The sequence below is a fragment of the Bacillus rossius genome, chromosome 2 (genome assembly GCF_032445375.1).
Source record: "Bacillus rossius redtenbacheri isolate Brsri chromosome 2, Brsri_v3, whole genome shotgun sequence".
Lineage (NCBI taxonomy): Eukaryota > Metazoa > Arthropoda > Insecta > Phasmatodea > Bacillidae > Bacillus > Bacillus rossius.
In genome coordinates, this window is record NC_086331.1 from 129,584,703 (window position 1) to 129,728,881 (window position 144,179).

The 144,179-nt window shown below is 38.9% G+C and overlaps 2 protein-coding genes and 1 long non-coding RNA gene across 6 annotated transcripts in view; 2 read left to right on the forward strand and 1 right to left on the reverse strand.

Moving 5' to 3' along the window:
• Positions 1 to 6,768: 6,768 nt before the first annotated feature.
• LOC134528992 (uncharacterized) lies at positions 6,769 to 55,701 on the forward strand. The gene is made up of 8 exons (XM_063362660.1): positions 6,769 to 6,997; positions 16,870 to 16,940; positions 19,238 to 19,719; positions 39,519 to 39,718; positions 41,901 to 42,046; positions 44,150 to 44,306; positions 47,025 to 47,222; positions 51,180 to 55,701. The coding sequence occupies exons 1-8, from the start codon at positions 6,769 to 6,771 to the stop codon at positions 51,794 to 51,796; spliced, it is 2,100 nt and encodes a 699-aa protein (XP_063218730.1). The 3' UTR covers positions 51,797 to 55,701.
• A 3,255-nt stretch (positions 55,702 to 58,956) lies between these two features.
• Positions 58,957 to 66,913, reverse strand: LOC134529827 (uncharacterized). Of its 2 annotated transcripts, none has more exons than XR_010074715.1 (2): positions 66,825 to 66,913; positions 58,957 to 61,832 (listed from the first exon to the last, which is right to left on the reverse strand). It is a non-coding gene; the product is annotated as an uncharacterized LOC134529827 (long non-coding RNA). The 2 variants fall into 2 exon arrangements; XR_010074714.1 differs by having other exon boundaries at positions 65,339 to 66,913.
• A 20,029-nt stretch (positions 66,914 to 86,942) lies between these two features.
• The window catches only part of LOC134529828 (RING finger protein 207-like), a 60,582-nt gene continuing 3,345 nt past the window's right edge, over positions 86,943 to 144,179 (forward strand). Inside the window, exons 1-7 of one of the 3 annotated variants that reach the window (XM_063364317.1) lie at positions 86,943 to 87,671; positions 107,005 to 107,153; positions 111,481 to 111,587; positions 116,472 to 116,633; positions 118,442 to 118,614; positions 128,388 to 128,579; positions 143,260 to 144,179. The exon at positions 143,260 to 144,179 is cut by the window's right edge and continues 3,345 nt beyond it. In XM_063364317.1, coding sequence (XP_063220387.1) covers positions 87,451 to 87,671; positions 107,005 to 107,153; positions 111,481 to 111,587; positions 116,472 to 116,633; positions 118,442 to 118,614; positions 128,388 to 128,579; positions 143,260 to 143,638 — 1,383 coding nt within the window. In that variant the 5' untranslated portion in view covers positions 86,943 to 87,450 and the 3' untranslated portion in view covers positions 143,639 to 144,179. Of the gene's footprint in view, positions 87,672 to 107,004; positions 107,154 to 111,480; positions 111,588 to 116,471; positions 116,634 to 118,441; positions 118,615 to 128,387; positions 128,884 to 143,259 lie in introns of those variants that run through there. The other 2 variants (XM_063364318.1, XM_063364319.1) reach the window with 2 other exon arrangements.

Genomic DNA, 144,179 nt, shown 5'->3' on the forward strand with positions numbered 1-144,179 from the left:
TCTCACGGCTGCCGTGCAATTGGCCACACAGCAGGTGCAGGCGTCGTAATTGTGTAGTTCACAATCACCGCTTACGCTCTTACGTTGTGCCGCTGTGCGACTGCGACTGCCGCGCGGTAAAAATATCCCCCGTCTCGTCGGCTGAAGCTACGCTTCGAGTAACTGCGCGTCGTAAATCCCAGCCATTCTATCACCTTCGTGTGCCCTCCCGGGCTAAAAACATCTTCGGCGAGACTAGAGCGTCTGTCGCGTCAACGTCCGAAGAACAAAGGGCGAAAAAAAAAAAAAAAATAAATAAATAAAGGAACTTGCGCTCCGCCTGAAAACCCTCTCGCAAGCCACCCGATTGATGAAATGAGAACACGAGATGCCCTTTGATTGGAAGGGAAAGAGCGAACAGGTTTGAGGTCAGTTCGTGTTCGTTTCGAGCATGTGGTGCATTCTGAACATACCAGCTTTGTGTTCAACCATTTTGTGCACAACTCTGTTGGGGTGGTTTCGGAAATTTAGCTAATTATGTCCCATCGTTTCGTGAAAATGTTATTTTTAACATTTAGCTAATATATAAATATATTTTTTCTTTAAAATACTAACAAATAAATTTCTTTGGCTAACGACAACATACGTAGGTCATGAAATGAAGTATTGCAGTTCCCCACACGTCTGCGTGCACGGCGAACATAACCTCACCACCACAACACAGGGGAAGCCTGAAATGCACATAAAGTTCTGCCATTCCCGATTACACCCGAACAATTCACCTTCGGCCAACCTCGGGTTTATTTATATATATTTATATTCTTTTCACAAACGATAGAGCCAAACACGAAGTTCATGCTCGCTTTTTTCCCCCGTTCTATCTCTTTGTATAAACCGGCGTGGCATTAAATTTTGCGGTCGATTAGGATAGGTTAGCTACATTATAAATACTTTAAAACATTGTGGATGGTTGGTTATATTAGGTAAGTATAGCTACATTAAAAATACTGTAAAATAATTTTATGGTTGCTTAGCAAATAACTTTTTAATATGCAGCTATCCAGGGCTAGGAAACCGTTAACGTGATTTTACAGTATCTTTAATGTAGCTATCCTAACCAAATCAACCGTCCACAATGTTTTAAAGTATTTATAATGTAGCTAACCTAACCTAATTGACCATTAGTTATCATGAGTTGTATATTTATTTACAATGAACAAAAAAAAAAAACCGAAGATGCACGATCGGGCGTTTGGCTCTCTCGTCTGTTGAAAGAAGGCTTGCCAACGTGAGTATTCGGGTATGTCCAGAAAGACGAGTGAATCGTAGGCTTCCCCAACACAGACGCCTGTCCCACGCCGCGAGCGGTCGCACATGGCGGACGCCGGCTGCATGGGAGAGTGCAAGTCGCAAGCGAACGATGCACGTCACGTGATCCGTGGTGTCTAGACGGCTCTCTACCCGCCAGCGGGGTCATTTGCTTCAACTAGAGGGGTTCTTGACTCAGACCGCGCTGTCATTTGTCTTTTACAGCGCCAGACGAGGTCGCGGTAGTAAAAAAAAAAAAAAAAAAAAAAAAAAACACGCACTCACACTCGCACAAGTTTATGTCTCGGCCATCAAATGAGCAACATAACGACGCAAAATATAACTCAACACAATGAACGACACTTCTGCCAGGCTTATAAAACAGCGAGAGCAAAACGAGGACACGCGCAGCGACACTCATTTCAGAAACATAATGAGGAAGCGGAGTTGATGAGAGACGGTCTACGTCCTAACCATCTCAGCGTAAAGCGTAAAAATAAGTACTAACCTAATGGCGCAGCTTTCATAAAACTCTACACGTGTGATTATATATATATTATATATTATATATATATATGACAATTAAAACCTAAAAAATTCGTAAATATGTGACGTCAAGATTTTGAACAATTCCAATTCCTCAAACAGGACAGCAAATATAGTAGTCGGAAATAGGCGGTTGGAGGACAGGGGTGGGAGTGTGGAGGCAAAGAGCTAATTGGGTAAGGAGTGGGCAGGTGGATAGGGCGTGTAAGAGGTTCGTCATAGAGGCGTTGAGTCGGGAGGTTGGTCAGCAATCAATTAATTAGGCACTCCCGAACCTTGCGCTTTCTGTTATGCCATCATCATCGAACGCCCCGCTCCCTCACCATCTTTTTTTTAAAGATTAATATAGCTCCCTCATTCCATGAATGCTGGTGTGGCAAATGTGATATTGGAATGACTGAGTTGAGGTTCAGTATCGTCAAGGCTGCCATTTTGTGGCGGTTTACACTAACTGATTTAATGTTTTTAATTTTATTTTATGTATTAAAATTTTTTGAAGTTGCTTGTTCAAGCTCTTTTTGCTCTCTGCGAGTTTTTGAATATAAAAAAAGTAAAAAATAAAAATTGGTATAAGTTTTAAAAAGCTGGCGAATTTGGTCTTAAGAGCCAGTCAGGATAGTGACATGGGTGATGAACTCTAGAAAGAACTATGAAAGTTTTAAGAGTTTAATTTTTAGTTTAAATTTAACTTGTGTTATTTCCTTTTAAATATTTATGCATTAATATATATATTTTTGGCGTAATAACGTCTTATAAATCGTTGAACGCCGACTGCACGCACGAAAAATTGTCACTTTCCGCCTGAGCCGAGCGTACAAGAACCGGCCAACCACCGTGCGAGGAAAATCTTCTATAATATCAAACAGGTTAAGGCGGGCTTTTTAACTAATTGTTCGTGATTATATTTAAACAAATTATTTAAATTAAATTGGCAAAAAAACTGTAAATGATATTTGAAAAATAAAAAGTATGCAATTTTTACATCAATTTTTTTTATGACATCACGTAAAATTATCGTCCATAAACCGACTTTACAGACAACCCCCCTTTTTTTATTTCATTGAAATAGTATGCGTGGGCGTGCCATTATTACTGACGTGTCTGAAGGCGCGTGGCCGAGAAGGGAGGGGCGTGTGTGGAACAGTTGACTGTGCGTCATGCGCTGGTCGCTTGGGAAGCCGCCTTCTCACAGACGAGAGAGCCAAACTCCCGATCGTGCATCTTCGGTTTTTTTTGTTCATTGTAAATAAACATGGCGGTGTTGATAAAACGAAAGACCATAAACAAGGCAACGGTATTTATTTGTAATTGTTTTTAGAGGAAAATACCTAATTGAAGAAACGTACTTCGTTGATTTGTATATTTTTCACACCATATAAAATCTAGGAAGTCTCTGTCTTCCACAAATATTCTCGGAACGCCCCATATTCCGTGAATGTTTATTTTGGACAACTCATGATAACTAATTGGTCAATTAGGTTAGGTTAGCTACATTATAAATACTTTAAAACTTTGTGGACGGTTGATTTGGTTAGGATAGCTACATTAAAGATACTGTGAAATCATGTAAACGGTTTCCTAGCGCTGGATAGCTACATATTAAAAAGTTATTTGCTAAGCAACCATAAAATGATTTTACAGTATTTTTAATGTAAGTATAACCAACCATCCACAATGTTTTAAAGTATTTATAATGTAGCTAACCTATCCTAATCGACCGCAAAATTTAATACCACACCGGTTTATACAATGAGATAGAACGGAAAAAAAAAAGCGAGCATGAACTTCGGGGAACTTCGGGTGTGGCTCTCTCGTCTGTGAAATGAAGGCGTCTGTGAAATGAAGGCTTCCCTAGGCCTACAAGCTACGGCGATGCCGAGTGCTTCTGGCCGTGAGACGAACGACAGGAGAGCAAACGGAGGCCAGTCGCGAGTGCAATTCGGCCGGGGCTGCCGCTGCCACTTCACCGAGACCCTTGTGCTTGGCCACGCATGTCTTTGGGCAAGATTGCTAAGTGTCCGCCCTGCCCCAATAACCAGGGGGAAGCCTTCATTTCACAGACGAGAGAGCCACACCCGAAGTTCCCCGAAGTTTATGCTCACTTTTTCCCCCCCCGTTCTATCTCATTGTATAAACCGGTGTGGCATTAAATTTTGCGGTCGATTAGGATAGGTTAGCTACATTATGAATACTTTAAAACATTGTGGATGGTTGCTTATATTAGGTAAGTATAGCTACATTAAAAATACTGTAAAATCATTTTATGGTTGTTTAGCAAATAACTTTTTAATATGTAGCTATCCAGGGCTAGGAAACCGTTTACATGATTTCATAGTATCTTTAATGTAGCTATCTAACCAAATCAACCGTACAAAATGATTTAAAGTATTTATAATGTAGCTAACCTAACCTTTTACAATGAACCAAAAAAAAAAAACCGCGAAGATGCACGATCGTTCGTTTGGCTCTCTCGTCTGTGAAAAGAAGGCTTCCCAATAATCAGCCCGCAAGGATTTTGAAAAGTCTTCATTAAGTCTCTGGAAGAATGACTGTGACGTATTTGGCCCGCGAAAACTTTATCGGCGTGTAGCTACGCGGAACACAAGTCCCACTTAACTGAGGTGTGGAAAACTCGTTAGATTAAATTTTTAAATCTCCTAGCTTGTAGGTGAGATTTAAACTCGGTAGGAGTTATATATTGCCGCCAAAACAGCAATGTAAACTGTGAACTTTATTTACTTTATTTTTTTTATGTTAGCCTGTATGAAATTGGTAAATTTTTTTTTAAAATATTAATGGTTTAGTAATCCCTGTTATTTTGATGTATATAGTATCTGTTACGAGTTTAAAGGAAAATTATAAATATTTAGCATGCAATCATTTTTGTTTTTCCGTGCGTACAGGGTAGGTAGTAATTTTTATGTCATTTATATTTTAGTATTTTTTTTTATATTTAAGCTTTAGCAAATGAAATCGCTAAACAGGCTCCTAGATTTGTAAAAAGTAACTTTTAATACCATTTTCGGAATTTTTGCTTGCATTAAAATCACATGAATTCAAGTTTGATTTTTTATTTAACTACTAATTACTGCAGGACCTCCTAAATTTTTTTCGGATACTGTTCATTTGGTAAACTTTTTTTTGGACTCATACCCTACTGGTACAGGAGCAAGTGTAAGGAGTACTGTGGATTAAATGTAATTTATTTTGAAGTTGATACCGCAAAGGATTGACGCTGACTCTAGCAGGCCTTGGGGAATGTCACTGCCCAGTGTAGGAGTGTTAGGAGAAGACTTTTATAGTGATAGCAGTGGTTGTATGGATAATTTCGTTTATTCGAAAATGGCAGTGAGTGAGATTTTTGACCCAAAGAGAGAGGAAACTATGATATTGTAAGTTGCGGGTGCAGTAGAGGTGGAGGATTATGAATTTGGTTTGTTGCAGCTTGAACTGATTAGTCATATTAAGAAGAGTGAAGTTTTCCTGTTCCTGAATGCTGCAAATTTTTATAAGTAGGCCTATGCGGGTGTGGGTTAGGTGGCTTGCATTGAAAAATTAAAATCTCTTCCCAATTCGTGCGATGGTAAAAAAAAAAAAAAATTGTTTTAGCCGAGAAGTGTAATACATCCTAAAGATGAACGAGTGTTTTAAAATCATTAAAATCATTTTAAATATTTGGTCTGTAAATATACTTATTTAGATCACGCAATTTCGTTGTGTTGCAGTGCATACAAATACAATTGTGATAGGGTGACAGTCGTTTTGTGGGAAAACTTGTATCGCCAGAGGGTGAAGGATAAATTGATTAGGGAACACGTTTATCGTTTTCAAAGAGATAATGAACTATTATGTAATTTGTGCAGCATATGTTAGATACGCAAATATTTTTTGGCTTAAATTTAAGGGGATCAGAGGCAAAATAAATTTAATTCTTGAAAACATTTATCCCCGAATAAGGAGCGAGTGATCTTTTGTGAATAAACCTTTTAATTTAGGGGAATTACTTGATTGGGCTGCAGAAATAGAAAATGATTGGTGCACACGGCAAGAATTTGAGGAATATGAAAATGTAAACAAATCTGAGGTTTTCGGAGGAAATCCGAGTTTGTTATAAGTGTAGGAAGGAGGGGCATTTGAAAGGTGAATGCATTAAAAGTGGTAAATGAGATTTTGTTTACAAATTTTGCGAGGCATAGGGGCATCTGCAGGAGTTTTCTTTAAAATTTAAAAAAAAAAATCGAAAAAGAAAACGAAACTGTGGGGAAATCAAAGATATCGAGGATAAAAACTAAGTATGTTTTGAATGTGGCAAGTGGGTGAATTTACGCAAACACACACCACGATTATGCTTTGTAACTGTAGGCCTATGTGTTTTGTGCCCACTGTAACACGCTAGACAAATCAAGGAGCATAAATAAATCGAAGTTACTGGCTGCAACATAAGCTGTCCAGCTCATCTTGAAATAACATCTCCCTCACACAACATCCACCTGTCGTGGCCGGCAGATTTGTCATTGCCTTAATCAGATTTTAACATTTAGTCGACGAGTGCACATTCGCATACTTGCATATTTACACACTTGCACAATCGCATACTTTCAAACTCGCATACATACACAATTCAATACTTGCGCAATAGCATAATTTAGCGCTCGCATACATGCAAATATTATTTTGTTTTGCGACCTCAGCCAAAGAGAATTATGTTTCCCATACCTTATAATGTAATAACAATAAATTTCACTTCAGTCGCGGACATGTTTTTTTTAAACATGTTCGAAAAACGGAAAAATTCTTGGAAGTGCGAAAATATGTAAATATAGCGGTAAATGTCTAGAAATTGATCGATTCCCAAAGTTTGTCCCGTTCTTGTTTGGTTGTTGCTCCTGGACTATGGCAATTACACGGGGATTGGCCAGGCGATGGTCAGGTAGAATGCTGCCCACATCCTGGAAGTTCGCATCTCCATGGAAACCGTGCTGGGGCGTAGGAGGGAAGCGCCAGCACCGCGCAGAATACTGCAAAACGTGCGGAAATAGAAGCCTCGTAAAGTCTGGCCGCGCGCACCGCGCGGATGTGTTGTCTACTACTACCGGCAGGCGAGTCACCTCCTGCTTGCTCGACTCAAGTTCGTCTCGGCGCGGTCGCCAGGCGGGCGACATCGGTGCGTCCCGGCGGTATACGCGCGGGCCTAAAAACATTTGCTCTTTGCAACAACAGTGAACTAGAGGTGTAAAAGTAACGAAAAAAAAAAGCGCACCCGTATGTATTCGTTACTATAACAATTAGTACTCGTTACTGTCGTATCGTTACGTTACTCGTTACTCCTGATACCGCATAACATGCTATGTTATGTTACAGCAACGAATCGAGTCGTATTGCGTACGCGTACAGTATGACGTCGCGTAAATAATAATAAATCGAATATAAACAATTAACAATATTGGATAATTAACAGATTTTGTTAACCAAGACAACAATGAAATCTCATTAGAGCGGCTTTATTATAATATCTCTTTTAAGATAAGAACAAAAAAACGTGAAAATGCGCGATAATAAAAAACAAAAACATACATATTTATAATTTGTAAAAAATACTTTCTTACGTTGTTTCTGTTCCAATCTCAAACTTTTCTACACACACAATACCTTTAATAAACAGTAAATAACTTGGACGAAGAATTTCCTAGTTATACTTTACTTAATAAACAAACATCGTTCTTTGTAACGTACGTTTTTTAATTCACCGAATAAGCGCGCGCATGCGTAAAACATACGAAAAATGCGAGTAACGAAATGCATTCGTGTGTTAACGTTTCGTTACTCGGTACTAGATGGCGCACCCGTTACTCAGTACCGAATTCATGCGGTTTGCTACAGCTCTACAGTAAACATTAGATAACAGTACGGAACACAGTAGCAGATCCAAAGGGAGGGGGGGGGGGGGGGGCAAGTGCCCCCCTAAAAAAAAAAAAACAGTTGTCTGCTACATTAATATTGCCGACAAAAATTATTGTTTCTGAAACCAATAAAATATTTTAATATAATTAATGAATTTCTTGTAGAATCATAAAATCTGGTGGTTGGATGTTGCGTGTAGTGTGAGTAGATTAAATACAAATTTAGTAATTTTAAGACTTTTTTTTCTCTGGCTATTCTGAAATACTAGAGTGAACCTCTGGATCCGCCACTGACGGAACACTGGGGTATTTGTTAGCTACAACATATAACAGTAGTATTGTTGTGTGTAGTATTAGTTGTATAATTTTTCGTTAAGTGTATGCACACAAATAGTGTACAGTAAGCATCACTTTACCATTTCGTAACAAAGAACTATCGCTCATATGGGAAAGTTTGTATTGTCCGGATACAATCAAATTAAATGTAAGAATTACGGTTATGAACAATAAAACACATGTATACATTTTTTTTTCTTAAAATAAACAATACAATATGTGAACAGTCAGTGGGTACAGATTAACTTTCCCACAAATATTAATACAACTTGTACGAATAAATCTAATAAAAAAAATCCACTCTAAAATGTTTTCAAATGGTTTTGATAGAGTACAACCACTAAACTAATCAAAACATAGTACAAATACTAAACTGACTGAAATATACATATACTTACAAATTATCTGTGCCAACACTTAACACACACGTAAAGAAAATTTACATTTACATACGTGCAAATAATTAGCTGTAGACAGAAGACTAACATTGATGTTCACATAAAAAATTTAGTATTAGACATTACATAATCGTTTACTATAATTCATATTATAAATACAAACATAATTTATAGAAGGTTTTTTTGCACATTGCAAACATTGTTAAAGCTGTTATGCTAATGGTGAACCAGCACTACAACAATCGTCACTATCACTGGCCTCTATGGACAAGTCATCGTCAGTGCTTTCTTCACCAAGATGAATAACAAATTCATCCAGTGCAATTTCTATTACACAGTCCTTCCAATAATCATCTTCTATTTCCTCAACGTGTCTCACGTAGCCTTCCCAGTCATCTTTACTTACATTTTCAACTGCGTCTGTAGTTAACTTCAGGAGAGCTTGCAAAGACAATTCTCCAGATACGTTCCGCTCGCGAATATGCTGTTTTTATTTTTGCCCTAGCCAGTTCAATAGCATTGAGATCACACATGTACGGTGGCAAACGAAGTACTCTGTGGCCATGTTTTAAAAGTTTATCCACTCGAAATATCTTTTCTTTTGGCCTGTGTTGAGCCAACAAGTCAAGTAGCGTAACTTTACGCATGCTTGAGTCACATGTTATGCCTTTCCGGTTCAACCACTCAATAATGTCATTTTTTGTTGCGTAATTTTATGGGCACTTGTCTTGCTGTTTTGAATGGTACGGGGCATTATCCATAACAATTACCGAAGCAGGAGGTAAATTAGGAATAACTTTTTCTACTAACCATTTTTCAAAATTTTCCACATTCATTTGCCCGAGGTAATCGCCACTTGCAGCACCGGCTTTAAAAACCAAAAGAGCATTGTCCAGAAAACCATTCGCGGAACCAATGTGCACAATTGTCAATCTGTTCGACGCATTTCCCGGCGTCAAAATACCTTTCACAGAGTCTGTTTTCTGCCAGCACTTATTCATAGCAGTGGCGAGGCGTGGGTTGATTGCATGTGTAAGCAATGCATTAAACCATTTTAACTTAAATTACTAAAACATTACGAACTTACTACTAGGAGACAGTTCAGAAAACTAATGTGCATAAGGAATAGAGAATTTTGTTTTAGTAAAAAGTTTATAATGTTTATTAACTAATTTATCAGGAGTGGATGTAAATCCCTGCCTTAGTAGATGTAAACTCACCCTCAGATTTGATGAGCCTGGTACTGGTGGTGACTCGCTCCGCCAAGATGGACGACGCTCATGAACTTAATTCTCTGTGCCACGAAAGGAAAGCTGTGCAATAATGTTTTTAGTTCTAAAAATACCAAATGTTACCCAAGTGTTCAGTCACTACTTATACATAAGCTGAATTCGACGGCCCTGCTTCGGAAACATGTTGATCACATCGTTGTAAAACGAATTATTTTTTGTTAGTTCTTGCAATACCTTTTTTTCAATTGATAACAAAGACAATGCTGAGACCCGCGAATGTCCTTGAGAGTTACGAAGATATGTTTTTATTCTCTTCAGGACAGAGAAGGGTCGTTCTGCAGATGAACTAGTGGTCGGAATCGTCAACACCAAACAAATAATTGTCCATGCTTCGGGAAGAGTTTCGTGCAGATCATTCAAGTATAAATATTTATGTAACTCGGCCACGCTATTCTTGTGAAATTCTTTTGGAGAATAAACCACGGAAAGTTCGCTTCTCAGTCTGGCAAAATCGAAGCATTGTCCATTAGAAAATTTTAAGGACTGGATTAGTTTTTCGGGAAATGATCGTGAAAAGGTAAACTGAAAACTCAATGAAATTGAGCAAACCAATGAAGAAGAGACTGCCAATATCACCAAATCTTTGACATATTTTTTATTTAATTATGTCTATGATTTCAAAATATAATCGTCTGTAACAAGTCTTCTTGTCATCCGAAATGTTATCTATCCGTTGTCTTTTTTGGGCTGACTATCTTCTGTGAAGCTACCAAATTGATCCTCAATTTTGCACCAGAAATCATCGAAACTGTCACGTAGTTTCTCAAGATATTGCTGAAATTGTTGTACCCTTTCAATGCAATTTTAACACCACATAAAATAAAGATTTTTCTAAACCTTGTTCCTAATGCGTTTATAATATCTCGCACTTTAACCACGTTTCAATTATTGATAATCGCTGTACGTTCCATGATTAAAACAAGACAGCTGTTGTCAGGCCAATCATGCGCTAAAATCGCCGTAGAGGAAAGTTTCCCCTTTCCCCGCTTCGATAAGCGAAGTGGTGTCTGAATTTCCAGTCGGCTGATAGTGGCTGCAAGCATTGGCGTAGCTATGTTCATAAAGTTGGGGGGGACAAATAATGATTCTGATGTCATGTAAACCCATTCCCCTCCTACTAAGACAGGTGGTCCGGGGGTCCTCCGCCGGAAAATTTTGATTTTTAAAAGTGCAAAATAGCGCTTTTTAAGCAGTTTTTGTGTCTAACCATTGGACACATCGATGTTAAAATTAGTATTCTTTCCTTGAGATGAAATTTGATGAGTGAAGAAATTACATATATAGTTGGGCAGAATAATATTATAAAATAAAAATATCACGGTCTAGAAAGTTGGGGGGGGGGGGGAACTGTCCCCTCCACCCAAAACGTTCAGGGGAACACGTCCCCCCTGTCCCCCCCGGTTCCTACGCCCCTGGCTGCAAGCAGGAAACAATCTGCTTACAGCGTGCACGGCTGGGTTGTCAACTTACAGGCGGATGGTAACGGGATGCCCAGCTGAGCGGACCTCCGCCCTCCCTAAGGCTCGCACATTCGAGGGAGGGGGTGACGGTCTGGCCAATAAGAGCTCACAGCCTGTAGTGATGACGTGCGGTTAGGGAGGGGTGTTATCTTTGAAAGATTTGTGCAATGGGAGTGCATGACTTGATGTAAGCTTTTGGACATACGCCATTGCTAAGCACATGTATGTCTGTAGAAAAAAAAACTACAAAAAACACAAATCAAGCAAAACATTGCTGATGTCAACAGGATATAAACACCACATAATATTCCATAACAGGAATATGGTCAACAAACAAAGAAAAACAAAGAAAAATGGACTAACAGGATGAAAAAAAAAACACAAATGATGACAGCACAAAAATATTGAACCCAAAAAAATTCAGCACAACAGTTGAAACGAGACAAAAACACAGCAAAACGAAAAGACGAAACAAACACAATAGTTTTCCAAAAACAGAAGAGAATGAATCATCATTAGTCATCTTTGTGGGGATTTTTTCGTTCTCTTCTGGTTTTGGAAAACTATTGTGTTTGTTTCGTCTTTTCGTTTTGCTGTGTTTTTGTCTCGTTTCAACTGTTGTGCTGAATTTTTTTGGGTTCAATATTTTTGTGCAGTCATAAGTTGTGGGTTTTTTCGTTCTGTTAGTCCATTTTTCTTTGTTTTTCTTTGTTTGTTGACCATATTCCTGTTATGGAATATTATGTGGTGTTTACATCCTGTTGACAACAGCAATTTTTTGCTTAATCTGTGTTTTTGTCTTTTGTGTTTTTTGTAGTTTTCTTCTACAGACATACATGAGCTTAGCAATGGCGTATGTCCAAAAGCTTACATCAAGTAGGGAGGGGTGTCCACTGTCTAACAATTACAAACAGCGAGGCGTCAATGAGGCGGCAACGACATGGTGTCATGTAACTCTTCAAGCTAAAGCTAATTGTTTCCAGGAATATATCAGTTCTGCTGAAACCCAACCCTTTTTATTCCTTTTTTTTTTTTTGTATTGTCGAGCTTCGAGTATGATTTATGATTTTGAGTGGACGTAAACAAGGCACTTGTATTGATTAAAATATCTTTAATTAATTTCTTACTTCATCACTCAAACAATTTTTTTATTAAAAAATTAATAATGTTTTTACCATTACAATATTTAAAGTTAAGTACCGAAAACTGCTAAAATATAACTATTTTACACCTTAAAATCCAATTTTTTTTCCGGGGGTGGCCCCCCGCTTCATTAGGGGGGGGGGGGGAGGACCATGCTTCTTTACCCCCCCCCCCCCCCCCATACACAAATCCTGGCTACGTCACTGCTTCTCAGTGATCTCTCCACTGCCATACAAATTTTCTCATGTAAAACAGGCATTAGTTTACCTATTGTTGGAACAATCTTTTTCGTGGTATAGAATTCCTCTATTGTGTCTCGTATAACTGCATTTTGTAGTGCAAATACTAGCTAAATTATTCAGCAAATTTAGCAGCGAATCGTTGCAGAAATGACACTAATTAATGCATTTTAAATATTCATGTTTAAACAGTGTTAATTGACAACGACCTGTTTTAGATCAAAGCAAAAAATTTTGCTTGTTTTAAATATTATATTCACTATACCTGTTTTTCCCTGGGGTCGTTTACGGCTCGTTTGGACGTTCTCTGATGGCTTTACGCATACTGCATATGGCTCTTTCACTAACTCCGGTATATTTCTCAGCTCTTGCTGTTGCCCTTTGAAGCGGCTCCAGAAGACAGCCTCTTTTAGCCTCTTCATCGCAACACTGAATCACCGACTTTCATGAATGTCCACTACAACATCCACATCGACCCGGACAATGTGGTTACTGAATATAGAAGAATTCTTCTGTAAAAGTTTGTAAGCTTAAAAAAGTTTATTATAAATAATTATTTTTTGGTGTTTATGCAGTTTTTCTTAAAAATCAGAAATCCCCCGAAAAAATCTGGAATAACTCCCCCCCCCCCCCCCCCCCCCCGAAAAAAAATCCTGGGTACGCCTATGTTTATAATTACACGGTCACTGCTGTGAATAACTCCCGTAACGCTGTGACAGTCCTTTACCCTCCATAGCCTTCCACGCGACTAAACCAGGGGTGGCTAATGTTTGTACAACAGCTGATAGCCCAATCTGACCTGCGCGCGCATCTTTTCTCCTCTCGCATTCGTTACCCCCGCTTCCCCCAGCAGAGGCATGCACAGACGTCTGCCGGTAGCGATACGCGGGAGCTTTCGCCCCCCTCCCCCGTACCGACGAACTGCCACTGCCCCGGCGCGGCGCCAGTATCTGGCTAGTCAGGAAGCCTGTGGAGGCCAGCGGGCAGGCGAAACTTTTCCCGGTTGCCGCGCTTTCTGTCCTCTCCCACGCCGCGTCTGGCTGACGTCACGTGGAGCAGGCTGGCTTGGCGTCTCGCTTGCCGAGCCGCACACAGCGGCGAAACAAACTCGTCATCGTGGACAAACTAACCAACCAGCCTCCACGTAATTTTCAGGTTATATTTCTTAAGGTACATAGTTGTTACCACTCTAAAAAAAAACTTAGATACAGCAGCAAAAAAAAAGGGGGGAGGGTTTGTCTGTAAAGTCGGTTTACGGACGATAATTTTACGTGATAACGTCATAAGAAAACATTGATGAAAAATTGAATACTTTTTAATTTTCAAATACCTATTATTTACAGTTTTTGCAAATTTAATTTAAATAATTTGTTTAAATATAATCACCAACAATTAGTTTAAAAGCCCGCCTCAACCTGTTTGATATTATAGAAGATTTTCTCGGACGGTGGTTGGCCGGTTCTTGCATGCTCGGCTCAGGCGGAACGTGACAATTTTTCGTGCGTGCAGCCGGCGTTCATCTATTTATAAGACGTTATCATGTCAAAAAAAAAAGTATTCTTAAGGTTTATGAAATGTCTTTGTACAATTTTCGTTACCTCGAGACGATGCACAGGTAGTTAAGGAGATTATAATATTTAGCTCTTGAGGAAGCAAGCTCTCCTACAATCACCACCCGCGCCAGACATTCTTCGTCAGCTGCCAGGGCACACAACTAACTAAGATTGGGTTCATATTGAAAGAACTGGGATTGATTTTCAACATCACTGCGATCCACCCAAGTTTTTTTAATCTTTTTAGGGAAACCAACCCAGCTGACAAGAACACGTATCGGAGGTCTCTTGTGTATTTTATTAATCAAATAAGTGTCTGGATAATTTGTTACTTGAAGTTCTTCCAAATAAAACCCACCTTTGAGTTCGTTCCCATCTAAATCTGTCAAATAGTAGGTCCGAGGATAAATGTCACGTATCCTTCAATCCTTGTAACATTGAAAAGCTCATGGGTCCAGTTCACAGTATATCCTTTAGAAAATATATGCTTATTTAGTGAGTCTTAGGCATCCTATGATCAATGTTTTCACATCACTGTAAACTGTTTTAAGAAGAGAATTATCTGTTATCTCATTGTGACTCATGCCAATATTCCTATTAAATCTGCCATTGTGTATTTCCATAACTTTAGGCGAAAGCATCATTTGTAATTTCCGTGAGCTGACATGTCTGTAAACAAAAGCGATTATAAACTTATTGTTACGATTTACTGCGGGTTCGTAAAGGATAGCCCAATTAAAGATTTTTATCACACACAGTTTTATTGGTGGCCACTACTTATGTCACTTACAAATAATCTTCTAAAATGGCAAATAATTAATTGCACTTAAAAATAATGTTGCTTCCCCAGTCACTCGTTTCTTACAATCCAAACACCTCGCTGGGCCACACCTCTGGCGCAACTCTCGCCGCAGCACCCTTCGTGGGTCTCCGCCGCGGGACTCCGTCGCCGCACTCCACCGCCGCCGACGCACTTGCCTTCGCCGAGGATCCGCTCGACGCCTCGCTCGCAGCTTCAGTCAGGACTCCGCCGCGCCCGCGACACTATCGCCCGGAACTGAACTCTTCGCCCTGGAACCTTCGTCCAAGGACTTCACCACTCTGCCGCACCCGCGGCACTATCACCCGGAAACTCCGCCGTGGGAGAACTGCCGCCTGAACTCTCACTGACTCCGAACAGACTGACTCTCTCGAGGCCGCCGTCCTCGTTTTATCTATCAGCCGCAATTTCCAGAACTCGCGAGCGCGGCCGAGGCCAGTCGCGTCATTCCGCGCGGACACGACGGCAGAAATCTCTCGAAACACGTGTCGGCGGCTCGTGTAACTCCGCAGCTGTTCGGTGTCAGTTACGTGTCAAAGGCAGGGCGCCGCGCGGGGAGTGATGGGAAGGAGGGGGGAAAGCGACAATCCTTGTTATCTTCCAGGCGCGCGCGGCGCATATCATATTGCGGCAACCGCCAGCCAGCTCTGCACCTGCACGTGTCCCGGCCTTGCTCACGTTCGTAACATTATAATAAATCGTTCAACAATCGACGACTTCAGCTCACTGTTTGTAAAAAATTATTAATTCAGTGTTTTTTTTATTAAGGTCTGAAATTGTTTATTGTAAAATTCTGTACCTCTTTCAGACTGCACGTGCTTAAACTTACCAGAAGCTTTAAAAATACATTTCATAGCTTGAGTCGCAAATACGCGGTCTTCTTGACTGAGATGGCGTAAGCTCACTGAGTATACATCAATGCCCGTTAAAATATATCTAAAAACTTTATTCACACGATAATACGGTTGCATTTCAACAAGATTTATTTGTAAAAGATCTTCAAGGCCACAAGTGATTGCCCTTCTCCGAGGGAACACTTTGTGTGCACCCTTATGAAGTTCGAGTGCAATCCCGCATTGGCTAGTTTTTTTATAAAACTGTACTTATTTTTTATAGCCAGCTTCAGTCAATTCTTCAATAATAGACAATATTTCATTGTGTGGCTTGTGTTTCAGTCCTTTTGGGATGCCATTAATAATCTCATATGATCACATAATTCACTAACCGAATCTCCCCCCAAAAAATTCCCTTCTGCGTTTTATATCACGTATTTGAACTAAACAGCTGCCTTGATGTGTACAAATATTAGAACAAAGGTTTTTAATAAGACGGAATTTTTCATGTTAAATGCTTCAATAGCGATTGGATGAAGCTTCGTTTTCTTTTTAAAACAGCACTTGTAGACTCCAGCAAGCATTTTTACTGATGCAATGCAGCTTCTGAATACACCTTAGGTTCTCTTAAAAACAGTAGTAGGCCGTATCATTTATCTTAGAATTTAACCCAGTTAGATAAGAACTAAGCCTCTTCACTCAATGGCTCGCGTGATGCAGCGAAATGTTTACTGGAATGAAGAGTTAGCGGTAAATCATCTTTGCTTTCGCTGGATAAATCCTTAATTTTGAGAAGGTTTCACGCTAGGTGCTGCGAGTTCTTTTTTCACATCAACCGAGAGGTTATCCACAGATGAAGTAGCATCGAGACTCGACGAGATCGGTTTAAAAATTTGTTCGTTAGTTGAATACTAAGACGCTAAACATGTGAGTTCTGCCAACAAATCATTTTCATGAACATTTTGTATAACACGATGAAGCCTAATCGCTTCTACATAAATGACTGAATGATAAGAGTGTAATTAGAGGCTTTTTGTACATTATGAAAGTTTTTAATTGCAGTATTGGGACTCGTTATAGTGGAAAGTGGTACCAACATCCTTATATTCGTGAGCGGGGATGAACAAATTCTGGCTAGTGCTAGAACTCTATCCTTGCTGAACAAGGGAGAATTTCATAAGCTGTAAGCAGCTTTTTTTGTATTTTTTATTTTTGTTTTCTATTCTTTCATTTTTTCATATTTTTAGTTTTTACTTTTCTTGATGATATCAAACAGAATATAATCAATCAGCTCACAAATGAAGTAGCAACGAACGTGGACTGCGTGTATGGTATACTGTATCCGTTCGAGGACAAAGTGAAGAAGTGCGCATTCAAGACAGTGAATACTGCCATTTACAATTCCAACGACGTGAAGCAGTCTGTTAAACACAATATCAAGAAACTCTATCAGGATCTGGCTGGTCTCTGTCTTCGGTAAACTCTTTGGTTCTGAGAATTAGTTCAATTCAAAGCCAATGCAGAACTAAATGTTTATTTGATTGCTAACTTGAGCAAGTGTTCCTGTAGTAGTGTAGGATTTATGTAATAAATTATATTTGTATAAAATTTTTTGCTTTTTTCGAACCTGTCACTTTTATGGTAAATCGTAGTGATGTTTAATTAAACTTCTGTATTTTTCATTGACCAAGGATCTAAGCAAGGACAGTCTTCCATCGAATTAATCAGTAAATTAATGAGTGATTTTTACTGTCTTTTGGAATTTTTTTTTCATATTTCTAGCTTAATAATTACAAATTTCCATGATGGTGGTCAATATATGTCATCATCGGCTTACTGGAGGCTAGTAGTAGAGGATTTTAAGTGTATTTTAGGATTTTTCACTAAATTTATTGAAATTAATATATTTTACTAAAATTTAATATTTTAATTGGTCAAGTATCGAACCAAGGACGAGAACCGATCCAATCAATCAGTATATTAATGAGAGAATATTTTCCGAATTTATAGCTTAATAAATACTGATTTCCAAGATGGCAGCCAAGATGGCCGACAAGATGGCGGGTGCTCTGACAATAAATAATTACTGCACTCTAATAGAATAAAATTAAACTAACATGGCGGCAACACTCTCTAGCTGACGAAAACAAGATGGCGGCCTCCAGCAGACGAGAAGAAGGTGGCGGAAATGACATCATACTAGCCACCGATATATACCTTGGCATTAGTGATGGGAGGTCAGTCTGTCTGTGGCTTCTGTGAAGGAAGGATCTGTCGCCATTTTTATTCTGTCCTCACCAGGTTCGAACTGAAGACACCACGACATAAATGCGTTTTTAATTAAAATATTATTAAAATTAGATTAAATAATTGTATTTATAAATTTTAATTTTTTCCCGAACTATTTTGATAGTAATTACAGATTTTTAATATGGCGGCTGTGACGTCATAATTCAATATGGTGGAATGTTTTGAATTAAAATTTGAATTCATTATTTTTTATACATTTTGAAATTTGTCCCGATGTTTTAGCATACAAAATACGGGTTTTCAAGATGGCGACCGTAACGGTAATTGCATCGGTTATGTAAGGATTTAGAATGGCGGCCATGGCATCCAAATTGTCAAGGACATGACCTCGGCGGCTTATGGCGGCTTTTGGATGCGGGCAGATAGCGTTTTCCACTCCAGCAGTTACCTAGGTTGACTTTAACTATTACATATAGCACTTCTGACGGTGGTTAGTTGTAGTTGCAATCACAAATCAACACAGCAGATCGTGCTTGAGCAGAAAAAAATTTTTTTTTAAGAATATTATAGCCAGTACTTTAAGCTTAAAACTACAGTGTTTAAGAAATGCTGGTAAGATTCCACTGGTACTTTTCACTGGCTGATAGTTATCATGCTGCTAATTTTCTGCATCCCCTGCAAGTGAGATGATCGAACATACGCACGTACGAACACGAAAATTTAGAGTTGCTCTTCTATCCCAGGAATTAGAACAGCAGCGTACTGAATGCCACTGTTTTATTAATTTTTACGCACGTAACGGATTGGTTGTCTATCCGTGCATGGTCATAATGCGAACTCTCACAAACACAGGCGTTTCGTAACATTTTCAGCGGGCGAGAGAGACAAGCCGTTAGGTCGTTAAAATGAACTTTTGAAATGTGTACGTGTAAGTTAAAGATACGCGTTTCTGTGGGGATTATTTGGCAAGTACATTATTTTAGTCGCGTTGTTTGCCAGGAAATAAAAATTGACTGGTTTGTGGTGGTTTTCGTCGCATGACTCATGCTTCTTTGTGTCGGTTTGTCGGTGGTGAGGGTAGGGGTAGGGGTGTTTGTTTGGCGGAGCGCAGCTGCGGTCATATGCGCACACGTGTTTTCAGTTGTTTTTCTTGTTTTTTCCCCGGCGGGTGTCTCGCCAGTGGAATTGGCGCGGCGCGAGGGGGCGGCCGGGGTATTTCTACCCGCCTCCCCTCCCCCGGCGGGCCGTGGTGGGGGAGGCGGGGCGAGGCGGGGCGAAGTGGGGTGAGGCGCTGATCGGCCGCGTGTGTCGCAGCCCCGCGCTGCCTCCTCCGCCGCCGCCAACGCCACCGCCGCTGCCGCCGCCGCCGCCGCCAACACCTTCGCCGCCGCCGCAGTGCTCGCGCCGCACCATGCCGCTGGCGTGCGCGACGCTGCTGGGAGCCTGTCTGCCGCTGCTGCTGCTGGCGGCCTGTCTGCCGATGCTGCTGCTGGCCTACCCCTGGCCCGTCACCGAGAAGAGCGTCCCCTCGCTGCTGACCGCCGCCGCCGCCGCCGCCACCGCCGCCGCCAACGACTCGGCCGAGCAAGCCGCCGGCCTCAACGCCTCGCGGGCCATGGAGGAGGCCGTGGCGCGCGCAGTCAGCAAGGCCTCGCGCGACAGGTCAGTCCCGGCAGCTGACTGTGTTTATTTTCCTAACCCAACTGAAACTAAGTGTATATGTAGGTCCATATAGGCGAACTAGGCAACCGCCTAGGGAAGCAAGTAGCTGGGGGCGGCGCAGCACGACACACAACAGCTGATATAATATGTTTAACGATTACTGAAACTAGATTAAAATGGATTTTTGTAACAGTTTGGAATGTTTATATTGATATAAGTCATTATTTAAAGTCAACGGTGACCTGTTTATCTGATTAGTAAAAAGTAAAAAAGTAAAAATAAAAAAAAGCTCGCTTACATTATTTGATTGTTGACAAAATATTAGGCTTACGTGATGTATTTTGAGGCAAGGAAAAATTTTTTTAGGGTGTCCGGGAGGGGGGGGGGCGCATTAAGGTTTTCGCCTAGGGCGCCAATTTACCTTGCACCAGCCCTGGTCGCATGCATCGTGTGCTAGGAGGGGATTGGCCAGCCATGGCAGCGATTGGCGCCATGACTAACTCCCCTCACTCATAAATCTAGACTATAACTAGAGATAGGTTGGGCCCAGGTGAAACCTGCACAGACACAGGGAAAAACCTGGGCACTGTCGTGCGGGGTGCAAATTGGCATGCATTAAGTGTAGGAGACACACGCCCGCAGCGAAGTCGCACTCACAGTCATCCGTCTGTCAGTCACGCGACCTGCAGCCAATCAGATGGCCCGGGAAAATTCCATCGTCAAACCTTCCCATACTTTAACTTCCGACGGGCGGATGAAATAACCTCCAAAATGTTAGCAAGACACCAATTACCTGCGACCTTTACCGTCTTATGATGTTTTTAAGTGTATTTATTTTGTTTGGCTGCTTCCATGAAATGTTATTAACATACGTTTGAACATATTTTTCACAACTGGAAATATTTTAATAAATATCAGAACGAAAAAAAAATCACTTTAATAATTATTTAACTTTCATGATTGTCAATATAATATATCCATACAAGATAAATTTCCACTCGTATTTTAGATTTTTGGTCTGTTGGTAGCATTCAAATGAAAAAATAAAAACATATTTGACGGACGTGCGAATGATTGTGAGTCCATCCTAGTCGGTCAAGGTCACGCTGGATCACCACTGAAGTGATCCGTGTCGCTGACTTATGAAGCCAACCACAACAGCCAGAAGCGAGTGTGTGTGCAGATTATTGCGCGCGGCTAGACCACGGGGGTGACAGTAGATAGGACGAACTGAATTCTTAAAAATTGGATCATACCATGTTTCACCAACATCGGGAAAAATAGATTACAAGTTTTGATCTCTTTAGTTTATTACATGCCCAGTTGTTATTAATTTGTGTTAATCTAAGTTTCTGTTACACTAATATAAATTATTTTCTAATTATAAATAGTTTCTTGTGATGCCATTTTTATAATGTTGTTGGGTTTGATTCTCTGTTCTGTGGTTGTGCTTCGAGCTATCATACTGCCATATTTGTATTGTCTCGTGGTAATAATGGGATTTGAAAGTAAAAGCGTAGGTATATTTTTAAAATGTCACTTAAAACTAGATGCTGCGTGGCATATTGCCGAAAACGAAAATTAGAGCACGTTGCAAAGAAAATTGTTCACCACTTAAAGCTTAACACCTTAATTGAAAGCAAGTTAAAAATATATGTCTTGCAAAGGACATAAAACCGTATCACACATTCTCGTAACAATAACAGTGAGGCGTGACACGGAGGTTAATGTTTACACAATTATCGAGGGCAGGATGAGGTTGCTTTCGCCGTTTATATAAACAAAAACACGAGCAAAGTAAAATAAATAGAATTGATGTGCCGTTTTTGCATCAAGCTTGTGAACAAAGATGCCAACTATCACGCGCTAAACCTTCCTGAGGTTGTATTTTACTGTAATTGTTTCGTTGTCAAGTTGCAAAGAAATGTTATGATCGCAAGGGTTTTGTTTACAAATTTAAGCGAACGATCATTACTATGGGAGTGGCGCCTCTCCCTTTACTTACTCTATGGGCTAGACAACCACATACCAAGACGCAATACACAGTTGTGGCAGGTGGCAAATTGACTGCCTGTGTCGCACGATCTGCAAGACAGAATAAGTTTCTGATTTCATACAAATTTTTGGACGTACGCCATTGCAGTTTTGCACTGTTTGCCATGGGAAAAAAAAATTCAAGATCACAAACAAAGAATTAAAAATGAAAACATAAACCCACAGAGAACAAGCCTAAATCAGCTAATGTCAAACAGATGAACTCAATGATGTACCTAGACAGGTATTACGGACAAAACAATGACGACAGCACAAGAATTTCGTGGAAGTAATTTAGTCGTGAAAAAAATAATAACACAGACGAACACAGTTGGCTAACAATGACGAGACAGTTTCAACAATAACAGTAAATGCAGGCAGACAACAAAACCTGGACAAGGCAGCAAATATACGAACACAACAACTAAGATAAAATATATTATGGACAACACGACGACGACAACAACACTTGAGGAACACAGTTACTGGCGTATGGCTGGCTGCAGTGGCGTATTTGCGAGAAATTGTAGTAAATCAAAATTTGCCATTGTTTGAATCATTTAAAGAACGTAGCACGAGTTTCTATTGGACCACACCGCTCTCCTTCCTCCATGTTTCTCGCTACAATAATCCGCCGGGAAGCCTTCTTTTCACAGACGAGAGAGCCAAACGCCCGATCGTGCATCTTCGGGTTTTTTTTTTTGTTCATTGTAACTCATGATAACTAATGGTCAATTAGGTTAGGTTAGCTACATTATAAATACTTTAAACATTGTGGACGGTTGATTTGGTTAGGATAGCTACATTAAAGATACTGTGAAATCATGTAAACTGTTCCTAGCCCTGGATAGCTACATATTAAAAAGTTATTTACTAAGCAACCATAAAATGATTTTACAGTATTTTTAATGTAGCTATACTTACCTAATATAATCAACCATCCACAATGTTTTAAAGTATTTATAATGTAGCTAACCTAACCTAATCGACCGCAAACTTTAATGTCACACCGGTTTATACAATGAGATAGAACGAAAAAAAAAAAAGCAAGCAGGAACTTCGGGTGTGGCTCTCTCGTCTGTGAAATGAAGGCTTCCCATAATCCGCCTGCGTTGAAATGGCAGGAAACTATAGAGGCCGCTCATCCCAACGCCTAGAACACAAAAGACGCTAGGACGGCTTGTGCCACGGATATGAACCGTGTTTATTTTTTGCTTTTCAAGCATTCAAGCTTTCAAACAACACCTCTGAAAAAACGTGTGCCGTCACCTTGCAAATGCACATCTGAGTGTCGAGTGACATGTTATTTGCTGCGCACCTACATGCTTGCAGCTGCGCACTTCTGGAGTTCATGTACCATCTTAGTTTTAACTTCAATTTGCCAATACTTCACACTGATTTGTTTCTGAAATTTTATCTTCTGTCCACATGATTTTGTGTCAGTTTCTCCACAGAAAATAAATAATTGCGTGGAATGTAGGCGCCTCGTCTGTTTACCAGTTTTTTTTTTTTAAGAGTTACTCAATGTCCTATTTTATTGAGGTCTGAAAATTAATTTTTAATACAAATATGCTAATAAGTGCTATTTGTATCCAACAGAATCAAGTAACGAATATTCCTCCGGCGTTTTAGTAAAAACTAAATACGGTACTAAAGTGTCCACAATTTTATTATTTAAATTAGGTGTACAGTTATTTTACATTTATTGTTTGTTAAGGTTCTACAACTTATATTAATATGCGCTGTTTGGTCCGGTTAGATGTCAGAGAAGGCGAAAGCCTTAGTTTTTCCGCAAACAAGCAGATAAATTAAATAAAATTGTTCTTTAAATTTCTATTTACGAAAGAAAATAATTTGAAGCAATATATTTTTCTTCTTCAGAACATAGCATCCACATTATTTTTAGATTTTGTTTCCACAAATATTCGACATGTTCAGTAAAAACATTTGTGTGTTGGTGGTGGTAAGCAAGACTCTTGTGGGTTTCTTATAGGGAAGCCTACGATTCACTTGTCCTTCTGGACATACCCGAATACTCACGTTGGCAAGCCTTCTTTTCACAGACGAGAGAGCCACACCCGAAGTTCATGCTTGCTTTTTTTTCCGTTCTATCTCATTGTAGGCCCTATAAACCGGCGTGACATTAAATTTTGCGGTCGATTAGGATAGGTTAGCTACATTATAAACGCTTTAAAACATTATGGATGGTTGGTTATATTAGGTAAGTATAGCTACCTTAAAAATACTGTAAAATCATTTGATGGTTGCTTAGCAAATAACTTTTTAATATGTAGCTATCCAGGGCTAGGAAATCGTTAACATGATTTCACAGTATCTTTAATGTAGCTATCCTAACCAAATCAACCGTCCACGATGTTTTAAAGTATTTATAATGTAGCTAACCTAACCTAATTGACCATTAGTTAACATGAATTCAATATTTATTCATTTACAATGAACCCAAAAAAAACAACCGAAGATGCACGATCGGGTGTTTGGCTCTCTCGTCTGTTGAAAGAAGGCTTGCCAACGTGAGTATTCGGGTATGTCCAGAAGGACGAGTGAATCGTAGGCTTCCCTTCCTTATAGAGGTTAGTGACGTCACCATTCACACGTCACGCGCCTGTGTGAACATTACACTACCGCGGCCACCTGTCTTCGTCACAGCAATTCACAGCTCAGCTCAGAGTGATGCGTGGATCAACTCTTAGGCGGGGTTCACAATTAAAAAAATTAAGCAAGTGCATAGAAAGCCATGCACACGACCTGTGCACACGACCTGTGCGAACTGCGAAATAGGTTCACAATTGAATTCTTACTGTTAATTTCAGCCAATGAAATTTCGTGAACTATGCGACATCTGTTAGCAGTGTTAGTAAATAAACATATTAACTTTCAAAATAACGATAATACTATTATTATATCGACATTTTATTACCACAATATGGTTAATAAATATAAACATATTTCTAGTCCCGCCAAAAAAACACCCTGCTCTTCTCTCATTGGCTGTTGTGCCATGCGTACGCGACCGAAATAAAATATATTCATTTCACTCCTATGCGCACGACCTCGCTCCCATGCACACGACCAACTTTCTGCTGTTGTGAATCGTTAGGTTAGGAAACATGGCGTTCATATCCTATGCACACGACCTACTGTTACTGTTACTTTTTCAATTGTGAACCCAGCCTTAGACGTGACGGCGACACTAGTGCTACCTGGGCTACACGATCTTTGCTGGAGTGAATTTCTATTGCAGTCGTCATAGTCTGTATAACATGCGAGCAAATGGTGGAGCGGTTGCTTTCCAGATAGCAACTCATGGTAACGACTGAAATACCCATGCCAGTATTAAAAGCTATCACAAAACAAAAATTTCTGAAATAGGAATTTTTTCTACGAAATAGAACCTTTTAATATGGAAATTAATTCTGAAGAAATAAAAAACAAAGGCCCTATGATAGTATTTAAATAAAATAACAAGCATCAAGAACATTGGAAATACGAGTTTTTGAAGAAGTTCTTATAGCTGTAGAAATAAAATCATTTTTTTTCTTCATATTTTTATTGTATATGATTTGAAATTCACTAAATAATTCTGTAATATTTACGTCTGATTACGGCAATTATTTAAATACATCCGCAAACGTTCAAGGCTTGTTTTCTCGCGCCATGTCGATCGATCAGAGATCATCGTTATGGGCCACTAGGTCAGTCGGTTGGAAAGCCTAAGATGCACATAGAGTTCTGCCATTTCCGATTACACCCGAACAATTCACCTTCGGCCAACCTCGGGTATATTTATATATATTTATATTTCTCTGTTTATTTTAATGTAGCAATACTAACCTAACTAACCGTTCATAGTGTTTTAAAGTGTTTTAATGTAGCTAACCTAACCGACCACTTTTAATATTTGAATTCATTTTTCCTGCGCAAAAATAAAACAAATCCCGAAGTTGGCCGAAGGTGAATTGTTCGGGTGTAATCGAGAATGGCAGAACTTTATGTGCATCTTAGGTCTCCCTCAGTGGGTTCATCCTGAAGCTCGCAATGGTCTTCGTTCAGGGCCCGAAACACAAGATGCCACAGAAACTGTGGCCGAACCAGAGCTCAGTTATCTCAGCTCTAATAGGGAAAATGGCCTCTGGTCCACACTCCCTTCTTCTCTCAACGTAACGAATGACTACGATGCCATATTCTCTTGTCAACGTAAGCTTGTATCCTCAAACATTGCGATTATGCGAATTTTAAGGCTTTTAACTTGACGTTACATGCGTCCATCTTTCAGCATCACACCAGCATCACACCTTTTAAATCAAGACCAAGCCAATTTCTTCGTATTCTTAATACTATTTCAAGCGCGTTATAAAACTGCAAAGCTCAAATATAATGCCTGGAGCGTTTCTTAGAAGGTAAACGCCATCGTCTTGTTAACAGAAATGCAACATCAAGGGTTACACATCAATTAGATTATAGAAAACTGGAATATGATTTTGCAATAAGGAAACATTACTGTATTAGAATAAGTTATAAAACTAGCAAATGATTTGGCTCTTGGTAGTTTAACGTCCCAAGTTTCAGAAAGAACATTGCACTTAGCAAAAACTACCTACCAATGGTATTAAGCTTGATTCTTGTTCATAAGTAAGTATGCATAAGTGAAGTGATAGTGTTACGTACTGATATCTGAACACTGGGACAGTCGTGAGCTATCGTTACCGTTGTTGCATACTTGATTTCGTAATATGGAAATCGAATAAATTGATGCATTTTTCTTATCACTTGGTAAATTAAAACATGTTTGGAAACAAAAATTTTTTTGGAAAAAATTTGCAATCTGATAAATAATTTATGTAAATATTTTCTAATAGATATTAATAACTTGATCTTTTTTGTGAAGCTTTAAGGAAGTGTTTAGAAGATTTTGTGAAAATGTTTAAGAATAAATTTAAATGAATATGTATTTTCAAACGTAAAATATTTTCCCAAAATGTGGAGAATTAAAAGTATAAATAATGGTTACCAGATTATAAATCAATTAATTAGTGGAACATACGTTCAGATTTTTATGATTTGCATATATATAATAAAAATCTGAACATTCCTGAGTTGATATAAATTTAGAATTAATGTACCCTCATCTTCAATAGCAGCGTCATCAACGCAGCTATCAGCATCATCACAATCATACAACCTAAAATCTTCAACTATTATTACTGCAAGATTTCGATATTTTTGATGTTGAAGTTCCATCATTGTCTTCGAGCACTGTGCGTCGTTAGCCTATATTTGTACTACTCTGTGGGGTATTTTGCCATTATTTTCCTAAATTGGCATTTTGTACAGAGTTTTATTCCTCAAAGTGTCTGCCTAACATTATTTTCTTCAGTAGGTGTTTTGCTGCCACGGCAGCGCGTGTTACAAACCCTTATCCCGCCCTAACCAAGAGAAAAAATCAGGTACTACTCGCTGAACGGACTATGAAGGGCCAGGGCTGCACAACCTCGGGCAGTGCTGGATGCCTTGTACCCAGACTTTCTCGTAGCTAGCTTTAGTTCCATAATGCACCCAACAAATAACTAACCACATGCACAGCAGTAGTGCATTTTGCCTTAGGCGAAACGACTCTTCAGTTAAAAACCAGCCAGGGAAAATAACGGTAGAAAAACTTTTGGAGTAAATGTTCTTTATAAAAAAAATCAGCCTAGGAAAATAATAAGAAAACTCTTTTAAGTAAAAATAATTTATGCAAAACATCTACTGAAGAAAATAATGTTAGGCAGACACTTTGAGGAATAAAACTCTGTACAAAATGCCAATTTAGGAAAATAATGGCAAAATACCCCACAGAGTAGTACAAATATAGGCTAATGACGCACAGTGCTCGAAGACAATGATGGAGCTTCAACATCAAAAATATCGAAATCTTGCAGTAATAATAGTTGAAGATTTTAGGTTGTATGATTGTGATGATGCTGATAGCTGCGTTGATGACGCTGCTATTGAAGATGAGGCTGCTATTAACCTTGAAAAATTTAACGATTGAAATAATTTTGACAGTTTACATTAGCAGTAGATGGAAATATCAGTTTAAATTTATTACATATTTTGGAATGATCCAAACGTAACGATTGACAGACTGAGACTTCAACTTGCTTTGCAAGCTGCTGAAAATTTATCTGTCACCAAATAAACATGGAAAGTTCTCAGATAACTAAGGGAAGCTACATTCGTTGAACGAACTGTATATAGATTAAGTGCATTATTAATGAAAATAAATAAAAGTGTTTAATATAATAAAAATTATATATATTTTTTGCAACTGAATTATAGTTAATACTGCCCATGTGTATGTATGTGTTTCGATGTGCGTATCGTTGTTGAATATACGTGGTATTGTGCATTGATGATGGTGAATATGAGTCGAATTGTACATCGATGATGAACGTGTGTCATATTGTGCATTGGTGATGGTGAATGCAGTCTTATTGGGCATCGATATATGATATAAGGTTCAATGGGATACAATAATAGAAGGATCAGGAGGGGGGATATTTAGTTAGGTATTATTTTGAAACTATGTAAGTAGTATTGGTAAACTACGGTGATATAATGAATGGTGGGACACGACAATATTATGTTTGGTGAGAAACGAGGATCGACTCAAAAGTATGTGGATTAATGCTAAGTACTACTTTGTATTTCAGAGACCCCTTATTCCATGTATTTAATTGCTACTATATTTGATGTAAAAAAACATAATTTGTAATAAGACTACATTAGGTCTAGTGGTTGAAGAAGTTGTCTAAAAGTTTTTATTTATTTTATTCTTTAAAGATGCTGAAGGTCCAAAATGTCCATGCACTATAACTGCAAAACACACTGTGCTCGACTCTATGGAATGCATAACACATATTTAGTATAGAATATGCTGCGTGGCTTGGAGTCTCTTTTATTCATATTTGTGATAGGCCTTACAGTAATCGTTAAACGCATCGTTATGTTTTAACAGTATTTTTGGTGGTTCGGAGACTTAACATCCTATATGCTTGTCACTGGTGTTTACTTGGTGTTAAAGCATTCAAAGAATCGTTACTGAAGGCCTTGTGGTTTATAAGTGCTTGGTTTTATGTTTGTAGTTGACACTGTAGTAGTCACAAGGTTCCTTCAATATGCCCTGAAGTAGACTTAATGACAAATGAGTTATATATCTGCTTAAGTTAATCGGATAGCGGATTTGAATAGAATGCTTGTTCATAGTGAGGATGATAAGCGGGCTCGTTGCAAATGTAATTGAATTTATAGAATCAATATTTTTTGATGCCAAATTTACTATGTTATTTAAGCATTTATGAAAGATTGAACAAAGGAACGAAATCGGGCAGATCAATGAATATTTAAACATGTAAATATTTTAGATTTTTGAAAATCTTAACATAATTTTGAGTGTTTTTTTTTTTTTAATTTTTAAGATGATAGCCAAGATGGCTGGTAAGATAATGGACATTATGGTGCCTGGAGATTTGTTGATTTATACTAGTGTGCTACAGCGGATAAAAAATGCAGCATGATAACGATCGTAACTATCGTACTTTAGCAGATGATAAGATAATAAAATATGGCGACCAATATGACGTGCATATGACAGACGTGATTTCTCGTGTCAGAAGGGGAAGCCTTCTGTTCACAGACGAGAGAGATAAACTCCCGATCGTTTATCTTAGGTTTTTTTTGTTCATTGTAACTCATGATAACAAATGGTCAATTACGTTAGGTTAGCTACATTATAAATACTCTAAAACATTGTGGACGGTTGATTTGGTTAGGATAGCTACATTAAAGATACTGTGAAATCATGTAAACGGTTTCCTAGCCCTGGATAGCTACATATTAAAAAGTTATTTGCTAAGCAACCATAAAATGATTTTACAGTATTTTTAATGTAGCTATGCTTACCTAACCATCCACAATATTTTGAAGTATTTATAATGTAGCTAACCTATCTTAATCGACCGCAAAATTTAATGCCACACCGGTTTATACAATGAGATAGAACGGAAAATAAAAGCGAGCATGAACTTCGGGGAACTTCGGGTGTGGCTCTCTCGTCTGTGAAATGAAGGCTTCCTATGTCAGAAGTACTTTGTATATTTGTTGGGAAGGGTCCCGGGATTGGGGGGGGGGGGGGGCGGCAGTCATTTGGTATATATTGTTGTGGGTTTTTCCCCCCTCATTTATTGATAAATACATTGACCAGGAATCTAACCCAGCACCTCCAAAGTCTGTGATGTGAGGTTTTACTCAATGGTTTTTTTATAATGTACTTTTTTAAATATTACTGTAAACAATGTACCTCGAAGTTTTCTAATTATATATTTCACAGTCCGTGATGTGAGAAATTTTTATTAAATATTTATGTATAATTATTAGTATTTTTAATTTTATTTTACTGATCTCGATGGATTCAAACAGAGGACTGTGAACTCGATGTCTCAGGGAAAAAACCTTAAATATATTTATACTATAATATAAATATTTTATTTTTAGTTCCATTGAAGAAATCATACAGGGTGTTAAATTCCACTTGAGGTGTCGAATTTAAATCAAGGTAAAATATTTCAGGGTCAGAGTTAGAGGTTGAGGTCGGAGGTTAACGCCAAGTTACCCAGAATCCAAAATGACAAATACACACTCCGGTCATTGAACCCCTCCACGCTACACAGTCTGCACTAGACTTCTCATTTATACACTTTTGGCGAGCAAGATAACGAGTTGTAGCATTCTGATTGGAAGTTTTATTACTTTAAAGTTGGTACACTAAATATAATTATTATCTTTGAAAGATTTGTGCAATAGTGCATGACTTGATGTAAGCTTTTGGACATACGCCATTGCTAAGCACATTTACTTATATCTGTAGAAGAAAACTACAAAAAACACAAATAAAGCAAAAACTTGCTGTTGTCAGGATATAAATACCACACAATACTCCACAACAGGAATATGGTCAACAAAACTAAGAAAAAAAACAAAGAAAAATGAACTAACAGAACGAAAAAAAACCACAAATGATGACAGCACAAAAATACCGAAACCAAAAAATTCAGCACAACAGTTGAAACGAGACAAAAACACAGCAAAACGAAAAGATGAAACAAACTGATTTTGGAAAACTATTGTGTCACAGAAGTCGCGCGCCTTAGACCGCTCGGCTAACGAACGTAATGAAATTGGTGGGACATTTTACAGTGATGAGTCACTCACTCTTAAGTCGAAAGAGTTACAGACGGACAGACAAACAAACATACAGGTGAAGCTAATATAAAGCATGTAAAAAGAGTAGTTTAAGAACTTTCGGTGTGTTTAACAGTTTGAAATTGTTATTTTTTTATTTCATACATATATAATGTTTGCAATCATAACACTCATACAATTCTATTAATGAAAAAGTTTAAGAACTAACTATACTAACATAACAATAATATTGATTTAAATATGATAGAAAATTTTCACAAATATATAACATCTAGGCCCGACTAATAGTTTTAAAAATTTTACTATGAGTCAACGTATCGCCTTACATTTAAGGTCAAACTTTCAAGCTTTATAAACATTTTGAAACCGATTATAAGAAGCTAAGCAATAAATGTGTGCAGAAATATTTATGTTTAGAGAACTTGCGTATGGAAAACTATTTCAAAGGAGGTTTCCATTTTTTTTTTTTTTAATTTTTTTAAATTTAACTTTGTCTCGTCTACTGTGAATTCATTAGACAGAAACACACATCAGCATTTTATCAGGGATAACTTGCGAAGGAATCGGCCTTGTCCTACAGAAAGGAACGATTCCTCGTGAAGCGATGAAAAGTCGAGAGCACTCAGGAAAGAATCGGAATTGCCAACTTCAGAAAGTTTAATTTCGGAAATGTTCCATTCATCGGTGACACGTATTTCATTTACAGTGTACACATTTTGTTTTTTGACATGAGAAATTCTAATAAATCGATGAACGCCGGCTGCACGCACGAAAAAGGATGACTCATTGTCCCGTTACGTTGTGTCCCGTAACACTCTTGGAACAACCAATGATTTGACTTGTTCGAGGCACATTAAACTTGAAACACTCCCATTCGTTTCCTACTTTTCCTATCATCGTCCTATCCTTAACAGAATAACACAGATTGGAAGAAGTTAAATAGCAAACCTGTATAAACGTTATAGTTAAAATAATCTCTTCGTTAAAGTAATAAACATATTTGAATTAATGAGTGCAAATTAAAAGTAAATTTATCAATTAAATTGTAGATTTCATTTACTCCTTTGTATCCATACAAAATAGTGATAATTCAATAAAAATGATTCAATTTTATTTATAAAAGTACGCAATCATTTCATCAATGTTTTGTTATGACGTTGTCACGTTAAACTATCGTCCGTAAACCGACTTTACAGACAACCAATTTTTTTTTTTAATGAGCACGTTATTATAAGTTATCCTTTGCGCACTTTTAATAAGTAGTTTCTTCACGAAGACCTCGAGAAGTGATGGTCGTGCAGGTTTTGGCAGCCCTGGGGGTGGGATGGAGGCGGGGAATGCCCGCGGGGGGCTGAGTGACACATCGCGCCACAAAGTAGCGGCTAAACTGATCCGGGCTGTCTGGCGAGGCAAGGTCGGCGCCTATTATTACATTGTGTGGTGGACGTGATCACTAATCGCCCGCCCATCCCGTCTGGCGACTGTCTGGCCCGCAACAGCCCAAGGTCGCGTGGAGTGGGCCCACACGTGCCCCTCTTGGCCGGCTGTTTCCAGCCCCCGCTCTCCAACCAACCTTGCCGTAAACAGAGCTGCATTACTTTTCCTTTCAGACTGTTTTTCGAACTTTATACTTCTAATGCGACTTCCAACAAGGTTGCGTTAAACGTTTAACGCTACCATGGAGAATTATTTGCATGCAATTAAAAACAAATTTTTTAATGATGCCAAAGAAGTATAACTTCTCACGCGCGTACCTAAGTACACGCACCCATTTTGAAGTTATTGAAGGTATACTTCTAATGCGACTTCCAACAAGGTTGCGTTAAACGTTTAACGCTACCATGGAGAATTATTTGCATGCAATTAAAAACAAATTTTTTAATGATGCCAAAGAAGTATAACTTCTCACGCGCGTACCTAAGTACACGCACCCATTTTGAAGTTATTGAAGGTATACTTCTAATGCGACTTCCAACAAGGTTGCGTTAAACGTTTAACGCTACCATGGAGAATAGCGCTACCATGGAGAATTATTTGCATGCAATTAAAAACTATTTTCTTGTGTGTGTGGTAAGCCTTTAAAGATTTCTTCGCCATTTAAATAGGTGTGTTTTACGCCGACCTCCGTAGCGTAGTCGGATGCACACCCTAGCTCCCTCCCTTTTCTATGTGCACACCGGCTTACGGTGCGAGGGGTCCTGGGTTCGAGTCCCGGGTAAGGCATGGGTGTAACATATAGATACTAGCCGATATTTGATTACGAATTGAAATTGGTGTTTGCCCTGGAACAAATTGACCCTTTGGCCGTTTGGCGTAGAGCTGTAGGCCACATAATTAAAAAAATATATGTGTGTGTTTTACTGTATTTTATGTTTCATAAAGTTTAGTTTATTTTAATACTATACTGTAAATTTTATTCGTTTCCATGACGTGAAAAAACGTGTGTTCAACGTATTTTCCTTGGAGTTTCAGAACAAGTGCGCAGCCTTTTGAAATGTATGGTCCAAGCAATAGAAACATGTATTGTTTTATGTTTATTTAATAAACGGTGGCTACTACAGCTTAGGCTCGTATAAAATTGTTGAAAGTTTATATCGGTTTACAACGCTAACAACTATTTAAAAATAGTATGTGTACATGTAACTAGTATTTTTTATAGAACTCTATCTGGGATAATTTTCCACGACTTGATGTAGGCTTTTGGACATACGCCATTGCTTAGCACATGTATATCTGTAGAAGAAAACTACAAAAAAACACAAATGACAAAAAACACAAATTAAGCAAAAAAATTGCTGTTAGGATTTAACGCCACACAATACTCCACAACAGGTATATGGTCAACAAACAAAGAAAAACAAAGAAAAATGGACTTACAGAACGAAAAAAAAACCACAAATGATGACAGCACAAAAATACCGAACCCAAAGAAAATTTTTTGGGTTCGGTATTTTTGTGCTGTCATCATTTGTGGTTTTTTTTTCGTTCTGTAAGTCCATTTTTCTTTGTTTTTCTTTGTTTGTTGACCATATACCTTTTGTGGAGTATTGTGTGGCGTTAAATCCTGACAACAGCAAATTTTTTGCTTAATTTGTGTTTTTTGTCATTTGTGTTTTTTTGTAATTTACTTCTACAGACATACATGTGCTAAGCAATGGCGTATGTCCAAGAGCCTACATCATGTCATGCACTTCCATTGCACAAATCTTTCAAAGATAATATAATTTTCCACAGCGAAATGTTAATTTCGCACGTGATGATTAATTTGAAATGTTCTACTTCTGTAACTTACTGAGGCGCATCTCAAGTGAAACTACCGCATGCTTATGTTAAGATTTGTATCATGTAATAAGTTGCATGTATGCAGCCAGATTTGGTGTTATGTGTGAGAAACGGATATTTAGGCCTTAAAATGGTACGCCACAGAATATTGTAAGGGAAATATATTTGCTTGTAAAAAGAAACGAATGTAGGGTACTTAAATTAATATATGTTACCATGTCGTAAATGGCTCCTCTGAACATGTTCCAAATACATAAATTATAAAAAAAATTTACGACTAAATTGTTCTTGAAGAACTACTTCACGAAATCATAGCCCTGTAGATATTGATTTGTAAGTCTACATTTTTAGTTTTAAATATATACCTTCCCTTTTAACCATCTTCGGGTTTAAATTTTGCGAATTAGTAAGATTATGGTGGGTAGTTTTCGTATGTTCATTATTGGCACCCAATATGCTTCATTAGATTCGGGGTTATAAATATTTATCTTAAAACCATATCACGTGTTTTTCACTTGTTAGGGGTTGAATCTAGTAAATTGTGGTTGGTAGTTTTAGTATATTTATTATTTAACGCCAATATATTTTAATATGTTCAGTTCAATTTGGAGATAATATATTATTAATCTCAAAACAATAGTCAACCCTTTTCACCCATTAGGGGTTGAATTTCACAAAATGGTACAAATACACTTGGCAGTTTTCGTATGATTATTATTTGTACCCCATATATTTTATTATGCTTTATTATATTTGAAGTAACTATAATTTTTTATTTAAAAAAATCAAATATTTTTTACCCCTCAATGGTTGACTTTCGTAAAATGGTAAAATCGTGGTTGATAGTTTTTGTATGCTTATTAATGAACCCCCAATATATTTCGCTATGCTTAATTAAATTAGGAGATGAAATTATTTATTTTAAAACTTAATTTTGACCCCTTTTCACCCCTTAGGAATTGAATTGCTCAAAATTGTAAAATTGTTGTTGAAGGTATGTTTATTATTGGTATCCAATATATTTTCTTATGCTTTATTAGATTCGGAGGTATTATTATTTATTTTAAAACGTGAGTTACACCCTTTTCACCCTTAGGGGTTCAATTTCTTGGGCTTGATTAGATTTGGAGATGTAATTATTTATTTAAAAAACCTTAATAACCTTTTTTTTCACTATTAGGGATTAAATTTTGCAATATGATAAAACTGTGGTTGATTGTATTCGTATGTTTATTATTGATATTCAATATATTTTCTTATGCTTTATTAGATTCGGAGGTATTATTATTATTTATTTTAAAACCAAATTTGCCCATTTTTCACACCTAAGGGGTTGAAATTCGCAAAGTGGTAAAATTGTAGGTGGTATGTTAGTAGTATTCGTACGTTCAGTATTGATGCCCAATATATTTTAAACCTGATTAGATTCCGAGATAGAAATATTTATTTTAAAACCTAATTTACCCCTTTTTCCTTTTTGTGGTTGAATTTCTCGAAATCGTAATATTGTGGTTGGTAGTGTTTATACGTTTCATATTTGTACCCAATGTTATTTCTTGTGGTTGATTAGTTAAGAAATATAATTAATTATCTTACCCTTGACTTACCCTTTTTCACCCTCTAACGGGCAGAATTCTGTAATTATATATATATATATATATATATATATATATATATATATAGACATAGACATAGACACACGCACGTTTATAAGCTAGCCACGGATCTTTCTAGTAAAAAATAATTCATCAAAATACTTTTAGTAGTTTTCGATGGATGCTGGAACAGACAAACAGATAAACGGACAACCAGTCAAAAAATTTTAAAACTATATTTATGAATTATCACTGGCGTAAATAGCTATTTCCAATAGTTTTTTAATCATTTCATCAAATGTACAGACGTTTTACCTCGAACAGGTTTATTGTTCATATAGATGTTGAGAATAATTTTGCAGTGCACAGTCGAAGAAGCGAGACGTTAATTTATCTGGCGACCTTTTCTGCGGTAAAATGTCATTACTACTTAAAAAATCTGGTTACAATTTTGTAACTTTTTATTAGTAATACTACAGTGATAGTAAATAAGTTATTTTTAGTGGCATGCACTTTTGGTTTTAGTGTACATACGTTTATAAACGTCTAAGTAGTTGCAATTAAAGATGCTGGTTCCAAAATGGTAGACGAAAAATTAAACCAAAAAATACAGGTTTCAAGGTCATAAATTACAAATTTTTGTCAGAAATCTAAAACTTTATATACCATTGTCTATATGATTAAAGAATATGTTCTTAAAATTTCTAATATTATTTCAAAAAGTGTATCAACATTTTTAGGCAGCAAATATTTTATTTTACACATATCCTTAATTAAAGAAAACAATTTTCTTCCTAATTTCAATTTTGTAGGATCAAGCAGTTTTGCACATTAGAAATAACGAGGCCGTGACTGTACAGTCGGAGATGTAGCTTTCGAAACTCCGTAATTTTGAACATAAAGGTACACAAATTTTTGGTTGATATCTACAATATTTTATTACACAAATGGTAGCGAATCCTGGTGGGTTAGTCGGAATGCAAGAATAGGAACGTTCCCTTAACTCAACTGTCACATTTTAGAGTAAATCAATCTATAAGCGATTAAATTGTTACCTCCAGTCCGGAAGGGCGGGAGGACAAGGGGAGAAATATCAGAAAGTGGTTCTAAAGTTCGTGAAACACAAGTGCTTTTATTAACAAAACTTGTAATAACATGACATCCTTCAATACACGCATGCTCAGATATAACAACCTTCTGATTTCTTATTTTGTTGTTTACAGCAAGTGCCCACAATGTCTGTGAACAGAAAAATATGATTAACAATATTGGATCACATATATATTTCACACACATTAAATTAATGCCTTATTATAAAGTAAACAGCAAATTATATTAGCAGAAAATACGAACATCAAATCATTTGGTTTTTGGGCACATTAAATATTACGTTAAATAACTGTACTAACATGAATTTAACGTTTGCCAAACATATGAAATTACAATTAGAGAATAAGAAAAGTGAAAGAAAATAATCAAGGAGAACTGACATGAAATCGCTTATAGTACAGTTAATTATTATCTGTTATTAGTTTACCCAGATAATAAAGAAATATCGATTAAACTTGAAATACATTCTGTCTCATCGTGGTCTGATTCTTTAAAGTTATTAAACAGTGTTTCTGGTATAAGTATCACTACCAAATATATGACACTTAAAATGTTTACATTCTTACACACACTTGTAGTCAGCGAGTCGTATTCAAAATTCTCCTGATTACTGACAGCGGTATGCCGTGGTGCCTCGCCAATATTGCGGCGAGCAGTCTTTATCTTTACTCGCCTCGTCAGTCGTTCAACGAAGTAGCTGCGTACTGAAGTTCTATCAGGAGTGCTCGTTACATTGATCGTGTAGTCCGGGAACTTATAACAGTTCAGTCGAATCCGTTACGTAAAACTACGTTGGTTACGTTACGGTAAGCCTCAACGTATTGCAAGTTGGTACACTTTACGTTATGCGGTACTCGACCTCTCCTCCGTCTCTTGCCACACTGCCCCACAGCCGTTTTACTTTCAACACCAGTCAAACATTTACTTATCCCGTAACCTTCACGAGACAGTTCCCTTCATTCTACAGGCGAGGCAAATTTTCTGTTTCCTCACTCTGCGAAAATTCTAAGTCCAAACTAATTCGGCAAAAGTGGGTTGTCTGTAAAGTCGGTTTACGGACGATAATTTTACGTGATAACGTCATATAAAAATTTTTAAAATTGCTGCTTTTAAAAAGCCCGCCTTAACCTGTTTGATATTATAGAAGATTTTCTCGCACGGTGGTCGGCCGGTTCTTGCACTCTCGGCTCAGGCGGAACGTGACAAAGAATCATGCTTTTTTCGTGCGCGCAGCCGGCGTTCAACGATTTATAAGACGTTATCACGTAAAAAAAAACAATAGAGCAGACTAGTCACATGATTATAAGCGTGTAGGTTTGACGGTTATGGCAGTCTCAGTCAGTGGCGGATCCAGAGGTTCACCTCGGAGGGGGGCACTCTAGGATTTCAGAATAGCCAGAGAAAATAAAAAGTCTTAAAATTACTAAATTTGTATTTAATCTACTCAAACTACACGTAACATCCAACCACCAGATTTTATGATTCTACAAGAAATTCATTAATTATATTAAAATATTTTATTGGTTTCAGAAACAATCATTTTTGTCGGCAATATTAATGTAGCAGAGACTGGTTTTTCGGTGAGGGGGGGGGGTCACTTGCCCCCCCCCCCCTTGGATTCTTCACTGGTCCAGGGTTTCCACAGTTAGTACTTTCGTACTAGATCTAGTACTTTTATAAGTTTTTTAGTGGTCTAGTACACTTAGGCTCAGATCTAGTACTTTTATAAGTTTTTTAGTAGTCTAGTACACTTAGGCTCAGATCTAGTACTTTTTTTCTTTAATATAATAATATTACAGTAACTCCAATATGTTTTATTATTAAGCGTAATTATTTTTAAAAACAATGGAATGTATGAGTGTGTGGTGTGATATTTAAGTTAGAGCATTGCAATTTCATAATAACTTCCTAAATTGTTAAAACCGTAACAAATTATATTTTAGTACTTTTTTTTTCAATTCTAGTACTTTTTTCACGCCTAAGTTGGTACGAAATATTTTTTCCTTGAGGACACCCTGCACCCAGGGCCGTAACTAGTGTCTCAGGCACCCGGGGCATGAATGGATTCATGCGCCCCCCCCCCCCCCCTCTTTTTTGGCTTTTTTGCACATACCACACCGGGGGCCTTCCCACGGAAAAATGGTGCTATTTAAGCATTTTCCATACCTACATGTAACAGTTTCTGTGCTACTGTAACTTCCATCCTTGAACCCACTATGCCCATAAAGTAGTCCGTATAGTCCATAAAGTAGTCCGTACAATCACTAGACTTGTTCATTAAATATGTTGAGACGTTGTATTGTAAATCAGATTAGACATTCCTGGCATGCAAGTTTAAAAACTTTTTACCAGTTACCAGTTGTAGTAGGAATTACAATGCAAGCGATTTCGGCGCCCCCACAGCTTTGCGCCCGGGGCGTATGCCCCGCTTGCCCCCCCCCCCCCCCCCCCCTAGTTGCGGCCCTGGCTAGCAGCGGTCCCGGCGTGGACTCGAGCGGTGTTTGTGCCGTGTTGCAGGATCCGGGAGGACCGCATTCACGCCATCAAGTACCAGATCCTGGGCTTCCTGGGCTTCATGGGCGGCGAGCCGACCATCAACGACTCCGACAAGGAACAACTGGAGAGCGTGCGGGAGTGGTACAACCAGATGAGCGACATGCCGGAGTGGCCTCCTTCCGAAATGTACACCGAGAGAGTGCAAAGCTTTTACCCTTCGTGTAAGAGTCAAAATTCAAGCTTTCTTTGCAGCGTTTCTTTTCTCACGGTGGACCAAAATAAGTTCATTGTGCACTTCTGAAGGCTTTGATTGATTGCTTTTCGGTACCTAACTGTTCAGTTTTTAGCCACGTATCAGAAAATGACATGTTACCAGTCTTATGGTCACTTGAAACTGTGGAGTTCAGAATAAAAAGTATTTTTTTCTCAATTTTTTTAAAAAAATACATGAACAATTATTTAAAGTTCAGATACACACATCTATATAATATAGCAAAAATTTCAAACTAAACTTTCGAAATAACGTCAAGTTATTGAACTAAATGTGTTAATTTGCTGTTAAGACTAACAGTGCTTACACATTAAAGCTACTCATTACTAAGTTTAACAGTAGTGTGCAATAGTTCCTTCTGACACAGGCTACTGGCTGGGGTGCAGGGTGTAGTTCAATGACCACCACCATCTTGGTTTTTGATGCCAAAATTGTCAGTTTTTCTTAACAAGTGATTTAAAAATACTCATAAAGCCAACAAATTTCCCTATTCCGTTTTGAAGGAAAATGTTATATTTTTTTACAAAAAATTAAGAGCCAATAATTTTCCTAAGGCAGGGGAAATATTCCTCGGAGAGGGATCATATTCATTGAAGTGGTGCCTACATCTTCAGTAGGCCCCATATTGAGTTCATGACCTTCACCTTGACACCAACAGCCAAAATAGCTTTCTTTAAAAATAAATTATAAAGTTTATGTAACAAAATCTTACGTCTTCATGTTTGGAGTCCTTAGTTTGAACGCGCCGAATGAAATTTATTAAAATATTAATTTACAACGTAATTTAAATTATAGAATATTTTAAAATAAAAATTCACTTACGTCAAAGATTTCAGAGGTACTGATTTCGGTTATCTGCAAATGATCCTGTAAAAATAAACAGCAGCTTTATACAAACAGTTCCACCAAACGGATTGACAACTACCTATAAATATAAATTTTACCATTCAGGATGATGTCATAGCAGCTATCTTGAATTAGCCATTTTGGATTTATGTGTCGTCCACTAGCGTGCACTACCACCATATTACTATAATCTTTACTCGCTAGAGTGCATTAGTAGCAATCATCAGACAGTAAACTATCATAGCATCTGCCATCATGCCGGCCATCTTAAGAATCCTTAGATGATTATCAATTAAAATGTTCATAAAATATTCTAAAAATTATTTTAATTATTACCCTAGCAATATAATGATTGACTTAGTCAATTCTAGTCCTTGATTATTTCACTGGTACAGTACATTCTACATAGCTAGTCCATCATCAGCTTTTTTGGCTGCACTAGCACTAACGACGAAGACCTCTACGGCATCCGTACCATCTGCAATTGAAGCTTCTGGCCAGTCTGACCTTCCCTCTAAAACATGGCTGTAGACGTGACCTCGATGGCAGCGATGCAGACAACCTCTGAGATCTTGGTGGTATCTCCATAAACATTGACTACAGATGCATCACTACAGGAGACGTCAGTGGATGCAGTTACACCATCCGAGGAGACATTTTCCCTACAGTATCGGCAACAGCATCGAACTCATCATTTACCAACATCTACCAAACCTATTCACACTTGCGCACTGTTGCATCTACTGTGATACGACATTCCTACATTGTGGCAATCGCAACCGATCAATCGCACAAACACACAGGCAGGAGGGTGATCTTATTCTCAAAGACTTTTTTTTCCTTTGGGAAGAGGGCTTAAAATACAAAATAAATTTAATTACTTCGCCCTTATTAAGTGGCACTGAAGTATATTAGTAAGTGTAGAGATAAAAATAGTGAAATGTTATCTACTTGTCCCCCAGAAATCTGTTGTTCATGACATTCATAAAGTTATGTTTATCAAATATGATTTTAAAAAGAAGTTGACCCTTCAGTGATTTTTTACACACTTACTACATTTATTCTGCGAAAGAAAGGAAGAATGCTAAACCTACATACTACATTGTTTTGAATAAAATACTATTCATACTATCCTGAAAACAATGTAGTTAAACATATAAATTGAATTAGTAATTATGTTTCTTTTTCGCATTGGTGAAGATCTGACTTTGCCATGACAAAAGTAAATCGGAGTACCTACTTTTGGACCTTTCTAATGCTTTTCTTGTATTTTATATAAATTCCAGGTGATCTCCCCAAAAATACGGACGCTGAAATGTGGAATGATCCCACATTTATGCACATGTATTTTGACCTGAAGTATCCTGAGCCTTCAGATGGCATGCAGAGTGACATCATCACAGCAAAACTTCACCTTCACAAGAAATCCAAGGTAAGTAAAGGAGACAATGTAGGATGTGGTCGTGAAAAGCAGCGTGAAAATGTTTATGCGTGTTGAAGTTAATTGGGAAAAGTCGCGAGCGGAAGATGCGTAAAGGTGATACCAACGCCTTTCTGTAAAGCATTAGTGTTATTTATAACCATACCCTTGCAAAGACCCAACACCCTGGGTGTTTAGCATGCTTTAAATTTTTTCTGATTGAACATATTTTACATAACTATGAATAATAATTTTGACTGTGGTTGTTTGTAATTGATTTTTATTAAATACTTGTGTATGTGTTAAATTTTATTACATTGCTGAAAGGCTAGGAGAAATACACACATTTTGTGTTTATTACATTTTTAATTTCACATATTTGAATATTAAAGTTTGTTTATATTTTCCTTTCAACGTCGAAGTCTGGCATGTTTTTAATACCTTTTTGTAAATTAAATATGCCTTTCTGCAAGTATTTAAATATCCTATATATAGTTTTACTTAAACCATAAATGTCTCTTTCCATAAACCTAAGTTCTGTTAACCGAAGGTAATATGCATATAAGAGTCTTGCCCACCCAATGAGAACTGTAAAAAAGGCACACATTATTATTTTCAGCAAATATATTATTTTTTTTTTTAAATTTGTTATTTTTAAAATTTCGATTTAAAGGAGAGGGGATTTGTACACATAAGGGGAAGAGAGGAGAGGAATAGAGGGGCGAGGGGAGAGGATAAGAGAAGAGGGGAGGAAAGAAATAGTTGGAAGAGAAAGGATCAGAAGGGGAGGGAGATATAACTGAAAAGTCATAGTGTGCCTTTACTTGAAAAGGGTAAACGTTTTTGTGTGTGTTTTACATGTGCAACTGTGGCACTTCCTAGTATAGTTTATACTAATAAAATATGGCTTACAGTTGTGTAGTATGTCTGTAACAGTTAACAATTAAGATGGCAGGTCGAAGGAGTGTGAGTAATCTATCACTGGCACTTCGTGTGGGGGTTAGTGGAAGTAAAATGTATGAGACTCTGGTGACCCTGGCAGCTAATTAGACATGACAGATTATCTACCCTTGTGGTGAGTGATATTTTTAATGCTTGAGACACTAGCGCCCCTAGCAGATGCTTTTAACATTACAGAGGAAAACAAAGCTGGTATTTTTCTCCCCACACTCACCTGATTCGTCTGTTTTTTTTTCCTAACCTAAGTTAAAACTAAGTGTGTAAGGGAGGGGTCTAGGTAGGGAAGACTCTAAGTGCGTCTTAGGGCAAGCCCTATACGCTCTAAACATGCGGGTTTTTAACCATGCAGAAAAGGTCACGTACATCATGTGCTAGGAGGGGATTGGCCAGCCATGGCAGACGTTTTCGCCATGACTAACTCCCCTCACTCTTAATTCTAGACTAAAACTAGATAAGTTGGGCTCAGGTAAAACCTCCATAGACAGAGGGAAAACCCTGGGCACATACATGCGGGATGCAAAGGTCATGCATTATTACAAGCAGGTGGATTACAGGAATAGAAGGATGGTCCTGGAAGAACTGAATACCCCCATGAGAGGTTTCACCCTCCAATATTTCATCCCCTCACACCTTCTTCCCCTCCATAACCTTCTCCGCCTTGCCACCACAACCTTCAAAACACTTTTACCTTCCCCTAACTACCTTCCCCTCCTTCGGCCAACTTCCTACTTCTACTTCTCTCCACCTCCTTCCCCCTCCCTTCATGCCACGATTCAATTGAATGCATACACAACAGGTTTATACCTGCCCCTGCGCTTCCCTACTGACTTTATATTGCAGTCATTAGCATGGAGCTACTTCCGGAAAATTTCCATTTATTTTACTTTTATGGTCCGTGGGCTCCAAAACCATTGTAACCTCAAAAGTTTATGTGAATCGCTTTTTACTGATACAATAACAGCAGTATATAAAAGGGCATACTGGTGCAATGTATTTATTATGGGACTATAGCTTGATGGGTTTTTAGTTTACCGGCTTGCCAATCTTGAGGATTCGGCTATGATAGCATATGAGACTGAACCCCAATTTTTACCTTTGATAATAGCCATTTTTGTACATGAGTGGATACTGTGAAAATATCGACACGATTTTCAGGGCACAAAACCATGGCACGATGAGATGTGCAAAAATGTTTCAACGCCGTCGTCAGAGGAGACTGAAGAAGGAGTGACTTCACCAACCCACAATGATTCTGATGGCATCGTCAGAGTTTCTGTCTACCACTACACGCGGTCACTCAAGAGAAACAGAGGTATGTACTACCTTCACACATCTGGCATCAGCATTGGGCACTTGTGAATGAACCAACAAGTATTTTACTGGTTAAGTTAGTGGAAGTTAGCCTCAGCGGTTCAGACGGCAGAGTACACAGGCTATAAATCTGTAGTTGTCGGTTCATGCCACATTATTGCAAAATGTTCGTTCACCTCGCTCACTGGCATTAAGGTGGGGAAGTTAATATCCTCAAAAGTAAAAAAAAATAATAACATATGTCATAAAAGTATTGAATAAAAAATCATAAATAATATTTTTTGAAACAATATCGTATTGGATCAATATTCTCATGTATGGTGGTCAATTTATCGAATATACCTTGATGTTTCTTAACTATCAATGTAAAAAATAGTGATTTCATTAGATGAAAGTTTACACAAAACCAATTTTCCCTTACCTTGATACATAGCAAACTCCTACTTTTGCGACAGTAAATAAGCATCTCGCATCCCACATTAAATATTGACTGCGTAAAAAAGACATCAAATTCGGAATATTTCTTATGTGTATTTTATTAGGTGGAATTAATATTTTATATGCATATGGAATAACTGGGAAATTTAAGTGATTGCCGTACTTATGGTATCCGAATTGAAATAATGGTCTTGTGTAGCAGAGTGTGAGTGACCTATTGCTCATGTGTAGGTAAGTGTCATTAGGCTTATTCGCTATGTTTGAGAATATTGGCAGCAAAATGTAGGTATGTTGGGTAATTTTGGTAGCAGCATGCATGTTTTAGGCCAATATTGGTGTGTGTAGCAGCATGTAAATTGCCTAAACCATTTGTGGCCAAATGTGAAATAGCTTAATGAACAAGGGTATGGTCATTTAATTAATTTGAAGCTAAAATTGAAAAGTGTAGCTTAAACCTTTTTTTCTTTTTCTTATAACTTTGTAATTTAAATTTAATGTTGTTTAACTATTTCAGATGATTTAATTATAAAATAAAATTTTAATTCGATAATTTAACGTACTAAAGCGTAAAACTACTTACTAATTTTAACAACTTGCATAAACACAGAAATTGTGCTGTTCCTAAAGTTGCCACTAATGTACCTAGCAAATAAGCACAATTTGTTACTTATTTAGTACTCTTAGATCAATATATTACTAATCACATTTTACATGCTTTATAGGTTCAACAGCTCGTTTACTAGACTTTAAAAAAGCACATAAAAATTTATCATTGCTTGTATACATACCTACTTTTTGACTATCTTCTACACCTCCAAAAATAACAAAACACTGCCTTGACACTTCATGTATCGACGAATGGCGTCGTAGTATGTCACGCATTACCTCACCGTTTTATATTGCATTCTATGCTAGATCGGGACGCTGTTTATGAAGCAGAAGACATGTGGCGATTCTTTTCATAACTATTATCGGAATCGCACAGTAGACCATTTTGTGGACACCTACCTTAAGTATGTGTTTCAGGGGAATTCGGAAGTAGCCTAAACATGACCCCCAAATTCGATTATGGGCCCTGCACCCAGGATCGGAGACGACCCCCCCCCCCCCCCCCAAAAAATTTTTTTTTATAGTCACGTGCTACATTATAATTGCATGGTTTAGAATGTTATTTAACATGAAAATACAGGGTATAATTATGGTTACTATCTTATAAGTTCAAACTAAGCTTTATTTATAAAATATTCAACATGTTTTTCTAGTTTGTAAAAAATTGGTTGTCTGTAAAGTCGGTTTACGGACGATAGTTTAACGTGACGTCATAACAAAACATTGATGAAATGATTGCATACTTTTATGAATAAAATTGAATAATTTTTATTTTAATAATAAAAGAATAAATACTTGAAATTATACTAGTAATAAGATTTTTAAAATGCAAGAATAATTAACCTTTATTGCCGAAATTGTTGTTGTAATAAGCAATGAAAACCACATTAACTTTTCACTTCACTTCATAAACAGTCGACGAAACAGTACACGTGTAGATGACTTGTAATTAATTTTAAAAACTGGCGTATAGCTATAAGTGTTTAAATACAATTATGAACAAGTTTTCATATAAATAAACTGTAATCAAATATCTATCATCAATTATATGAATCACCATAATTGTTTTAGTCAATTGTAACATAACCTATTATTACTGCACTCGCCGACAGCGTAACATTTGAATATATATACTGTATAGAAGTCGCCATCCCAGGTTAAAATTTCTAATACGGTTTTGAGGTAGTTGGTTAACTCACCGCCGCAATCGCCACCATCTCTAGGGCATCGACTTGTAGTGGTCCCTAGCGGGCAAGTGTCGAACTCTTCAAACACCCCTTCCCCCTCGCGTTGAACGACCTTGAGCTGCAGTGAATGATGGATGGGGTGGTGCGGGGAATGACAGCGGGCGACAGTGCTGCGCTCTAACGTGTAAATAACAACCAAGACGATACAGGGCGTTACGGCAGCGCACTGCAGCGGAGAAGTTCCCAAGCTGCTCATCATACGCTTCTGAAAAACGTAGAGTATATCCTATCCACTCGCGACTTCTATACAGTATATATATTCAAAGGCGTAACGGAACAATGAGCGTAACGGGACACTTTTTCTTGCGTGCAGCCGGCGTTCATCGATTTATTAGACGTCACGTCAAAAATGATGATGGTTAAACATTTAAAAATAAACAGGCCCACTGGCCCAATGTTTTTGTGTGGTGTGTTTGCCGTCGCAGTGAAGAAGAAGATCCTGGACACGCGCGTGCTGCCCGTGTGCGGCGAGGAGTGGACCGAGTTCAACGTGAGCCCCGCCGCCAAGTCGTGGAAGGAGACCGGCAGGAACCACGGCCTGGGCGTGCAAGTGGAGGACGAGCAGGGCCACTTCTTCCCCGCCCGGGACCACTTCTCGCCCATGGACTGCACGGACCAGGCCTGTGAGTGTCCGGGCCGGGCCGAGCACCCGTGTTGTTTGTACCTGCGGCACGAGCGTGGAAGTGGTTCCGCCATTCTTGGCAATAAGAGCCCGTCTACAATAGTCCGAACCTGTGCGTGGTCCGTGTCCTTATCCGAATGTGAGTGACGTCACATTGTCTCACCGAAAACTGCCCTGTCCACAATTGCGATGTCCGATGTCCGAATGTTTTGATTTCTAAAGTTGTCACCAGAGCGCAGTAAATGTGTCAAACCAAATGTTTTTGTTTATTGTTATCTTTAAAAGAATATTTTGTAGTGTTCATATCCTTGTTGACAACAGCAATTGTTTGCTTAATTTTGTGTGTTTTTTGTATCTTTTTTTGAGTATTTTTATTTTTATTTTTATTTATTTATTTTATTTATTAGTTTTTCTTCAACAGAAAAAGTTCTTAGCAATGGCGTATGTCCAAAAACTTACATCAAGTTTTTGTTTATTGTTTTTATGCTTTGTAGTTTGAGATTGAACTTATGAAAGTTGTAGGAGTTCAATATTATGTATTCCATTTCCTTCAATAACAAAAACAAACACCACGTTTTCAAACGGGAACCGGAAATTCAAATATCGTGAGTGTTCTGTTCTTTTTCCGTGTCCGAAGTACACAGGTTGGGGCAAAAAGTTTCAATTGACGAATGTCTTCGTACCAGGTAGGTTCGGGCCTTCGCCCACTTGACGCATGACGTCAGACGGTCACGTGGACCAATCAGCGACGAGTGTCCTTCGGACACAGTTTAGGACATTGTTATTGTAGACGGGCCTTAAATGAGGTGTATTATTAAAATAATATTTTTGAAATATTCATGTAGGTATGCAAAAAAAAATAATTAAAATAAGCATCAATGTGTATGGCAAGATTAAGATTTTTTTTTTCAACCTGTAGAGCAGCAAGATTTAACAAATTTTAAGGGTTCTAGTAGGGTGTAAATGAGGAGTTTGGGACGAGCTTCAGACTCTGATGCGAGGTGCGGGGTCAATTACTGGTCACCATCTTAGATTTGTGAAGCGACCTCCGCCATCTTGGATGATCTTGACCTTGATAACGACATACATATGAATACTAGGGTGTAGTTTTGACACCTTTATTCAAGTTTACCTCAAAATTAAAACAAATTAATTGTATTAAAAAATTGGTAAATCTCAATTTTAAAAAGTATTTTGTACGCCGTGGACTTTGGAGACTTCGGTTGGATACCGGCAAAAGCAATTTAATAATATAGTTAAAATAAAATTCAAAAAAATTTAAGAAAATTCATAAATAAATTTACCTATTATATTGAATGACTAGCTTGATTCCAGTCCTTGGTTCGATCCTTGGTTGATGCAAAAAGGTAATGTTAAATTGAAAATAATTTTTTTTGTTTAAATATCACCTTAATTAAAACATTAAAAACAAAAAAAAAACATTAGTTTTACCATAAAATGTTAGGTCCTAGGTGCAAAAAATAAAACACAACACTTTGAAAAAATCATGCACACACAGATATATATATATATATATATATATATATATATATATATATATATATATATATATATATATATATATATATATATGGCGCGTTTTCGACCGGAGGCACCGGTTGACCTGAAGTAATGCTGTGACCACGCGCTCTCCGCCCTCTGTCTCGAAAACGGTTCACCGTATGAAAAATGTTTTTGAACAAACTTTGTAGAGAATTTTGTATTCTACAATATTTATAATAAATACAAATAGCAAAAAACCCATAGGAAATGAGATATTTACAAAAAAAAAGTGCAAAAAACCGATTTTTGTGACCTTTGACCTTGAAATTTAATAGTTGCGTACACCCTACCCTATGTAGGTTTTGAGACAACTTTTAGGGTGTCAATATACAAGTATTTAGAGACTTACAGCTGGGTATCTCGAATTCCGAGGTGAACTTACTATAATGACTGGACTAATTGGAGAAATTCGAGCATTGAACTTTGGAGCCAATGACTGTTTGATCCAAAGACAGTTGGAGCTTAACACTGATGGAGCCAAAGACATTTTTACTTTTCTTGACGACATCAGGCAGAACATGATCAAAATGCTTACTGATAAAGTAGCTACATATGCACCTTTAAAAAATAACTTGTGGTTGGACTGTGTAAATGGCAAACCATATCTGTTCGAGGAAAAAGTGAAGTGTGAATTCAAACAGTGAATACTCCCATTTACAATTCCGATGATGTGAAGGAGTCTGTTAAACATAGTGTCGGGAAGATAAAGACTAAGTAGGCAAAAGATCTTGCTGGTCTCTGTCTTCAGTAAACCGATTGAAGCTAAGAATTAGTCAGTTTGAGCCGATGCAGGACTAATTGATTATAAGATTCTAACTTTCACAAGTGTTACTGTAGTAGAATAGAAATTATGTAATAAATTGTATTTATAAAAAAGTTTTTTTTCCCTGAATTTATAGCTAAATAAATACAGATTTCCAAGATAGCGTCCACATTCCAAGATAGGTGCCACAGTAATAATAAATAATTATTGTGCTCTAGTGCTAAAAATTAAACTAATATGACGGCAATACACTCTAGCAGATGACGTGTAGTGTGCCATTAGGGCTCCTAGTAACAAGTATTGAAAACAAGATGGCGGCTATGTTATCACAGTCCAATGTCAAGGTCAAATATAAATGTCAAAGTTCAAGTGGATAAAAATTAAAGTAATATAGTGGTAGCACACTCTAGCAGACAAAAACAAGATGGTGGCCTCCAGCAGACGAAAATAAGATGGCGGACATGACATCGTACTAGCTGTCGATATATACCTTGGCATTAGAGGTGGGAGGTCAGTCTGCCTGCGGCTTCCATGGGGGAAGGATCTGTTGTCATTTTTATTTTATTTTTGCCCTCGCCGGATTCAAACCGAGGACGTAAGTGCGTGTTTTAAATAATATTTTATTAAATTTTGATTAATTAATTTTTTTAATAAATTTTAAATTTTTTCCATTAAAATCTTATAATAATTACGAATTTTCAAGATGGTGGGCATAACAAAAAAAGCAACTATCTAGAATCCAAGATGGTGTCCATAACAAAACGCGCAACGATTATGTTATACACGTCCAATATGGCGACAGTAACGAAATGTGCAACAATGTTTTAAAATGTCATTTTATTAAATTAAATTATGGTATTTTTTTTAATTTTTCCCAATTTTCTAGCATAATTACAGATTTTCAAGATGGCGGCCATAACGAAAATTGCAACAGTTATGTCTTAGTACAATATGGCGGCCATGGCATTCCAATTTCAAGATGCTTCTTAGAGTCTTGTAGTTAAGGAATTTAAGCCATTTTTAGGAATTTCGAAGCCATTGGCATTTTTAAGGACTAAAATGGGAATTTTCCCTTTAAATAGAGAAATTTTTAGGAATTTTGAGTTTTTTTGTCATTTTTGAGGAACTTTGAGGAAATTTGACACAAAAAATGTCACAATCTAAGATGGCGGTCGGCTCCGGCTTCACAAGCCTGAAGCCTGTCCTCGGACATACTATTATACACTACTAAATGTTTGTAGTAATATTCTTTTGCAATTATTGTCCTCTACTACACGTACATTCCATAATATCACACTAATAAACTTTTTATATCCTACATTTGATTACTGGTCTTTTCTATTTGAGATAGGCGCTATGTTTTTATCTTAATGGTCCTATCATTCGGGTCGGGAATAACTGGTAATTTTTGTACAAATATTTGTAAAATCACCTGTATGAATTTATATGTGTTTCCACTAGTCATTTAAAACTTATTTCATCCCCTATCCTAATAAATTGATTATAAATGTGTTATTTATTCTCTGATCAACATTACACATAGGTCCAATTGGAGAAAACGACAACAATAATTTTATTTGCGTTGTGCGGTTTACTAAGCAAAACATTTGAATTCAAAATTTTTTTTTTCAGCTGCAACCGCTCGACCGATTCCTGGATTTCTGGTCGCCACAGGCAGCGTTATGCAACGGAACAGGCAGATCAGCCGCACGGATGATGACCCAGCAGGTTCATCTGCAGCCGTACGCGACAAAGCCTTTTATTTCAATAAGTACATGTTTCCCATGATTGATTTGTGCACCATCGATGTCCCCAAACAGGATGCAATGGAGACGGCCCTGAAACACTTGGATGATGACTTTGCATCGACCAGCAGCAGTCCCTTCGACGACACCAGCCCGCGTGCTTCCACAGAGATTCCTGACGAGACGACGGACTCTGGTGATGGCAGAGACGGCGAAGCCAGTCACTCTCCCGGTCACCGCCACCACCGCCAACACCGCCACAGACATCACCACCGCCGGCACCAGCCGGTGGCACAGCACCTCGGCGAGGACGCCATCTTCCGCCGCGCCACAGGCGCGGACGACGCTGCACAAAATGGCGGTGAGCCAGAGGACGAGGCTGAAGACCGCCTGGAGGGAAACGCCGCACCAGAGTACAGCGATAAGTTCACGGGAGATGGTGTCAAGACCGTTGATGTGTCTGCTGATGATGGGCAGATCACTTCCACTGCTGTTATTTACTAAAATTGCATGTGCATTTGTTCACAACTATGTGTTAAATTACATTTGCATTAGACCAGGGCCGCAACAACAAAATTTCCAAGGGGGGGGGGGGGGGGGGGCAATATACCTTTTCACAAAGAATCATCGATCCCCCCTATTGAAGCGGGGGGTCCGGGGGTCCTCCCCCGGGAAAATTTGTATTTCAAGGTGGAAAATGGTGCTATTTAAGCATTTTTATTATCTAAAAATTGATTACACAGCACTTTCTTTGCCCCCGTTTGCCCCCACTTCAAGGTTTCAGAGGGAGGGCAAAATACCCTTGGCCCCCCCTGTTGTTGCGCCCCTGCATTAGACCATTTTTCTGCACTCTTAATGTCAATGTTACTTCCTTATTTTTATATGTATAGCATGATTGTCAAGCAAACATACACTAGATTGTAGTGCTAAACATGTGAATGTTTGAATTTTTTCCTTTTGTGATGTGAAAGATAATTTGGTTAGCTCATTTTTCTAAACCAAGGTTCAATTAAGCTACGTTAGGAGAAGTGTAATTATTCAATAATAATGTGTGGCGTTTATTAATTCATTAATAAGAAAAATGTGTATCTAGTTGTAATCACGCTATCAAGTGTAATTCACTTACTTGTATTCCTTGTGCCTGTCAAGCAACATTTCTTGTGTAATTTTCCCCCTACATTGTGTAATTTTACACATAATAAAATTTCAAATTAAATATTGTAAAGAAAACTGAGTTGCCTTGTAAATGAATGCATCTTCTGATGATTTTACACCCAAAATTTGCTAGTAAAATTAAGCTAACATGAAGTAAAATAACATGATTTATGTTGTGATAATAATACATCAACTTTGTGTGTAATTTTACACAGGCAGTATGAATTTTAAAACACAATAACAGGTGTAAATATACACACTTAATATTTAAAGATTATATACAGTATTTAATTTCAAAATTTTCAACTTGCTGTGTAGCCTTATGGTGAAGGTGGTTGCTTTCGGAGCACGAGGTGAAAATCTACGATCATGGTTCGTACCCACGCCACAGCACTCGAGAATATATAAAGTAAGCCACAAACCATGAATTAGTAGCTAACCACGTAACTTTCCACGAGATCATACAAATTGCAAAATTGATTTATAATTTTATTTGATGAATAATAGAAACACATATAAAGCATTATAATTTTTCTCTGGAAAAAGTCTTTTTTTACACTATGTTACACATGCATGCACTGCATAATTAATTAATGTGTAAATTCAATTTACTCATCCAAACTGTGTAAAATTACGCTTAGAGTGGATATGTGATTATTAATGCTGAAAAGTTAAATTACCTGTCAGTAATGTGTGACATGGCAATTACGTTGTAATTTTACAAAAAAAAATGTCTTCATACAAAACCTGTGTAGGTTAACATTCACTTGAATATGTACACCTACATCAGTGTAGATACTACTGCCATCTACATCCGAGTAAAATTACACTTTTTTACAAGGTGCACATAGTATAAAAGCACAAATAAAATACAGCTGGAATTATATTGTTGCTTACAGTTGGTTTCCGTTGTTTAATTTGTTTATTATTAGTGTATTTTTTATAAAAGATATTTACCTTTACCAAATATAATTTTAGGGAAATTAAAAATATGTCAAGCTCCCAGTTGTTGAGTTAGCACTAGTCTTTGATCACTCTAATTACTTCTGGTCGATAACTTAAGGGCTATATATAAAAAAAACACTGCAGAGTTACATATGCCTACATGCATCAAAATGCCTGAAAAATTTAAGATATGTATTTTGTACCTGATTTAGATAATCGAATACCTAGTATTACCATAACTTTTATTTAAATAATTGTTACATTTATAGATGCAATCCATTCATGAACATAATTTTTCGATGTTTACTTAATGTTTTGTGAAGAAAAAATAATTGATACCAGGAAAGATTTATTTACGACTGAGTCTTTACTCTTGATTGATTGGGACATATTTTTCAGGTAGCTGAAGTAGAAGCAGTTTACCGAAAGAAGCTAACCTAGTTATCTTACATTTCATACTTTTAAGTTATTTGATGGAAATTTTACTAAGTGTGTGTCTTGAGTTAAAGAAATTTTATGGTTGTCCTTGAACACTTACAGTGAATGTATTAATATTATGGAGAAAAAACACGGCATCAATTCTTGAAATTCATTCCATATGCCTGTAGGCAGTTTGATGGTTGAGTTAATCTGTGACTTGAAGCATTTATGTGTGTGTGTCTTTAGTGTGTAAGTCACATGTAGATGCCAAGGACTTCATCAATTATTGAAGAAGTGTCAGGAGAAAACTTTAATTGTTAGAAATCCACTACCCATAGTGATTATAGCATCGAAAACCTCATATTAATTTAAAACAGACTATAGTGTTGCAATTCATTATTAGAATAATTGTTTGATTTTAATAATATATTTTACTTTATTTTGAAAACATTTTAACTGTAATGTCAAATGACTAATATTTAATACTAAATATAATTAGGTATTCTAAAAGACTGATCAATTAGCATAGGAGCAAATCACTCAACCCTACCTGTAAATACTATTTTGAACTAAAATACTAACTGCACTTAATATAAAAAAAATATTTATTTTGTAATTGCAGTGATAATAAACTGACAGTAATCATTTTCATTGTGAATTGTAAAGGAAATATTTAATATTTCTCTTATGTTTTTGTAAAACATGACCAATATAAAGCTAAGGAAAATTTAAAAATTACATTTTTTTAAATGTTCGAAATTTGTGTATGGCTGTATAGTAGCAATTGCTGTTGTACTAAACAGCTAAGGCCAGGTAGTATGATTTCTATTGTGCTAATTGTAGCAGAGAAAACTAGTCAAAAAAGATCCATCTAGAATCCTTATGTTTAGCCTAACAATTAATTTATACATCTGTAATTAAAACTATTTTTGTTTAAAATAAGGTTCGAATAAATTTTACAATGTTGAACCAAAATCTATACATAGGTACCCAGATAATTCCTATATTTTATGTTATTGTTTACGGTGCACATAATGGACCAAAACTTTTCTTCTTAAAATTAACTCAAAAAGACACATTACAATTTATTTAAACGTATTTTCTATTTCTTTTTGATAACCATTTGCTATAGGTCTCATTTTGGCTACAAATTATTTGGTTTTTTAAGTGTTTTTTTTATAAACTAGTAGTTTTAAATTGAGTGTTATATGGAATGTGTTTTAATTGGTGTTTATAAAAATAATATTTGATGTTAATAATATTTGATGTTATTCCATCACAATTGAACTCCAGTTAATCATTCACATTATTTACTTTGTGAGTATAATTTTTGGCTGGTTTAGTAATTTTATCATCTTAAAGACATAAATTTTGAGATTTTAATGTTAGAAGAATGAAAAAAAAAATTTATATTTTTATTTTTAGTTTTTCTTCACTCAATTAAGAGAGTATTTTCTCCATTTTTCCTATCCACAAATTTGCAATAAAAAAAAATTGAAATGGTCATCATCTCATGCTCACTGATTATCATAATATTAAATGCTGTATGGAAATCTAGTACATGCAAAGTAATAATGTTCTGATGATTATATTGTTATGTTGTCCTCTTTCAGTACTCAAATAATTAAATACAATTTGTAAGTAATTTTAGTACTTTGGTAATGCAGTATTTTGTAAAGTCATTGATTTTTTGTGATATCATTTTAAGATTTGCCATTGGAAAAAAGTCTTACCTAAATTGTACAATTACAATTCACAATTTTTTCATGTGTATGAAATGAAATAGCTGTGTTAAAAAAATGTCGGGCAAGTCATGCAGTTAAAACATTCAAGGTTTATTTTAATAAGTGTTTGCTTTCACGTAAAATAAATAAAAATGCAATCAAAAATTATTATTTTGTGAGTTCAAATGTGTTCCAATTACATTATGTACAGATGATACAGTGTATTTTGTAGGTGATAGGTTCTCTTACAATATGTTATAATAGATACATACTGGATATCACTACCAAGGTCCCGGTGTAATCCGCACTCCCTGGTCAATACGACATTATTCGTGGGAAGCCTTATTTTCACAGACGAGAGAGCCAAAAACCCAATCGTGCATCTACAGTTTTTTTTGGGTTCATTGTAAATAAATATGGCGGTGTTGATGAAAGGAAAGACCATAAACAAGGTAACAGTATTTATTTGCAATTGTTTTTAAAGAAGTGTCCGTGAATGTTTATTTTGGACAACTCATGATAACTAATGGTCAATTAGGTTAGGTTAGCTACATTATAAATACTGTGAAATCATGTAAACTGTTTCCTAACGCTGGATAGCTACATATTAAAAAGTTATTTGCTAAGCAACCATAAAATTATTTTACAGTATTTTTAATGTAGCTATACTTACCTAATATAACCAACAATCCACAATGTTTTAAAGTATTTATAATGTAGCTAACCTATGATGTATGTAAATGAATAATTTTAAGAATGACATCATATAAGTTAAACCCGCGCATTTGGAGAATAAATGCCCGCAAAATTTTTTTCCCCCCCTAAATAAATACACCTGTTGTGGTACGGAAAAAAAAGCGAGCATGAACTTCGGGCGTATTTCTCTCGTCTCGTCTGTGAAAAAAAGGCTTCCCTAATTGACCATCAACGAGCATACAAGCATTCTGAAAGAGAGGAAACTTCTATGTTAAAAGCGTGTCTTGATAAGCAGTCTGCTATGGAGCGTCTGCAGCAAAGTATACGTCCCCGCGGACAAAATAAGAACTAGTAACTCGCGCATGTGCACTAGGAAGCCATCATGCATGCGCATTAGTAAGCAGTCACGCACGCACTCTCCTTCCCCCCCCCCCCCTTTACCAAATTTTTTTTCTCGCTGTTTGTTTTCGTTTGAGCGAAGTAACATAACCATGAAAACATTTTTTTTTTCAATGTTTTCATTAAAGCATAATGCATGTTGTTTTTGTATTAGCTCTGTTTGTAATATAAATATATGTGCCGCTCATCTTGCGTATTCTCATATTTAGGTGTCTAATGCATTCGTTTGTAATTATTAAGATGTAATATTTGCATGATTTAATGCCGCCGCCGAACATTACAATTTCAATGAAGTACAATCAGGGCACACTGTGTAACTGTTTACTGCATTAACATATTTAGAATAGCATACCTTTACTGTAATAATTACAAGATTCAAATGGAAATAACCTGCTTCAAGAAGGAAATTGTGATGAAATGATAGCAGCAATGCAATTATTTAATATTTATAGGGGCAGAATACTTTATTCCCAGTATAACACTTAAGACAAGTTAGCTTCAAAAGTAAATACACAACATAACCTAGTAAATCAAAATATTTTATATAATATAAAAACACTAAATTCATTCATATTTTATTTGAACACATAGGTTAACATAATAACCCTGCTGAAGTATGCAGCAGTGTGGAATCCTTACATAGCTGTTTGAGAGGGAACTGGAGGAGGTGCAGAGTAGAGCAGCTAGGTGGGTGAAGGGTAAGTGGAAGAGAACAGACAGTAATGAAAAGTGAGAGTATAGTCCAACGGAGATGATGAAAGACATGGGGTGGGAGAGTCTAAAAGATAGCAGAAGGAGAGGCTAATTAGGATGTACAAAATGCTGAGTGGAGTGTGATGATGGGAGAGTTAGGGAGACGAGTTACGATGGGAATGCCTAGGAGTAGGAGGGAAAATACTAGGAAGGTTTTTAAGAAACAAAGAATAACCGAAACAAAAAAATGGTATGGTTATGAGGATGATAGGGGAACGGAATATGTTGGAAGAGAAGTGTGTGTTCGATAAGAGTGTAGCTCAGTTTGTGAGAAGTATGGGGAGTGCTTGCCACCAGGTTTTGGCCCAATTGCAGCAAAATATTATGTTATTAAACTGAAAAATATTTGTGTCTGTGCACTGGTATTTGCACTTGAAAACAATATTTTTTAGAACAAAAATTAGGTACCAATATTCTGCTTGTCAGGGTAAACTACAGGAAAATCATAAAAGGAAATTCAATTAATTGAAGAGTTTTTATAGGCTTCATGCAATTATATATAAATTTTATTTACATGACGAACATGTACAGCATTAGAAATTCACACATATATTTGTGCAGCACCATGAAGTCACAAATGCAGCTAAACTGATAAGACAAAATACAAAAATTCATAGTATGATAGCAAAACTCTCAAATACATTAGCACAAGTAAAAAATGTAGCAAAAATTCCAAATAAACATAAATAAATAATTAAATTATAAGAATACTAGCTGCAGTACCCAGCGTTGCCCGGGCTGAACACATGGTGAAGGGGAGCTGTTTAGAGATCAGATGTAGTTAGTAATTGTCTACTTAATTTGAATGTCAAGTGTGCAAAATTATTTATATCACTTTCAGATCCCGACAGACGTTGTTCTGCCAGTTTATAGTTATTTACCTGGTCTGTATGTAATCTAGACTCTATAAAGCAATATAGGAAAAAAAAAACTGAAAAATAAGGGATTACTAAAATTAAAAAAAAGATTCCATTATCTAGCTAATGCTCGGCATGCATTGCAATGCCTCATTCAGTTTTGTTTAGAAATATGTTTGAAGTAGTTACACATATACAAATAATCTATCCATGTCTCTAAATATATATTTATCTCTATCTACATCTATAGTCCTATATATCTATGTATCTATCTGTATTTATCTCTTTATATCTACATATATACCTCACACTATCACTATGTATTCAATATGAGGGTACTGATTGCTTCGTTGTTAATATCACAGTGGTGTTTTTTACTTGTATGGGAAAATTAAGAATGATAAGGCAACTAGTGTGTGGCAACAATGTTAATAGGCAATATAAACTTCTAGCGCCTGCGGCATTGTCAACACACACTTCGTACGTGTACTGCATGTTGTATCTAACCCCCTCCAACACATTTGATACTAAATTAGACTTTTAGTAAGGATTCCTAATGTTATTGATAATATAATATAGCCTATGGCCTTCCTCAATAAATGTATTATCCAACACTGAAAGAATTTTTCAAATCGGACCAGTGGTTCCTGAGATTAGCGCGTTCAAACAAACAAACAAACTCTTCAGCTTTATAATATTGGTATAGATTCATGTGAAAAAAAAAAAAATACAAATACCATACTAGGTCACCATGACCTAGAAACATAAAGGTTATCAGCTGACATCCTGCATTACTGAAAAATACATCACACGAATAATCCACAAAGCTGGGGATTAACACGGTGAAGAATGATTAACGCAAAGCTTCTACGGACAATAAAACAAGGAGGACTATCTGAAATTATAATTTTATTATAATGTTTAGGGAAAACTAATGATATTGCTAAAATATACTGGTACTCATTGGTTCTAGATTTATTGTGGGGAAGTAAAATATTTCCTGCAATGAGAAATACATTAAATTTGTTTGCCAACATTTACAGTATGTTATGTGACACAAAAAGTCTTAACATAACTTACTAACACAAAATACAATCCTTGACTTGGGAAGTTTTAATATGAAGGCAGGCCCCCTTGCTACTGCCTGTCACAAATGTATTAATTAAACTTGCACTGTGTGAAAGCAGAGAGGTCTCAGTCTTGCCTGTAGATGTTTGATCACCAGATTCTTCCCTTAAAGTAACACACCTCCATTAACAGCCTTGACTGTTGGTATTGCTCCTCGAGACAGCAGCAGCTTGTCACAATCCTGAAAACTGATGCTCGTCAAAATGGAGGTCACACAAATAGGCACGTGTAGCACTTAGGGTGGTGCATCCCAAAAAATCAGCCCATATCTGATACCTAAAACAGAAAAATAAAATTCATTCATTAAAGCAAGATTGAATCTAGTGGTCAAATTACTACGCTACTCTGACATCAGGATTATGAAACCACAAAACATGAAATATAAACAGATTAACCTAAGAATAAGGAACAGGTGACAATATGCTTTGCTGTTTATGTTTACAAGAATGTTTAATTTGAAAAATTGTTCTAGAAATATTGTCACGGGTTTTACTAAAGACATAGGAAAACCCTAACAAGGAGGAAAAAGAACGTTTGCAGGTGGTTCTGAAATTAGTTGCTAAGTTCATTCCAATAACAATTTATTGACAAACTCAATAACACAAACAAGTATTTCATTGATTCTCAAACTGAAATAAAACGTAAATAAGTCGGGTTCTTGTGGAGTTGAACTGCTGATACAAGATACCACTATAACACAAGACATATGAATTAACTCTCTGTGATGGATTCTTGAAACAATTAAAAAAACAAAACAATACCCTTAATTCGGGCGAGCCGTGAGCTCATCACTGCCAACGACCGATACACCGTCAATCTAAACTACTAAGGCTAGACAACATACAAAGTCACACTGAACATTCATAATCTTAATATTACTAGTGACAAATTCCGATCGTTAGTACAAGTGGTTACAATTATTTACACACAACCATTGATGTAACATAGTCTCTGTTTATGCGGTTCTGTTTTCTGTTACTCTTCCGCCGCTAGCAAGTGAAGCTCTCTGCACATAGCCGCAATAACGCACAAGTTCTCATCCTGCTCGCTGTCTCTTGTGTCCGCAAATAGTCCTGGCATACGTACTGTCTGCGGGTCGTTATGCCTACAATTCTTCGTTACCGGCGGTAGAGTTAAAGTCCGTACTGTGTTGTAATCTGGTGGTGATAGTGTCGTGATAGTTTCGGATTGTGTTGTGATTATGTCGTGATTGTGTCACGACACCCGCTCGCTCGGCCCTCACGTTCATAATCTATCCATGTCTCTAAATATATATTTATCTCCATCTACATCCATAGTCCTATATATCTATGTATCTATCTGTATTTATCTCTTTATATCTACATATATACCTCACACTATTTCTATGTATTCAATATGAGGGTACTGACTGCTTCGTTGTTAATATCACACTGGTGTTTTTTACTTGATTGGGAAAATTAAGAATGATAAGGCAACTAGTGCGTGGCAACAATGTTAATAGGCAATAATAAACTTCTAGCGCCTGCGGCATTGTCAACACACACTTCGTACGTGTACTGCATGTTGTATCTAACCCCTTCCAACACATTTGATACTAAATTGGACTTTTAGTAAGGATCCCTAATGTTATTGATAATATAATAAAGCCTATAGCCTTCCTCAATAAATCTATTATCCAACACTGAAAGAATTTTTCAAATCGGACCAGTGGTTCCTGAGATTAGTGCATTCAAACAAACAAACAAACAAACAAACTCTTCAGCTTTATAATATTGGTATAGATTCATGTGAAAAAAAAAAAAAAATACAAATACCATACTAGGTCACCATGACCTAGAAACATAAAGGTTATCAGCTGACATCCTGCATTACTGAAAAATACATCACACGAATAATCCACAAAGCTGGGGATTAACACGGTGAAGAATGATTAACGCAAAGCTTCTACGGACAATAAAACAAGGAGGACTATCTGAAATTATAATTTTATTATAATGTTTAGGGAAAACTAATGATATTGCTAAAATATACTGGTACTCATTGGTTCTAGATTTATTGTGGGGAAGTAAAATATTTCCTGCAATGAGAAATACATTAAATTTGTTTGCCAACATTTACAGTATGTTATGTGACACAAAAAGTCTTAACATAACTTACTAACACAAAATACAATCCTTGACTTGGGAAGTTTTAATATGAAGGCAGGCCCCCTTGCTACTGCCTGTCACAAATGTATTAATTAAACTTGCACTGTGTGAAAGCAGAGAGGTCTCAGTCTTGCCTGTAGATGTTTGATCACCAGATTCTTCCCTTAAAGTAACACACCCCCATTAACAGCCTTGACTGTTGGTATTGCTCCTCGAGCCAGCAGCAGCTTGTCACAATCCTGAAAACTGATGCTCGTCTAAATGGAGGTCACACAAATAGGCACGTGTAGCACTTAGGGTGGTGCATCCCGAAAAATCAGCCCATATCTGATACCTAAAACAGAAAAATAAAATTCATACATTAAAGCAAGATTGAATCAGGTGGTCAAATTACTACGCTACACTGACATCAGGATTATGAAACCACAAAACATGAAATATAAACAGATTAACTTAAGAATAGGGAACAGGTGACAATATGCTTTGCTGTTTATGTTTACAAGAATGTTTAATTTCAAAAATTGTTCTAGAAATATTGTCACGGGTTTTACTAAAGACATAGGAAAACCCTAACAAGGAGGAAAAAGAACGTTTGCAGGTGGTTCTGAAATTAGTTGCTAAGTTAAGTTCATTCCAATAACAATTTATTGACAAACTCAATAACACAAACAAGTATTTCATTGATTCTCAAACTGAAATAAAACGTAAATAAGTCGGGTTCTTGTGCAGTTGAACTGCTGATACAAGATACCACTATAACACAAGACATATGAATTAACTCTCTGTGATGGATTCTTGAAACAATTAAAAAAACAAAACAATACCCTTAATTCGGGCGAGCCGTGAGCTCATCACCGCCAACGACCGATACGCCGTCAATCTAAACTACTAAGGCTAGACAACATACAAAGTCACACTGAACATTCATAATCTTAATATTACTAGTGACATAAATTCTGATCGTTAGTACAAGTGGTTACAATTATTTACACACAACCATTGATGTAACATAGTCTCTGTTTATGCGGTTCTGTTTTCTGTTACTCTTCCGCCGCTAGCAAGTGAAGCTCTCTGCACATAGCCGCAATAACGCACAAGTTCTCATCCTGCTCGCTGTCTCTTGTGTCCGCAAATAGTCCTGGCATACGTACTGTCTGCGGGTTGGTATGCCTACAATTCTTCGTTACCGGCGGTAGAGTTAAAGTCCGTACTGTGTTGTAATCTGGTGGTGATTGTGTCGTGATAGTGTCGGGATTGTGCGCCAAGACACCCGCTCGCTCGGCCCTCACGGAAGCTGCTAACGCACGTCCTCTTGCCCTTGTGGCTGGACCTTCGTTTTTAGTTAATGTCAGTTCGGAAAGATTTTATGCCTAATCTACCGACGCTTCCACATGAACTGTCCATATCCTGGGTTACAACTCGGAGAGGTCTCACCCAGTCGAAGTCTTCTCGGTCCTCGGGCGGCAGCAACTCCGTGGTGGTTGACGGTGTAGGCCGGCGAGCGGTGTCGGAGCAGCGTGGCAGCCTGCCCGCTTTCTGTCCCAGTTGTTCTGCTCTTCGATTGACTTGGCGCATGCCCTTTTATACTCGCTGGCTTCCCTGACGAGCTGGAAGAAGAATAGTCTCGTCTATTCGGGGGAAGCCAGCCCATCTTCCGTTTCCGTCCAATTCCACGCGCAGCCGACTGCACTCGAACTCATCCGACCATGGCAGACCACCTGCCGCGGCGTTTGAACGCCCGCGCGCTCACTGTTGCGCGGGTGGTATTCAGTGAAAAGTCAGGGGCACAATTCTTTGCATGTGTACGCAGGTACACACGTTACAATATTATTATAAATTACTCCACTAAATTTTTATTATTTATATTTTGTTAAAAAACAGTTTTTCTTTCAGTTGCTTAGATGAAATTGGTGGTCATGACAGTTACTGGTATGATGATAAGTCATGATGTTGGCTTGTTTACATTTTCGTGACTGTCGCCTGTCCCCTATTTTAATCCTATGGTATATATATCTCCTTACTATGTCAAGGATTTCAGTCAACATTGCAATAAAAATGATGATTAAATAAAATGTTATACTTGTATGGATACAACCCAAAGAAAACCATACAATAGTGTAATCTCTATCTTAATACTTAGTAATCATCTGTTTGTGTCATGCTTTACTTGTAATATTTCACTATTTATGATGTAATAAAAAATAAAAAAAATAAACTTAATTCCATTTTTTTAATTTTTTTATTTTTGTTCTGTTGATCCCACATTGTGTCAACAATCCGGGATGTAGTACATGTCAAGTTTAACATGTAAGTTACATATATAAAATGTATTTATACACATAAAACATGTTAACTTTGAATGAAAAATATATAACAGGTTACATAATACAAACTGTATAATAGTAGATACAAGTTAAAGTTAATTGTAGATACCTAATTACTTACAGCAAAACACCACTTTATGCTAAACATGGAGCTGCAATCAGATCACTATTTTTAATTACTTTACCATTTATTTCTAGTTTATTTACTTCATTTTCAGGTTTAAAGTCCCAATTCAGAGTTGATTATTTTATATGTGGTTTCAGCCACAAATACATACTACATATATTTAAATAGTATATAATTATAATAGTGAAAGTCTAACTATAAGAATAAACAAAACATCACTAGTTATTAGATCTAACCTAGCTTTTACTAAGGATAAGTTAGATTTGAATCTGAGATTCGAATCTTAAAAATTACCGGATCGTACCACAATTATCGTACATACCTTAAAAACCCAGACATTTGTTCGTGCAACAACAGCCTAAGTCAATTCCTTAAATTAATGTGTATAAAATAGGAAGAAAAAAAATTATATATATGCATGTTCATGAACTTAGACATGTTAATGAAATGGTTTGCAAAACAGATCTTCCAAATTAATTAAAAATATTAATTTTTAATTAGGATAAATAATATTCGAAACTGAGATTCGAATTTGAAAACAAGCGTAATATTGATAGGCCTATGTAAAAATTAAACTAGACAATGGTGCAACATTCGGCTTGGTGCAAACGTTTAAGGAGACCCTTGGGTACACCACACAACCTTCAGAATATATATATATATATATATATATATATATATATATATAATTTTTTCCCCCCTATTTTATACACATTAATTCAAGCAATTGACTTAGGCTGTTGTTACACGAACGGATTTCTAGGTTTTTAAGGTGTATACGATAATTGTGGTACGATCCGGTAATTTTTCGGATTCGAATCTAACTTATCCTCGGTTAGCTCTTTCAGCATCTGTCCTCCCGCGTGGAAATATGTAAAATCGCCGGTTACGAGGCTGCAATGTGCGATGTACAACCATTTGCTGCACATTTTCCACCATATTCATATCGAGCAGGTATTTCTGCCTTCTCCCAATAATGAAAACCACAGAAAGAGTTTAATTTAAATTTATTAACAACCAAACTATCTACGTAAACTAACCATAACAAATTCAAAACATAAACCGCAAACAAACAAACTGATGTAACTAGGCGTGTCAGATACATAACTTTAAACTTACTTATCCTTTAAATAAAAACTTTTTTTTAAATTTTAATATTGTATTTATTAATATTTCTAACAAGAAGCTATGGTAAATCTGTATTGTACGGATTAGCGCCAAAAAAATCGTACAAATATGAAATAACTTTCATTATATGCTATCTTACGTCCTCTTTTCAGAACCGCCTGCGGAGATTAAAAATTCCAATTACTTTTGGAGATATCGAATTTTTTAATATACATTTTTTGGCGATTTTTTAAAAAAAAAAATTTAAAAATCCGAAAATACCTTTATTCTGTGCTCTTTAACTTCCTCTTTTCATTAAACCCGGCGGAGATCAGAAATTCCAAATACTTTAGGAGATATGGAATTTTTTAATTTTCGTGATGTGCACTGATGCGGCGTTAAGAAGGAAGCCTACGATTCACACATCCTTCTGGACATACCCGAATACTCACGTTGGCAAGCCTTCTTTTCTTAAAATTAGCAAGAAGTAATTAAAAATACTTTAAAAACACTGTGGATGTTTGGTTATATTAGGTAAGTATAGCTACATTAAAAAAACTGTAAAATCATTTTATGGTTGCTTAGCAAATAACTTTTTAATATGTAGCTATCCAGCGCTAGGAAACCGTTTACATGATTTCACAGTATTTTTAATGTAGCTATCCTAACCAAATCAACCATCCACAATGTTTTGAAGTATTTATAATGTAGCTAACATAACCTAATTGACCATTAGTTTTCATGAGTTGCATATTTATTTACAATAAACAAAAAAAAAAAAAAACCCGAAGATGCACGATCGGGCGTTCGCCTCTCGTCTGTTGAAAGAAGGCTTGCCAACGTGAGAATTCGGGTATGTCCAGAAGGATGAGTGAATCGTAGGCTTCCCGCGTTTCACCATTGTTGCTTGTTTACAAGTATGATTTTTTTTTTTTTTTTTTTTCGCGACGTAGTTGAACGACTACATCACGTAAAAAGGAAAATTACGTGAGTTCCTACTGTTCATCCTTTTTCCCGGTTTGTTAGGTCAGGTCAGCTACATTATAAATACTTTAAAAGTAAACAACCATTAAAATTAATTTTATTATTTTTAATGTCCGTTCAGTTTCAAAGTATTTATACTGTAGCTGACCTGACCTAATCTACCTTTGTCCCGTTTTGTTAGGTCAGGTCAGTTACATTATAAATACTTAAAACTATACAAGTAAAATTAATTAATATTATTTTTAATTTCCGTTTATTTTGAAGTATTTATCATGTAACTAACCTTACCTAATGGAAAATTTCTGTTATTTAGGCATTCACGTACACACGGCAAAATATAAAATGGCGTCTGTTGAATAATTACATAGGGCTTGTATTGCAAAATAAGAACGGCGATATCTCCAAAAGTAATTGGAATTTTTAATCTCCGCAAGCGGTTTTGAAAAGAGGACGTAAAAGAGCATATAATGAAAGTTATTTCATATTTGTACGATTTTTTTTGGCGCTAATCCGTACAATACAGATTTACCGAAGCTATTTCTTTCTGTTAACATATAAAAGTAAATTCCAATAATTATCATGTCTCCAGCATGACTACAATCTGTGGCAACTAGCGATATGCTCATCCCCAAGGGAAGTAAAGAAACTATAGAAAAAAAAACGGTCCTAAACATTGCCAGTGAATCATATTCCACTTCCCTCGGCATGTTCACTATTAGTTATCATGAGTTGTCTAAAATAAACATTCACGGACACTCCTCTAAAAACAATTACAAATAAATACCGTTGCCTTGTTTATGGTCTTTCCTTTTAACAACACCGCCATATTTATTAACAATAAACAAAAAAAAAACGAAGATGCACGATCGAGTGTTTCTGTTTCTCTCGTCTGTGAAAAGATGGCTACCCACGCTTATGAATCTTTGCAACAAAGTAAGTTTCGCGGAAGGCTGAATTTTTTCATTAAAAAATCCACCTAAGAAATTCCCATCAAGATCCGACAGAAAAAAAAAAAAAGTATTGGAAGCTTTTGTGTATATTTTCAATCTTGAATATTTTATGACACGAATTCATCAGGTAACCTTTTGTAAAAAGAGATTTATAATGTAAAACACACAAAATCGCCAACTCGCGCCATAGACCTGTGGTGATCTATTTTATTGATACGTCTGTGAATAGTTTTCCGTGGAGAGTTGTCAGTAACATCTTGTGGAGTCATCCTTTATTGTTCTATGATATCTAGAGATGTAAGTACGTAGAATCTGGTGCAAAATTGTAGCCCACGTCTCTTTTGCCATGCAATGTCATCTCATGAAAAATCAGAGACTGCAATGATATATTAAAGCACTTGATAATAGGGCCTTCATCTTACTGATTGTAGGATAGTGTTGACGCCTTCTGCCTTTTGCCGAGGGGATATTAAGGGTGAGGTGTTGCTTTTGGGCGCCAACTAGCAATATTAACTACGTGCTAGTTGGTAGCCGAGACTCTTGGCTCAGGGCGTGACGTCGCCACGTGGCCGGCAGGCAGTAGGGGTCGTTACCGCCAGAGTTACCCCTAGCTGTTTTAACCACCAGGGACGCTATGCTACCGGCATTGTCACAGATACGCAGAGGATCAGTTTAGAGTGTTTTATTACAATGTACGCTATACATGCGCTGCGTCGTGCATGGCCCGCTTACTGGGAGCGGAGCTCTACAGGCCACGTTTCTGATGGACTTGTGCTGCGCTATCCTAATGTTCCGTGCACAATTCACACTACACTAACCTTAAACAGTTCCGGAATTTAAGTAATACTACATTGAAGTTACACACAGTTCAGGCATCCATGTAACACAGGGAGTTCTGGTGATGAGCACAAATTAGGTAAGGCTGACGTCGTCCGACCGAAGGCCACCCTAAAGCCCGACCTGCAACCGCCAGTATTCAACACCGCTAACGGAACGCGCCCCTAGCCATGGCCCACCCGAGACAGGCGAGCCACCGGCCGACAAGGTAGAATCCAGCCCTATAATAACCAGACCGATACTACATTCAATCCCTCTGATAAATCACACGCAGTATAAAAACAACATTGCGTATAGGTTAAATGTTCTCTCAATGAAAATACGACGTAGGAGTGCCCGGGCACTGACGTGTGAAAATGTGTCAGTACGTATGCGAGTGTCCCCCTGGCGGCCTTCTACCTGTATTAATTAAGTGTTTCAGGTGACATAATTGTTACCTCCCTATGTTGGGTTTTTACTCCCCACCAGAGCGGTCCGGCAAAAGACGAACAGTCTCTGGTGTGACTTACAGTTCAAAAACACAATCCGTAAACATGCTAAATCTAAATCGTAGAAGGGATGTGTAATTTAAATATAGTTTGAATAATTAATGTAAGAATTTAGCGCTCTTAAAATCTCTTGTTAACTTGATAATTTGGAAAATAACGTAATGAGGTCAACCCCGGTGCGAGAGGACACCGAACCTCGGCCGGACGCCATGACACCACGACAGTACAGCGCGACTCGTGGACCGGGGCGGACGCACGTCCCATGGAGAGGCAGCATCCTTTGTCTACACTGAAGTAACTCCTGGTAAATATAGTCACGCTACCGAAACTTTTTTTTATTAAGCTCTCCGTGCGTACCCGGTCCAACCTTTCGGTCTAGGACCTAATTCGGCCGCGTAAATTCAAAACTAACTGCACCACACTTGGTCTGCGGGGCAATTTGCCAGCATACAGCACGGGCCGCCTCCCGAAACCCCGAACTTTTGTTAAAGTCACGCGCCCCGGCGCTGACCTCACCAATGTAGGAATTGGACTAAGTTAGCTGCGGTCCGCGCTCCACCACAGTGGGCGCGAACACCGCCTTGAAGCAAAGACATACGGGATTGGCCGCCTCCAATCACACTCAACGCCTTATTCACATAACATTTTTAGTAATTTTGTGCAACGCCTTATTCACGTAACATTTTTAGTAAATTTGTGCGTCTTATTCATGTAACATTTTAGAGTGACTCTGTGTAATGTGTAACTTGTGCATTGCGTGTCGTCAGCTTCTGTACGACGTGGTGTGTAATCCACTGTATTGCGCCAAACCCACAGTCACACGAATAAACGGTGCACGTCATTTGCCGCATTAATTCAGTGCCTAATTAATCAGTCATAAAAACCCCCAACCGCCACCAAGTAGGGAATCCTTCATATCACACGCAACAGCGCCGACGGTCCTAGTAGGCCACGCAGAGGCAACCGCCCCCACGACCCACCTCTCGATTAGGAACAGAGCTAGTCTGGCACCCACCCGGAAACATTCCATTGATAACAGCCTTTCCCGCTAGGAACCACACCGGGTCACGACCCGAGTCCCCGGACGACGGCAAGGCTATCGGTGAACTCAGGTCGACTAACCGGGCTGTCCGTGAGGCTCGGAGCTGACGGTTTTAAAAACTCACGCAATTCCGGTAGAAACGGCAGGTTGGAGGTCGAGAGGCCCCGCGGGCGACCGGCGACTAGTCTCCTTGGAGGACGGTGATCAACTGGCGATGGCTGTAGCGTCCGTATGACTCCACAGCCTCGCTCCCGCGAAAACGTGTCATGTGCAAAAGTAATCCCGAACCATGCGCGCCACCTGATCGCGCTAAAGTCCAGAATTACAATAACATTTAACCATAGCTGTTAACTCAATTAAGATTGTTTTCAAGAGAGCTGAAATTAATTACAATGTCCAGATAATGAGGTCACCTCACAGTACCCCCCGTGGTCGACTCTCGCGCGGGCGACAGTCGATTAGGCGGGGCAGCTTATGTTCGAGGCGTTGCACCACCCTGCACCCAGGTGCGTTCACGTCGCACACGCGGGGGCGAGGCGGCGACGTGCCATAGCGGTCTGTGCGGATTCGAGGAGCACTAATGGTTGGCGTCAGTGTGTTATTTCATGCTATTTCATTAATTCCTGCAATGATTAATTTGCCGTCCACCGCGGTCTCGTGTTCGAGGTCGGGCGCAGGTCCTAGCGGGGTGGCTAGCTTTCTTAAAGATTTCTGTTCCGGGAGGGCGCCAGGCTAGCTCGGTGTCTAACCGTGTGATGGTCGTGGGTTCGTTGCCCCAGCGTGGCCAGCTAGAACCGTCGGCGGTGATGGAATTTGTTTCCTGATTAGGTTGGGTTGTTTAGGTTAATTTACATACACTGTTCTGGTTGTTCTACGGGTCGCACGTCACGCACGGGAGGTGCGGGGTGGACGTTTTATTGTTCACGATTTACACTGGTTCATTACATTGGGCGCGAGGTATACTCGGCGGTACATGACTGCCAGTGAGGCATCGGAACACGTAGAAGTTTTGATTACACTATTATTACTATTACACTTGACAAAACAGCACCCTGTGGTGCTCTTACGTACACGATTACACTCCACACGTTATCTGAGAGGGACACCTGCGTGCCTCTACGTGTGTTTATTTATTAAGCCCTCACGCCAGTCGCAGTTGAGGGAGAGCGTTCGATTAGCGTCGGCTAATCTCATAATCGGTAAATTGCGACGCGCGGGCCCACCTGTGTGGACCGCGGTTCGCTACTAAATTAAAAACACGATTAATCTTGGATGTAGCCTGTGCCTGTGCACTTGGCGATTAATTAAAAGTCTGTGTTGGCGGGAGTCGGCCCGTACCGTATAGTGCACGGCCCCATGTAATGGGTTGTGTGGGACGTGTTAAGTTGATGCGGCTGGGTTAGGCCCTACACCGGAAAAGGACCGGACGCACACGGGGAGTATTAAAAAAAGGTTTTGGGGTCTGACTATAATTACCAGATTGAAGTTAGATGGAGACAAAGAGATGATGGCTCCCCGTGGGACGTGTGTCCGTCCCGGTCCGCGAGTCGCGCTGTACTGGCATCTGGCCCTGGCGCGAGGGGAGGTGTGAGCTCCCTGTCGCGCCAGAGTTTCTAAAGTTCCGTTATTCGTAAAAAAAATACATTAATAATAAAAAGCAAGTGGTTCTAAATTCATACAATAAAACTTAATGATTAACTTAATATCTATATATGTTTTAGAAATGAAATTTAATAAATATGTATAAAATTAGTTTGCATTATTAGAATCACACTGGAGACTGTATGTTGCTTGATAACTACTCCAGTGGCGAATGATAAATGCTAATTTGGGCGGTTTGAGTTACGTCACATATTACATTATTGAATTCAGGCTTAAGGCCGCAAGGGTTGCACTCACATCTGTTTTAGTAGAAAACTACACATGAGTGACCCGGGCACTCCTACGTCGCACTTGTGTTACAAGGTTTTGTTAATTCAAAGTGTCGGGTTCATTAAAGTTTAGTGAATTTACTGTGTACATGACTCGGTTTGTCTTGCCGATTACGTTAAGGGCGTTGATAATACCTAAGTTCCGCGGCGCTCGTCTGAATCTGGGTGGGCCATGGCTAGAGGCGCGTTCCGTTAGCGAGGTCGGATACTGGTGGTTGCAGGTCGGGCTTTAGGGTGGCCTTCGGTCGGACGACGTCAAAAGCCCCCCCCCCTTGAGAAGCCCGACCTTGCGCTGCTAGTGACCCCGCCACGTGAGAGAGCCCCTAGCTTCGGCAGCAGCTCCATCCAGGTGATGCTCGCAGTGGCCGTAGCTGGTAGGCTCTGTGCTCCGGTCCCAGGTCGTCCCACGTCGAACACTCGGGTGCTGGCCTGTTGGCGTGGTTCCTCGGCACCTGGTACGGCGTGGATGGGTACAGATTCCTCTCCCGTTCCGGTATGCCAGGAGGGATTGGAGTAGAGGCCTCCTCATCCCCGTCGTCCAGTTCTATCACCATGGGGGTGGTGTCAGCGTGGTCGTTGTGTGGTTGTGCCCTAAGCATCTCCCCGGACTCGTTCTCGGGGGGTGACAGTTGCTCCGAGTGTGGCTGCGGTGTCTCACAGCGTGCGGCGGTGCGGTGGTGGCCAGGGTGCGAGCCGGCAGGGATGGCGGCGACCAAGGTCAGGTGGCTCTCGGTAGACGGGCAGCAAGCGCAGGCGGCGCTCGGCACGGCCCGGCTTAGCCTTGCCGACACGTGGGCGTTTCGCGGCCCGTCATGCCAGACGGATGACAGGTGTCATCATCTGAGTGACGGTCACGTGCGGTGGTGGGGCGGTCGGGCGTCCAGGTGCTGTGGCGTCGACCTGCATTGCGTCAGGCAGATGCAGGGAGCTCAGGCGACCCAGTAGCCGCGGTGACGTCACGGTGTGGTGGCGTGGTGGCTTTGGGGGCCGGAGTGCACGTCGCTTCGGTGGCTGCTGTGGCAGGCCAGCCGAGGGGCGGCGTCGTGGCGCCTGTGGCGGCCGGACTGCACGTCGCCTCGGCGGCTGCTGTGGCAGGCCGGCCGAGGGGTGGCATCGTGGCGCCTGTGGCGGCCAGAGTGCACGTCGCCTCGGCGGCTGCTGTGGTAGGCTGGCCGAGGGGCGGCGTTGTGGCACCTCGGGCGTTCCTGATGTCGCCTCAGGTTGTGACGAAGACAGCGTCGGCGTCGTGCGCGTCTTTTTCGTTCTGGCGGGTTGAATCGACTGAGCCTCGAAACCAGGCGGGCACCGCGGGGCAAATCCAGGCGGCGGGGCCTCGCACAGGCGTCTCGGCATAGTGGCCCTGGGCGTTTCGTTGTCCAGCATCCCTTTTGAGACTGCGTACTAATGTGGCAGTGACGACGGCTACATGATGTTGAAGCTAGGCGGTGGCGACGGTGTGGCGCGAAGTTTCGGTGTCGAGTCTGGTGGCGTCCCGGATGAGGCGTGTGTCGGAGACGACGCAGGTTGCGTCGGAATGGTCCTTCGCGGCACTGTGACAGTGGTCAGGTGCGGTGGCGAGGCCATCCCGGCATCGTGAGGTGTTTCCGACATGAGGCAGGTTCGGGACAGCGTGGCAGACTGCAGTGAGACAGTCGGCATCGTGCGTCGTTCTGTCGGCTTCGGCGGGTCAAGCGTCGTCACAGTCGTGTTGAGTGGCATCAGGTCTGCGAGGTGTGTTGAGGCTGGTGGCTTTGGGCCCGAAGGCAGAGGGAGCGGGATTGGAGGCGAGAGGGTGACGAGCGTCGAAGTCGGGACGGCAGGTGTCCTTGGTATGTAGTGTGTCGGCAAGAGTGGCGTCTGGTCGATGAAGCGTGGTCTCTTTGGTGACGGTGTTTCCGGACTTGTGTCGGGAGGCATCAGGTCTACGAGGGTAGCCGAGGTTGGTGGCTCCAGGACAGGAGGCAACGGGAGCAGGATAGCTCGCGGCAGGATGATGGTCGTCGGCATCGGGAACATTGTACGTGATGGGACGGATGACGTCGGGGAGTGCGTTCGTGATACTGGCACCCGTGGTACATCATGTGTCAGCGTGAGTGGTGTCTCGATGTCGTGAATCGTCGCGGCGTATCGTAGGGGAGGAATTGTTAGCGTCGCTGCCGAATACTGCACCTGGGTGGCTCATTTTGCAGTACATCGTGCGCACGTGAAGGTGAAAAACTCGCGCCGCAAAGTCCCTTCACGCTCGTTGGTACAGTCACGATGCCATAGGCCGGCACACTCGTCGCAGTGGTAGCCCATGCTACTTCCTCCGGGACATGACAGGTTTCCACCCATCGTCACCCCGTATAGGCGGTACTCTTGACAATAGCCGCACTCGTACCCCGCAGTAATCCTGCCATATAATTACCAACTCTGGCAGGGATGATAACACCCGATGCATTCGTCCGCATACATCTCTTGTTATCGTGCGTGTTCAGCTGTGTTGATTCGCTCTTTCATTCGTGGCGTCGTGCGCGGGGGTAAGTCTGCGTGCGGGTTCGTGCTCGCCGGCTGGGCAGGTGCCCGGACAGCCGCACAAAACGGAGGCCGAGAATGGCCGCGTCGCGGGCGGGGGTTCTGATGGGCGTGCGAGGCGATGGCCGAGAGCGCCCGGACAGTCGCACAAAGCGGAGGGCGGAAACGGGTGAACTGGAGGGGGGAGTGCGGATAGTCGCGCGCAGCGACGGCCGAGAGCGCCCGGACAGCCGCACAAAGCGGAGGTCGAAAATGTCCGCGGCAGAGGAGGGGGTGCGGATGGGCGTGTGAGGCGACGGGCGAGAGCGCCCGGACAATCGCACAAAGCGGAGGACGGAAAATGGGCGAAATGGCAGAAGGGTGTGGAGGGGTGCTGGCGGTGACGTCGGTGGTCCGCGTCACGACCTGGGCCGGAATGTTCGCTGGAGGAGGGGGCGGTTGTCGTAGTCCCTTTGTCTCCTTGCTGCGTCGCGCCGGCCTGTCTGACCCTAATCCCCTTTTCTGCGCAAAATGGCCGTCCTGTGTCCGTGTTGTGGCTGGAAAGAAAAAATGGACAGATAATAATTTAAAAAAAAATGTTTTTCGGTAAAGTTTTCTTCTTTAACGCACGTGAAGGAAGTCTTGAATTTTCTGTTTTCGCCCCACGCAGCGGGTGCCAAATGCCGTCGCCCGGGTTCTCGTGTTCGAGACTCAGCGGTGTTCCTAGTGGGAAGGCTGTTCTCTTGCGAGGAAATGTGTCTGGGAGGGCGCCAGGCTAACGCGGTGGTTAGCCAAAAGGTGGGTCGTGAGGTTCGAAAGCCCCTGCGTGGCCCACTAGGAATGGCGGCGGTGGTGATGATGCTAGGGATCCCTAATGCCTGTTGCCCCACTGGCCGTACAAAGCATAGGACGCTGATCCCTAACTGGATTGGTGAGGTTCAGAAATAACGTACACAGTTTTTGCACTGTCGGTTACACGTCGCGCACAGAGTGTGCGGAATGGACGTTTAATTACAATGGCAAATTACACTGCACTTACAATCACACGAATTCCCTTACATAAAGTACATTGTCAATTACACACTAGGCGCTCTGATGCGCTGTCACTAACAATATGTCCTCACGCCTGTCGCAGTTGAGGGAGGGTGTTTGATTAGAGTCTGCTAATCCCGTAATTGGTGAACGGCGACGCGCTTTCCCACCTGTGTGGACCGCGGTTCGCAATTAAATTCAGAAATGTCTACGATTAGCTGTAGCCAGTGCCTGTGCACTTGGCGATTAATTAAAAGTCTGTGGTGGCGGGAGTCGGCCCGTACCGTATAGTGCACGGCCCCATGTAATGGGTTGTGTGGGACGTGTTAAGTTGATGCGGCTGGGTTAGGCCCTACACCGGAAAAGGACCGGACGCACACGGGGAGTATTAAAAAAAGGTTTTGGGGTCTGACTATAATTACCAGATTGAAGTTAGATGGAGACAAAGAGATGATGGCTCCCCGTGGGACGTGTGTCCGTCCCGGTCCGCGAGTCGCGCTGTACTGGCATCTGGCCCTGGCGCGAGGGGAGGTGTGAGCTCCCTGTCGCGCCAGAGTTTCTAAAGTTCCGTTATTCGTAAAAAAAATACATTAATAATAAAAAGCAAGTGGTTCTAAATTCATACAATAAAACTTAATGATTAACTTAATATCTATATATGTTTTAGAAATGATATTTAATAAATATGTATAAAATAAGTTTGAATTATTAGAGTTACACAGGAGACTGTTTGTTGCTTGATAACTACTCCAGTAGCGAATGATAAATGCTAATTTGGGCGGTTTGAGTTACGTCACATATTACATTATTGAATTCAGGCTTAAGGCCGCAAGGGTTGCACTCACATCTGTTTTAGTAGAAAACTACACATGAGTGACCCGGGCACTCCTACGTCGCACTTGTGTTACAAGGTTTTGTTAATTCAAAGTGTCGGGTTCATTAAAGTTTAGTGAATTTACTGTGTACATGACTCGGTTTGTCTTGCCGATTACGTTAAGGGCGTTGATAATACCTAAGTTCCGCGGCGCTCGTCTGAATCTGGGTGGGCCATGGCTAGAGGCGCGTTCCGTTAGCGAGGTCGGATACTGGTGGTTGCAGGTCGGGATTTAGGGTGGCCTTCGGTCGGACGACGTCAAACTAAATAGTGTTCTTGATTGCTGGTTACTGGGGAAACAACTGATGGCCTGTGTTATAATGTGTATCGCTTGTATCAGCAACCATTGTATGGAGGAGTTGTATTTATGCTAGGTATAAATTTACCTAGCCAGAGAGCCCTACCCCAGAGAAATCTGGGGAAAAAAAAATTTGGAATTTGGCTTATTGCTTTCTGCTCTCCTCTCCTCTCCTCTCCTCTCCTCTCCCCTCCTCTCCCCACAATTCACAATCTCTTCCTTCCTCTGGAGCTGCCTTTGGGAGCTCGCTCTAGAATCTCTTCCCTCCTCCCTCTGGAGTGGCCTTCGGGAGCTTGCTCTAGATTACCCTCCCCTGGAGCAGCCTTCAGGAGCGGCCCTTGGGAGCATACTCTAGGATTAATATCTCTCCACCCCCTTGAAGCAGCTTTCGGGAGCACGCTCTAGGGGCTCCGAGTGATATCCCTTCCCCAAGCCTTACCTGACCCCTCCCCTCCATAGCCCCTCTCAGCATTGGACACTACCCACCTGCATGAGCTGTTCGGCGACAACGTGTGAGCACACTACGCCCAGGAGGTTTTTCACCCCAACGCACACCACTCCAGCACTGGATGCTGTTGCCGGGACATGTCAGTGGCTGGCTGCTATGTCTATGAGCATCCGCATGGGCTACCATTCGAGCAGCAGTGGTATCCAGATCAGTTCTTAGTTCCCTTACTCTGGACCCAGATAACCAAGGAGGTGGAGCTGGTGCCACCGATGACCCATCCTGGGACACTGTCAGTTGCCCCAATGCAACCCGAGCACCCAGTGATGAGCTGCCCACTGTTTCTGCTGGTTTCTGGTAGGTTACCATTGTTTGCTGATTTATGTACAGGAGTTGGGGAAACGCCCACCTGTCACTTCTTGACTGCTGTCTCCTGAGCTTCCCCTCCTGATGGGGCTTCCGGTACTGCATGGTATAATCCTTTATGTTAGTAGTACTGGATGGTAGAACACCCTTGGCACTTGGGTAGACCACTGTTGTCTCTAACATAATTCCCTTCTCCAATTAGTGGGCTGCACTTGGCCTCGGGTACTGTCATCATGCTGGACACAGCGTGAAACTGTCCCTTCCGTGCTTGTGGCCTGTCTCTCAGACTCCTAGACTGATTAGGTAGTGGATTGTCATATGGCACTACACTCGTGTTCTTGCTCTGTTCTGAAATACTATGTGGTGGCAGTATCCATGGATTTGCATTGACAGTGATCTCGGTAGTGAAAGCTTGTAAATCACACTCAATGTCACAAAAATGTGAAAAATATGTCCCAATCACTTAACATCGACTATGCTAAAACTTGACGTCGTCCGACCGAAGGCCACCCTAAAGCCCGACCTGCAACCGCCAGTATTCAACCCCGCTAACGGAACGCGCCCCTAGCCATGACCCACCCGAGTCAGGCGAGCCACCAGCAGACAAGGTAGAACCCGGCCCCACAATAAACAGACCAACATTACGGTCGACCACTTTGATAAAATGCACACAGAATATAAACAACATTACGTAAAAGTTAGACGTTCGCTTAATGAAAGTGCGACGTAAGAGTGCCCGGGCACTCACGTGTGAAAATGTGTCGATACATGTGTGAGTGTTCCCCTGGCGGCCTTCTGCATAGATTAGTTAAGTATTGACGTCGTACCGACCATGGCCTTTAAGCCCGTGCTCCGCACCGCCAGTACCGTATCCCGTTTTCGGAGCACGCCCCTTGCCCAGCCGGATTGAGTCTGGCGAGCGTCCCGGGCGTGACCCCAATAGACAACAAACCTCATTAAAAGTCACCGCGGCCACTGGCCTTAATTAAAATGCCCGTGACTATGATTGTGTCAGATTAGAAGAAATCCAACTAAAATAGTTCACAGTGAGACAATATGTTGATAAATTTACAGTCGCCAACTTGATGCCACAATTCAAATAATTAAATACTACTATAAAACAGTTGTTAAGCCTTAAGCACACAATTACCAGGTGCTACCTTTTAATTCAGCACCTGGAACGTGTTTTTAGCTTATAATAGAGCAAATTAAGTTAATATAAGTTTTTTGACGCCAACTCACAAAGAAGAGAAAGTTTCACTTCCTTGCGAGGCGGCCATGTCCGGCAGTCTCGAACCACTCCGCGCCGGGAACAGACGTGTGTCCGTGGGCAGCATCCAAGTTTCTTTCATTGATTAATTTTTATTCTATACTAAATCTTTAAATTTAAACCTCATTAATTCATAGCTGCCCACGTCGACTCGGCGCGTATTTTACGCAACCGGGCCTATCCCGACCGTCTTCACCGTGATACCGTGCTGCAGATCGTATCACTCATGTAAGTGTTTCGCCTAATTTAGGAGCCCGCTCATAGAGCCCCCCCTGCACCCGTTAATGTTCGGCGCTGGCCGTCTCCAGCGAGCATCGACCCGCGTCCCGCGAGACTGCCGCGGTAACCATTAGTGTCGCGTAGTGTTATGTTTTTTCTGTGTTAATTGTGTAACGGCTAGACGTCGCCAAGTGTTGGTGAGAGTGTTTTGTAGCGGGACTAGATTAAAGGTAATTCTCACCAACTCGTGTATACTAATTTTCCGGAGTCTCCCGTCCTCCACACGGCCGAGCGGCCTTCACAATCAAGGGAGTGTACCTGGCGGGGCACGCGGGGGCAGAGTACCCACGACCCAACACCAACGGCCTAGCAGCCCGCTAGCCTGGCGCCCCTCCGGACAACAAGAGCACAGCGACGCCCGTAGCGCCCGTCAGGTACCCCCCGGGCCTTTCACATAGGTGGGTGACGGCAGTATTTCACGTGACATAATTATTAACCCCTTGTGTTTCGTTATTACCCCCCACCGGAGCAGTCCGGCAAGATACGAACAGTCTCTGGTGTGATGTATAGTTTAAAACGCATAATTCGTAAAGATACTAACTCTAAATTGTAGAAGGGATGAGTGATGTTAATTTAGCCTTAATAATTAATGTAGGAATTTAGCGCCCTTAAAATCTCTTATTTAGGTGTTAAATTAGAAAATAACGTAATGAGGTCAACCCTGGCGCGAGGGACACCGAGCCTAGGCCGGACGCCATGACATCACGCCAGTAGAGTGCGACTCGTGGACCGGGGCAGACGCACGTCCCACGGAGAGACATCATCCATTGTCTGCATTGAACTCACTTCTGGTAATTATAGTCATTTCCTCGAAACCTCTTTTTATTAATCTCTCCGTGCGTACCCGGTCCAAATTTTCGGTCCAGGACTTAATCCGGCCGCATAAATTTTAAAACCCCCTGCACCACACTTGGTGTGCGGGGTAGTTTTCAGTATACGGCACGGGCCGCCTCCCGAACCACAGAACTTGAACTAAAGTCAGTTGCCCTGGCGCTGACACCACCCCGTAAGGAAATTGGACGATTTTAGCTGCGGTCCGCGCTCCACTACAGTGGACGCGAACACCGCCTCGAGACATAGACATACGGGATTGGCCGCCTCCAATCGCCCTCACCCTTCTTTTGTGTAACCAGGCTCAGAACCGCCTAGTACCACGCTAATACGTAACATTTTATTAATTTTGTACGACGCCTTGAACCTGGAACATTCTTGAGTAAACTTGTGCGACGCGCCACCACGTAACATTTCAGTAAACTTGTGCAACCCCTTCATTACGTAACTTTTCAGAATAACTTTGTGTAATTGTGTAACTTATGTATTGTGTGACATCACCCTCTGTAAGACGTGGTGTGTAATCCACGGTATTACACCAAGCCCACAGTCGCATGAATAAACGACGCACGTCATTTGCCGCATTAATTCAACGTCTAATAAATTAACCATACAACTCCCAACCTTCGCCAAGTAAGGAATCCCTCATATCCCACGCAACACCGCCGACGGTCCTAGTGGGCCATGCAGGGAAACCGACCCCACGACCCACCTATCGACTAGAAACAGAGCTAGTCTGGCGCCCATCCGGAAACACTACATCGACAAGAGCCATTCCCGCTAGGAGCCGCACCGGGACTCGAGTCCGAGACCCCGGACGACGGCAAACTTATATATCTGCAGCAACATCAAGTCTATGTCGATAGGCACTAATTCGTCAACTGCCACCACAAGATTAATGTATCCGAACAGTTGTCCTTTTATTGTGAGGAACGACTCGATACATGCGCTATGTTATTTTCTGCGGAAAAAAAAACTCTGAATCCACGATCATATGTAATTGTTCCCCAGTCCATGTCTTTTACTTCCGGGCTTTTCCACCATGCATTCGCTCTGTCATGTAAATTTGAGCTCACAAGGTCCACCCACTAGTCTATCACAGCTCCAGGTCGAGACAGCTTATCACTACACACCACTAAGAACACTAATGAGGCTTAATGTGTCACACCCTTAAATTCAGGTACCTAGTGCTACTGGCCCTATGTAATAGTGGATGCAAGATGACTTCTGGGGAGGGGACACCAGTAGTCTGGACCCAGTATAATTCCTGTTTATTACTTCGGAAGTCCTATTATCCAGTGCATATTTTACCATTCTGGAGGGAGGGGTCACATGCCCCCATAAATCAGACACTGGTCCCACATATTCCAGAAAGTGGCCGCGACATGGTCTTATTTGCTGCAAATGGAAACCTGTGTGCAATTGCATCGCCATTTGCACGTGTTAACTCTGGTTCATGAGCACTGAATCAAATTTGAGGATTGTTTACATTACCGAATCTGTCAGTAATTACTACATCCTGTTGGTCATAAACCTTTTTAATTATATCCTTCTCTGATTTAGGGACTTTGTTCTTGCTTCCTATTGCTTTAAACGATAATCATTTGTCTTTGCCTGCACATGCATCTCCTAACAATGCAACAACTGATGCATTATTTGACGATAATATTCCTATTGCACTTTCAGCAGAATTTTGCATTGCCGAGCTTACCATAATACTTTATTTATTGCATGAAGTGTCCTATTAATTGCTAGTTCGTAAATGCTAGCTTATTTCATATAGTATGCTGTACTCCCATTACTAAGAAGCTTGTACAACATGTCCGCATGTGAATCCTACAACACTCCCTTTGTTTGCACTAACAACATACTTCCTCCCAAGATGGACTTACATCGTAAAATGTCCCAAGCCGCGGCAGAGGCAACATCACCTGGTCGCCTGTCGCCAGGTGTGTGTGCAGTAAGAGCTAAGTGCATTGGCATATTTTCCTAGTCTACGACATTAGAGAGTCACTCTGCTGCCGACATAGCACTCGCAGATGTCTGGTCACACCCACACTCGTGCAGTAGCACAGGCAACACACTGTTCGAGGTTCTCTCGCACACACAGTATGTTTTTCGTACTTAGCCCCTTCTTCCACATTAACTGTCAAAACTCTCGAGTCGTGAACTGCACTGCCTTTCTCGCGCAGCAAAGGAGGAGAAGGCGAATTCGAGACCAAAATGGTTCTACAAGTTCTACCATTTTAAAAATGGTGATATTAGTAATGTGGATAGCCAAGCCAGAGTCTCACGGTGTTGTATTAATGTCGAATCTCATCTCATCGTTATCAACTCGCGGTGATGTAACTGCTGGGCGGTTATCTAGCTTCGAGCTGCATGCTCACATGTATTAGGTTTCATGTATCCTGAATCCGAGCTGATGCACCTGTTTGCCATGCCAGGCTGTCACAATAGACATGATAAGAATGTGTGTACTTTCTGCACAGTTACTAAGCCCTGTAGTATCTTTAAATTTCTGCTCTATTCCGACTACTGTAGCCCATTTTATGTGCTTTAAAAAAAACCCTAGTTGGCACTCTATATGACATGGACATCTTTCGTTAATAACAGTTTCGGGTGGTAATCGCTTAAGTTCTATTGGATAACAGCCGATGAAATCGGGAATCTATCTTTTTACAGACGAGAGAGCCAAACACCCGATCGTGCACCTTCATGTTTTTTTTTGATCATTGTAAATAATAATGGTGAAGTTGATAAAATGATACTAATGGTCAATTAGGTTATTTTAGCTATATTATAAATACTTTAAAACATTGTGTACGGTTGATTTGGTTAGGATAGCTACATAAAAGATACAGAAAAAAGAGTATGAACTTCGGGGAAATTTGGGTTTTGGCTCTCTTGTCTGTGAAAAGATGACTTCCGACATGAAAACTAGTCAGTGAATTTATTTATTTAAAACTAAGGTTCTAAAAACATTACAATATAGTTTTATATGTAGGGTCATTCGAAACTAATATAACTAAAACTAATTTAAGTTAATAGATACTGACGCCGACTGCTGGTGCTCTCTCTGGTCGCATAGACTGCTATGCCTCATCAATGCCTCAGATGAGCATGTGTTGCGAATGCGCCTTCGGGGTAACCTAGTGCATTGTAGTGTTACGAGAAGAATGGCCTGCACCACGATAGAATTGATAGCCGCTCATGCAGTTATCGAAATTGAGGAAATGCGTGTGTGTGTGTGTGTGTGAGTGTGCGCACCTCCGCTCGTATCCTTCAGTGCTTTATTATTTTGTAAATTGTGTATCTAATCATTGAGAAAGACATTTTAGGTTGAAAATCACTGTGTACAAATAAATAACAATTGTCCACTGTGCAGATATGTATATAAACCAGCCTGAATCTCCTTCACAGTTCCCTATGAATTGACGTCGTACCGACCATGGCCTTTAAGCGTGTGCTCCGCACCGCCAGTACCGTATCCCGTTTTCGGAACGCGCCCCTTGCCCAGCCGGATTGAGTCAGGCGAGCGCCTCGGGCGTGACCCCAATAGACATAATGAAAGTTAAAGGTACGGAACCCCGGAGTCTCGAACCACTCCGCGCCGGGAACAGACGTGTGTCCGTGGGCAGCATCCAAGTTTTCTTTCTTTGATTATTTTATTCTATACTAAATCTTTAAATTTAAAACCTCTTATTAATTCATCGCTGCCCACGTCGACTCGGCGCGTATTTTACGGAACCGGGCCTATCCCGACCGTCTTCATCGTGATACCGCGACGTATCGTATCACAGAACGTACGGTACTGGCCGACTCCAGCGAAAGTGTTTATACTTAAGGACGCCGTGCATATGCCTGCTGGCTGCACACACGTAAGTGTTTCGCCGAATTTAGGAGCCCGCTCATAGAGCCCCCCCTGCACCCGTTAACTTTCGGCGCTGGCCGTCTCCAGCGAGCATCGACCCACGTCCCGCGAGACTGCCGCGGTAACCATTGTCACGTAGTGTTGTGTTTAGTGTTGCTGAGAATTTTTGTAGCGGGACTGAACCGCGGAGCGGACTTGTAGAGTGTACCGTGTACCCACATGGACCCCCGGTGAAACTCACAAATAAAATGTATTCTCGCCAACTCGTATATCATTTTCCGTAATTCCCCGTCCTCCATACGGCCGAGCGGCCTTCACAGTCAAGCGTATAACCATTCAGGTTACATTCACGCCGTGTACCTGGCGGGGCACGCGGGGGCAGAGTACCCACGACCCCACACCAACGGCCTAGCAGTATGCTAGCCTGGCGCCCCTCCGGACAACAAGAGCATCACGACGCCCGTAGCGCCCGTCAGGTACCCCCCGGGCCTTTCACAGAGGTCGGGTGACGGCAGAATTTTCACGGAAAGACATGACCCTGGTGGTGCGCAGCCTCCCAGGGCCACATGAGTCGTCGCTTTGTCGGCACCAAGGCCACATGTGTCTGCGCACCACAGGGTTCTTCAACTTTTGTCACCATCGAGTATTTCTCCAATAGCATACATTATCCTAATCAGTTTTCATTCTTCCCTGTGGGCGGCCTCCTTCGACTCGGTACGAAAATACCAGTCGTTTAACTAATCATCTTTGCTTCTCTGGATTGCGTTTTAGCATTCTACATAATTCACCCCACTTTTCAGCGAACCACGTGTCGTGGGCTTGCGTTCAGCTCAGCTCAGCCACAACACTTTCTCTAGTTTAGCCCATATGGTGCAGCCTCTTGGCTGAAAGTGCCAAAAATGTACTGACGAGTAATTCCTCTCGGCATTTGTGCTGAGGGCTGATTAGTGACCATGCGGTGCACGTACCTAATTCAGCTATTGTCCGAGCTTCAAGTGAGGGGTCCGTGCCCCAATGTAAATTATATAGCTTATGGGCTTTCAGTTGCGCTGAAGATGCCGAACGACATCTTTAGTGTTTTGTACTTTGCTCTATCCATGGTTCATTGACATTGTGTTAACTTTACCGCGTGGTCCTCGCCAAGCTAACGCTACTCAAATTGGTGCATTTATATGTTTCGTTTAATCTGTGTTTCATCGACATTTGTGCTAACTGTACTGCATAAACCTGCCGTCAGCCGCGGTCTCGTGTTCGAGATCGGGCGCAGGTCCTAGCAGGGTGGCTGGCTTTCTTAGAGATTTCTGTTCCGGGAGGGCGCCAGGCTAGCTCGGTGTCTAACCGTGTGATGGTCGTGGGTTCGTTGCCCCAGCGTGGTCCGCTAGAACCGTCGGCGGTGATGGAATTTGTTTCCTGATTAGGTTGGGTTGTTTAGGTTAATTTACATACACTGTTCTGGTTGTTCTACGGGTCGCACGTCGCGCACTGTGGGTGCGGGGTGGACTTTTTATTGTTCACGATTGACACTGGTTCATTACATTGGGCGCGAGGTTTACTCGGCGGTACATGACTGCGAATGAGGCGTCGGAACACGTAGAAGTTTTGATTACACTGTTATTACAATTACACTTGATAAAACGGCACTCTGTGGTGCTTTTACGTACACGATTACACTGCACACGTTATCTGAGAGGGACACCTGCGTGCCTCTACGTGCGTTTACTTAAGTCCTCACGCCAGTTGCAGTTGAGGGAGAGCGTTCGATTAGCATCGGCTAATCTCGTATTCTGTAACTTGCGACGCGCGTGCCCACCTGTGCGGACCGCGGCTCACTACTAAATTAAAAACACGTTTGAGCCTGAATGTAGCCTGTGCCTGTGCACTGGGCGATTAATTAAAGTTCTGGGGTGGCGGGAGACGGCCCGTACCGTATACTGCACAGCCCCACGTAATGCTTTGTGTGGGGCGTGTTAAATTGACGCGTCTGGGTTAGGCCCTACACCGGAAAAGGACCGGGCGCACACGGGGAGTATTTAAAAAAAGGTTTTGATTGTGACTATAATTACCAGATGGCCGTTCGGTGAAACAAAGAGATGCTGGCTCCCCGTGGGACGTGCGTCCGTCCCGGTCCGCGAGTCGCGCTGTACTGGTATCTAGCCCTGGCGCGAGGGGAGGGGTGAGATCCCTGTCCCGCCAGAGTTTCTAAAGTTCCGTTATTCGTAAAAATCTATATAATTAACTAATTTTAAGTGGCTCTAAATTCACATAATAAAACTTAATGATTAACTTAATATCTATATATGTTTTAGAATTGACATTTAATAAGTTTGTCTAAAATAAGTTTGAATATTAGAGTCAAGCTGGAGACTGTCTGTTTCTTGATAACTACTCCAGTGGCGAATGATAATGCTAATTTGGGGCGGTTTGCATTACGTCACACGTTTCACTACTGAATTTAGGCTGAAGGCTGCAAGGGTTGCACTCACAGCTGTTTTAGTAGAAAACTACACGTGAGTGACCCGGGAACTCCTACGTCGCACTTTATTAATTAGGGTTTTTTGTTAGTTTTTGATTACTTTATAATTGTGTGGGGAATTTTGTAGGCACGGGGAGTGCGTTGCATGCATAATTCAAATGGTTCGCTATTCTCTACCTTGGGCTGCGGTCCGCTCACTTGACTCAGGTGGGCCATGGCTAGGGGTGCTTTCCGTTAGCGGAGCCGAGTACTGGCGGAAGCAGGTCGGGCTTTGGGGTGGCCTTCGGCCGTACAATGTCAAACCATGCCACACTAACCTTGCCCAAGTCCACACATGTAATCCTGATATGTGGAAGATCGTCATGTGAAATGCGAAATAATGTTAGAAACAGTGTGCGGAGACGAACTTTCGGCTCTCGTGCAGTTCAGACTGGTCAATTGATGGCCCCATGTAAAATGTGAACATCATTAAAAAACCATCAACCTCAATTACAGCCATTCTCTCTGTAAATTTTGTGTCCTGAGTGGCCTACAACTTAGGGAGTCCTTTTCAAATGTAATCATTTCCCTGTCCTTGCCACGCTGGCCAGGAACTCCCCCCCTTACCAACATCTCATGCTTTGATCGCCGATTACTCTACAAAGTGCTATAGGGGCAGGCGGGATGGTATTTGTACATGTTCTAGCAGCCAGGAACATTTCTTAACAGTCTCAAAAGTAAGAAGGGCAACGCCATCGCATGTCATGGCATTGGGAACTTTGGTTCATGCCATCCACTATATAGATAACAGCACCATAATATAACGTTATATACATACATCCTATAACACATTTTTTCGTTTTACTTCGTTTTACACATTTCCGTCGCATTCATGAAATTATTCACACCAAATGCAGTATACCAAGCGCTAAGATGTTACACACCAAAATATATTATAAAGTGTTTCGATTAAGGATTGAGTCTCTGGTTGTTGGTATAAAACTGTTGACCATATACTTACAAAAAAATTCTTAAGTACCTTTCCAGTGAAGGGTGAGTGGCGAGTGAAGTGGGGTTTGAGAAGTTTCTCGACAGTTAAATGTTCATTTTACTGGATCTAGCTCATTGGTCATTTTACTAAACCACTCTACTAATCATTTTTGTATACACATGGCGATTGTACTAACATACTCTGCACTCTACTAAATTAATCTGACTAATGTAAACTCCTGGCAAATTGTTAAGAAAAAAATGCTTACAAATCACTAAAATAAATTAAAAATTAACAACTGAAAATGAAGTTAAAAAAGCTATGTGGAATTGAAATGTATATATCTATATTCAATAATATATCAACCGCCTATTTAACCTTTTACTAGCGCCTTTAGTTCGGTAATCGCCGCGAATTTCATTGAGATTTTAGGATTGCCAGGTGTTGTGTTATCTGGTAGTATTGGTACCAATAAACAAGTACGATTTAACTTATTTTTGTTTGTTGTGCAGAGTTTTATCGATCACGTTACGAGTTAGTTTAGTTTCCAAAATTTTGAGTTTCTTATAAGCCTAACCTATCAATAGTTTTTTTCTTACACATTTTGGGTTATAATGACGCGTATATACTGAGTTCAATTTAACTGCAAACATATATGGTATGGTGAATTAGTATTTTTAATGGATATCAATAAAAAGGAAGTATTGTTAAAAAGTTCTTTGACACTGCAAGAAACATTTACCAAAGGACCGTTTCATATTTCGATTGTTTATAAGAATTTTTCAGTATACGAATGCGATGCAGTGGAAAACGCGATGGTACCTATTTCCAAATGGTTTGCGAAGAGAGGTAGGAGTCGGTGTTTGTTAAGCAGCATAGTTCAATTACGTGCATTTATTTCGTATGTATTATGGTGTTTGATGTTACTTAATGTTCAAAATGATAACTCCTTGTAGTTAGATGAAGGGTGAAATGATGTCTGGAGGAGCGTATCACGCGAGTGAACAAGGGTCAGAAGTTGTAAGTGGCGATAGTGCGAATCAAGTTAGAAACCCGTTACTGTGTTTCATTTGCGATGATTACTATTCAGAGCCATGCCTACTGAATTGCTACCATACATTCTGTTCAAGATGCCTACGTGGAAGAGACGTAGAAGGAAAAATAACCTGCCCTCTTTGTGGGTGAGTGACCCACTGCAGTGTGATCTTACGGTTCATGACTTAAATTTTTTTAATCTATTTTGTGTAACAGTTCGTTTCCATTGTGTTTTTACTTTTACATAGTAACTAATAATGTGAATCTTGTATTGATTAAATAATTATAGGTATATTTTCATTTTGCCTAGTTTGTTATTGCAGTATGCTTAGTTTATGTACTTTGAGAAAATTATAAACATGAAAAATTAATATTGATTTCTTTATTATTATTATAATAGCTGCAATTTGTTACAGAAGTGCCCTGTGCCAAGCATTCTCCCTACTTTCCCCGCACTCTTCTTCTGAACTGATCCACACTCCCTGCCGACACACTCTCCTCCTCCAGCCTGTTCCATTCCCCTACCGTCCTCACGACCATCGCATTCTTTCCCCTTTCTGTTCTCCACCTCTCTTTGAAAATCTTCCTAGTATTTTCCTTCCTACTTCTAGGCATTCCCATTTTGACTCGTCTCCCCAGCTCTCCCCATCCTCCCACTCCACTCAGCACTTGTTACATCTTGACCAGTCTCTTCTTCTGTCTTCCGTCCTTTAAGCTCTCCCATCTCATTCCTATCGTCATCTCGGTGGTACTGCACTCCCCCTTCCCTTCTCTGTCCATTCTCCTCCACTTGCCCTTCACCCATCTAGCTGCTCTCCTCTGCACCCCCTCCAGCTTTCTCTCAAGTACTGCCGTGTATGGGTCCCACACTGCTGCGGCATACTCCAGCATGGGGCGGACCATGGTTTTATAGGCCGTATCACGCAAGATGCTGCTTCCACCCCTGAGCACTCGTCCCAGCATGCCCAGAGCCAGTCTGCTCTTCTTGACTACCTTGTCCACCTGCTCCCCCCACCCCAGGTTACATTGCAGCACCACCCCTAGATATTTATAACTGGTGGCCTGACTTATCACGTCTCCCCTCCAGCGATATTCCCTCCTGACAATCTTCCTCTTCCTGGTAAACCTGACCACTTTTGTCTTACCCACATTTATTTTCATGCCATTATTTTCCACCCACTCTTCTAGCCTTTTCAAATCTTATAGCCCATTCCTCTCAGCATCCATGTATACTACGCAGTCATCTGCAAATAGGCCTATGGTTACCTTTATATAGCCAGTGCTATAATTGAGTGTTTCTGTACAGAAGAAAAGAAACTAGCTAATTGCCTACACTTTTTAGTTCTCTTACATTTGTGGTGGTCATTTTGAGACAGGAGACCAAGTTGGTTATATTTCAATAATTTGTAGAACATTTATAGATGGAATGGTGTATTCACATCAATATATTTGTTAATTATGTGTCCGTAAATGTTTTGGTACTAACTGAGATATTATTAATATAAATAGTTATGTATGTAAACAATTGCAATTATTATGACAGGTTAATTTATTTTGCCTGGGCAGTAATGCAGGCATTGCCATGCGTCAGTCCCTACTGTGCTTTTTTTTGATTGTCTGGTTTTCACACTTGTGATTGGACTTCCGCCCGATGGCAAGGAGTCGTCCTACTCACCCAATTTCTTATGCTCTCAAACAGCTTGCCTCAGTAATGACAGGAACCTTGAAATAAAACCTGTCAGGAAGCTACAGCTATCAAGTGAAGTAACAAAGATATTTGCTGCGATTGTGGCATGAAATCCATTAAAAGCGAGGAAAAAAAAAAATTGATTTTGAAATCACGCAAAGTAAAAAAATATATTCAGCTATTTCAGCTACCAACCGCCACATAGCTTATTACCTATCCCCAAAACACTTCCAGACACGTTAGCCATGCTTATAAAAAATATGACGGTACAAAACTGACAAATCCTCTTTGAGCGACCATAAATTTCTGTTCTTCCAAGCTAATGATGCTTTTACTTAGCAATCAACACACCCTACTGAATGGTACGTGAACAACAAATACAATTAGTTGATTACCGTCCCCATCCCACTATGTGGGCTAGAAATACTTCTTAAAGTACAGACAACACAAATCTGCAATGGAATTTGAATAGAATGGAATTGAATGGAATAGAATTTTAAATTATTAAATGCAAGTTACATAAAATAATCCCTGTTTAAGTTGTGATCACATAGCCAACCTTAAAACACTGTATCAAACAGTTTTCATATTTAATTAATCACTATACTTAACACTTCTACCAAAACAGAAACACGTACCGAGTTAACACGGTGCTAATGAAGTATGTATGTGAATAGAGCACTTTAACTGTACCTAAGCTTTTTGAAGGTAATAAAAGTCTCACAATTGTACACTCTTGTCTTCATACAACCATCAAAATATACGGCAGATTTCTCTAGAAAGTCTGAAAATGAAATTAAAGAGGTTTGTGAAAGTTTATGGAACTTTATTCTAAAGACATTCAGCCTGAGTTTAAAGACGAAGTGTGCTCTTCAAACTTCATCTCACAATTAGAAGACAATGCCAGAAAAAAAAATATATTCCCTCATATTCAGCCTGAGTTTAAAGACTAAGTGTGCTCTTCAAACTTCATCTCACAATTAGAAGACAATGCCAGGAAAAAAAATATATTCCCTCAGAGAAATCATTTGAATTGATTTTTGGTAATATGGCTCAATCAATATTTCCGAATGTAACGACAGCATTGCAAATATACAAAAGTCTGGTGATTACAAAACCAACTAGCAAACAAAGCTTTTCAAAGTTGAGTGTACACAGAATTTCATTTCGGGGGTGGGAGGGAGGATAGAACCCTTTGCCCACTGTTTGCTCCCAAATTCGTTCAATTTTTTGATGGGAATGGTAGATTGATTTTTTAGGATTTCTGGGAGGGGGTATATTCTCCTTTGCATATTCCACTGATGTCTGGTAAGCCAAGGAATGTTTTTAACCAGGTGTATTCTTTGGATCTGGAAGATGTTAAGGTAGCAATGAAAATATGTGATGGATGTAGGCAAAGCTTATCATAAGAGTTTGAAATATATTGAACCCAACCGACTAGACTAATATCAGTTTAGCTTAATGCCATGGTGCAGTAAGGTGACTGTATTTATATGAAGTCTGAATTATTTTACACAAATCAAAAAAGTAAAAACAAATCTTGAATAAACATTTACTAGCCCTTAGAATGTAAAGATTGAAATATCAGCAAATATACAAGAAGGATAGGAAATGATAAACCAATTAAAATATTTCAAAAATTGTAATTTTGAGCACTGCTTATAGGTAGTCCTTTAATTTATCAAAACAATGTTTTTAAATTGCTATTGGATTGTAAGAAACTCACTATTTCACAGGACCATAAAATTGAGGGAAATTTTGAGGTAAAAGCCATTACTAATTAGAGAAATATTGATTGGAAAATTATTTACATAGCTGTTACAAAAATAATATATTGAATATAATAATTTTACTTAAATATTTACTCATTATCAACTTGGTAAAACACACAATTTTTGCAGACTTCAAGGCCATTTTCCACTGCTAAGTTTCCTACAGTATCATGCCATCAGGATCAAGTATACAGTATTTTTCAACATACTAAATTAAAACAGCAAGCATTATGTACCTACCACAGGATCAATATACACAGGATCATGCCACCAGGATCAAATTCACAGGATGTGGATATTACATTTAACAACAAAACTTCAATAAACGTTGAACACTCGCATATGTCGGAGCAAGTACATTTACGCTGTGAGCAGCATATGATGGAGATGTTCATGATCATCTAGAACCTTTGACAAAACACAAATTCAGCAAGGTAACAAACATAATGAGGAATTTTCCGACCATACAGGGGTACATTCTGACTCGCATCATGCTACACTCCCAGAAACATAAGCCATGCTTACATCTGATAAAAGAATACAGTACGAAACTGACAAATCCTCTATGAAAGGCCATAAATTTCTTCTCCCAGCTAATTAATGCTTTCACTTAGCATCAACACACCAAATGATACGTGAACAGCAAATTCAATTTAACGTTTCTTGCATTCATTCTGAACCATTCTGAACTTGTCTGCAGGTTGCCATGTCATGGGTCAGAATACTTCTTATAATACAAACAACACACATCTGCAATAATGTAAAACATTTTACAATTTTAATTAATCAATTGCAAGTAAACTAAAATAATCTTACTTTATACTGATAATCACATACACATTGGTAAAACAACATAATGTTAGCCATCACAAAAACAATGAAAATTATTACAAGTTGAAGTGCCCCGGATTTAAAAATACGAGGGCGGCCTAAAAAAAGTCGACTGAGAGCGCACTGCTATTTGTAGGTGTAGCAGAGAGTTCTTCCACTAGATGGGTTAGTAGATACCTTCACTAAACAGCTGCCCAGATGGCATCAGTTTGTTGGTTAACGTTTGATTGTAGTATTGTTTTATTTTTACTGTTCTTGTGTTCTTCCTGCGAAGTCGTTATGGCAGATTGAAAAGAACAAAGAGTTTGTTTAAAATTTTGTATCCTACTTGAAAATCGGCAACGGAAGCTTACTAAATGCTTCAACAACCATTCATGTAGGATGCTATGAGCCACACATAAGTTTTTGAGTGTTTTGGACGCTTTAAATATGGTGAGATGAGTGTTGAAGACAATGCTCGTTCTGGGTGCCTTTCAACATTTTGAAACAATGCAAATGTTGAAAAAATCCACCAAAAAATCGAGGATCGTTGTTTCATGATTGACAAAATTTCAGAAGAGACAGGAGTGAATTGGAGCTCGTGCCAGGAGATTTTGACTGAGGATTTGCAAATGAGATGAATTGCTGCTAAATAATTTTTTCCTCTCCTCAAACAGGATCAAAAAAACATTTGATTGAAATTGAGCCAGGACTTGAAAAAGAGATTGAAAGCGATCCAAACTCTTTTTGACCAGTCATCACAGGTGATGAGAGTAGGTGTTAAGGGTATGACCTGCTGGGTAGCTGATAACGTAAGTGCCCGACCCCGGTCTTAGGGGTATCCTCCATGAGACAGTGCCCAACCACTGGGTCGGGAGAAGTACAGGGTGCATGACAGAGTAAAATGTATTAAAGTGCAAAGCCAGTGTCTCATCAAATCATAAACACAGAACAACTTGAAATAATAAACGATTTAATTGTTAAGTTAGTTTGAATCATATGAACTCTGTTAAATATTGATGCAAGGCAATGTTTACCACACAAAAATATTTCTAAATTTTTTTACAATTATTTATCATTAGATTTATATAAACTCTGTAAATTACCGCACTTAGAACTTGCTGTTGAAGTGCCATGCTAAGAGGAATCTTTTAAAGTATGAGCCCAAACCAGATGGAATAGGCTTTGCAGGCTGTAAAGGATGGGATGTCTATCAAAATGGCTTAGGAAAGACATGGTGTTCTGAGGAACACACTTTCTGATAAAGTAAAGGTTGAGGTACTAGTAGGTAGGAAAATGGGACCCAATGTTCTGACCAAGGCACTGTCCAGATTATTCACGAAAACATAAAGAAACAAAGTTTGCTTCTTCTAAATTAATTTCCTTTCAAATGGTGCTGAAATATCAGACAAAACAAGTTATTCTTTATTGCTTTTCATTCCCAAGGACTCTTTCTATGCACGGTACAGGACTCTGTTCTCGGAATGACAACGAAATGAATCATGTTGGTTTTGTTTTGGATTTTTACATTTTTTTATTGCTGTCAAAGAATTCTAATTACAAATTTCCATAACGGTTTCCTGATTGGCATTGCCTGGATCACACAGCGTGGAAATTCACCCTTCATTACATACTTAATTTTTGAGCCATTGCCCCTCTGCAACTTTTCGGTACCAGGACTGAAAAATGACGGATTCCTTCTTTACCAAGAAGGACTTGCCTACGTAATATATCTAATAACCAATCACAGACCATCAGTAAAACTAAATTCAAATTGCAAGAAACTTAAAACTTAATATAATGAAAACTTCCCAAGATTCCTTGTGGTGTTTGTCCATGGAATTTGTTAGTTCTTGTTCCCACACTGTTACTGTTATTGTATTGATGTATACTTAACTGACAAAATTATTGCATCATCCTGTTTTAAGACAAACAACAATGGCTAATGACTAATATGCCAAAAGTACGTGAAAACATTAACTATCAAATAAAATAATTTAAAAAAAATACTAGAAAATTATGTTAGGCTACCTCTTAACCTAGTCTACATGATGAAATGGGTAAAAATTACTTACGGCCTTTTCGGCCACTCCGGGTTGTTACGGATGTTACATTCAGCTCATTTAAGTGTAATAGATTTAAATTGAATAAAATTTTATTAATTGTAAAGCACACAAATTAGGTCTTATTGTTTTATCTGCCTTGTGGCACAATTTTATTACCCCAAGAACCTCTGGTTTTTAAAAAATGGGACTGAATGTATTGTCACGGATGTTACGTCATTTGTGAACTCAGTTGGAAGGTCACTAAGCAAACATGAAAAATTCAGGCCCATGACCAAAACCAAGGCTTTGTTTGGTATATGGGGTCAATGCACACAGAATTAAGTTTCAGAAATCACAGTAAAATGTTTTAATGTTTACTTGCAAAAAAATTAAAAAATAATTTTTTATTGTCACGGATGTTACAAGTGACACAACATTTACTTTTTTGCATAACAGTGATAATTAAATTACTTCACTTTCCTTTTACATATGACACGATCACAGCTCAACAATCCTGGATTTTAATATTTTAACACTAGAATTAATTACCAAAATTTGCCCTAGATATCTCAATAGTCATGCTAAAAAAACAATAAATTTGACTATGCTAACATTTTATGGATACAAAATATATTATGTCTGTACTATAGAGTTTTCAAAAGCTGTCACTAAAATAAAATCTTTTAAACGTTTATATCAATGTCAAATTTGTACACTTCTCTTGATCCAACTGTCTTCATAATTGGTGTTGGCAAAATACATTTAACTTGCTTGAAATGTATTATTTTTTCATCCTCCGTAGACACTGTAAATGTTTTTGAACTGTTTCCAAACTGTTTTAAAAAAAATCAACTGTTACATCATCAGATTCTTCTGTAATGCCAGTCTGTAATACTGCAATATATTTGTGTTTTATTTGGGCTTTACCTTTACCAATAATGTCAACTTCAACAAATGAACCAGCCTGGATCTTATTTTGGTTTTGATGCTTTAGTCTGAGGGGCTACATTGGTTTTAGAGGAAGTGTCTTCGCTGCAAGTAGTCTGAAGTGGCATCAAGACATCAAAGTTTGACTCTGAATCAACAACGTAACCTTCAGAGTCTGACGAGTAAACATCACTGCATTTCCAGCGACGTTGGCTATTTAGCTGTGCTAAGTTTGGAAATCCAACTCTTATTTCTTCGACAGCAGATGTTGAGGTTAACGCATAATATATGTGACAACTGTCAGCTTTCTTGATATGGTGGAATTTTCTGATTCCTGGTATTTGATGCACTTTCTCCCACCTTTTATTTAGGATACTGCTTAAGTCATCTACTTCTTCCTTGCTCACATACAAAACTTGTGTTGATTTACAATGATCCTTTGAAACACGAAATAAATCTTCTGCACTCCGAGTATAAACCTGTCTAGCTTTCATTGCTGTCCAAACTGTACGCTTGAGATTTCCACCAATTGCATCAATTACCTCCTTTCCATGGCCTGCGGCAAAATAGTTACATTGGACAGAGTCAACATTTAAATCATCTGCTAAGTGACACACATTAAAAACTGTGTATTTGCTCTTAAATTGTGATGATCAATTATCAGAAAAGATGTGTAAGTGAGTTAGCACATCAGGATTTTCATTCTGAAAGTGTTTGACTATTCACTGAAGGAAGATGCAAGCAGACTGCTTTGAATGACTATCGTCACTGACCACTGCATAAGAATATGTCGCCTCAAGGAACCACAAGCAACAGGTAAAAATTGTAACTTGAGAGTGATGCCAGTGAGCAGATTGAGCTTCATCTTGAGAGATGAGGCTGTAATTTTCAGCAAAATCTACCTGCATTACAGCTTCACCATGCCTCAATTTTTTCTTCAGTTCATCAAAATACCTAGCTTGCTGGTTTTGTACAAAAACATGTTTGGCAGTGACTCATTTAAATCCCTTATTATTGTGCTTAAACTTAATGTTTTCTCTTCTATGTGCATCTCTCCATCAGATTTCACCCACCCTTTCCATTTTACATTCTCTGAAAGGTCACAACTGATTTTCAAGAAGCCCTGAATGTTGCAATGGCATTATGCAAATCTCTAAGTTGACATCGCAACACATTTTCTCGATAAGTACCTTGGATGAAGTTTTCACATTACTTGATATTTCATCTTCAACAATCAAATATGGTTTCACTGCCTCAATTAAGAAACCAAAGTTTGCATGTTTAACACACACATACATTATGGGGGTTTCACTGACAGGCCTTACATGTTTTGGTCGGAGCTCATAAAACTTGGAAAGGGACACTTATGTTTGGATATTTTTGTGTGAACAGTTGATAAGCTTCTGCAATATTCATGATGAGAAAACGTATCTGTTTCTTTTCCTTTTTGTCTGTTGCTACATCTTTTATGGTCACACAGTCCCTTTTCCTTGGGGCTTGCCAAGTAGGTAATATCATTAGAGTCATAAAACTCTTGAATTTCTTGCAAATCCTCCTTTAGGTATGAGCGAGGTCCTGGCAAAGCCATCTTCTTAACAACGATATCAGATGGATTATCAAAAGTATCCTTTACTAACTGTCTGACAACAGCCTTCTTCTTTGATGGACTGTAAGGTAAATTTTGTCTTACCTTGTGTACTGCTTTTCGAAGTGTACTTGTTGAAGCATATGATCCTAGCACAGTTTCTGGAGAATTGTGCTTATTTGAGCCTCCAGTTTTTTTCTTCCTCCAGGCCTGAACTCTGAGCCTAGTCTTTTCTCTATTAAGTTTTTTTAATTTTTCATCCTTCTGAAATTTTTCTTTTGCCTTTTGCCTGTTGAGCTGATTTCTTTTCCTGTCTTTTTGATGGTATTCTGCATCTTCTTTCAATTTTGCCCTAAGTTTCGCCATTCGCTGGGCTGAAGTTGTAGGTGCCATAATCTGTAACATTCACCATTATTCACATTCTACTTGTACCTGTTGAAAAATATTTAATTATGAACCCATTTCATTCCCCTTTCTTTCCATAACTAAGTTAAAGGTAGATAAAGGCTAGCCAAATATAAAAGTAAGTTGTCAGAATGTTCTATTTAGCATATGCTTCTACAAAAAAAAACAACACCCGCTTAAGTAAGCATATGGGCCTTTGTTCTTCAGTTTCTCAAGAATCCTATTTACAGAACCTTTTAAAAATTCATTTTAAAATACATAAAATATAATTGTAACTATTCTTGACATTTGTTATTCAAAGGTCATTAACTGGCTATCATTATAGGTTATGATTACAAAAAAAACTTCCTTGAACATACTGCATACTACATGCATGATGATGTAACATCCGTGACATGTAACATCCGTGACAACTAGTTTTCAGAAACTATTACTAATATCAAAACTTTGTGATAGTAGGATGTTAGATAATGTTTAACATGTCAACTCCACCAGGTTTTTACAAAAAAAAAATATACAAGTTGTAAAAAACCTTTTGGTATTTATTGTCACGGATGTTACATATGCATGTGGCTACAATTGTTTACAAATAAATAATTTATTTACTTACATTAACTGCGGAATTTTACAGGATATGACAGACAAAACATAATCACAACTTTCCAGCCATGGAAATTGGAGGGAAACAATAGCAGATTGGTTACAGAGGTGCAAACTTATTGTCAAAAAATTGCAATCATTAGGGCTATGAAAAACTTAACAGAAAAAGAACTTACTAGACACATTGGAAAGAAAAAATAACATTTAAAAATGCATAATTAATTAAATTTGGAGTTTTTTTATTTATTCGACTGCAATTAATAAATGTTTCTGAAGGGGAAAAAAAATTCTTACTTTTCCTCTTTCAAGCCGGAGTTGCTGTTTTATCAAAGTTTGTTCAAACAAATCATCTTAAATGCATTTGGATGTCAATAATAACCTTCGGTGCTAAATTAACTCATTGCTGGTTTGAATGACCATTTCAATCATAAAGATTGTAGACAACAAATCTTTTGGTGTATTTGGACTAGCAAATTTGTTACATTCCAGGTTGGCTCGGCAAGGCAACCCGGAATAATAACAAATACACGTGAACACTGTTAAGTTAAAGTTTCGTTTACATTTGAAAAAAAAGAATTTCCTGTTACAAGTACATTGTTTCTTTCCAACTGCCGCCGGTGTGACCGCACCTCTGGCCGACCGGACGACAACTACTGCTACTGAACGAAGACCGACTAGACTGAACTCACACCACGCAGTTACCGTCCCTTTACAAGCCAAAACAAAGGGAGGCACCCCCGTGGGCCAACTGACCAATCACATTATTTGCTGAAAAATAACTGGCATGGGGAGACACATCACGCCACATCAAGGTTCGCCCTGATTGGCTGGCGAGACTGCGCCCAGCGAAAGTTCCAGTTTCTCGGTGCGCAGTTACACGTCCACGTGCTGGGATTTTCCAACGACGCACTTTCTTGACCTGCTGGCGACAGTGTGTCGCGCCCATGTCCTTTCTTTCTTTTCAGTCTTTCTAGACTGTTCTCGAAAACTACCCAATTATCCATGCTATACTTTAAAAGATATAAAAAACATAAATAATACACACTTTAATTTTCAATTATGAAGTAAACAAATAATAAAACATTACAAAACATAACTTAAATTAGTAATAATCACCAACAAAATATTAAAAGTAAAAATAATTATAAAAATATTCACAAAAACAGTAAACCTAAAATAGTCTTATTTAAACGTGAAGAACAGTAGGGGGCGGGAATTCTGCAGTGTTGCAATTGATAAAAGTTTTGGTTGTTAAAGCTAGAACACAATTGCTCTCAACTTCCATATACTGGGCGTTGACCAATTTCAGGGCATAAATTTAATGGTAGCAGGAAATTCCAAAACAGTAAATTTTTGTTGAGGACAAACAAAACCCTGTAAAGTTACAGGCATGAACAGAAGCACACAAATTTAAATTTGGCGGGCTTCAGGGGGTTACTTCACTGGCAGAGAGGATGTGCTACCGCAGTGCAGATGTATTCAAACAAGCGGACAATGAGCTGGGCTTGGACATTAAGAGTTGGTCAGATGCACCAGCAACCAGCAGTCTGGTGTGCAGCACAGTGGATGGTTGGCTGTGGTAAGTTCACACGTTTGACTTTAGCGATTAGCACAGTGTTGACTGTTAGCGAGTTCGCAATAGCGCGGCAGTCTTTACATTCAGAAATATGGTCGTATGTTAATGGAGTGTGAGCCGGTGAAAAGAAAAAAATTGCAGCAGGATCAGTGGGCATTTACCAAGGGCACTTTCACAACAGATGTGTACTGAATATGAAAACTATTGTAGGGCTTAACCAGCAACTGGCTGGAACTAGGAGTTCTATACCATGAAGGATGATGTGCACCAAACTGTGTATGGCAAAATCTTAGCCTGGCTCGTTGCCTGCTTTTTGTGGAGCGTTTGAACATCATTGTGCTGCGATACTGCGTCCTCTTAGCCAGTGGAATGGTCCCCTGAATTCTGCCAGATTACAATTGGCATGCTACATACTGTTACTTTACCGGTTTTGGTTTCGGGAAATACATTCCTTAAAAAACATAGCTGGTTTTAATGTTTTACACTTAGATTTACGGGTATAGTTCACCTACCTCAGTAAAATAGAATTCATATTTCTAGCTGTTACGAAATTGTGAGATACCTACCTTTGCTGACATGATAAATACCCAGTTGCGGTTGCCGTAAATTTACCACGCTTGTGTGACAAGCGTCTCAGGGTTCCATCCCAAGCCCTTGTTTGACTAATAAGTGAATAGTAAGTCCGTTTTTCAGTTGTGGGGTCCCTTTGTAATCTAGCAAGTCCTGTAGCTTTGAGTTTGTGTGTAGACAACTAGGTGAAGCTAAACCTTAACTTTCCTTTTTTCAATTGACTTTTGTACCTATATGACAATTTTGACACAACATTTGGACCTAGACAGTGTTTAGAGCTGCATTAAGACTTTATGAAAAAATTACTTTATATAAACAAACTACTTTGAGTTTAGATTAAAATATTCATAATATTACATGTCACCTCAAAAAAAGTATTTGTACACCCCCTCAACTGTTATTTAAAAAATATAGGGCTTAATCCTTTTTTTGCCCTATAAAGTCAACATTTCCGTTAGAAAAGTGCATTTGTTTATTGTTAAAAGTCGATATTAGTAAATCTTAATTTTTAAGTCTTGGTCTCAAATGCCATGCTGGTAATTTCCTTTTTATGGCATTACTTGGCTTTAAGGGCTTTTTCTGTAAATTATACATAATACCTATCTTGCATTTGTTTTTCTGTCACAAATATTTTCAATAGATATTCGTCAAGTGCAATATAAGGGATTTTAAAAGTTGTGAAAGTCATTGTAATTATTATTACTTGTGCAACTTTTTACACCTATTTTTTTATACTTGGTAAATATCCATTCGAAAATATTTGAGATAGAACAACAAATGCAAGAAAGGTACATGGTGTTAATATTTACAGAATTAGCTTTCAAAGCAAGTAATTCCATAAAAATGAAATTATTAACATGGTGTGTGACAAGCCTTAAATATAAGAAATTAAATACATTCTAAACCATTCTCCTTCAGGAGATTCAGAAATACGCTTAGTTATTATTGATGCAAACTTGTGCCTTTTATTCTCCTAAGGGTGGAAATTTTAGTAAGAAAAATATCAGCTTTATTACAATATTGTTGCAGATTATGCATGCAACATCGTACATCTCTCCTTGTAGTGTTTTTTGAGATATTCTTTGCTTGATAAAATCCAACTTTATTCCTTTTACACCCCTGAAGGGTAAATATTTGGTAAAAATTAATAGACCCATTTTTTAAGTTGGCCTTAGACCTTACTAAAAAAAATTGTAATCAAAATCTATGAGATATTTTTGCGTGATGTCAGATTAAGCAATAAAAGATAAATTAATTTTTCTTAACATATTGAAATAGTTCTTAATGTGTTGTAATGTTTTCTGTAGTGCTTTTGAAACATTTTCCTATATACAGAAATTTATCCTTGACAATTTAATATTACAGCCGTACTATTGGAGGTTTCAAAGTAGGTCACTTTTTTCACCAAGTCACTTAATTTTTAAAAAGTCACCTTTGGTCTCAAAATTTCTATTGAAGCCACTTTCATAACTTTTTTTCCAGTTAGAAAATTTCTGCCTACTACATTAATGTAATATATATATATATATATATATATATATATATATATATATATATATAATTTTCAATAATTTGTTTATTTGGAGAAAAATGTAAAACAGACACTATATCCACCTGTCTTTTATCTATCTAATCAATTGACATAATTTCTTGTCAAACCATGATTTTTCTTGATTGCTGTGGTATTAAAAAAATTGAAGCTGTTCTCTAATTTAGTTGTAACCTGATATTTACATTATTTTAACAAGCATTTCATTAAAATTATTGTGTGATACTTGTGACGATACTCACGCGATACACACTTGCTTCCTTTTAATAATTGCTTGATTTTGTGATGCTCAAATCACTCAGGTGTTATAGATAGGTAAGGTGAATTGGTCACATTGGTATGTGCAAATAAATCAAAATCCTCTATTGAGTTGTAGTTTTGCTAATGTGAACATATTTAAAACCAATTACTGGTTGTTTCTGAAAGTTGTCCATATAACTTAGTATTTGCTTTATTTGACCATGAAAATGAAAATGTTTTGCACAAAACCTCAGTTACTACCAATGACCAAAGAACTTTTGGCTCGCAGTGCACATAGCGGTTACCAGACCCACTTATGAAACCAAAACAAGGATTAATGTATGGGAAATGAGAAATATAATTAGAAACAAATATAGAAAGGGTTTCAGAGGAAATGAAGAAAAATTTGCTGAAAGAAAGAGCATCAATTGCAACGGATTAAGCAGAGATTAAGTGTTTGGGAAAAGAGGAATAAGAAAGAATGAGCACCGCAGAAAAAAATAGTTTAAAGAGGAAAGTGTAAGGTTAGAAAGGCTGTTTCTCGGAAGAACTAACATGGACAAAACAGGAGTAGTCCAAGCTATGTTTGAGATTGTGCATTATGTAAGAAAAGATGCTGAAGACAGTATTTAGCATCTCCAATAAAAAAAAAGGAAAATCAAAATTTATTACAGATAATTTTTCTACATGGTTTAATTAAGATCAATTTAATTAAAATGACGACTTTGTGGTAACTAGTTCTGATGTTTTGTTGTGTAGTAATGATCATTTTTTCATTTGTAATTATGAGAAGCAAACTCATTGTTGTTTGAAGAAACTGTGAAATTAATCTAACAATCCTTTGAAATGTCAGTAGAAAGTTGCTATGACTGTTTAAAGTAGACAATTTAATTCAGAAATATTTAATTCTTCTAATTTAAACTCCTAAAGTAATTTTTTGATTTATTTTTTTAAATTAGTATATGTATGATTAAAGTTTTATTCATGTTTATTTTATCTTAATTAGGATTATAACGCTGCTAAAAAAGGAATTTAATAACATCATTATATTAGAAAAAATTAGGTAAATGTTAGACTTTATTGTTACCCTCTTGTTTCAGGGTTTGTTTATGTAATATATTCCTTCCTATTCATGAATTTGTTTTCTGTAATATTTGTTGCATAAGTTTGTCAATATTTTTGAAAGACAATCCCTTTGTTAATTATTTATGTTTACATGTTAGCTTTTGCAATTAAATAATTGGAAGTTATGTCACTTTTGGAAACTAGTACGTAACTTTTCTTTATTTTAGGGTAAGTAAACTACTTTTAACCTGCTAATGTGTGTTCTGACCGGGTTGTGTCCTTGCTTTCAAACTGATAGAATGTGTACATTATGTTATAGAGGTATTAATATTTTATTGAAATTAATAACTGGGCCATTCCATACCAAAATGAGCCTAAGTGCAAAAAATTAAAAAAAATTATAAACAATGTTTATTCACATAATACTGTAGAAAAAAGTCTCACAGTCCATTATCCAAAAAATTATTATGATTCATTAATTATTTCTTTTGTTTTCTACAGTTTAACTTTGTCTATCTGTGTGGGGAATCAAGAGTAAAATTGTTAATTAAGTTGACAATATTGTTTTTAATATTGATAATCAGCTGATGCCTTTGATTTTAGTGCAGTGACCTTGTTGAAAGTTTATACTTTGCTGTAGCATTCTCAATAATGGTAAGATAATTAAAATTGCTTCAATATAGCTCAAGTTTATTTTGATATCATCTGTGTAACACCCGTTACCAAAAACATATAAAAGTTTACATAATAACTAAACCATAACACTTATAAAATTAATGTCTAACAAAAGTGAGGTTATGTCTCTCAGTAGCATTTTGATTACCAAAGAAAATATTAATATTGAAATTTAAGGAGTAAAAATATGGTAACGGGTGTTACCTAGCATTGGTAACAGGTGTTACAAGCGCTTTTAACATGTTGATTTTGTGTACAAAAATTGTTCAGGTACCATATTATTGTACTGGAAAACAAAAACTTAACCAAAAAGAATTTTGTAGATGTGTTATGAAACCAATTCTTGTTTTAAATGGTTCACTGTCATGTCAAAAACATTCAAGAAAATTATTTCGAAACTTGCATGGAACATATGAAAAAGAAGGATTCTTTAGAGACATATGCCATTGTTCAAATTGATTTTGCTGAAAATTATTCACTGACGTATCAAGATGAAATACAAGCAGCTCACTTGAGCCATTAACAAGTTGCTATCTTTACAAGTTGTGTTTGGTTGTCTAAAAATGAAAAAAATCATATGTTGTTGTAAGCAATGATGTGACCCATAGTAAATATTATGTGTATACTTTCTTAAATAAAATTGTCCAAGCCATCAAGAAGAACTTTCCTTTTGTTGACAAATTAAAAATATTTAGTGACAACTGCACTGGTCAATTTAAAAGTAGGTACACAATGTATGTTATGTGCAAAATGGAAGAAGAGTTACACATGACACTTGAATGGAATTTCTTTGCCAGCAGTCACAGAAAGGGAGCTGTTGATGGAGTAGGTGCAACAGTCAAACGACATGTGTGGATGACAGTAAAAGGAGACAGAAGAATTAATTCACATTGAAACTGCTAGAGATTTCCATGATCACGTTGACATGGTCGGGGGTTTTGTAAATGAGACGTACGAGTTTATTGGGCGCCACCGTGTCAAGGGGCACAGACCCGGCGGAGACTCTCGCCTCAGGGCGTGACGTCGCCCGTGTGAGGACGTGACTCGACCCCCTTGCTGCAGTTCTCGGCGACACCTGAACCTGGCCCGATCTCAGCGCCGGGCACGCCCTGATGATTAGATGGGTGGGTTCTTAGGGGCGTCCAACACGCCAGATGTCGAGGAGGCAAACACGTGATCCGGCACTCAGACAACACGCACGTGGTAGCACTGAGCTGACTGTCACGGGCGCGCGCGCACAGATTGTCCACACGTTTAGTTACGAATTCAACTCTACAAGGTAACTCATACTCGAATAAACACTCCGCGGTACGTCGCTCCCTCTCACCGCGATGACGAAGAAGAACTGTCGGGAAAAACATGGCCGCCGGGTAGCCTCAACAAAAGCCTCTCGCGCCATCTTTTCCAGGTCCGTGGCACTCTATCCCCCCACTACACACGCGGCGGGAGGTTTGAATGCCGTGGCTGGAGGGGAAGGTGGGAGGGTACTGGCGTATCGGGCTCGGAGGCTCGGACGATGTCAACGTAAACAGGAAAGTTACTGGAATAGAAAGTTTTTATGTTGACAAGACAGAGGTGTTACAGAATGAAACTGTACTAAATAACTACTGGAAAAGTGTTTTTCCAATTCCACAAATACAAGCAAGTCATCACTTCAGGGTGTACGATTTTAATATCATTCTAGTTGGGAAGACATCATCAAGTTTGATGTCAAAAGTTACGATTAGAGCTGAAATTGATGAATCTAATTTTGAACCATTAGTATCTGTGTTGACAAAGGTTGGGTGTCGTCTCCATTACAATGATGTGTACTCAGATTCAGGCAGTGAGGACAATCCTGAAAGTTGCCAGTTTATAGAAACTTTTCCTATTGCTAGTCCAGGAGATATACAGTCTGGTATGTTTTTTCTAATAAATGTTCCAAGCTTGCGAGGTCGCAATAATTCAGAAGGAACTGTATATAGATATGCTGCAATTTCTCAAGGAAGCGTAGATGATGAAAAGTGTTTGTCAGCGATGTTTTTGAAATCTCGTGGACCAGACAAAACTGTCTTTATTGCCGATGATGGAGACATTATGTACATTTCGATCAAGTAATTAGTAAATTACCAAACCCAAACGTACAGCCAAAGGGTATTTTCACAATTCTGTACAAATTTGAAAAAAAGTAGATGTGTTTGAAAGAGTTTAGGTAGACATTTACTTGTAGTAATAAGTCAGTTTATAATTCTGTTTTGCTATTGTGTAATTTTTAATGGAAACTTGAGCAGTCATCAGTGCTATTTCAGAAATCTTGTGAACTAGGCTAATGAAAATTGTCATTAGGAGGATATTATATCTGTTCATTTAATTTAAGTACTTAATTAGTAAATAACCAAACCAACCAAATAGTATACATACACAATGATGTTGAAATTTGGAAAATATTAGATAAGTTATGTTCAAAAGAATGAGTAGATGTTTAAGCTGTGAGAACTAAAATTAAATATATATGCTTATTTTGAGATTAAACATATTTTTTAGCGAATAGACAATTTACACCTTACTTTTATTCCATTATTTTGTCATCTTGGACCTATAACTTGGACAATATCCATGGGTACTTAGGATGTGTAACACCCGTTACTTTACTATTTTACTAATGGATTGGTTAATAGTTTGTCTACAAACAACTTCTTGACATCAGTGTGAAGCCTATAAGCTTGGCTTGGATTCATAATTTTTTTTCCAATTTTTTTTTAATTTCAGTTCACAGAGTTTTGATATTAATCACTCTGAACTAAAGTAAGATGTCCATTTGCTGTAACACCCGTTACCATTTTTTCCATACTTTATTTTGCATTTGATATGCTAATAAACTGCTTATACAGCAATACTTATATTCATTTAGCAAAGTGCTATTAACAGGTATGTTAAATGATTTCTTAACATTTTTAGTTTATTTAATATTGACTTTTTTGTTGTCCGGACGTAACACCCGTTACTATGAAATGCCTGAACAGGTGTTGATCCCACCACATTTTGTACTACATAAGATTCATGTCAAATAAATGTAATTTTACTAACACGCACATCTAACTCAGTTCTGGTAGTGTCTGGTTGTAATATTACTTACCATTTTCATTGCATTGTCATTTAAAAGTTCCTTGGTCTTTGGAGAAGCATGAAAATAGCAAAACATTTTAAGCCTAAGTTCCCAAAATTCAAGTTGTGTTTTTATTTTTTTATTATCCCAGCTTTTTGTTCAATATGCCATGTACGTCGGAGCCTATGATGCTTGCAAATAAGCATGATATAGCCTTGCTTTAATCCTCATGTGGTGAGGTAAGAGCCAGTCACTTTAAGTATATGTGCGTAACCATGTCACGTAAAACCTTAGCAAACCAACCAAACTAAGTACTATGTATTTCATTTAGTTAATAACTTAATAAACACCCATTTTTGTTAAACCATGTTACTTATTATGGTCTTAAAGAAATAAAAAAATTGTTTCTTAACTATTGAGGGAGTCTTCACTCAACCAAAAAAATGTTCTATTTAAAATTGGTTGGCCTAATAATTGCTTAGAGTAATTTTGTGTAGGGCTCCTAATGAAGCTTAAAATAAATCTAATATTGAAACTGGTACGATTCTAAAGTTAATTTGTGTTACTTATTTTTTATTTGCAAGTTTGCAAGCTTATCACTGAAGTTTGATGTGATACCATTAAATCTTTCATTTGGACTTCCCTTTAGTATGTATGAGCAATCGCTGCGTACCTGCATCCACTCCCACTCCGCTGTTATTCCTGCATATTTTTATGTTACATGGTTAGAATTCTTTTAATTTATTCTGTTCAGTCATATGTCATAAATGTAAGATAAAGGAAAGTTGCTGTCCACGTACCATACGGGTGCCGACCGACAAACAAAAACAATGTGCTTGTATCACGTACGAGATTAGTTCTAAAAGTGTTCTTCTTTTTTCTTTCCAGTCAGCAGACGACATTGAAGGAAGGCATGGTACTTCCTCCGCCAGACTTGCTCATGCGACAGCTCATTGAACTGGCCAATGCGGAGAATCCTCCCTGCGCAAACTGTGACAAGCGAGATAAAGCATCAATGTGTTTTTGTTCAACATGTGGTATGTGTGCATTCTTGTAATCACATTAACTTTAGTATGCCTCGAGTGTCCTCTCGGACTGTGTTTGCTAATTTGTACTGAAGGTAGTATTTTACTAAATTTAAATATTTTTGTATGTATTTCAAATTATCAGAATTTTTTTATTTCAACCTGTATAACATAAATCATGTATAATCTTATAATTTTTTCCATGTGAATTAGCATGGGAACATTTAACAACTTACATATACCAGTAAACCTATTTGTGTGCACCTATGCAGCATGTGGCATTGGAGTAATTAAGGTTCACATTAGTGTTTTGTAAATCCTGAATAATATTGATACCTCTTGAAATCACTCACTAAAACAATAGTGCACCTCTAAGTCATTGTATTGTCGTAGGGGGGGGGGGGGGGTGTTTCGGATGGACGAAAAGGAGTAATTTGGGCGCCACCACGTGGAAGGGCACGTGGACCCGGCTACAAACTCTCGGCTCAGGGCCGTGATGTGACCCGTGTGGGGCTAGGCTAATCTCCCCCCTCGTGCGTCGTGTTCGTGGGCTCTTGAGGCGTCCCACACGCCTCGGAACTCAGGGAATTATACACGTGACCACTGAACCACACATTCTGAGCTAGTGATTTTATTACCAGCGATTTTATTACACGGCACGTTACAAAAATGTTAAAAGAGTTTTACGTAAAGTACTAAAAAACACTGTTGCGGGTGATAACCAGTTTATAGGCTGACCAGGTCACCGCGTGGCCTGACCTCGAGAGTCAATCACGTATTACGAGTACGAAATATCCGTAAACGGAAAACAAATATTTAGGCGAAAGAGTCTACCACCTGGAGCAGGCCTCGAAGAAGTTACAAGGTTTTAGATTTATTTAAAGATGCAACGGAAACTAATGGATCAGTGAACAAAAGAGATGAAGTCGACGAGGTGCGCGGGCCGCTCCTACTCCAGGCGGCGAACGGAAACAGACTGACGAGACCAGAGCATCATGGCCGCCGGGAAGGGTTAAGTTCCCGCTTTGTTACCGGGCAGCCGTCCGGTAACATACTTAATCAAGCAAATATTATTTAAAAAACAAACATAATTTAAGTACACTTATTTATAATTAACAACCTTTAGTTATGGTGTTATTTCTTATTAAAGTTTAAAAACTATTGGCGGGTAGTTCTGCGGATGCCCGCATGGGGCGCTGCGCCGTCCTTACTTACTAAAACTTGAGGCGTGACAATTAGGGATATTTTATTACATAAAAAGGTTTATACATTATGTTTATTTTAATAAAAGAAAGGGGTCGTCGCACTGACTCTAGCACCGCCTCTTGCCGGGCGCCTCACACGCACACACGTGCACACACACACACACACACACACCTGCACATGGGGCGGGAGGTTTGAAATAGAGGGTGGTGGTGGGAGGAGAGGGGGGTCAGTTGCGGCGTGACGTGGCACATCGGGCTAAGGGAAGGCATAGCCCTGGTCGACGTCAGTATTGTTTGGTTATCGTTAGGTTCATTTCAATGTAGCTCACTAACCCTAACAGTGGTAACCCAACATTCTTGGGTAGTAAAGTGAATTGAAAGCGATGATGAAATCATACTGTTAGTGATGGTTTGATTACACACTACCTGTACCAATCTTATAAAATAAGTTTACAATTTTGTATAGTTAAAAATTAAATATACATATTCTAAAAAGTAATAAATTACATATTGTAAGCATTGTCAGTGCTTAAACTACTGATGAAAAAAAATAATCTTGCAATTAAAATAAAATAAATTATGTGCTTTTACTGCAGTTAATTTATTTCCAGAAAATTATTTAAATATATTGTAAGCATTGTCAGTGCTTAAACTTACTGATGAAAACAAATAATCTTGCAAATAAAATAAAACATAGGTATTATGTGCTTTTAATGCAGTTAATTTATTTCCAGAAAATTATTCAAATTACTTGTAGGTGAGAAGTTTTATAGTTGGTTTCGGTCTAGAAGTCATCCTGTATGCAGAACAAAATGGTGTGAATTACCAAAGCGATAAGCTAAATACCAACTGAACTGTTGCAGGCTGAAGTATCACAGTCAGTACCAATTATTGTCCTAACTATACACTGATTTTTCCTGCTTTAATTAATATATTTCTTAGTATGCCACCATTCTTTTTGGTGCTTGATTACCTTGGAAATACTTTCAGCAAAAATTATTACATCTGGAAGCTTTAAGAAGTAAGTAAAGGCCCTGGTGCTAAGAGAACGTCATGTCACAGGTTCTGACTAATGGGTGAATACAGTATTTCCGGGATAACATGTTAAAATCAATATATATGCTTGAAACACATATATTACTGCACCTGACATACCATATCATCACACTTCAGGGTCACTAACTTCTAAAATTTTAATATTAAATCAAATTATAGTGCAAATAGGTTTTAATTTTTGAACAGTCCTAAAATATCAGATTTAAACATAGATAATTTTAAACTCCTGCCATAGACAAAGTGACAATAACTATAGTATCTCAATACATGCTATTATTATAAAGACCAATACATTGTTTTAGGAAAGAACAATAATTCTGGAACTTCCGTTAAACTTGTATAAATAAAATAAATATAATTTTTCTGTACTGTTTGTCCACATACAGAATGTACAGTCATTTTACCTTATGAGTGATTATAACCCTGCAGTATAACATTTGAATAATTAAATTGTTTTTATAGCATAGAATTTTTTTTCTTACTTACTAAAAAAATTATAAATATTATAAACATTGCAATATTTATTATATTTGATGGTGAATTGTGCATGCCTCCGTACAACTGATTTTGCTATGATGCAGTGTCTATGAGGGTTGTCTGAAAAGTTTCCGACCTAAAAATTATTTTTCTTGAAATTAATTTTTATTCTTCAACATAGTCTCCTTGTAGGTCTGTACACTTCTCCCAGCAATGTTCTAATCTCTTCAACCCGTCCAAATAGAACGTGGCATCTTTCTCTGCAAAATAGTTGTTTACAAAGGTGGTGGCGGCCTCATTCGATGAAAATCTCTGTCTCCGGGTGTAACTTATAGCCTGAAGAACAAAAAAGAGTCACTTGGGGTTAAATTTGGTGAGTACGGAGGGTGGTGAAGCAATACAAACTGTAATTCTTAGATTTTAACCTTGGCAGCTGCCGAGGTGGGAGTAGGTGCTTTGTTTTAGTGAAATGTCTGCAAATGTGGCAGTTTCTCTGCAAATTTCTGCCTATTCCCCAAGTTCTTGTTGACGAGTGCTGCCATCGTCGTGTTGAGGTTGGAAACTTTTCAGGAAACCCTCGTAATAGCTTCCAAGGGTGGTAAGCCACCTATTGCCAACTTTTACCTCTTGTTGCCATTCATTCCTGTGTATTGCTGCCTCCACTCCGCCTGTTGGTCAAATTATCAGAAGAGTTTTTAAACACCTTGGTGCCTGTAGCAGTGGACAATGAGGAAAAACTGCTTCAAGCTAGAAATTTGATCATTGTTATAGCTTTGAGGTTTTCAAAAGAACCTCTTGTGAAGACTTTTAAACTCTATACAAGATGTGCTTTAAAAACACAGACAGCACACAGCAGGCGATACTTTGCAAGAAAAAAGACAAAAGAAATATATTTACATTTTTCGTAAATTATGTAATTTTTAAGGTAAGCTTTTAAAATGTTTGTCTCATTTTTTATGTAAGGATTCACCTTCTAGGCCATATCTGTTTTGTTCAGAAACAGCGTGTATAACGTGGGCTGAAACTCTGTTTTCTATGGAGGTGGGCTTCAAACTAAATGCTCATGCCATTTTGATAAATGTGGGGGAAAAAATGTCCAATTGATTATGCATTGTCAAATTAAACACTCAGTTTTTTAGCATGCAAGTGAATAATTTTTTCACATACATAGTACAAATTTTTTTCTGTAGTTTTATAAGCCAAAGCATTAAGTGCAGTCATTTGGAAAGTTGTATGGAAAGTATTTTGAAGAAAAAAAATTATAGATTGAAAATTTTTTGTACTTAAGACTATAATAATTAATTAATTCAATTGTATTCAAGATTAAAATCACTAAATTGCTTTTGTCAAAGTACTGTGTTTCAATGCTATTACAATGATTATTTGTTTGCGAGATGCATCAGTAATTGGATAACCAGAAAATTGTTTACGGTTCTTTGGTTTATCACATAGTTTCTTAGTTGTATATGGATACATTAGCAATAACTGAAGGTATTAATGTATTTAGTTTCCTGTAAAATTTCATTTGAATGTTTTCTTCTGTATAAATAGTTTTGTATATATGTTTTTGAAATTCTCAAGTATGATAATTTATTTTACAGGACAGGCACTGTGCAGTCATTGCCGTGAAAATACACATAGAGCAAAGATGTTTTCTACCCATGAAGTTGTTCATATGTCCAAGTGTGCAAAGGAGACACACCGTAGAGTAAGTTTATTATCTATACTAATATTATAAAGCTGAAGAGTTTGCTTGTTTGTTTGTTTGAACGCACTATACTCAGGAACCACTGGTCCGATTTGAAAAATTCTTTCAATGTTGGATAGTGCATGTATCGAGGAAGGCTATAGGCTATATTAAATTATCAATAACATTAGGGATCCTTACTAAAAGTCCAATTTAGAATCAAATGCGTTGGAGGGGGTTAGATACAACATGCAGTACACGTACGAAGTGTGTGTTGACAATGCCGCAGGCGCTAGAAGTTTATTTCCTATTGCCTATTAACATTGCTGCCACGCACTAGATGCCTTATAATTCTTAATTTTCCCATACAAGTTAAAAACACCCGTGTGATATTAACAACGAAGCAATCAGTACCCTCTTAAGAGTTCAATTAGTATTTAAATACTTTTTATCACTTTAAATCGCAAACCTAAACTATTGTTTTTTTTCCTCTCTCTGTGTTTGATTTGTTTTTTTATTGCCCTTTTTTTCAAGTATATATATTTTACAGACTTGAAACTTCACAGTAATGTTCCTTATGTTACGCATGATGACATTTTCTGAAAATTAGATCCCATGGGGGGTTAAAACCAGGCAACAGTGGATACTTTGTCTGCATGAGAACAGGATTTTGCATTGTTCATGCCTTCTGCGTTTCCATGGCAACGGGCATTGCGCGGCAGTGGCGTACCCACAAGGAGGGGCATGTATAATGAGCGGCGCAAGATTGATCTGCCTGTAGACTGCCGTAGCGAAGTATGGGTACATCAGTTGTACGTTGCGTGCACGAGTCGGGAAACCATCGGTGCTATTCATTTTCTCTCCGGTACATTATACAGCGTTGTAATAAATTTTCACTGAATTTTTTTTATTTACCATTACTGTAAATGGGAGATGTGGCTTAATTTATTTCCATTAGTATAGCCGTGCGAAGCCGGGTCGGGCAGCTAGTGATAAATATAACTTTTACTAAATCTCTGCGACATCATTCTCTGTCAGTTTGTTTTTTTGGTGTTGGTTAACACACATTTTACAGAAAATATGTTATTTTTCTTTTGCAATGTTTAAATTTTTTTAGGAATGGTATAGTTCTGAGTGATAATAATTAGGCATATTGAAACAACACACATCAGTTCAGGTTTTTAATTTACATTAAAAGGAAACTGTAACATACTTTAAGGGGTAATTGAAGCTTTCAAGCTTAACACATTCTCCCATTGAAATTTAGTTATATTGTGTTTTATTAAAAGGTTTTGTTTGCCCATGTCTAATTTCAAACCTATGCAGAATCACTAGTGTTAGCACAAAATATATAAAATACTTAGGCTTAAATATTTTCATGAACCTAACTTACCTTTGCTAGCTGACCGCCGTGAATATCTTTGATGCAAACTTTATTAGATAGTGTTATAATTAAAATATAAACTGTAAGTATATTCTTGAAAATATGGTATTAGAGTACCACAATTTAATAGTAGATTAACGTCTACTCTATGTTCCTCCTATAAAAAGAACAATATTATCTTTACACTTGTCTCTAATTTCAATAAACTTGATAACCTGGGTAATATACTGAACAATTAATATTTTCTTTTACCCTACCATTGTGTTTGTTTTTGTGTGTTTTTTGTTCTGTATACATCTGTTGTATTAATGTATTAATGTAATAGTCTTGTTGATCTGTTGGCTTGTGGGTACCTGTATGTGAGTGGTGCCTGCCTGTCAGAATTTCCTGGTAGGTGTTGCTCACTTGGCGTAGCCCTGACATGCTAGTGGTAACTGGTCTCTTGCAGTGACCCTATATATTCATTGTTGATGTTTGTTTTGTACCCATCGTTAAAGTGTAAAAACTGTAGATGGGCATTTCACAATATTAAATAAAATAAAATAAAAATTCTAAATAGTCATGAGGACTGCCGACAGAAGTGAAACTTAAAACTTTAAAAAACAGTTCGTTGTTATTTTTGGATATCCAAATTAATTTTTGCTAAAAATCAGAGACTTTTTTGCAATTTTTACGAAAAAATATTATCACACAACAAATTTGTTTTATCTCGTTAGTAGAATAGCTCCTAAATTACTATAAAATATGCATTGCATAGTAATTGTAGGTATTAAAAAAATAAATAATGATGTTCTTAATTTTTAGGTTATATTTCTACAAAGACTCCATTTTCTTCGTTATTCATACTAAATATCTATATGAGAATATTAATATATTTTATACTCACTTTTTACTGCATACACACATTCCATTCACATATGCACAGCACTGATGTACAGGGACTGAAGATGCGTAGTAATAAGATATGTATTGGTATATGTCATGTGCATACTTGTCGACCTGTGTTATGTGTACTGGCTGCGCGCATACATTCACAGCTGACGTCACGTGACCATGTCGATGACGACTTACATGAATTTACTCCCTATCCAAACCTTCCTATAGAAGTTTTCACTTCAAAAAAGGGACAAACCCCGAGGTGGTAGCACTGAATACAATGATTCCCTAAATGAACATGTTGCTCAGACAAGTTGAAGCAGAAGGAGAAGGAGCGACCATAATAAAACGGAGCAAGGAAAAACTGTGCGCATGTGCAGGGGGGAAGTTGTTCAGTAGGCTAGACACAGGAGGGGGCAAACCTAAACCAGGAGAAAAGGAGGGGGAAAAGACAATACAGTCGTATGACCTGGGGGACAGTCGATGAGACCTGAAGTACAACTTCAGCTACCTCACAGTCTTCTCATATTTAAAAAAAAAATTGGTTGTCTGTAAAGTCGGTTTACGGACAATAGTTTAACGTGACGTCATAACAAAACATTGATGAAATGATTGCATACTTTTATGAATAAAATTGAATCATTTTTATTGAATTATATCTATTTTGTATGGATAGAAAGGAGTGAAATTAAATCTTCAATTTAATTGATAAATTTACTTTTATTTGCACTCATTAATTCAAATATGTTTATTACTTTAACGAACATATTTTAACTATAACTTTTATACATGTTTGCTATTTAACTTCTTCCCATGTATGTTATTCTGTTAAGGATATGACGATGATAGGAAAAGTAGGAAACGAATGGGAGTGTTTCAAGTTGAATGTGCCTCGAAAAAGTCAAATCGATGGTTGTTCCAATCGAGTGGAAGAGAGATAGATGCGGTGCAAGCGTTCAATGAGCTTAATGGGAGAATGTGCGCAACGGGACAGCGCAACGGGACAATGTGCGTAACGGGACACTTTTTCGTGCATGCAGCCGGCGTTCATCGATTTATTAGACGTCACGTCAAAAAAGAATTTTTTTTTATGAATTGCAGCATAATAAATAAGATTTGCATGCTACCCATACCAAGTGCATAGCTAAGTACAGCAAATAAACATGTATGCTGAAATTGCAAGCCAGGTGTGTAAGCTTGCATTGGTGCACCCATTTAAGTTAGATTCACAACCTACTACACGTAGCTCACATGTGTACGTACTTGGGATAGTAGCTCAACTCTTTCAATGTTCACGAGCATACATGCAGTATGTTCCGTAGCTCATCGTCAAGCCAAGGACAGTTGATAGGCCAGTGAATCATGGTTGTGAATGAAAAAAACCCCAATCCAAAATTGTCATAGTTTTATAGTTGTAGGCATTTTAAATTCCCACCGTACCCTATATTATTAGATACTATGACTAAAAATTGTTTCTACATAGTCATAAAACATCCTACTATTGATCATATTTTAAAATTAAACAGGCTATACTTTGAGGGAAAAAAAGAATTTGGAAGACTTAAGTGGGAAAAAATTTTTAATGTTGTAAATTTTGACTAGTCATGCTGCAAAAAAAAAATATTTTGTTAACTTGTCAATCTATTAGCAAAGTAATTGTTTTACAGTGTGAATGGTCGAAGTTACCTGATTAAAAATTGTTACCGCATAAGTCGTGTAAATAATTTTTTCATCTAATAGTATAGCGTGTTCGATTTTATTCTGAATTATTATCAATAGTATGGTTATTTATTATTGCGTAGCAAAAACGTTTTATTCACAGTATCTAATAATTTGGTGCAGGGTGGGGATTTGTAAACCTAAAAAAAAGTGTATTATTCAAAATCTATGACACTATTTGAATTTTTTTTATTATTCAGGACCGTGATTAATTGGCCCATCAACTGTTAGCTTGATGTTGAGTATTGGGACACTCGGTATGGACAAGCATTTTTGATGCACACCTTTTCCCCCCACCAAATCAGCAAGCTAATGCAGATGCTATTATCACACATATCTTTGGAATTCTCTTGCTTTTCGTACAATGAAAAACGTAGTTGAAATCCATCTTCAAAATTTTGTGTTGATTTTTTTAACAATATATTTAGTATTTGTTATTTTTAGTTTTGACAAAAATTTGTTTTATAATTACACACTTTGGCCATCTCAAGATTTATTGCTTTGTGAAATCTTCCTTGTATTGGATTGCACAAGAAAATAATTAATTTAATTAACATAATTTTGAAAATTCTTCTGTTTACTGAGATATTTTTTTAAGGCACGTGTTGTTATGTGCTCTCTTGATTGTGCCAAAGAATGCTGTATACAGCTGCACATACATAATGTGAAGTGGAGGTTGTGAATCCACTTAAAGGAGTTAATGTACTGTCATAATGCTAGTTGGGTGTTATAACTTGATGTATGTGTGTGTGACTCTACAAATATTGTGTTTCACCTGTGCTTACTGATCCATCTTGGTGAGTAATAAGTGTTTTATATGTTCTGTAATTTAGGTCAGGAAACTTTCATGTTGTCTTCAGTTTACTTTTTCTCCGAGTATTTTGAAAAACACTATTTGACGTTATCAAAATTGTAATATGTTTCAGTGTGCTTTACATGGTGAGCAGTACATCATGTTTTCTAATACACAGAAATCCATGTTGTGTGTCAATTGTTTCCGTGATACACCAGCTGAAGCCAGATTGCACTGTGTTGACATTGACACTGCATACACTCAGTGTACTCGGAAGCTGGAGAAAGCTGTTGTTGTAAGTACTTATCTCAGCAAAAATTAATTCCAAAATTGTACTAAGAATTTCACTGTAACTTGATGTAAGTTTTTGGACATACGCCATTGCTAAGAACTTTTTCTGTTGAAGAAAAACTAAAAACTAAAATAAATAAATAAATAAATAAAAATACCCAAAAAAGACAAAAAACACACAAAATTAAGCAAACAATTGCTGTTGTCAACAAGGATGTGAACACCACAAAATATTCCGTAACAGGAATATGGTCAACAAACAAAGAAACATTTTTTTAGTTTTTCTTCAACAGAAAAAGTTCTTAGCAATGGCGTATATCCAAAAACTTACATCAAGTCATGCACTCCCATTGCACAAATCTTTCAAAGATAACAATTTCACTGTAATAGTACATAAATTTACAATGTGTGTGAATATAAATGTTTTGGCTGCTTCGCCAACCAGGACATTATAGAGAGGAATGAAATGAATAATAGTGTCTCTGCAAGTTAACAAGTAAAATCTGTTCCCTTTGGCTGTAGACATTTGTTCTTAGCTAAATAAGTTAATGGGCTCTTGGGTTCAAGCAGTACCCCCAAGTGTTATCTTAACTTGTTTCCCCATTTAAAGCGATTCCTGCCCGAAAAGGCTATTGCAGAGATGATGATATACAAGCTTTGCAGCTTGGACGGCCTTCACATGTGGCATCATTTTGTTCGGATTGCAATAAATGCTCCAGCGTTGATGGATATCAAGTTTAAAAGTAGTTTCAAGGTTTTTTATGTCATGTAATATATTGTTCAGACAAGATATCTTTTGTGGGCCAAGGTTATGGCTATTTACTTTCACACGAACATCATAGTTTTATGGCCGTTAATCTGCTTTTTCCTGTGCCGACCATAACTGTGAAGATGAGGGGCAAGTGGACGGTGAGAAAGGTCATAATGAAATGAATATGAGTGTTGATGGGGAAGGGCAATAAATGTGAATTCACTGGTCTTGTTTGCTTGTTACTTATTTTCTTGATTTCCCTTGTTAAACCGCAAATGCGTAACATATGATGCAGCGCTGTGGTTGAATGGTTATGTGAGGGGGTGTGAGTGTTGATGCTGTGGCTTATGTGGCGTAGTTGGTCCTCTGGAATGCTAGTTCCGTTGTTCAGTACCTAGACAAGGAAGTCACTAGCGACATTATCTTGTGAAGGGACTTGACTTTGAGGAGCAATCTGCAAAATTAAGTTATATTTTGTGGTAAATTATGGAATCTTGCGACGTACATGCAAATTCAACGTGAGAAGAATACCAAAATTCATTTTAAACTTTGTTTAAATACAACCATTAATAGTTTCGAGAAAATCAACAATAACTAACAGAACTTTTACACCCATCTCCCTGCAACATTTAATGGAATATTTTGAAGTGTTTCTGTTTGTGCAAGGAATAATCATTGTCTTGGCGGGGCACGATTGTGACTTTTCACTACTTCTATTTTGATTAACTGAACTGGCAATACAGTTCAAAACATCGCCAGTAAACAGACAAATTTATCCTTTAAAACTCTTTAAGCAAAGGCTGCACTATCAAACTTAGCTGTTACATAAGGTAATAATCTTTAAGTCCAAGAACAGCTAATAAATTTGTCTAGGTAGGTAATCATTAAAAGTATGTATTTGTTTGTATATGTTTGTATAAGAGTGTAAGTATATGTCTGCTATGTGTGTGTGATACTTGTCTGTGTGTTTGCATATGAGTATGTGATTCTGTGTGTAAAATATATGTCAATGCTTATTGCAAGAAATGTTAAAAAGTCTAATTTTCTCTCTTTTTTTTTAGTCTGTATGCGAGCTTCAAAATTCAGTCCGTGAAGGTCTTCTGATGTTCAAAACACTTTTGGAAGAGCTCAGACAGAATATGGAAACAGAAAAACATACTATCAACAGTTTTTGTCAGGGAATGCAAGAAGCAATTGCAAAGACTCATGCTAATATGATAATGGAAGTGCAAAGGTAAGTTGTATAAGTTGTATGCACATGTTTATTTATTTGGTAACCCTAGATTTATACTTAGCAAACACTAAAAAAAATTATTTTTTTCTAAAGCGATTGAAGTACGAAGTGGGATAAATTTATGTTTGTGTAAACATTTAATAGAATGAAGGATTATAATGTAAAATACAAGTAAGTTTTAAAAATTTGTTTGGACGCGTTTATAGTAGGTTGAAATATTTTGTGTAACTTAGGTATTTCATTTAAAAATTGAGTGGCTATTAAACCAGAAAGCAAGAATGTAAATTATTATGTTAATTTATTGTGAACTTGTTGAAAACTTTCATGTGCTTTTAACAAAGCAATTCAACTTTTAAAGTAAACTTTTCCATGAAAAAAATTATTTAATATAAGAAGCACAATTAAAAAAAAATTGTGTTAGTTTCAAGAAAATGAACTAGATCTGGGTGGGTAAAAATTTTGGGTTGAAAAATTTTTGGCAGGAAAATAATTTGCATGGGAAATGGGATGGGCTTAGGAATAATTATAGGTTACAGAGTTGAAAAATTTCTTACTTTAACACATGAAAGTCCGTCATTTTTACTATGCAGACCCAGATCTATTGATTATAAATTGATAAGAGGCAGGTAATTTTCACGAACCACAAAATACCTTATAATAAGGCTAAATTAATTATTTTAATTTTATGATAACTATTGAAATATTACCCTATATTTACACTTTTAACTCCATTTATTGACTGCTTTAGTTATTTATGATGCCACTACTAATTCTGCAATATAAACAACAAATCTATTGCAAATTTTTACTTGAATGTGGAATACAGCCCATGGACCAAGGCATTTATAAACCACGAAAAAAAAGTATCGACTACAGTCTATGCTGCAAGCAACGGAAGGTGAAGTGACAATAAGCAATTTTCTTAAGAAAACTACAATGAAAGATGTTTATTGAATAGCCAAAACTTGGGATGAAGTGAGGGCTGAAACCGTGAACAAATCTTGGAAGAACATTTTAAAACGTAGAAGTGAACAAGATGACCCAGATGACTATTTGTCTTTTTTAGAACTCATAAAAAAGATTCCTGGTTGTGAGAATACAGACATAAGTGAAGTTACTGAGTGGTTGAACAATGATGAGAAAATTGAAGTGACTGATTCTGCTATCATCGAAATGGTATCTGAGCCAAATGAAGGAAGTGATGACGAAGATAGTTGTGCTGCAACTGTACCAGTGATGACTCACATAGTCGGACGCTACGCTGAGCAAAAACCAGATGCGACCACAAGCGTTACCCTTCTACTTAGACAATGGCATGACATCGCTGCTTTAAAGCATTGCTCTACTTTGAAGCAGAAGACCTGGGACAATTTTTTTAAAGTTGTAAATGCCTATAATCAGTCTTTCTTCTAACACTGTTAATGTACATACTATGTAATTTTAATATTCACACATTAAATTTGATTTTGTTTTACACATGTAGTTGAAAATTATGTAGTTTCCTTTTTTCCGTGTAATCTGAGTTTTTTTTGTAATCCGAGGTACCATCAGCCCCAGTTACCTCGGATTATCACAACTCTACTGTATATATATGGTGGTCAGCTGTTTTGTGTATGTGATGGTGGGTGTCTCTTAGACACATCATAGGGTAATTCTGTCTTTTGTAAGCTTTGGGTGCAGTTAAAGAAGGTATGAACAAGTTTCCTGGATAAAAGCCTAAATTATTTTTTTTTTTACTTGAAATGATAATTTCTGATGTGTGCTGAGCAAACAGAGATGAGATAGCTGATTTTACAGGAAAAGATAAGGCAGGCAGGGAAATTCCAAGCAGGATTTCATCCGACACAAAATTTCATTTGAAATACATCTCAGAACATTATGTGATCTTATGGGATATAGAGATTTATAAAATATTTTGAATTTATCGCTGTACTTCACTCATGCAGTTTATAATGAATTTGTTAGGTTGTTAATGACAGTGAAGTTTAATGTGTGCAGCTCATGTTGCCAGAGTTACATATTTTATTTTCTGGTGAATGATCATAATCAGAGAAACGTCAGTCTATCTAGCAAAATCTAGGATTAGAAACAACAAAATTACAAAATAACGAATTATTTTCATCATCCTGAGTGAGCCTAAAAATAATAAATATTTATGCCTAAGATACAAACTGGGTGTCACATGTACCCACTCCACTTTCTTTATCACTGCTGATGGTTTTTAGCTTTGAGCTGTTTTTGTTGACTCACCTTTTTCACTCCCTGGTATCATTTCAGAAAAGCCATAATATTTAGGTATTATTGTGTTTGTTAAGATCACTGCTATGATGAGCCTGGGTGGACACAAGTGTACACAAACTGCTATTAAATGTGACTAGTTAAATATTAATAGCCAGTTTTCAGGAATATCAGTTTCAGGTTATTCAAGTTATATACCAAAGAGCCATGACATAATATACCAAGTTAATATGATACCTGTGTACCAAGGTACCGAATGGCGAAATGCTTTGTTTTTGTCATAAAGGGTTTAGTTTGATTTTTTAAAATAATGATTCATGTAAATAGGAGAATTTCAAAATGATACTTGCCACCAAGTTTTGTTTGACCTTCTTAAACATTTCCAGTGTATTTCACTTCTGTTAACATGCAGCCATTAATCTTTGGCTGACTCCACAAATGCGACATTAACAATGCTTTTTACGTGGCACCAAACGAGAAGGTTTAACGGAAGGGGTTAAGAAGCGGGACCACCGTGGCCCACCCATTGCCTGGGGAAGTTGTTGTGAAGATATTCATGCACAACAAGTGTTAAGTGCACAGGGTGCAGTCATGCAAAAACCACATCCTGTCACTTATCAGCAAGTGGGAAGTCTTGCCTTAATTCTGACAAGATACCAGAAAGAAGTTTGGATTTTGCACCTGTAGGGCACTGACAAAATCCCACTGTTGGTAAAAAAAACAGTAGAGCACATCACCTGTACTTTCAGAGCGTAGCTACTGTCGTGAGTCACCTGCTAGACGTTCAAATCGCTTTTGCTCGCGTTGTGCGCATTGATGGGTGTGCTAGTTGTCGACTGGTCAGTGACTTAGTCTAGGACCTCTTCTTAAAAAGTGTTGTTTGAACCATTCTGCTGCCACTGCCAGGGATCCTCAACACATCCCGTATCAAGCAGTTGCTGGTGACCATATGTTAACGTGTTCTTATGTAGCCTGTTTGGAAATCACTCTTGATAAATGTGGCTCATGGTGCGAGCATTACCTCTAGTCTGGCCATGTACAAAATGCATCTCTGCTATATCTGTGAACGTAAATGGTTCTATTTTGTCACTTGGCACTCTCAAAAACGTAAGCAAAACACAGTTCCTGTGTCGCACTGCACCATACACATGTACTTAACATAAACATTAACAACCACTTTCCTTCCCCCCCCCCCCCCCACCACTCCTTTTCTTCTACTAGACTGCGTGACCATTTACTCAGCCATGAGGCTGTGCCGATCTAAACATTATAACGAATTTCTGCACTTTTTTGAGTCAGTAACATAGCATTACAGTGTATGTGCTCACATGCTTTTTGGCAAAAATTGTCTCTCGGTTTGCCCTACAACTCATTTAAGTTTGGCTAAACAAATCCCCAACACCTTGTAAATCTGACTGAGGCTAACCCTGTGGTGATCAACAATATCACCTGATAGGTAGAATTATTTAGTGCCAACATTTATTTCGATTTATGAATTCATTTAAGTGAAAACTATAAAAAAAATACTATTATGATTATTTTTGTGTTGGTAATGTAGTCAAATTAAACCTAATTCCGCACATAGTTATAATCATTGACAAAAAAACACAATTAAACAAATGCTTAAGTGTCCTACTGTGTTTGTGAATTAATGAAAATTCATGAACATTAACCTTTGTTCTCTTCTAATGCGTGTAATTCTTTCACGATTCATTACTTTAGGTACAAAATTATCATCTTCCAGTTCAAACGACCAGGTGAAAACATTAAATCATATAAATAATTTATTGCAGAGTAACAGCAAAAACATTCTGATGTTAACATAGGATTATAAAGATTATAGTTAACATAAAAAAATACACGAGTAGTATTTATCAAAGAAAAGTTTCTATATAGATCTGTAATTACCATAATCACACATTATGCTGAAGTGTTTGCTTATTCTCTAGTAGCATCATGAAAATAACTTGTGCTTCAGTCAGTTACGCTCAAATTCCATAATTCTATGGCTTGCAAACAGAAATTCATAATACTAGGCTCTGCATAAAATGGCTCACCATACATCAAGCGCAAATAGTGTAAATACAATTTTATATAGAAAACATTTTTATATAGAAAACATCATAAATCACGTAAGATTTCAATTTCTAACCTAACTTGCAGCCACAAAAGGTACATGTTACCAGCCGCAGTAAGGGCTTTTACACTCAACATATTTTTTTACGAACTGCAAACGTGACGTGACAAAATATAACAAGCTCTACCAGAAAATTTAACTTATTAAAGCAGGGCATTCAAAAGACCTCTACTACTCTACTAAAACAATGCATAGCTATCAACCCCAAGCTATGCGATTACTATTAAAGAAGCAAATTATTTCCACTTCGCATGACAAACTGCGCAGTGTACAATCTACCTGCCTCAACGGACAGTGTGCGGAGATGCAACAAGGTAGCCCAGGGGTGCCCAAATCTACGTAATATTTTTTCAAATTGACAAAATTGTGTTATTTGTAAGCCTTCATAGACCCAACTGAGACAAAGCAATGATAATACAAATTTCTGTAGCAAAAGGCAGTCCTAAGCATACAAATGTCTTATAATGCATGAGTTGCTTAAATAAGCCAGTGTGTTCTTTACAGAAAGTTCTAGAGAGCTTAACAGGTTAAAATACCTAAGGCTATCAAAATTGCTAGCAGCCCTCACGTACATTTCACTGAATTACAATCCATAACCACGGACCAAAAGCAAATGAAAACCATTAACTTGCAGATTGATTTCTAAGGGACAGCTGAAACATTTCCTAAATTCGTTAAAGTTACACAAGGTTGTAATCAGGTACTTTGGAAGTGCTGCCCAGACATGTGAACCATAGAGGTTCTGACCAAGACCTAGTCTCCTAAGAGAACATGCTTTGTTGGAAGGTACTAGCAGAAGGGGTTAAACAGTTACTAATCACATAACAACAAGTGCCCTTGCACGGAGGGGTAAGCAGGAGTTAAGGGGAAGAGAGGGGAGGAAGATCAAACCAAAGGGAAGGGGAAAAGCAGTCTCCACGCGGCAGCTACGTCACACAGCGACGGCACATTCAAAAGTGACCTTCCCCATTGCTGCCAAATAAAAATAAAACGGCTTGTAGCACAATGTTATCCAAAACTGAAAGGTGTGACATTTTGAAACTAGATTGGTTATTTTATTTACATAGCAATTGGTTTTTTGGCCCATTTTCAAAAATATTGTTTTGGAAATAAAAGTTAATGTTGATCCATTTTACAATATTCTGTGTAAAATATTAGGATAGGTTTTGGGAGTAATATTGATTCTGTAGTAAATTCTTGCTCAATTATAATCTTTTTATGTATGGTGCAAATTAAAATCATAAAAATACTGACTTCCATTACGCTCATTATGTATTTCAATTGTTAATGATTCATGGCTGTGTCATATGTGGTTACTTAAGTATTACTTTTAATAAACTTTTTTACACAAGCTTAAGAACAGTCACATTGACTTAATTTTGAGGTTGTCATCTTTTGTAGCCCTTTGTGGGCCATGTGCATTTGCAAAGGCTGCTCCAAGTGCAGATTGAGCAGGTTCAAAGTACACTACAGGCCAGGCAGTGCCTTTGGCTTTGCAGTTTATTGAACCAAGTATGGCCCTAACTGCATGACCGGTGTAGAGCTTTGCAAGTCTGGGTATAATTAAACAGGGCATCATTTATTAAGCAGCTTGAGAGTTTCACACATTGGTTGAATACTAAACAAAGTGGTATGAAAGTTATGGAAATTGTTAAAAGAGGCATATATCAATGAACACGTACTGTGTTATTAATTGCAAAGAAAAGTACAGTCCATGGTGTTATGGTAAATATTTTACTACAGTTGTCAAAGTCACTATTTAAAACTCTTCTCATTTTCAACAGGTTGATTGCCCTGCTAGTTTTGTTGGGATTTTTTATTAGCAATATAGTTTTTGGTGCAATGTTTGTCAACTGCTTTTTAACCAAGTTTACATAGTTAGGTCTGTTTTATGAATGCATAAATTAATCTATTACTTTACCTATTGACTTTACTTTCCGTAAACATGCAGAAAGTCAGTTTTAAAACATTGTGTGGTTTCACACTCACTTAATCTTAGAATGAATACTTAATAGCAGAGTACTGTATATTGCACTAATCAATTCTTTACTAGTCACATATTTCACTCGTGTTTGTAAATTTTCCCCCCATCAGTTTTAAGTAAGGCTTGTATAAATTCCGAACAAAATTTTACAGAGTAACCTATAAAATTTCTAATAGTTCTTATTGTGTGATATTTTAGTTGATAAAGGAATAGTCTTGCTTCATATTTGTGATATTACAGAAAACATTTTACAGTGAAGGTAATTTTTGTTCCCAGTGTTCATTCTAGTAGTGCATTGCAGCACACAAATGTTTTAGATTATGATGTGTACATTTAAAGTTTGACATTATAGTGAAAAAGGTAAATTCAAGTACTTAGGTTAGTATTGAAAATCCTCGTATTTGACCATTTGAATATACATAAATTTTTATCTACATGGGCTTAAAAAGGCAAGTTTTGATGTCTAATTAATAGAGGCAAGATTTTATGGTGTTATTATAAAACAAATTTCGTTTTTAAAAAAACAGAATTTGGTGTTATCGGTTTTATTATGGAAGACTTTTATAAGTGATCCAATAACTTATCTAATGTATTAAAAAAATTATTCATGCAAGAGAGAGATTAATTATTTTTAATGCATAAAAACACATTGTAAAATATTAATAAAATAATAAATGGCATGTGTTACACTTACAGAATGGTGAAATTTGAATCTTAAACTAATGAACTCCAAACTTTGAAAATAACTTAATAAACTATAACATGGTACGGTTAATTTTGTCAAAAAACATCTCCTTTGGAAAGGTATGTTAAATTGCATTCATTTTTATTTACACTAATATTGGCTAATAACACTAAAATGTTAGCATGGTTAAACGCTCTGCATTTTCTGGAGAAAGTATAGATCGCCTGTCAGAAACTACTAGAGAGTACTTAGAAAATGAACGTTCACAATCAAAATTTGCAGTTGGGAACCATATTGCTCTTAATCCAGCAGTTGAAAATTCACTGTAGTTGGTTTTCATTGAACACAACATCGACAGTCTTTGTTTTTGGATTTGCAAGTTCTTCTGTAATAATATGCTTGAAGGTGGCATATGCTTCAATAAAAACTTCGCTGGGAATATGAGAAATCGCAGGTAGGTTTAGGATTACTTTTTGTACGTTTTCAGGTTTCATGCACACCATACTTACATTTTGCAGGTTAAAGAAGTGATTAATTGCTTGAAATGTTTCCCTGCAAGGATCATTCTGCATCAGTTCTGGAAGTTTAGTTTCACATTTCTTGCCAGTTAATTGCAAACATTGTTTCAATTCTGCCTGCTTCACGGTGCGTAGTTCACAGATCAAGTAATTTACTGAAGCTGAAACAACACCATTGCTTAAAACACTGAATTTGTTCTGCAGAGCTTTCAATTTTGTTGTCAACAAATGTGCAGTTGGGTACGTATTGCCCTCTAGGGAAGTTATCAACTCTGTTAGAGGAGAGCAGTTTTGTGCCACAAACAGAGCTTCAGCTTTCACAACATTCACTTCCTCTGCAGACATTTCTTTCAGGAATTTAATGCCACTGTTGTGTTCTCTCAACTCTTCAAAGAAGTCCAAGATATCCTGCAAATGTATGCTGAGATAGACAACAGACTCAAACCATGTGTTCCATCTGGTAAGAACAGGTTGTGGAAAGAGCTTACACATTGCAGGATCATGAGAGTATTTGGTGTTCAGAAATTCCAAGTACTGATGTTTGCGCTTCCTTGTGTTCTGAAACAAATTTTTTACCTTCACTATAACATCGTTGAGTTGCTCAAGGTTAGACTGCCAAACAACTCCAACTAAATTAATTTTGTGCCCCCAGCACTGCACATATATAGCACAATCACCCAACACACCATGAAGTGTACTGGCATATTTAATCATGTACCTGGCAGAGTCTGATACAAATGCACACACTTGTGAATGATCCATTTCATATTTAGTTAGTGTGTCTAAAACAGCACGAGTACAGAATCTGCAGAATCCAAAAACAACTGATGCAGCAAGATGTGATGATTGTGTTGCACCAGGCTGAAGGGCCATGAAAATAATATTCCTGTCTAGTTTCGTCAGCAAAAACACATATTGGAATGTGACTGACTAATGATTTTATAGTCTCTTTTTTTATTTTCTGCTACTATCGGGATGTACTTCTTTCGTAGCCAATCTGCAGTTGGTAGGTCACCACCATCCTTCACAAACTCTTGAAACCATGCTCTAAGTGCAGGATTGTCCAATTTCTCCACCGGGATATTTGCTGAAACAAAGGCTTCAGTTGTTTTTATAATAAAGTCTTCTTTATCATTTTTGGCCTTTTTCATTGTAACTTCCGACTTGGAAATAGAAACTTGCCTTTTTGTGGGTATCCCACTCTTTTCACACCTTTTATGTTTTTCACTCGACACATGTTTCACCAAAGTATTGCGTCTTTCATGTTCGAGCCAGCAGTTGCAAAATTTACACATCAAATTACTTTCACACATGTAAAAACCTTCACCAACAAACTCCTTAACCGTCTCGTTTGCCGAGACTTTATTCTTCGGCATTATGAAATATTTGTGTTTCAGAATAATTTACATTGATTTGCCGTAGCAAAATTCACCAAGCCTACGTTTAAAACCGCTTGAAATCATACAATATAAACTTAAAATAGTACCGTTTGCTGGTTTCGTGAACTAAACAACAAACAAAATATTAGTTTTGGATAGTCTTAGATATTCACGTTACTAAAAAAAATAATTTCAACACAAATAAAACATGCTACACTAGCGCTTCGTTGCGGTCTAATGCGTCAAATTGGTATCGCAACGTCTAAATATATGAAAATTGTTTTGTGTGTTCACTTCACCATCACACATCAACCATGTAGTCTTTGGTGGAACTTCTGAACTTGTGACAGTACGCATCTCGTAAATTAAGGTTATGTTGCGGACTTCAGCATATTTCGCATTATTTAGCTTATTTCGACATATTTCGTTTTATTTTGTGTATATAACCAAATTTCGGTGTTATTTCGTTTTATCGCGATTCACCATAAAATCGTGCCTCTACTAATTAAGTATCTTACCTTTTTATTTTTTTACATTTTCATTGTAAGAAATTTACACGTTAGGCATATGCAGCCTTTTTAGAAAAATGTAGCACTAGAGGTTGTGCCTTTATCTACAAGCCAACTTTCAAATACTGTCAACATTTACTCGACTAGTGTACAAATAGAGTAAAAAAAAGAGTCGTTTCATAACACACATGATTGTGCAAATAAAGTGATCTTTTTAAAACCACTTTATCGTACTTTTTACTACTGTTATAAATAGCTTAAGTGACTTATTTCATAGCAGTTATTTTTTTTTAGTAAATCATGTGCCTTGAATTACTTTTCAGGCAGTTTGAAACCAAAGAGCGCCAATTTCGAGGTCAGCTTGTCAGCTTAAGTACTGTGTTGCCATTACTGCAACTCCATCTTTTGCTTTGTTCTTCCTTCTCAACATCAGCTAACAAATATCAGTTCTTGGACTTGGCATACCCAATGATGGATCGCCTGGCTTCAGTTTCACAACTTAGCCATCCTTTGCGGTGAGCTGTTTGCTAAACATTCAGTGTTTTGTGTTGTAACTTAATTATGTTAGTTGGTGTGCTTTGGTATTATGATTGAGTATGTTTTGTTTTTAAAATAAAATTAAAATATGTTTAATTTCAATGATATTAATCCTAGATAGGGTGATAGAAAATTATATCAATGATAATAAAATTATAGGAAACTTAATATCTTTCATTTGAAATGTGCTAATTTGGTGTTTGTTCTCTTTTGATATTACTATTGGCAGTAACCTTGTATGTTAATTCAAAATTTTGATATAATAAAATTTGGCAAAAAAAATTGTTTTATTGTATTCAATTACCAGTAATTGTTCTGCTGAAATTAGTTTGAAAATTTTAAGGTTGGTTTAGTAATGTGCTGTAAAAAATATAATCACTGAATGGAAAACACTAATTAAATTATCTTTTTAAGTATTTGTTTTCCTAAAATTTATAGCAGTTTTCCTCTGAATTATATCAGATTATATGTGCCACATATCTTTATTTAAAGCCTTTGCTTATAATATAATGAAAAAAGAATTCTATGTATTGAAAAGTAGCTTCAAATTCATTAGGTTTATTCAAACAACGGTGCGGTAGATTTTAAGAAACATGTGGTCTATATGCTCATGTGTTATCTCGTAAACATATGTAAGCCAAATTCTGTATTTTTCTTGCAAGTTTTGCATGAATCTATTGATCGGTGACAGCTGTAATAAATGTTTTGAGGTGTGTGTTTGTTATTGGGTTTTGATAGGTTTTGGTTAGTTTTGTTGATAAAAAAGTAAGATCAACTCGTAGTTACATGTTTCTATACATGAATAGAAATAGTCATTTATATCTATGCATTTATAATGATTAACAACACAGAACTACAGTTTTATATGTAAATTAATTATTTACATTTATTAACCTATTCATTCTTATGTCTAAAAATTAAAATTTCTTGTGTGTAAATTACAGTCTCGTAAACATTTTGCACGGGTTGTGAAATACTAACACTTGAAAAATTTGTCCTGAAAAACTAGAATATGTAATTGCTTTTAATAATTTTTTTAATGTGTGTTTATCACTGTTAACTTATCAAAAGCTCATAATGTTATAGCATTTTGTTAGAATTTAAGAAATATTTTCACAATTGAGAAAGTTGGATGGAATTTAGAGCATTGAATGTGTTGTTTCTGCAAATGTCCATCCAAAAATCACGAAACTCATCCTTGTAAAAATTGTTTGATGTTTTAATTCAAACATATTTTAATTTCCTTTCCACACTTTGTCTGAAAATTCAGAGTGATTTCATTTTTTGGATGCTATTGTAGTGTAATAATTATAATTAGCACATTTTATGTCTTAGTTTACAGTCATCAAAAATTTTCTCAACAGTATAAAGCAGTTTTGACCCTTTTTTTAGCTGCATTTGTATGCATTTGAGTGAATTTGACAGACAAATGTTGGCTGCAGGTTTATCATGTAAAACTATGTGGAAAACCTATCCATGATGTATGGTCTAAGGCTATACACCTTTGAAGTTGCCGCTGAACCTGTAGTTTATTAAAATAATAACGGAACTATTTACGATAAAATGCCAAATACCTGCATAATGTCTAATTGAACAGAGTTCTACAAACTTTGCAAATCTTTTCGGTGAAATAAAATTATTTAATGGAAATAATTTAGGGTAACGCCCTTATTTCCCATACATTTTGGTGATGTGGAGAAGTTATGTGGTTTTTAAAGGTTGATTATTAATCTACATGTCAAAAGTTAGCCTTGTTGTACTGCCCTACACCCCATCGTTCTCGTGAGAAACTAATTACAACAAAATACTTCGGTGCCGGGCAGGTATGCAACATTCACACACTCAGTTTGAAACAGTTGCCTAAAATCAGGGGCACTGATTAAGTGCTTTACATGCAAATTAAGTTATTTAAAAAAACATTAAACTAACAATAATTAAACTAAAACAACTGCAGGCGTGACTTAGAGCACATAAACATGAATGCTGAACAAAACTTACGTGTAATCAAAACACCACAAGAGAAAAAATGTGGTCACCTTTATTTAGGAAAAGAAACATTTTGTCATAAATCATAACTTTTTAAGTAATGGATTTTTACCTTAGGTTACACAGTTCACAAAATTCAGCTCCTAAAATCTGAAAATTTGCTTTTTAAATATGGAATTCTTTAACAACTGCCCGCACTTCTCATTCGGCGGTAACATTCCTGAACTTGCCGTTTCAGATGCAAGGTCTCTGTTTTAGTGTTCATCAAAGTTCCCATGAACAATTAAAATACGGGAACCATTCATTAGGCCACAACACAAAAAAAATGTGCGTGTTCTAATGTACGCTCATTATAAGTTTTACTTGCTTGGCATGATAAAAAAACTAACTTTAATTTTGCATACAAATAATATAAATAAAATAATTAAAGGACTGGAGTGATATGATAAATATGGTTGGTAAAGTTTAAATTCAATCAAATTAAAAAAAATTAAATAAATACTCAGTATTCAATAAAAACATAAACATATGTATAAAATTATTATTTAATTTAGTAAAATAATTGAGAAAGTTAAATTAATAATGGAAATAAATCAATAAATATTCTCAGTGTTTATTCTAAATGATTAATTTTAATTATGTATTAAATAATATGATTTATATTGAGGGCTGATCGCGCATTGCCGGTGATTTCGAGATGTTAACTATGGGCGCCACCACGTGGAAGGGCACGTGGACCCGGCGGAGTCTCTCACTCAGGGCGTGACGTAGCCCAAGTGGGGACGAGTTACCAGCCCTTTCTATCCTAGCTACCCAGACCTGGCCCGCTCTAGGCGTCGGGCACGCCACACTCCTAGACTCACTCACCACGTGATTAAATAAGTACTCACTTTATATTTATTCTCCAGATTTAATTTCACTAACACGTCTCTCTACACGCCCGTTACACGTTACACATTACACGGTTAAAAAGCCTGAGGCACGAATCGGTTTAGGTGAGGGCATGGTCCACGCACGTGGCCATGCTGCAAAGTATACTTATTACACGGTGATGAAAAAAAACTCGACTGAGACAATTAATTAATTAAACAGCCCGCTGGCCGAGAGCTGCCCCGAGGATGACGAGCGAAAGAGATTCAGAAATACTTAACGAGACAGAATTACTTGGTCAGTGCAGAACAAAGGTTGAAGTCCCCGGGGTGCTGGCGAGTCTGCTCTCGGTCAGTGATGAAGATGGACTGGGCTGAGCTCATCGCTCGCAGGTGGCAACATGGCGCCCTTCGCGCCAACACAATTACCGTTACTGTATTCTACGACTCCGTGCCCCGGCGAAAGTTGAGTAAATTACAGATAAACATTAAAAATATATAAAAATTACTGACAATGGAAAGTTTGTTACTATATACTTATTTAATGATAATTCATATAAAAGCATTCCTATCCTCGTCCAAGTCCGTGCCTGTTCGGGACCGCCCGGGCAACGTCTATAGTTATTTAAGGTAACTTATTTAAATTAAAGAAACACAAGTAAACTACACAGCACTGGGGCGAAGATGGATGAAAACAACAAAAAGGCTTACAATTAATATTAACATAGCAATTTTAGGGATCGCCGCACTGCTTCTAAGCGCCCTCTTGTGGTAGTTCGTGGCGCGCAATTCAAACACACGACTACGTACATGGCGGTACAAATGCCGGGGAAGGGGAGAGGAATGTTGAGGAAACGGAGACTGACTAGGCTCATGGGGCGTAGCCCCGGCTGACGTCAATTGCCCCCCCCTCGAATAGCCGGTCATGTCGACGTTTCCGCTGGGTCGCCTGTGGGCGTGGTCGCCCCCTTATCAACAACAGCTGTGCTTCCTCGCGATCCCTCGGGGTCGTAGCGTGTATCGCGGAGCCGGAACTGGGTCTTGTGACGCCCGGTCTCCCCTCTCTTCCCGCGGTGTTTCGTCTTCCTGCGGTTCGGTTACTGTCACCCTGAACGTGGAGTCTGCCAACGAGTAATGCAGCGGCCATAATGGCTCGTCCGGCGAACCCGGCCTACTCTCTACTTCCTCCGGCCACCTTATCAGTGGTTGGGATGTCGACTGGCCCTCCGTCACTCCGGGCGTGTCCCTGAGAAATCCCCTGAAAGGCGAGACGTCACTCCCCGAGTCTTCGAACAGCCGCCTCGGCCGGACATCTGTGACTGCGAGGGGCGTCGCCTGTCCCGCCCCCAGGTCCGGGAAGCCTCTGAACCCGCCCCCGTCTGTTGGGGTGGACGTGACCAGCTGTGCGGCCGCCCTCCCGTCTGTCTCGTCCGCCGCCTCCGTCTCTCTCTGCCGCGTCCCTGCTCCGTCACGTCTCGTTCCCGTCTCTTCCGCCCCGCCCGCCGCCTCCGTCTCTTCCTGCCCCGTCTCCGCCTCGTCCGCCGCCTCCGTCTCTTCCTGCCGCGTCCCTGCTCCGTCACGTCTCGTTTCCGTCTCTTCCGCCCCGTCCGCCGCCTCCGTCTCTTCCTGCCCCGTCTCCGCCTCGTCCGCCGCCTCCGTCTCTTCCTGCCCCGTCTCCGCCTCGTCCGCCGCCTCCGTCTCTTCCTGTGCCAAGCGCACATCGTCCCGGTGATATTTCGCGGCCCGGCCTGAGGGTAACTTTATCACGACCGCCGTGGGCCCCGCCTTGACCACCGCCACCGGGCCAAACCACTTTGGCGCCAGGCCGGCGCAGAAGTTGCGTCGGCCGGAGGAGAGGGGGTGGAGCCTCGCGTAAACCAGCTGGCCTGGTTTCAGTTCAGGGGGCGGGCGGGTAGTCTCGGGTGTGCGTTGTGCTTGGTAAGCTGCCTGGTTACGTCGCGCCCTATCGTGCGTCTCGGCCAATCGCCTCAGGCGTCCTTCGGGGCTCTCTACGTCCGGGTCCGTTTGTTGTTGCCGCACGTGATATTCCCCGGGGAGGGTGAGGTTCCGCCCCTGGACCATGGTGGCTGGTGTTTCGCCGGTTGCCGCGTTCACCCGTCGCCGGATGCAGTACAGAACGTCCGGGATGTGCGTGTCCCATTGGGCGTGGTCATCCGCGAGCCTCAACCGCAGTTGAACCTTCACCTCTTGGTTGCGTCGTTCCGTGGGGTTCGCGCGGGGGTGGTACACGGGGGTGGTGTGTAGGATTACCCGCCATTTTCTCCCCAGCTGCGCCCACCGGCGCCCGACAAATTGGGTGGCATTGTCCGACAACAGGACCCGGGGGTACCCCCACCTAGGAAAAAACTCCGTTTCCAGGCTGCGTGCAATGGTGCCGGCGCGGATGTTCGCCAGGGGGTAGGCCTCCACCCAACGCGTGTAGCAGTCTGTCACCACCAACAAAAATCTTTTCCCTCGGGGCGTGCGGGGATATGGTCCCATTAGGTCTATGGCGACTGTATGGAATGGCTCGGTGGGCTGCCTGGGTACCTGCTGGGCTGTCCCGTCGGTGCGGCGCGCCTTGTGCCTCTGGCAATGTTTACATCTCCTCACGCAGTCCCGTACAAACTTGTTTACCCCTGGCCAGTAGAACTGTTCCCGCAGATCGCGTCGCGTCTGGTCTGCGCCGGGGTGTCCGGCTAGCCTGTTCACGTGATACATGTCAAACACCTCCCGGCGGGTGGCGGCTGGCGCGAACGTCCGCCATTGGCCAGCTGTCCCCTTAGGTCGCGCCTGCAGTGTCCCGTCCAATACACGGTAGCCTTCACATTCTCCGCTCCCGCAACGGCGCACGATCTCCTGTGTGTCTGTGTCCGTGAGTTGGGCCGCTCGCACGTAGGCGTCTAAGTCATCAAGCTCCGCGCCTGGCGGTAATGTCGGTGTGACGTTAAGGTTTAGGGCACACAATGCGGCTTGGGTTGTCGGGGTGCGCGGGGTCCTGGGTATGCGCCTGCTGGGTGGTGGCAAAAGCTCCTCCCACTCCGCATCGTCACAGGCTGTGACGGTGACGTCCGGATCTCGCGACAGCTCGTCCGCTAGTTCGTTCTGTTTTCCCGGTACATGCTCGACTTCGAAATCTAAGGCCTGTAGAAGCATGGCCCAACGCGTCAGCTTCGAACGTCGCCCCTGCATCGTGGCCAGCCATTTGAGACATTGGCTGTCAGTTCTCAGTACGAATTTCTGCCCCTCCAGGTGTGGGCGGTAGCGTCTGAGGGCCCAAACTACGCCTAGACACTCACGCTCGTTCACGCTATACCGCTGCTCGACGTCGCCGAACTTGGCGCTTGCATATTCAATCACCCGAGGCTCGCCGTCGTCGCCGAGTTGTAACAGGATGGCCCCGATGCCCTTCTCGCTCGCGTCTGTTTGTACGATCAGGGGTCTGCCTGGGTCCAGCCGCGCGAGTAAGTGGCACTGTTGAAATCTGCGTTTTAGCTCGTCAAAAGCGTTCTGGGCTTCCACGGTCCACCTGAACGGACGTTTGGGTGACAGCTGTTCTGTCATCGGCGCCGCTACTACCGAGAACTCTGGGACGAAGGCTCGCAGCCAGTTAGCTAGCCCCAAGAACTTTTGCAGTTGCTTGCGCGTGCGTGGGGGCTCCTTGTTGATAATTACACTCAGCTGTTTTTCCGTGGGTCGGTTTCCGTCCGCGTTAACCACTAAGCCCAGGAAATCTAGTTCTGTGGTCCCCAGGTGGCATTTTTCGCGATTGCATGTCAGACCATGGCTCGCCAGGCGTTCCAAGACTAATGCTAAATGATGCGCATGTTCTTCCCACGTCTGAGACCAAACAATTATGTCGTCCAGATACGCGGCCGCAAACTTGCCCGAGTAGTTGTCTAAGACCCGTGTCATCATCCCTTGGAAGGTAGCGGGGGCGTCCTGTAGGCCGAATGGCATCGCGCAAAACTGAAATCTCCGCCCGTCTGGGGCTGTGAACGCCGTCTTGGGTCGGTCCGCCGGACGTATCGGCACCTGCCAATACCCAGATTTTAGGTCGAGGGAAGAAAATATCTTGGCGTTACCCAGGCCTGAAAGTGTGTCGGCTATGTTCAGCAGGGGGGGTGGGGCATTAATTGTCACTCTATTGATAGGTTTGAAATTGACACAGAAGCGTAGTTTCCCGTCTTTTTTTTCTGCCAACACGACCTGGAAATTATACGGACTTTCGCTAGGCTCAATTATCCCGTCATGCAACATGTCCTGAACCTGGTCTAGGATGGTCTGTTTACCAACGTGGCCGTAGCTACCGGGTGGGATAAACATTGGCTCGTGAGGATGGGTCGGGATGGCATGCTCAGCTATGGTGGTACGTTTCAGCGGGTCCGCGGACGCAAACACATTACACTGATGATCGAGGACCTGCTGGATGGTAGCACGAAACTCGGGGGGAACTCCGTGCTGGAACTCGTCGAGACTGACCTGGTTTACTGCTGGTGGAGTAGGCTTACCCAGCCCGTGGATGGTCCGCCGCCCCTGGGTGCCGACGTGGACGCAGCCGGCCCGGATGTCGATGGCTGCGTGCTGCTCGTAGAGCCAGGGTAGCCCCAGAATGACGTCATCACGTAACTGCTCCACCACCAGCGCCGTCGTGACGGACCGTTGGTCCCGCACGTCCACCTCCAGCGTCGCGACGCCCTGGGTGTAGCAGGCGTCCCCCGTGGTAGCCAGCTGGAGTTGGCCCGGGTGGTACTCGAAGTTGTCACGGCCAATCACGCGTGCCGCCACACAGTTGTGGCTGGCGGCGGTGTCAACAAGCGCGTGGACTGCGCGCCCGTTGACAACCACCGGAATGCGCAACAGGTCGGCCTCCGCCGCTCCCACGTGACCCAGGAGAGGCCCCGCCGCCGTAGGTCTGTTGTTGTTAGGTGAGGCGGGGGAGGTGGGCTGTCTTAGCGCGCCGCCCCCTGCCGTCCGTTTCCCGACGGCTGCTGCGCCGCGAAGTCAGGCCGGAACTTGTTCCTCACCGGGCAGTTCTCGTGCCAATGGAACGTGCCTGGTGGACACGTGTGGCACTGAGGTGGTGGGCTGCCGCCGGTAGTCCGTCTCCGCCATGTCAGCTGCGCGTGGCCGCTCGGTCCGGGTTCGTCGCGCCTAGCTTGGTCTCGGGTGGGCGCCGTGTAGGGCACCAGCGCCTTGGTGTCGGCGGGCGTCGTGTCTTCCTGCTTGGTGCTCAGGGTGGCGTGGATCCTGGTCGGTCTGACAGCTCGTAGGTCCTGCTCTAAGACGCGCGCCTGTTGGACGAACTCCTCTGCCGGACGCCGCGTCATCGGGCGTAAATACGGGCGAAATTCCGGGCGCATCAGGTCAACTACCCGCTCCAGCACTCCGGTAGGTTCTTCTCCGGGAAACAGCCGCTTGTACAGACGTATTTTTTTCATGATAAACGCCTCCGCCGCCTCCGTCGCGCCTTGCTCGAGACAATACAGCTCCGTCCGCACTCTCATCTCTGTCTTCACGTCCGCGAATCTGGCCTCGAACAATCTCGCGAACTCGGTCCACGGCATGTCATACTCCTGGACGATCTGCCACCACGTCTTGGCGTCGCCTTTGAGCGCGGTGCTCACCCTGTTCGCCCACTCACACTCCGGCACTCCGTAGCGATTCAGGCGTTCCCGACACGCGTGTACAAATCTCCGCGGATCGTCGCTGGTTCTGCCCGCAAATTCCGGTAGCTCCACGTGTCCTATGAGAGGTACCCTGCTCCGTGGTGTGTCGGCGGCGTCTCTCACCGGGCTGCGGCCTGACGGGCCCGCTATTCTCACGTGGTGGCACCACTGGCACGTGTACCACCCGTCTTGAAAGGAGATTATTTCGGACTTCGCGAAACACGCCGTGTGCTTGAACGCGCGACAGTTCCGGCACCAGCCTCCCTCCCGCGTCTTGCCCTCACACTCCGCATCCGTGCACTTCCCGTGTCCCGCCTCAAACTGATCCGCCCGTTCTGCCTGCTCGTGGTTCGGCTGCGCTTCATACTGTCCTACGCACACGCACGTGTCCGTCCACGAAGAAATCGCCGTCCCGCTCACCTGGCGCGGTCGCGCGCACATAACACAATATAAGCTATTCTTTTGAAACAACTCACTTGCCTTAATCGCGCCCGGATTTTTGTCAAGTCCGTGGTTGTCCGACATGGTCGTGTGGTGGTGAGGCCGTTCGATTGCCCCTCTTCCCTTCGCTACGCGACGCGACGCGGATGGCGGTACACACACACACTGACCTGGCCCGGCTGCTGTTGTCGCGAGGAATGCGGCCACCTGGCTGCTCGCAGCGAATTCCTGGAAGCGCGCGCCCGGCTGGTCACGTGGCCGGCGCGCCAGAGTCCCGCTATGCGCTCCGCGCGAACAATAGTTCCAGCGCGAACTTTAGTTCCGCGCGCTCCGCGTAACAACCGCCTATCTCACACGCTCGTACAGGTCTGGTTTTCGCGGAAGATGTAACTCGCCCCACGCTCTTGGGCGCCATTTGAGGGCTGATCGCGCATTGCCGGTGATTTCGAGATGTTAACTATGGGCGCCACCACGTGGAAGGGCACGTGGACCCGGCGGAGTCTCTCACTCAGGGCGTGACGTAGCCCAAGTGGGGACGAGTTACCAGCCCTTTCTATCCTAGCTACCCAGACCTGGCCCGCTCTAGGCGTCGGGCACGCCACACTCCTAGACTCACTCACCACGTGATTAAATAAGTACTCACTTTATATTTATTCTCCAGATTTAATTTCACTAACACGTCTCTCTACACGCCCGTTACACGTTACACATTACACGGTTAAAAAGCCTGAGGCACGAATCGGTTTAGGTGAGGGCATGGTCCACGCACGTGGCCATGCTGCAAAGTATACTTATTACACGGTGATGAAAAAAAACTCGACTGAGACAATTAATTAATTAAACAGCCCGCTGGCCGAGAGCTGCCCCGAGGATGACGAGCGAAAGAGATTCAGAAATACTTAACGAGACAGAATTACTTGGTCAGTGCAGAACAAAGGTTGAAGTCCCCGGGGTGCTGGCGCGTCTGCTCTCGGTCAGTGATGAAGATGGACTGGGCTGAGCTCATCGCTCGCAGGTGGCAACATGGCGCCCTTCGCGCCAACACAATTACCGTTACTGTATTCTACGACTCCGTGCCCCGGCGAAAGTTGAGTAAATTACAGATAAACATTAAAAATATATAAAAATTACTGACAATGGAAAGTTTGTTACTATATACTTATTTAATGATAATTCATATAAAAGCATTCCTATCCTCGTCCAAGTCCGTGCCTGTTCGGGTCCGCCCGGGCAACGTCTATAGTTATTTAAGGTAACTTATTTAAATTAAAGAAACACAAGTAAACTACACAGCACTGGGGCGAAGATGGATGAAAACAACAAAAAGGCTTACAATTAATATTAACATAGCAATTTTAGGGATCGCCGCACTGCTTCTAAGCGCCCTCTTGTGGTAGTTCGTGGCGCGCAATTCAAACACACGACTACGTACATGGCGGTACAAATGCCGGGGAAGGGGAGAGGAATGTTGAGGAAACGGAGACTGACTAGGCTCATGGGGCGTAGCCCCGGCTGACGTCAATATTACAAGTAAATTATACATACAGGAACATAATCTCACTTATAAAAATACACTTGAAAATGTACTTGAAAAAGTTTATAGAAACTATTTGTGTTGCTAATATTTGCAATAAATAAATGTTTTATTGATATGGACCAGTAGTTAATCACTAAAGTATAAAATTTAACAGTGTATATATATATATATATATTTATTTATTTATTTATTTGTATGTAGCCTTTTTTTGTCTTCATCCTGTGTAAATTTTGTTGCATTGTGCATGTGCATCATAAAATTCACTCATTATTTATTCACATTATGCCTAAAGATGTATAACTTCCAAAACATCTCTGTACCAATTAATTAGGAGAGAAACTAAATCAGCCATCACATTTTTTTTTATGGTTAACCCTATTGCCGACATTCAGACACAAAATAAATATTTTTGTATCGAAAATAATGTGACTGTGTATTGCGCAGCACACGTAATTTTGCATCCTGAGCCCATAACCTGTTCTAATTACAATGCCAGTGCATTGAGGGTTCTTAATATATAACATGTTGCATGAGACCATCATTACACACAAAACAAGAGGTTTGTCTTAAATGAAAACACAAAATTTTTGCCAATTTATCATTAAATAAGACTTCAAACTAACCCCTTGCATTTCGCCCTAATGCTGAGGAAATCTTTTAAGTCTCTTAACTTTAACTATATTAATTTGATTTTAGTTAATATCAGGAGAGAGGAATCATCATAAACTATGTCAATGATTGAAACACCTATTGCTGTGCAATGTTAATTGACCATAAAGGCTCTGGTGAGAATAGTTGTCGGACACATAGGAGAGGAAAAGGACATCAAGCTCTCGGTTTTCCTACAGTCTGCGGAAGTCTGAAGTAGCCAGGAATTTTATTGAAAAATAGAGCAGTAGTCAAGAAATATACTGCTACCAGATCATACTTATATTTGGAACTAAAAATTTATAAGCTTTTTAAAATAAGTATATTTTAATATCCAAAATAGCTCATTTCTATATAAATTTATTTTATGCACAACTGTGTGTTACTAAGATACCGATGTCTTTGAAATTGTTAAAGCTATCACATTTAATGTTTTTTTTTAAAATATTTTTCTTTATACATTTTTTATTTTTAGAATTATTATTTTGTTTGATGTTTTACTACGGATTGGCTTAAATGATTCAGCAGTATTTCATTGGTATTTGTTTGAAATAAAAACAATACCATTTTATATATATTAATATTTAATTATGTGCATGTACTAAATTTTGATGTTTCAAATCTTTAAATATCTTCAGTAATAAATTTACAGCCGAATTCTACAGCAAGGTTTGCTCAGGATGTAATTGTCACAAGCTTTGTAGTTTATTCATAGTAAATTGGGGAGTGAAATAGGCATGTCACTCAAAACATAAAACCTACCAATAGTGTGTTAATGTGTGGCACGTGGCACGTATCTGTAAATCAGAAAATGCGACTTAGCATTTTTATGCTCAGTTAGGGTGATAACTGTAATAACTATTGAATGTTAATTTATGATTACATTTAAATATATATAGCTATAATTATCAATTAAAGTTAAGAGGTGCATCCATAAACGTGAAAATAATAGCCACCATATCATACTAACACTGCTTTAAGCCACCAATATAAACAGATATCAGAGAAACATAATATTGGTAAATCTTAACATTCTGGCTGAAAATTACCTGCTTCCACTTACCCTCAGAACTTGGATTTACAGATACAAGTTCACAGCTAATGGCTACAAAGCCATTCCACCAGCTAGAGTAATGCATAAACCTCTTTTTTTGTGCTGTTTATGCAACAGGTGCATAAATGTAATTTATTGCATTTCATTTTCCATATAGTACATAGTTCATATATTATCAGTGTAATGTTGTAAATGCTAGTTTTTACTTTGTTGCCCGAGATCATTTAATTGCATTGTGCTCATAGCTTACTGTAATATACGCTCAAGTGTTTGCTTTTGATTGTTTTAATTATTAAGTTAGTTTCTGTTATGACTAGGGCTAGACATGTTGATTCTTCGATGCTTCGATTCCACCCATTATATCTGGAATCGGAACCGTCGATTCGCAAGCCATAAGGAGCAATTGTACCATATAAGGAATTTTATCATATTTAGAATGGTAGTTTGTAAGAACTGTCTATAATTTAGATGTAAAATAGATTCACATAAATTGATTCCTGCCACACTTTCGTATTTTCTGGCCAGTAAGCTGACAATGTTTATGCTACTCGCTTAGCACTAATATACTAAAAACATTATTTTTTTTAAAGGTTAGATCACTTCCGCAGCCATATATATTTATCCGTAACACTTAAATTAACCAAAGTTAGATTTCTGTACTTGTGGGGAGAAAAAAAACATTGTAAACTCATTTCAGTATAACAGCTTTATTTCATAAATACAACATTAACGTAACTTTTCTCTCGACTTGATAAATAATATCTTTACTTCCAACTTTGAAGAGCAATCATGATGCAATGCTGAAGTAAATAATTTAAAGCAGGCTGGCCAACTATGTTTTATTCATAAACATTTTAGTTCTATTTTTTTAGTCATTACTATACTAAAATTAACTTAATGTTATATTTTTGATACTTTTTTTTACGTAAATATTTTTCACTTCAAAAAGTTAGTAAAAATTGGATTTATGCTTATATAAGTTATTAAATTGAATGCCGAAGATTTATTTTTTGCATAACATGTTTCTTCCCATTTGTAAATGAATTTTTGTACAAAATGCACTGTTTTCGTGTTTGTGTTGATGTTTCATTTGCCGTTACCACGATAGCTTGCGTTATTATTACATGTATTGTGAATTTGAATCACGATAAACAGAAAATATCACATGACCAGTTAGTGTTTTGATTTCAATGTAAACATTCACAGATGTAAATCATTTGGAACACAACTGATTTGTAAATATAATGGCAGGAGAGAGGAATTTTACAAGAACAAACACAAAATCATGGATTTTGATAATTTTTAAAATTATATATTTCACAATACTTGCAAGCTTTTCAAATGTAAGTTTTCAAAATAACCTTCTGCTTGAATTTCCATAATTTCATTCAGAAAGAAAGTAAGATTGGGAATTAGAATCGGACTTTAACCTGGAATTGAGGGAAATTGTGAAATCTGAATTAAAGAATGCTATAAATAAAATTACTCCATAAAGTAGGACAATAAAACACATTTATTGTGTAACTATTTTTTGTTTCTTAAATACTTGACTCTCATCTAATATCAACTCCAAAGTTATACATATAGTTGATTTGTGATTTGTAAAAGCATAAGATATTTTTGGCAAGTCATTATAGCATGATATCACTGTTAATTCTGCATAGAAATAGAAAAAAAAATTGCCAATGAACTTCAAATACATAAACCAGAAGTATGCAATGATTTCAAGATAAATGGTTTAGTAAAGAATACCTCAAATAGTATATGGGCTTTACAGTATATTTTTCATGTGAAAATTTACCTTCCACAATGCACGTAAACAGTAAATCTAAATTTCTCTCTGAATAATAAGTAATATCATACTCCTAACAAATTAAATATTGAACTGTTGTTAATCAGTTATAGTTGTTTATATACTCATTAACTTGCTCTCTGGAACACAAGAAACATGTAATTTGAATTACTTACCTAGGACAACAGGTAGTAAGTAAAGTTAAACACACTTTAACATAGGTATTGACATGGCAATGGAAATGAATTATATGGGCTGTAAAAGGCAATACTTCAAAATAACTGACCACTTCAAAATTAATATGATTACTAAACACAATTCTTAATCCTGATGTTTCTGTGATACAGAAGCTCTTGTAATGACATTGATAAGTATTTCATCATCATTAACATACTGGTTAACAATGAAATATGTGGTTTACAAATACTAACATTTGGGTTGAGCTTATGCATATATTTGCATAAAACCATATTCTCTTTATTGGGTGGAAATAAATGTGTAATACTTATCAGGTGACTAAAATTATTTAGGTAGTATCATCTGATATTTACATAGCAATAAATATTGTAACAACAATACAATATAATTCTCATAATAATATTGGTGATTGTACTTGTGTTGGATGTTTTTTGTCTTGTAGTGACAGTCCTGTTTGTTTGCAGTGTCTGCATGTATGTAGTGCCTGCCTGTATGCGGTGCCTACCTACGTGTGGTGCCTACCTGCATGCGGTGCTTTCCCGGTTTGTAGTGCCTCCCTGCGTTTGGTGCCTGCATCATACATTGTGTACTTGTGTTCATGTGTATGTGTATTTGGTTGTTTGTATTTATTTACCTTGTGCTCAGCTCAAAAGTTTCCTAACTGTTTGTGGGCACAGTACAAATAAAGAAATAAAAAAAGTGACAAACTATAACAAAATTGAATTAATTCATCAATATGTAAGTTTAAAAGTTAATGTCATAGTTGTAAATTATGAGATCAGATTTAAATATATTACCTATTCTCTGGAAGAAAATATGGCAAAGAATTTTTATCTGAACTAGTTTACGCGTTCTCTTCAGAGTGAGGAATAAGGTGTCATAGTAGTTTCTAATCATGTGGTATTGCCATTGATACACAACATCGCAGCAACTATCCTGTGTCACACATCTAATTTCAGGTTATTTGTCAAACCATTCATCTTGACTCAATTACATATGCATCTCTAATTTGTACAGTACACTTGCAGCATGTTCATCACTCTAGAACAAATCAAATCAAATTCTTGATTTAAGAAGCTCCATGTTCATAATTTGTAGGCAGAGTATAATCATGGCTCTGATTGGATGCAGAAGCGTAGGCACAGCCCACCTTCGTAAGAGTGCAATAGCTCTTGCTACTGTGACACCAAAATATTGATTAAGTTGAATAAAGTCATCCATTAAAACTGAAGCCTGAAATATATAGAATGTTCCTGTTTCTCTACAGACAGGAGAACTCTAGCCCCTTAGCATTCTTTAGAAGCTATGCTAATACATTCTTGCTATCAAAAACAATGTATATTAAGTCATTAAATAATGTCTTAGAAAGCAGTGTTAACTGTGA

Excerpts from the sequence above, each read along its gene's own strand:
- LOC134528992 (XM_063362660.1), top strand. The coding sequence starts at position 6,769 with ATGCTGCCCACATCCTGGAAGTTCGCATCTCCATGGAAACCGTGCTGG. Across the intron at positions 19,720-39,518 it reads AGCAAGGCCTCGCGCGACAG|GATCCGGGAGGACCGCATTC; the intron begins GTCAGTCCCGGC and ends GCCGTGTTGCAG. Across the intron at positions 42,047-44,149 it reads ACCTTCACAAGAAATCCAAG|GGCACAAAACCATGGCACGA; the intron begins GTAAGTAAAGGA and ends CACGATTTTCAG.